This window comes from Cottoperca gobio, chromosome 8 (assembly GCF_900634415.1).
Source record: "Cottoperca gobio chromosome 8, fCotGob3.1, whole genome shotgun sequence".
NCBI classification, from domain to species: Eukaryota; Metazoa; Chordata; class Actinopteri; order Perciformes; family Bovichtidae; genus Cottoperca; species Cottoperca gobio.
The window spans coordinates 2,081,117-2,195,559 of NC_041362.1; the positions used below are offsets into that span (position 1 = coordinate 2,081,117).

Consider the following 114,443-nt stretch of genomic DNA (forward strand, 5'->3'; position numbering starts at 1 on the left):
TTTTGTGTCCGATTTGTTTTTTCCACTAAAAAGTTTGATTAACAATCTTTTATTTTTATTTTATTAAATATATTCAGTTTTCACTTAAAAAATCCAGAATTTATGAATATGCAAATAGTTAAAGTCCATTGATTAATGGAATGCCATTTAAGTCAATATTCTGTAGGTAAATAATTACATAAATAAATAAATGTTAATATAAATGTATACATTAGTCAATATAGTTTAATAAATAATAGGCTAAATATGGCTATAAAAATGAATAAATCAGGCAATAAATATATTAATAAATATATGTATATATATATATATATATATATATATATATATATATATATATATATATATATATATATATAAGTTAATATAGTTAAATGATTAATAAATAAGTAGAAAAGGCTTTTATTTTTTACGTTTTTCACAGGACTACTTCTATTTCATAATGCCACATTTATTTTTCATTTCAATCTGTTATATTCAAATGAATCAATCTTATCTAGGCTAACTCTTGGCAAGAAAGTAAATACCCCCCCCCCCATTTAATTTTATTTTTTGGAAACTTGTCCGCCTAGCAGAGTTTTATTTTGAAAATAGGGGCGGAAGTGACATTTAACGCACTCCGTGGCTGGTACTTGTATCAGAGGCATCAGAGCGCACAGAGCAGCAGAGGCACACAGAGCTCATAAATCATCCGTGTTCACTCGACTTCATCCAGCCAACAGAGCAAGAACAACATCCCTCTCACACAAACCAGGACTTTTATTTGTTTATGCAAATTAATGTTAAAATCTTTAAATATGCTGCTGTGTTCACACTTCGGACGGAGAAGAGGACAGCCTTAGAATAAAACACCGCGCACGTTGAACTCCACTCCGGAGAGGAGGAAAGGTAAGCTAAACAATGTTGATTAAATATCAGAAAAACTTTATTGACACCAAACATCCTTGTAAAAAAAAATGAATTTGAGTTAGTTCTCTTCCTCTTCCTCTTTATCTCTCACTTCTCTATCACGTTCAATGTAACAATATATATGAAACATATAATAACAGTATAATAACAGCATTTTTTACATTATACTGTTGTTTTTTAAAACTGGATGAAGCCCTCTGCTGCATCTATAACACCCAACATTACATTAAACATAATAATCTGGCTTTTCAAACTCATTATAATGTTTTATATGGATCTGTTTGATTTGGCTTGTTTGTTCCTCAGCCGCATGTCTTTACTCCCTTCAGTTTGGGGAAGTGGTTTTGAAAGCTATTGTTGATTAAAGGAGGTCATATTATTTAATACAAATCTTTCATAATCTCATTAGTTCAAAGAAATATGTTTATGTTCTGTGTAAATCAGTGGAGATCCAAGCATGTCTGTCACCAGAGAGGTCAAAGGTCAATGTTTGGTCTGAGTGACCTCATGTCAAGCTGTCCTTCTCTGCAAACACATCCACCTCTCTGCACCCTGTGGTTACTGCTGCAACTAACTCTTATAATATTTAACTTTTCCACATTAAAATGTCTAAAAACGCCACATTTTTACAATATACTTTCGTTTTTAACTATTTATTTTAACCCGGATGGCGGATTATTGTCATTGGACGTCTGGATCTTAATTAGAGAAACAAGCTGAGCAAACGTTAGCTGCAGCCGAACAGCGTTTAGAAACTCGGATTTGAAAAGTTTTATTCAGAGTTTTAACCAAATGAAATCAGAGGGTCTGTTTGTTTTGGAGAAGAGGAGACCTCTGTGGTAACAATGAAGGAATCCCAACCAGGAGAAGATCCCATGCTACTTCACCAAGACACACAGAATTAAGAGCCCCCTAGTGGCAGAAAAATACATATTGTGAGTTTAATCCGCCAATTATATTTTCTCCGTTTGGTCGCGGATTACTGTTGCGGTTAAACACATGGTTAACGTTGTGAATTGAAACAAAACTTGGTTAGGTTTAGTAAAATCCATTGTCTGGGATAAAATAAGTGTTGTTACATAACTTAAGTTATGTATGTTATGTGCGTTACATAACTAACGTATTTATTATACGTCGAAAAACAAACGTATTCCGTGACAAAATTAAGTTTCCCTCAAAAAAGAATTGCCTATGCAGATGTGTTGTGTTGTTGTGTGATAGATTCTGATTTTACATTAGATTAATAATGATGCACTAACTGTATATACATTAGTTAAAACTAGCTCCACCATGACCAGCTACTACTGTAAAATACTGCTTACACATTAGTCAACACAATATAAATCACAAAATATAATATGTAACAGTAAATTGTAATTTTTAAGTAATAAGGCCAAAGCAAGACAATTCAGAGATTTTAAAAGAAAAAATGAATATTACAAATATAACTGAAGCACAATAAGTCTTTTAAGTAGTCTACAGACACCACTCGTCATGCGCTTTTGTGGTTGTATCCTAGTGTCACAGTCACAGTATTAAACACATGTTAATATTGTGAATACAAACAAAATACTAGGTTTGGAAGAAGGCAGTGGTTTGGGTTAAAAAAAAAGTACATTTGTTACGTAAAATTATAATTTTTTGATAATTTATTATCAATTAGTTGTCATCAATTAAATGAAACACCCACTATCCTGATAATCCATTAATCTGTTTGAGACTAAATTCTCTGATTCTACCTTCTTAAATGTGAATATGTTCTGGTTTCTTTACTCATCTATGACAATTAACTGAATATGTATAAGGAGAAAAGACATTTGAGCTTTAGGAAACAAAGGTCAACATTCTTCATAATTTTATAGACCAAACAACTAATTGATTAATCGAGAAATAATAAAATTTCAAACTTGCCGTGTTGGTTATTCTAGGCTGGCCAAAACAAACCACCCAGGACTTCAAATACTTGGACCAGAATAGTTTCATTGATGTATTCCCACTTCTAATTTGTATTTCCAACACATAACACAGCCAAATGCAAAGTTTTGAAAAAGCAATAATGTGTTGGACTCATGTTTGAACAATTACTGTCAGTGAGTCATCAATGGCATCCGGTCCAGCTTTCCCAACTTCTGAAAGAGTGCTCTTGTTGCTGTTATCATGGGGAAGTTGATTGTAATCTAAATCATTCAATGTTGACTAAAGCAGAGGAGGCGTGAGCTAGATATTAAAGATAAGAATACAAAAAAGTCCCTGAAGTCATGCAGGAACAGCTCGGTACTAAAATTATACTTGATTTCCCCTTTTATTTATTTATGCATTTAAACACATAGTCAGCAGTTGACACTATACTGAGAACGAAGCTGTTTCATGTAAAAGTGTGCAGGGATCAAAGTACATTCATTTATACACCTTAAAACCAGCTTACATTATGTATATATATATTATTATTATTAATTTACAGTGATAAAAGCTTTTTATCCTTCAGTAAACTTGATGTTTAAGAGGTCTGTCTTCTACCCTCGAAAAGATAAAAGTGCATTCAGTTTATCTTAAAGGTTCGAAAAGTGACATTACATTACAATCATATATCATATTTAGAATAATGCTAGTCTACTATCTGTAATGTTCTTATATTTTATTTGGACCATTGCCTCTATGATACAAACTATTTTGCCGCAATTTACTTTATCAGCTAACGTAACGATCAAATGTCGCGTATTCAAGCTAGCTGGCTAACCTTAGCTTAGCTTACGGTCAGACAGTTGGTCGTCTCTACCTTGCATCGCTCTCGGCTGATAAAAATAAATGGTTAATTATACACCTTTCCTTTGTACCATTACAACATTTATAGTTGGTTAAAATCAACATCTTTAGTATCATGGATAATTTGTAATTTGGCAAGCTAGCATTCACTCAGATAGACTAGCATTACTAGCGTTAGCTACCAAGCAAGATAAGACTAGCTAGCTGTAACTTTAGCTACGATGCATGGATCTGCCGCTGGTTGCTACTTATGGTTAGCTGATAAATTAATTTGCAAACGGCAAGCTAATTTATCAGACGTGAACATTATCCACTAAAGAAAGTAGGCCTATTTTGCTACGTTAGCCACAAACTGTTAGCGCTTTAGTGGAGCGTGCATTATATAACATCCTTTGGATTTTCCCGGCAAAACCGTCCCGAGTCCTTCACACAGAAGTCAGTCCACAGACTGTTATAGGCAGTTACGTTAAAATCCGTTAACAAATTGCAATACAAATCAATTAATACATGTTAATTGTTACATAAAGTAGCCTATCTTTAGGATCAGTGTGCGTAGATTAAAAGATGATGAATGTTGTTATTAAGGGACGTTTGTTTGCCCCCTGGGTAAAGGGAATACAGCGGGTATTTTACAGCAGTAATTCTTCTCCTACGGTACTTAAGTTCAAAGAAGTTGTAAGCTTGCAAAGCGCTCTACAGCTGCACATAGAGTCAGTTTACTTCACCACATCCTTCACTGCGTAACCCCAAACAGAGTGAAAACTTTATTCATATCTGTGGGAAAATAACCAAAAGTAGCACCGATACAGTTGCTGCTGTCATGGGATTCAAATCCTAAATTAATTCAACTCTTCCAGAAGTTTAACTCTTTAATTTGGATAATTACGAATGTTGTTCTCTTCATTCCTGTCCTGTTTGTTTATCTGTAAACAGTTAATAAGGCTGTTGTGACTCTTCCGAATTTAAAATTAGATTACAAGTGAATTTCCAGTTCTTTTACTCTTCACATGTCATTTCCAATCATTCATGTCAACAGCTGCGTCACAAATGACCACACACATTACTGTGTAATAATCACCAGGAACTGAATTATTTAATAGTTAACTGGAATAACGTTTGTGTTTGTGTTTAATATTTGTATTTATTCAACATCCTGTTCCCTAACATACATATCTCCTAAAATGTGCTTTATCTACAAAGTATTTTCCGACCCCCCTGCAGTACCTGTGACATATGCATTAGGGATGTAAATAACATCTGTTTCTTGTGGTGTACACCAAGGCTCCATCTTGGTGATGATCGCTATGGGTGAATTTTCAAAAAATGAATGAAATCCAGAGATATAGGCCAACAGATAAAAATATAATTAAAAGTTGTGGAACCACTGCTATAAAGCGTCTGTGTATTCTTGTTTTGTGGCACAGAGAATAAGATAAGATACTTTATAGAGTGCTGCAGGGATGAAGCATATATATATATATATATATATATATATATATATACATTATAGGCCGACACCCGGAAGTTAGCGCCACACTGGTTCACTCAACAAAAAGGGAATTTTCTGTTGGATTTTTGATTATTACAGAAAAAAAACTCTGTGGCAAACAAACGTTTATGATACCTGCGCATTTTGTTCAACAGGATAATCACCACATATTAACGACACTTTTATGATTTTTGAAGCGTAAATTCAATTGCTAAAAGTAAAAAAGAAAGAAGCTAAAGTACACCACAGTCGCATGACTTCAACCATGTCTATATATACCTGTCTGTCCCATTGTTCCTTGTCTGTTCGTCGATGTTACCTGATGTGCTTTGTTCTACGGCCTCCCCGTGCTTCCTCACTTTTTGTTAAAACCCTCGTCTGCCGCTCTGCGTTTGGGTCCTCACACCTTTTCCCCACCATAACAAAATAAGCTTCAGAAATTCACAAGTGGCGTATTTGCTGACTGATTTTATGTCGATGAACAAATGGTTAAAATCTATTAAGTTTGTGTTAACCACAGACCTTATTTCAGGCTTCGAACCACAAACGTACCTTCCCAGGATTTAGGACTCATTCTTGCAGCTCTCTATTTTCCCACTGGGAAATTTGTCTTGGGCTCAAAGCCGCTTAAGCACACAACTCACTTGCTAACGTCACAATGCACATACACACATAGTTCATACCAAACATTCACGCATAAACCTGTTTAAGTTCGCATGTTGAGTGTGAGAGTAGTTCCTTGAAAATAATACAAGGAAATAAAAGACAGCGAATAATAACCAAGACCCTTATTAATTAATATTATTATTGATGAATTATTTTGTTAAGAAATGTTGATCAAAGCTTTGTTTTGTTCAACATTTAGAAGCTGGACTAATGAGCTGAACAATAAAATGATCATCAAAAGATCTACCAGAACAAGACAGCTGTTAAAGACAGCGGTAGATACTGTAACGTTAGAGTAGTGAACAACCGTCATTTATGCAAACATTGCAATCAATAAATATAAAAATGGAAACTCATAAGGTACATTTACATTGGACACTTACAACGTTTGTTGATTAACTTTTTATTACTCAATAATTAAGAATGTTTTCTTTGGTCTTTGTGAAGAGTGTCATTCTGCTGTTTCAGGGCGGTTTTCTCCACTTTTAGGGAATCGTGGATGTCGGCCAAAATGCTTTCTCCCTGGAGTTTGTTGTTGAACTCCTGAGTCTTGAGTCGAAGATCGCCGTTTGCTCGGATCAGGGCCTTTTCACGGCTCGTGTCTTCATTCAATGCTTTAGTTGCGGCGTGCATTTCACACAAAGCTTTTTCATTCTGGAGCCATTCGTGCAACTGCTGAATCTCATGTCGCAAAGCGATATTCTGCTGGCTGAACGCCTCTTTCTCAGCTTTTGCAACATTGTAAGAGTTGTCCAAATCTTTAAAAATGTTGATGTCTTTCCTTGAACTCCAGGAATTCTTTCTGCAGGACGCTGTTTCAAACTGTTTTTGTTTTCAAACTTCCCTTCTCCGGGCCACATCCGCCAGCTCCAACTGGGGGATCCCGAGGCGTTCCCAGAACAGTGAGGAGATATAGTCCCTCCACCGAGTCCTGGGTCTTCCCCGGGGTCTCTTCCCAGCTAGACGTGCCTGGAACACCTCCGTAGGGAGGCGGCCAGGTGGCATCCTTGCTAGATGCCCGAACCGCCTCAACTGGCTCCTTTCAACGCAAAGGAGCAGCGGCTCTACTCCGAGTCTCTCACGGATCTCTAAGGGAGACGCCAGCCACCCGTCTGAGAAAACCCATTTCGGCCGCTTGTACCCGTGATCTCGTTCTTTCGGTCATGACCCAGCCTTCATGACCATAGGTGAGGGTAGGAACGAAGATCGCCTGGAAGATCCAGAGCTTTGCCTTCTGGCTCAGCTCTCTTTTCGTCACAACAGTGTGGTAAAGAGAATGTAATACAGCCCCCGCTGCTCCGATTCTCCGGCCAATCTCTCGCTCATCTCAATCTCATTATCATCTGCAAAGAGCAGTGATGAGATCATCAGGCCACCGAACTGCAACCCCTCTCCTCCACGACTACGCCTCGATATCCTGTCCATGAAAATCACGAACAGGATTGGTGATAAAGCGCAGCCCTGGCGGAGGCCAACATTCACTGGGAACAAGTCCGACTTACTGCCGAGTATCTGGACACAACTCTCGCTTTGGGCGTACAGGGATTGGATGGCCCTCAGAAGTGACCCCCTCACCCCATACACCCGCAGCACCTCCCACAGTATCACCCGGGGGACCCGGTCATACACCTTCTCCAGATCCACAAAACACAGGTAGACCGGTTGGGCGTACTCCCAGGCCCCCTCCAGGATCCTTGCGAGAGTGAAGAGTTGGTCCGTTGTTCCACGTCCAGGACGGAATCCGCATTGTTCCTCTTCAATCAGAGGTTCGACTACCGGCCGAACCCTCCTTTCCAGCACCTTGGAGTAGACTTTACCGGGGAGGCTGAGAAGTGTGATACCCCTGTAGTTGGCACACACTCTCTGGTCCCCCTTTTTAAATAGGGGAACCACCACCCGGTCTGCCAACACCTAGGCACTGTCCCAGACTTCCACGCAATGTTGACGAGGCGTGTCAACCAAGACAGCCCCTCAACACCCAAAGCCTTCAGCATTTCTGGACGGATCTCATCAACCCCTGCGGCTTTGCCACTGTGGAGTTGTTTGACTACCTTAGTGACTTCCAACAGGGAAATTGACGATGGTCCCCCATCAGCTTCCAGCTCTGCCTCTACCATAGAGGGCGTGTTAGTCGGATTCAGGAGTTCCTCAAAGTGCTCCTTCCACCGCCCGATAACCTTCTCAGTCGAAGTCAGCAGGGTCCCACCCTTGCTGTACACAGCTTGGATGGTTCCCCGCTTCCCCCTCCTGAGGTTCCGGACGGTTTTCCAGAAGCACCTTGGTGCCGACCGAAAATCCTTCTCCATAGCTTCTCCGAACTTCTCCACCCTTCGAGTCCGTCGGCAACCTGGAACTGTTTCCAGAGTCCTCCCGGATAACATAACCCGGAAGGACTCCTTCTTCAGTTGAACAGCTTCCCTGACCACCGGGGTCCACCACGGTGTTCGAGGGTTACCACCTCTTGAGGTACCTAAGACCTTGAGACCACAGCTCCTCACCGCAGCTTCAGCAATAGAGGTTTTGAACATCGCCCACTCATGTTCAATGCCCCCAACCTCCACAGGGATGTCTAAAAAGCTCCGCCGGAGGTGTGAGTTGAAGATCTCCCGGACAGGGTCTTCCTCCAGACGTTCCCAGTTCACCCGCACTACCCGTTTGGGCTTACCAGGTCTATCCAGAGTCTTCCCCCACCCCTTGATCCAACTCACCACCAGATGCTGATCAGTTGACAGCTCCGCCCCTCTCTTCACCTGAGTGTCCAAAACATGCGGCCTCAGATCAAATGATACGATCACAAAATCGATCATTGACCTTTGGCCTAGGGTGCTCTGGTACCACGTGCACTTATGAGCATCCTTATGTTCGAACATGGTGTTTGTTATGGCCATTCCATGACTAGCACAGAAGTCCAACAACAAACGACCGTTCGGGTTTAGATCAGGGAGGCCGTTCCTCCCAATCACGCCTCTCCAGGTGTCCCATCGAATCGATTAATCGAGAAATAATAAAACTTCAAACCTGTCCTGTTGGTTATGCTAGGCTGGCCAAAACAAACCACCCACGACTTCAAATACTTGGACCAGAATAGTTTCATTGATGTATTCCATGATGTAAGACTTTAGTGGAGCGTGCATTATATAACATCCTTTGGATTTTCCCAGCAAAACCGTCCCGAGTCCTTCACACAGAAGTCAGTCCACAGACTGTTATAGGCAGTTACGTTAAAATCCGTTAACAAATTGCAATACAAATCAATTAATACATGTTAATTGTTACATAAAGTAGCCTATCTTTAGGATCAGTGTGCGTAGATTAAAAGATGATGAATGTTTTTATTAAGGGACGTTTGTTTGCCCCCTGGGTAAAGGGAATACAGCGGGTATTTTACAGCAGTAATTCTTCTCCTACGGTACTTAAGTTCAAAGAAGTTGTAAGCTTGCAAAGCGCTCTACAGCTGCACATAGAGTTAGTTTACTTCACCACATCCTTCACTGCGTAACCCCAAACAGAGTGAAAACTTTATTCATATCTGTGGGAAAATAACCAAAAGTAGCACCGATACAGTTGCTGCTGTCATGGGATTCAAATCCTGAATTAATTCAACTCTTCCAGAAGTTTAACTCTTTAATTTGGATAATTACGAATGTTGTTCTCTTCATTCCTGTCCTGTTTGTTTATCTGTAAACAGTTAATAAGGCTGTTGTGACTCTTCCGAATTTAAAATTAGATTACAAGTGAATTTCCAGTTCTTTTACTCTTCACATGTCATTTCCAATCATTCATGTCAACAGCTGCGTCACAAATGACCGCACACATTACTGTGTAATAATCACCAGGAACTGAATTATTTAATAGTTAACTGGAATAACGTTTGTGTTTGTGTTTAATATTTGTGTTTAGTCAACATCCTGTTCCCTAACATACATATCTAAAAAATCAGAAGTCTTATATATTTAGACTTTTGTGTAAGAAATGTTGCGTCCTGTGCACGTGTACTTAGATTTAAATGTCTAAAATCCTTGTATGTCTATTTTATGATTTAAATGCATTTTATTTAACTTTTATTAACCCTAATGTTGTTTTTTGGATTATTTTATTCTAGGGCTGAACAATTAATCTAAATTCTATAGAAGTCGCGATATATGGATTAGTGCAATATCCAAATCTCAGGAGGAGCAATATTAATATATTTATTTATAAATCTTAGTTTGCCACAATCCTCAAAACCATCCCACCATCATCATTTTAATTTGGTTTTCAATAAAAAACAAGAATAATGATGCAAAACTTATCATTCCCTCCAATATCGTGAATCATATCACAAATGCAATATCAGTCAAATTACATGAGACATGAGAGTGAAATGTATTATTTTATTTTTCTCTCATTAAGAAAGCAAATGTCACTAGTCTTTTAATATTCTGTCAGTGGCATGTAAAACAAAATATGCTACATAAATTAAAGTTTTGATTTGACAAGAGTAAGAACTTAGAACATTTTGTTAAGACATGACTTTGAAGGCAAACTTATAATTTTAATGTTTTAATGTTGTCAGTTTTATAATCATCTTGTGACTTCCTGAAAATAATCTTGTGACTCTCTTCAAACCACAGCTGTGAAGTATCACAAATCAGCAAGATTTCTGTCTAACATGCACTCGTGTGTGTATATATATATATATATATTCCGTGTTTCCCCTACCATTGTCTTGGAGGGGCGCGGCCTGTCTGAAATTCAAGATGGGTTTTTTTTCTCGAATTAAAACAATTATATATTTTTTATTCACAACTCACTTTTCACATTGGCAGGTCTCTTTTATTAAATAAACTAAACGCTTAAGCTATTGATCTAATTTATGTGCACGTTTCAGTTTGTACTGTCTCTCCTTCGCTCCGTTTTGCGAAGGGCGGGGCTTCGCAGCTGACACACCTACACGTGCGCACACACCTACACGTGCGCACACACCTACAGAGCTGAAAAAAGGAGAGGGGAGAACATTAAAATTAAGAAAACAAGAAAATTAAAGCAAGGCAAGTTTATTTACATAGCACATTTCATACGTTCAGTGCTTTATAACAAATAAACATTAAAAGCATCAAGACAAAGTGCAAAAGAAACACATTATAAAATAACATTTCAATATAAAAGTATGAAAAGAGTAAGAACAGGAACAACACAGGTATAAAATACTGAAAGAGTAAAAAGGTTATAAGCTGTGCAGGATATAAATAATTATTTTATTTGAGAAAAGGCAAGCAGCCATGATTTATTAATTTAAATAAATAGTTTACCACCATATCACCATATTTAAGATTTAAGATCCAGACTTCAAAAGCTGTGTGTTTATACTTGAACAATATTGTCTTGTATTACATTGCCGGTCTAGAAATGTGAAGCTTTGATGCTTTGCGATAACTTACACTGTATTGTGATATTCTCCCCATTTTATACTTCATTCAAGATTATTTATTGGGCAAATGTCTCCACACAACATCCAACAGATAAAATACACCATTAAAAAGAAGTCACTAACATAAAACGAGACAGATATCGGTCATCAGGTGTTAGCAATCACATAAAATAAATAAATAAATTCAAGAAATAGATAAATGTATTAAAACTTTCCACCCAATTAATAATAATAATAATGAGTAACTCCCCAATCCTGTTGATTAATATTCTTCCATAGTAAGTCAATGAGACCTTTTGCTTTTAGAAAACACATAATCTATACGTTTGTCTTCCTCTTGTTGCTATACAAATAAAGCTTATATTATTATTGTTTCAGACGCATATTGTACGGATTTAACTGCAATATGAAATCATAACTTTTGAATGTCCTTGAGAAACTGCAGATTTAATATTGACATTTTAAAATTTCCTCTCCCTGCATAGAAACGCGTGTCTTGGACTCGCTGATCGTCTCTTTGCTCCTTTTCTTCGTTACTTTTCGGATACTTCAGCCGGTCCACGATGGAGGCCAGAGGGAAATATGATTTTGCTGCAACAGCAGACGACGAGCTCAGCTTCAGAAAGAGCGACGTACTGAAGGTCAGTGGATGATTTATGTTTATGTTATGTTGTCTTCAAAATGTTTTATTACCTTCGTGGGATATCTTTACTATTTTTTTGTATTTATTTAATGTTACTTCTAAAACTGCACTTTTAATCATATTCCTTTATGTATTTTCTTTTTTGTAGATACATTTTTCTTGTACACATTTTTCCATATTTTATTATATATATTTTTATAGTTTCTATAATATTTTTTTATATTTACTCTTATTTTAACATTTTACTTTCTCTGGCAATATGGCAATAAACCACATTTTGTTTCTCCTCAGATTTTGAGCCCACAAGACGAGTGGTATAAAGCAGAGATGAACGGGCAGGAAGGATATATCCCGCAAAACTACATTGAGATGCAGACTCCAAGGTGAGAGACATGAGGCCTTATCTGTCTTATATCATATTAAACTGAATATCTTGGACAAAACAGGGCATTTTATATTTATATTTATAGATTTTATAGACCGAATGATTAATTGATTAGTCCAGAAAATAACCGGCACATTAAGCGTTAATGAAAATAACCGTTAGTTGCAGCCCTGATCGTTTGAAAGGACAAATCTACTTGTGCAAACCTTTTTAATATCCAAATATCATAGCAACACCAGTTGCTAATTTTGCAACAGGATTGCAGATAAAACTAAACTACAACTAAAATGTTTTTGCCTCTTTAAATTTGACTCGATTCATTCTAAACTTAAATGTTCCCTTTCATAAGAGACCAGGAACCGTGTGTGGTATGTGGCACTGGGTGTGTGTGGTTTACTAGATAAGCGGCACCATTATATCCTGTGTGTGTGTGTGTGTGTGTTCAGGTGGTTTAAGGAGAACGCCAGTCGCAGCACTGCAGAGGAAGTCCTCCGGCACAAAGACGTGGGAGACTTTGTGATCCGAGGGTGTCAGAGTTCCCCGGGAGACTTCTCCATCTCTGTCAAGTGAGTAAAAAAACTCTGTAGCATTTGTGTTTTTACTGTAAATGAATTGCACCGAAACTCATCAATATATCTTGATGCTCTCTGGTCTTTGAACTCATCAATATATCTTGATGCTCCCTGGTCTTTGAACTCATCAATATATCTTGATGCTCTCTGGTCTTTGAACTCATCAATATATCTTGATGCTCCCTGGTCTTTGAACTCATCAATATATCTTGATGCTCCCTGGTCTTTGAACTCATCAATATATCTTGATGCTCCCTGGTCTTTGAACTCATCAATATATCTTGATGCTCCCTGGTCTTTGAACTCATCAATATATCTTGATGCTCTCTGGTCTTTGAACTCATCAATATATCTTGATGCTCCCTGGTCTTTGAACTCATCAATATATCTTGATGCTCCCTGGTCTTTGAACTCATCAATATATCTTGATGCTCCCTGGTCTTTGAACTCATCAATATATCTTGATGCTCCCTGGTCTTTGAACTCATCAATATATCTTGATGCTCCCTGGTCTTTGAACTCATCAATATATCTTGATGCTCCCTGGTCTTTGAACTCATCAATATATCTTGATGCTCCCTGGTCTTTGAACTCATCAATATATCTTGATGCTCTCTGGTCTTTGAACTCATCAATATATCTTGATTCTCCCTGGTCTTTGAACTCATCAATATATCTTGATTCTCCCTGGTCTTTGAACTCATCAATATATCTTGATGCTCTCTGGTCTTTGAACTCATCAATATATCTTGATTCTCCCTGGTCTTTGAACTCATCAATATATCTTGATGCTCTCTGGTCTTTGAACTCATCAATATATCTTGATTCTCCCTGGTCTTTGAACTCATCAATATATCTTGATGCTCTCTGGTCTTTGAACTCATCAATATATCTTGATGCTCCCTGGTCTTTGAACTCATCAATATATCTTGATGCTCCCTGGTCTTTGAACTCATCAATATATCTTGATGCTCCCTGGTCTTTGAACTCATCAATATATCTTGATGCTCCCTGGTCTTTGAACTCATCAATATATCTTGATGCTCCCTGGTCTTTGAACTCATCAATATATCTTGATGCTCCCTGGTCTTTGAACTCATCAATATATCTTGATGCTCCCTGGTCTTTGAACTCATCAATATATCTTGATGCTCTCTGGTCTTTGAACTCATCAATATATCTTGATGCTCCCTGGTCTTTGAACTCATCAATATATCTTGATGCTCCCTGGTCTTTGAACTCATCAATATATCTTGATGCTCCCTGGTCTTTGAACTCATCAATATATCTTGATGCTCCCTGGTCTTTGAACTCATCAATATATCTTGATGCTCCCTGGTCTTTGAACTCATCAATATATCTTGATGCTCCCTGGTCTTTGAACTCATCAATATATCTTGATGCTCTCTGGTCTTTGAACTCATCAATATATCTTGATGCTCCCTGGTCTTTGAACTCATCAATATATCTTGATGCTCCCTGGTCTTTGAACTCATCAATATATCTTGATGCTCCCTGGTCTTTGAACTCATCAATATATCTTGATGCTCCCTGGTCTTTGAACTCATCAATATATCTTGATGCTCCCTGGTCTTTGAACTCATCAATATATCTTGATGCTCCCTGGTCTTTGAACTCATCAATATATCTTGATGCTCCCTGGTCTTTGAACTCATCAATATATCTTGATGCTCCCTGGTCTTTGAACTCATCAATATATCTTGATGCTCTCTGGTCTTTGAACTCATCAATATATCTTGATTCTCCCTGGTCTTTGAACTCATCAATATATCTTGATTCTCCCTGGTCTTTGAACTCATCAATATATCTTGATGCTCTCTGGTCTTTGAACTCATCAATATATCTTGATTCTCCCTGGTCTTTGAACTCATCAATATATCTTGATGCTCTCTGGTCTTTGAACTCATCAATATATCTTGATGCTCCCTGGTCTTTGAACTCATCAATATATCTTGATGCTCCCTGGTCTTTGAACTCATCAATATATCTTGATGCTCCCTGGTCTTTGAACTCATCAATATATCTTGATGCTCTCTGGTCTTTGAACTCATCAATATATCTTGATGCTCCCTGGTCTTTGAACTCATCAATATATCTTGATGCTCCCTGGTCTTTGAACTCATCAATATATCTTGATGCTCCCTGGTCTTTGAACTCATCAATATATCTTGATGCTCCCTGGTCTTTGAACTCATCAATATATCTTGATGCTCTCTGGTCTTTGAACTCATCAATATATCTTGATGCTCCCTGGTCTTTGAACTCATCAATATATCTTGATGCTCCCTGGTCTTTGAACAAGTGTTACTGTTACTACAGAAGTACGTCCAATCAGAACAAATGTTGTGGCCTTTTTCCATTTTATATCACATTATATTCAAATTATATAGAATATTATTACTAGACCAGTTGTGGATTTGGTGGTTTTAACACATAAAAATGTGATTTAAATCAGTTACATGTAATTTAACCGTCTCAAACAGTAAACCGAAGTTTCCCCTCGACGCCCGTCATTATATATAAAAGAGGTAAACTCTGACTCATCCTCTCGCCCTCTTCGCTTCTCTAACGTGCTGCAAGACTTTTACATATTTACAACCAGGAGACAGCTGCAGGAGCAGCGAAGAGTAAACAAGTGGAGTTAGTTTACCTCCGAGTGTCTGCAGATATTCAGACCACCAGAGAAAAAGTTCTGCACACTGGACGGCTTTCTTTAACTCCACTCTCGACTATTCGTTGTTGCTTTTGTGCTGAAGACCAACGATGTCGAACATACAATTAAAACAGATAAATACACACAAAGAATTACACTTCAATTCACTCATAGGTACAATTGTGTTAAGTGTGTGCAGCACAAAAACTATGCAGGCTTTTCGGCGCCATTATGCTACCTTTCTGTGAGTTTGCATATTTTGCATACTTTCTTGTCACCCCCCCCCCCCCCACAAAATATACACAAACCAAGCATGGAGGGCGTAGGGACATTAATATTGAACCTTGTATAATGAGTCGAAATAAATAAAGACATGAGGTCATATGCTGCTGGAGGGCACACTTATTATATGTATGTATATTATTTATTCATAAAATAGAAAATACATTTCTCTTCTGCATATTTTTGGTATATACGACCGTTAGGCCAAATAGACTTTTGTTTATAGTTTGTAAATTAATTATGTTGTCAAAAATAGGAAGTTTTATCCTGGATGATGTGAAGATCTGGGATCCACCTTGACTTTACGAGATGCAAAATAAAAAAGTCCTACAGCGGCCATTTTTAAATACATACTGGAGATGTGGCTTTTAACTTCTTTTATCTATGATGTCGAGAGTACATACACATAAAACATAATTAATGAGATCTGGGAATATTCTAACCTCCTGATGTAGTTTTGTCCTTTGACCAGCAGAGGACAATCCAGCCGAGGAAACAGCCGAACCTCTGGAATAATGAATCCTTCCTTTATATATTCAGATGTTCAGATAATATTTATACAGCACATTTCAGCCACACGGCAATTCAAAGTGCTTTACATAAAACATCAAATGCATCGACAGAAAGTGCAAAAGAAAACCAATTTAAAGAACATTTACATACAATTAAAAAGACGTTAAGGAGCCAAGAGAATAGAAAATTAAAACTAGATAAAAGTAGAATAAGACATGTTTAAAAAACAAAAATAAAAGTTGAAAAAACATGGTGATTAATTGATATATGGTCATTTTGAATAAAAACTAAAAATCAGAATTTGGTTTATTGGCAAGAAGTCTTTCACATAATGATTGAATAATTGTTTTGCTATATTGGTACATAGATAAACATAATAACAGAAATTAAAATAGAAAAATAAGAGCTAAATACAACATAAATATACCCAAAAACAATACTATAAATATAGGATAAATTACTGTAAGAAGAATATGTACAGTATATAAAAGAGTTTTAGAAGAATGCCGACCTTGTAATGTGGCTTTGAACTTCACGCCGTGTTTCTGTGCGCACGCTTTGTCTTCCCTCAGGCATGAGAGCGACGTTCAGCACTTTAGAGTGATGAAAGACAACAAAGGACATTACTTCCTGTGGTCTGAGAAGTTCACCTCATTAAACCAGCTGGTGGAGTTTTACAAGTCCACCTCCATCTCTAAAACCAGGGAGATCTACCTCAACGACGGCAGCTCGGACAGGAGCCCCCCCATCGCACAGGCGGTAAGAGACTCGCTTTCATTTGTATTTGCTTTACATATTTCAGTCAACAAGACTTGTGAATGTTGCAGAAGGCCACGCCACGGTGACCTACTTGGGTGGGTTGCTTTTTTTAGATTTCTACTACTACAGTTTTTTGTCTGCTAGTGTTACAATATAATATTATAACCACATATATATATATATAATATTATATGTTTGTTTCAAATGTTTTTATCGTGAAGAATGATTCAAAGATGACAAACATGATAATGTCTTTGCTTCTTTTCCATTTAAACAAAAATAATGTCAAACATAGAAAAGCACTTTTAAAAAAAGAAACAAATTGAATAAATAAACAAATAATTAAAATTAATAAAAGAAATAGATAGATTGGATTCTATGCAAATTGATTTATTCATTCATTTTTATTTAATAATAGAAAATGTCTTTCTTAATTCTTCTGTTTTTTATTACTATTAATACTGTAATGACCCAAAGTTATTTACTTCCCGCATGTAAAAGAAGAAGTTTTTCGGAAGTTAAAGACAAACTTAAATAAGTTGTGCTTGTTTACTGTAATATGTGAAGTTAGATAAGTAATTATAACTTGTCTTTACTTCCCTTTACTCCACAAGGCGTACACATCAGATTTTAGTTTTATGAACATATAAATAGAAATGACTGTAGTTCCTGATGTCACGATGTGTTTCCTTTCCTTTTTAGGTGAAGAGGGGAAGTTTGCCTGAACAACGTAACATGGCTGCAGCCGTCGTTGCTTCACCGCGCAGAGCTTCAGACCAGCCTCACAGCCAGCTGGTGAACACTTAACCTCTGTTTCTCTGTATTAGTCTGATGTTTCCTTCTCATCAGCCGCACGCAAACGCGTCCCTAATGTGTTCATGTGTACGTTTTATGTTATTACTCTGGTGTTTTAAAGATGTTTTCGAGTCGCGAGCCCGCAGAGTAAACAGGTTGTTGTTTGCGACAGTTATGTTTGGTTTTGTTTACTTTGAACAGCTTTCAGTTAGACGTTGTACAATCGAGATGTTATCCGGTCACTGTGGATTCTTCTTGATGCGTTCCTGGACTTTTTCTCTCCCCATGTCACGCTTTGAATCTCACAAATAAACTTAATAAAATCTATTCTAAGGAAAAATGATGTCACTGGCGCAGGAGATGTAATGTAAAAGCCGTTCCCCAGTCTAAAATGTGTTTTTTGTTTTTTTCTCCACAACCATCTGGGTACCCCCAGAAATGATCTTGCGACCCTCTTTTGGGTCCTGACCCCCAGGTTGAGAACCACTATTTTAAAGGGTTAGTTCTGATTCACTAAAGTCACACAATAAAACTAACTAACTAACTGATCGAGGCAGCGTACACCAGCGTCGTCCATGTTCTGCAAAGTAAAATTACTGTTTTTTTCAATGGAGTCTGGTGTCTTTGAAAACGAGCCGAGTCAACGTCTTCAGCTTCCCGTCACAAATTTAAGTTGCGTACGTGACGTGAGTTAATATGTTATATAAGTCCACGTTGACTTTTTGCTTCACATAAATACTAGCAGCGGTCTCGATTCCATTAGAAACGTATTTGTGATCCGTCAAAAAACAAACATAATCCGGGAGAAAATCTGTTTCCCTCGAAGCGTACTCAACAATCCAGTTTCGTTGAATGGAAACCTCATTTTTAGGAGAGCAGGCTGTGCAAAGACAAGCAGGTTAGGTTAATTGTTGACTCTGAATTGCCCGTAGGTGTGAATGGTTTGTGTTTATGTGTCAGCCCAAGTGGGGAATCACAGCTCTCCTCCATATTATGTCTCATATAATATTGTTTATTTTCCAGGCTAAGAGAGCAGGACTGGAGGATCGAGCTCACACCATCGGTCACACAGGAAGAAGCAGCCCCATCAGCCCTGCTTTTCCTCCCCATCGCACTTCTGAAACCTTGCCTCCGCCTCAGGTCAGCTTCTCTGCTTCATCCCGAAAAATATAACAATTTCCCAGAATCCAATCTTGAAATTACTTTCTGACTAAAAGTCCCTAACACGAATATATTCAAAGTATAATAATCATTTTAGATCCTTGAGTTAAAAAGTAGTTCATGTGCTCGAATTCCCATTTATTACCTCAAATTAGGAGTTTATGTGCCTATTTTGTTCCCTAATTTCTGTAATTATTTGTATTTACATGACTTAATTTATTACTAGCATTGTCACTGTATTTTCCACTTTTGTTACTGTCATTCACTCCATATTCAAAACTCTACGGAAGCCCTGAGGAGCAAGTGAGAAAAGAATATTCTGGTGATCCAGTGTTTACGACTTAAGAACAGGATAATGTTTCTAAGTTCCTTCATTTGTTTTTCGGCCGTGAAACAGGTGAAAAAAAAGTTGTTGTTGTAATACTCATGTTGGCCACAAGGGGCTTAAGTACACCACTAGCCACTAAGACTAAAAGTATTCATGTTTTCCCCAATGAAAGATTAAAATACACTTGTAGTTGTTACATAACTTGCTAACACACAAAACATGTGCGTTGTGTTTAGAGTGCACGGTTAAATTAAAACATGGCTGCTTGTTGTCGTAGTAAGAACACGGGGGAAAAATGAATATTACAACAACAAACACAAAAATAAAAATACAACAATTTAGAAAATGGATCAACGTTAGTTATTTGCCTCTCGGGCTTCTGTAGCTAATAATTAGAGGAAAACATTTTGACACTTCAACAAGGCTGTTTAAAAAAACACTCTTTAATGCAGAAGATTTAGTATTTTTTCTTCTTCTGTCCCCCAGAGGGCGTCCACGCTGCAGGTGAAGGCACTGTACGACTTCAAAGCAGAAGAAGAAGACGAACTCGGTTTCGGCGCCGGCGACATCATCGAGGTCCTGGATCGCTCTGACGCGTCGTGGTGGAAAGGGAGGCTGCGGGGGAAAAACGGGCTGTTTCCTGCCAACTACACATTGCAGCTTTGAGAAAACACCACAGGCGATGCACTTATACTGAGCCTGCACACGTCCACAGACTCGCTCTGCAGGTGCTGACTCACTGACTCATCTAATCTCTGCACCGTATGTTCATCAACGACTGTGAGTCAGTTAGTGTTTTCAGATAATATTCAAATATAAAGGAGCAGAGACACACCCACAGGAACTTCCTAAAACCTGCTGCAGGTGGGATACAAAACATTTGTATTTGTATAATCTGACAGCAGGTATTTATTTGCAAAATGCTCGTTGGCCGCTCTGCTGATGAACTGTTTCTGCTCGTGTTTTAAGTGTAGTCATATTTTATACCACAACAAGTTTTGTGTGAAAAGAAATTGCAGATTTTTTAAGAAGTCTGATTGCTTAATATAAACGTGTAACTTTTTTGCAATAAACTCTTTTTTTTAATCACTGATTTCATGCTTAAATTTACTGAACGATGAAAGAAAAGTCATTTTAAGGACTTCCTATGAAAGGGTTTATTTTTTTGTTTCCTAAAAATCTACAGTAGATTATTTTATTGTTTTTATTATTTCTATGGAAGCCAGAAATGTACTTATTAAAGAAATTCTGTTTTTTTAATTTATATTTTAATTTGTCCAGAGGTGGAAGGGCAGCCAGAGCCAACCAAAATAAAGCCTGAAGAGAGTGAAGTTAGCCTTCAAAATAAAAGCTGCACTATGGTATTTCCATGTTAATTATATGGCAAAACAATGTTTCTTTCTATGGTCAAAACTTGTATTTATATGGTAAAATATGGAATCAAACTCCAACCGTTCTAATGTCTGTTTACTGTAATAGTAGAAAAGGTTCTACCATATTTATGGTGAAATTCTGGCAACAACAGTTGCTAGTTTTATACCGTAAAAACATCCGTTATTTACATTCCTGCGTCTTAATTACCAAAAAAATGAACATTCCTCATTAACTCATGTTGCCTTACCCTTTTAATACATTATTGTCTTTACAAGTAACTAAATCAACAAGTGAACACATGCATCAGTAGCGAAGCATTATCATTCTTTATATTGAATCATTTAGTGCCATGCAATGACAACATTTTCACAACTTTGACATTTTTAGATTACATGAAAAATCTAAATTTAGTCTTTAAGTCAGCATTTTTGCAAAATGATGAGAAAAGCTAACAAATATTTTGTTACACTTAGTTCTGCACAATCTGAAATGCTCCATATTTCAGCCTCTTTTCTCAACATACTGTAATTATTGTGTCAAGCTCTGTGCTATGTGCTGTGAGGTTTCAGAGCATTATAGGATTATATTTCTGTCAAGGTTTTTTGAAACTAAGACGAAGGTGACATCGATCGTTTATAGCACGATAAATGCCTCCATATAACTTCAATTTATCTGTCATTAACGACATATCCAGGCTGACATATTGACAAGTGTTTGATGGTAAATGGGCTGCAATTATATATAGTGCTTTTATAGCAAAGTGGCTTTCATTACACATGCACACATTAATGGCGTTGCTCAAGGACACTTCAACATGTAGACAGAGGGAGATCCAACCATCATCATTGAGGAGAACAACTTCAACACACCACCAAACTGACCCAACAAATGTTCCCCTAAAATTGCCATTATCCATCCATCCATCCATCGTCTACTGCTTATCCGGGATCGGCTCGCGGGGGCAGCAGCTCCAGTAAGGAACCCCAATCTTCCCTTCTCCGGGCCACATCCTCCAGCTCCGACTGGGGGATCCTGAGGCGTTCCCAGTGAGGAGATATAATCTCTCCACAGAGTCCTGGGTCTTCCCCGGGGTCTCCTCCCAGCTGGACGTGCCTGGAACACCTCCCTAGGGAGGCGCCCAGGTGGCTCCTTACTAGATGAACCACCTCAACTGGCTCCTTTCAACGTAAAGGATTGCCATTAGGTCATCAAAATAATAATATATTTAAGGGAGTAGATGTTGACACACAAACAATCAAAATCAACACATCTGGAGATTTTTATTGTGTGTTTAAAAAAAAAGTTAATTCTATTTCCCAAGGATTTTAATTTAACAAAATTGTACAAATAAAGTTAAGCATTTATTTATTCTGATGAAAATAATAATAATAATAATAATAATAATAATAATAATAATAATAATAATAATAATAATAATTTAATTTAGATAGCCCCTTTCAAAATAAAGTTACAAAGTGCTTTACTTTAAAAAAAAAAAAGAAAAGTGTTAGACTGCACACTGCAAAAACAAATAAACAAAACAAAAACTATATTCAAGTAATTTTTCAGTCCAAAAAGTTTTTATTTCTGATATCGAATGAAAGAAATACTATTTTAAGCTGTTTCCGATTTAAAATGACGTATAGTTTTATAAATTAAACAACACTATTAAATGTCAGACAAATATTTAGTAATAAGAGAATGTAAATACTCAAAGTGGTACTTAAGTACAGAACTTGAGTAAATTACACAAAGCATTTCTGCACAACAACTTTGACTTTTATTCTGAAAGTTTGACAACAGGAAGTTCTCTACTAACCTGGGGGGCATTAAACCGCCGCTTTGACTTCCACACAGTAGTCTGTCCCGCCTCCTGCAGGTCCTCACCTGGGAGCACCTGTCTTACCTGTGCGCACACAGGTATCCGTGTTTGGGGGGAGTGTGACCTGCTATGGCGGAGTCCCAGCTGCTGTGCATGGACGATGAGCACGTCAACGAGAAGATCCCGGAGACCAAGCCGGAGTTTTACTACAGCGAGGAGCAGCGCGCCGCCCTGGAGCAGCTCCTGAGGAGCGGGGACGGAGCCTTCAAGATGCGGCTCAAGGAGGACAACATCAAGGACTTCCTCTCGGCCAGGGAGATCAGATTCCTCCGGAAAATGTTCCACGAGTACGACACGGACAGTGACTCCGAGTCCGGAGAGCAGGAGAAGTCCAAGAAGTCCTCCTGCGCGGACTCCGGGGTGCACTCCACCTACTGGCCCGAGATGTCCGACACCGAGGTGCCGTCTCTGGACATCGGCTGGCCGGGCAGCAGCGGCGTGTACAAGGGGGTGACCCGGGTGAGCGTGTACTCCCACCCGCCCAAAGAGCCCGGGCCGCACATCAAGGAGGTGGTGAGGAGGCTCATACAGGTGGCACACAAGGTAATCTTATTCTTTATAACCTTTATTCTAATGTGCATACTCTAACACACTAATGTGTCTGGATACTAAACCCAACTGTAGAACAAAAGGTAAGCATTTATTTATAACCTTTATTCTAATGTGCATTTATTTATTCTTTAACAATAACTTTATTTCTATAGCACCTTTCAAAATAAAGTTACAAAAAGCTTTACAATAAATGAAAAACAAAAACAAATTGATAGACTGCATACTGCAGAAACAAACAAACAAAATAAAATAAAATAAAAACTATATTCAAGTAATTTTTCAGTCCAAAACGTTTTAATTTCTAAAATTAAATTAAAGTAATCTACATTTACCAACCTGTTTCTAATCTAAATTAATGTGTGTTAATAATAGTGTAATTTTATAAATTAAACAACACTATAAGCCTACTTTTAATATTATTATTATTATTATTATTATTATTATTATTATTATTATTATTATTATTATTATTATTGAACATCAGTTTGCCTGATTTTATCCAACGTGTTAAGATTTAGTTAAATTATTATGTTTTTGTAAGAACTTTATTTTTGTGAGCATCACGAGGCAAACATGAGGCGATAGCAACAAAACTCATAACTTCATTAAAACAAATGCCACTAACAGTTATTGTTATGAATCAATTAATCTAAGTTTTCCAAAGTCAAAGGGGACATCTTCAAACTAGTCTTCAAATATCTAGTTTTGTCTAAATAAAAGTCCCAAACCCAAAGATATTCGATTAATGCAGTAAATATTCACATTTGCGAAGCTATAACTCAGGATTTCTTTGCTCTACACAATGAATTAAAGTCTAAAAACAATAATGCACGCACTGAAATTCATATGTCAAGTATGCATATGCAAATAACAAGAGACTAAATACATTTACAGATAAAGAACAGTTTGTTGTTTGCAATAAAGTAAAAGTAAAACACATTTATGACCACATGTAAATAACTTAATGTAAAACTTCTCGTCCTGTACTTCATGTCCCAGACCTACTGAGCCCACAGGCAGCCGAACAATACACGTGAAATATTCAAAATGATTGGCTACAGGTGATCATGTGACCGCTTCCTACAGGTGAAACAGACAAAGCCCCCCGGGCTGAGATTAGTTACCGTCACTCCACATGTCTTCATGAATACATGGCACAGCCCATAATGGATGATGGCGTGAGGTTTATTTTAATCCAAACAAGACATACTTTGATTTCATCTTAGCCAAAACATAAACAAAGGCTTTAAGTTGTTGAAAGTTCAAATAGAGCATTTAAAGGACAATTTAGTAGTGTAGTTACTTTTCACAACAAGTCAGTATCCGTTTTATAAAAGCAATAGCTCACGACAGGCCGTGGTATATGCTCATTACATCACAGTTAAGGGGGTTGTACCACGCCCCTTAACTGTGATATAATGAGCATATATCACGGCCTGTCGTGAGCTATTGCTTAAATATATATACATACATACATACATACATGCATACATGCACACATGCATACACACATACACACATACATACATACACACACACACATACTTACATACATACATACATCCATACATACACACACACATACTTACATGCATACATACATACATACATACATACATACATACATACATACATACATACATCCATACACACACACACACATACTTACATGCATACATACATACATACATACATACACACATACATACATACATCCATACACACACACACACATACTTACATACACACATACACACATACATACATACATACATACATACATACATACATACATACATACATACATACATACATACATCCATACACACACACACACATACATCCATACATACATACATACATACATACATACATACATACATACATACATACATCCATACACACACACACACATACATACATACATACATACACACATACACACATACATACATACTCGTGTGCATTTTCATACATCTTTGCATGAATAATTACTTTTAATCGTTCAACTAATTGATTAGTTGCAGCTGTAATATAATGTCAACATGTTTTTAAATGTATAGTTCTATCTTTTAAAAGGAAGAAAAAAAGATGGCTGTCTTAATGCTAAGCTAACGGCTACTAGCTGTAGTCTTTCATTCAACGGACAGATATGAGATCTACTCTGTATTTCCCAAAATCTCCAACTATTCTTTTAACTTAAGTTTTAATTGCTGTAATTCACATACATTTTCCAGATTCTGACAAGACTAAACATGTTTAGTTAACCCACGAATGTTTTACGAGGAACTGAAAAGTATAAATGTCAGTTAAGAGTTATTAACCAATATTTAAATTGTTATGGTCCTCTGCAGTGCACACACAGCTACTCTGTGTTTCATCTTGTAGGTTTATTCATGTGCTCATGCAGTAAATGTGCGAGGCTTAACGTGAGGCCTACCTGCATTCAGCTCTGTGTTGCATGAATAACTGTGATACGTCTTCATCACCTTGGTTTATAATCTTTACATCCTTTACATTTAATGGAAAAGAGGTTCCTGTTGAGCTGCACGAGTGACAACATTTTCTGTTTTCACACGACGAAATACAGTTTACGAATAGAACTGGCAGATTTACCTGTTCTATTTTACATAAAGTGCTTTGTTTTCCGATCAATGCGCTTTGATTACATCTTGAAAAGATACTAATCTATAACTCAAAATGTGTCTTTGCTCACATGAAGTCAGAGTATCTTCTGGAGGGTTAGACAAAAGGTACCTGACAGCTGACCTTTTGAATTGCTGCTGAAGTACTGTATGTTCAGTAAAATGCAGCACAATCAGATGCAGATAAAGAAAGACAGTCGGTACAGAAATATCCCCAGGCAGTCTTTTACTTCTTTTACATACCTGTAATACAAAACCCCTTATAAAACCGATGCAATGTGTCCAGAATCATATCTTGCACATGCAGTTTTCCAGTACGGCATAACAAGCGAAGGCATCAATTAAAAGCGTACATCAATGGGAGAGTCATATTCAAGTTTAAACAAGCTGACTAATACAAGGTGCAGACGAAGACGGTCTAAATGCCAGCTTCGCATCAGGACTTGCAGCAGAATGATAAAGATTTGCTCAGCCTCCCCCGCCATGTTCGGGTTTATAACTTCTTTATTTTCCCGTCACCCTCTGATTGATTGACCTCTGAGGTATGCAAGCTTCAGCTAAAGAGGCGAGCGTTCACGTGTGACGTGTAGCACCAGAGGCAACAGTTGCAGGATAAAGGTGACAGGGTTCGTTCTGACTGAATGGTTTCTCTTTCTCGAGGTGCAGAGTTGCAGTTATCCGTAAAAAGACTGTTCGACTGGTTAAGGGATCGGTTAGTCGGAGCTCTTTGAAAGCGACCAGGCTGCAGAGCTGTTATTGGTCAATAATTAGTCATACTTTAACACAATTAAAGGTATAAAATGTAACATTTCCGCATTATAGACTAGACCTATTTTATATATTTAGTTGAGTTGTTTACTTATATTATCCCAAATGTTTCCAACAATCTTCAAACCCATCGTTGTAGCCCCTTTGAGCATGTGTCAGTGTTGTGGTTGTCTTTTATAAATATAACTGACTAAGAACTCTGGCGGTCATCCAGGATTCATAGAACCGTAGTTACATACGTAACTTTTGTTTTTACTGGTTTAAATCACCTTGTCAGTTTGTTTTGGAGACGAGGCGATAAAAACCTCCTGAAATATGAACACTAAAATAATCCTAATCTGGGGAAACTGGCGGCAATGACAAACATTAATCCTCCGTTATTATCTGTTTACAGTAGCTTACTCCGGGCCATGACAACATAATTAACTGGCAGCCTGCTGAGATTCTTCCCCTTAAGGTGAAGTAAATTATCTACTTCTGAAAGCCTGCCAAATACTTCGGAGAGTGGCCTACTTATGAATTTCAATATGCTAAATTAAAATTGTCTTCTTACTAGAGCTATAGAAGATCCCAAATCAAGAGATAAAGCAAAGCGGTGTTTGGTTTGCAAGAAGGAAATAATTTTCAGGCCAGGTGTCAGGTGGATAATTATCTTTCTGGTTGAACTTCATTCAAGAGTAACTGCAGCGTTACAAGAAATCCCCCTGCAGTCTTCAAGTATAGATGGTTTAGTTTTGCACTCTTTATCCCTCTTAAACTATTTTTAATAAGGCACTCAGTGGTGGAATGTAACTAAGTACTTTACTTGAGCATTTCCATTTTGTACAACTTTATACTTCTACTCTACTACATCTCAGAGGTAAATATTGTCATTTTTACTCCACTGATAAAATCCTCCTCCTTAAGTTAAGTAAAGTGTTTAAAAAGCCTCTTGGATCAGCTGGAAAATGCATCGTCACAAAGCTGAAAACAGGCTGTTCTTCTGAGAAACTCTCACAAGACAAAGATACAAACATGATGATGTTATAGAATATGATGCATTGGGTTGATTGAACTACCAACAATATATATTAAGTTAAATTAAGTCATGTATAATAGTGAAACACTGGCTTCTTAACTCCTAGCAAGGAAGCAAATGCATGTTTCCTATCTCTCGCCGACTTGTTTCGAGTTCGCAACCTTTACGTTTTCTACTCTGATTACTGGCGGATTACAGCCATGCGTAAAGTGTAGCATATAGCTTTAACTTGTAACTACTCATGTAATCATCAAAACGTTGTTGGATTTCCACTGAAAGACGTGAAACTGTCTCCTTCCCTGGAAAAAATGTTTTTCTCCATACACAATCTAATAACCAGCGAGTATGTAAGATGAGTATTTGTTGACATATACCTAATTTAGTTTTATGCAAGGTTTACTTCAAATTCAACCAAGCTGTAGTCACACGTGAATCTGTCTGCCAGGAAAACTTGTTTGGAGGCTTTTGGATCAGGCCCAAACATGTAGACGAGTGCAGCAATAAGGAAATAAGCGTCACATCTAAATTGCACTCTAGGATATACAAACCTAGAATGGCTGTAAAATGCTTCACTGCAAATGCTCAATATGTTTGTTTAATGGAATATACAGCTTTAAACATACACTGAAAATAAGAGAACTAACACACTCTCCATTTTGATACTGTTTTCTGTATTGTAGTACAGTATGTAGACTACTAAATCATGCATCTTGTAATGGGGTGTTCTTCCTCAGCTCAGATCCTGTACTGGTAATGGGTTTTGAGCACAGACACTACTGTTAAAGATAATTAGGAGTGTTAATCCTAGCTGTTGTTGGACGCTGACAAACTCTTGAGTAACCTTTTCTTCGCCTGGAAAAACAAGTTCCACTGCCGCATCAACTGTTACTTCCTTGGTAAATAACCTTTCCGCTAAGTATCATAACACACTTATAATTAGTTGGTGCCTCAATGCCATTATGTTAACCAACAGTGGGAGTGGTGAAACATTTTCATGAGGCTTAATAGGCTGGTTATTTTTGCTGTTATAAAAGGCAGCAAGACGTAAGTCATCAAACACAGAGAAATCATCAGTAACGTGCACGCACACATTTTAACCAACCCGTCTGTGAATGTTTTACAGGTAATAGGTAAGAGGAAAAAGAATCCCGAAATACCAGAATAATATGGGCTAACAAGACAAATGTCTGTAGTGTCAGTGAAGGTGATTGTGACAAACCTACAAAAGGTTTGTCCTGCTGTCCAGTGGTGGAGGAAGTATCTCCTTTACTTTCCTTTAATTAAGTAGTAATCTTTAATTTAAAAGTAACTTCATTACAAAAGCAATACCTGCAATACCTGCAATGAAAATGTCACGTAAGTTTAAAATGTCCTTAAAATAAAAGTTATTATGAACACATTCCCCATGTGAGTGTAGTTTATGTAGATTAGAGTAGATTATGTGTGAGCAGTAGATGGCTAACTAAATAAACAGTTTAAATAATTAGCTAAAAGTAATGTATAAACTTTTGAAAAGGTTAGCTAAAAGATAAATTGTTGAAACGGTTAGCTAAAAATAACGGATCTTGGTCTTTGTGTATCTATAAAAGCTCTATATAAATTAAATGTATTATTATTATTAAAAGTCATAGATAAACAGTTAGCTTAAAGTATATTGTTGAAATCGTTTGCTAAAAGTAATGGATAAACAGTTGTAGTTAGCTTAAAGTAAAGGATAAACAGTTGTAGTTAGCTTAAAGTAATGGATAAACAGTTGTAGTTAGCTTAAAGTAATGGATAAACAGTTGTAGTTAGCTTAAAGTAATGGATAAACAGTTGTAGTTAGCTTAAAGTAATGGATAAACAGTTGTAGTTAGCTTAAAGTAATGGATAAACAGTTGTAGTTAGCTTAAAGTAATGGATAAACAGTTGTAGTTAGCTTAAAGTAATGGATAAACAGTTGTAGTTAGCTTAAAGTAATGGATAAACGGTTGTAGTTAGCTCAAAGTAATGGATAAAGTTAGCTAAAAGTAATGGATAAATGGTGAAATAGTTAGCTATCTTAAACTAATGGATAAATGGTGGAAATAGTGGATATTTGCTAAATTTTGCAAAAGAGTAAACAGATTAAATAGTTAGCTGAATGCTGGTAAATAGTTGATATTGATAACTGAATGTAAGGGATAAATGGTTGACATAATGGCAGTGCAATGTGGCTGTATGTCTGACAATCAGGGTTGGGAACCACTGGTTTAATAACGATGCATAATATTTTATAAATGTATCATATGAATTGGATGCACAATCTTAATCTGCAAAACCGCTGTCCAATAAGATGTCCAATATTTCCCTCTGAATTGTACTACATCGTGTCAAGACGCATAAAGTTACATTCCACCACTGCGGCTGTCCCTCTGCTTATCTGCATTTAAAGCTTCTCTGTTTGTGTTCCCCAGGTGGTGGCCATAGTCATGGACCTGCTGACAGACCTGCAGATCCTCCAGGACCTGCTGGATGCCTCGTCGCGGCGAGGGGTGGCTGTGTATGCGTTACTGGAAGCCACTGGAGTGCCCCACTTCCTGGATATGTGCACTAGGCTGCAGATTAATGCAGTGCATCTGAGGGTGAGCTCAGCAAACACTGGAGAGCATGACGGAGCGAGGAGGCTCCCTAATACAATTCACAAAGGGCGAACATGGAAAGTTTGACCGAAACCTCCTTGGTTCACTCCATTACGTCCTTTAGTTGACAATGGCAGCGGCTGCCATTATTATCATGGATTAAAAAGTACTATGTGTCTAAGACTCCATATTAGGGCCATTGTAGGTAAAAAAACAAAAACATTTGAATGCCGCACAGCTTATTGTATTTATGCGCAGTTGCAGATAAATATTAGGCTACACTCGCATTATTAATGAATTAGAGTAGGATGGTTTCTCAGTCGTGTAATCTAAACATTACCAATAACTCCAGAGAGTTGTAAAGTCCAAAAGTCAACGTTTATTGAAAAAAGTTCAGTTTTTATATTTTGCTTTAATCCATATTTGTTGGCATTTAGCCTTTAAAAAAACAACATCTTCCCAGCGGTCATAAGACTGTTTACTCTCCTGCCTGTGTCACACAAAGAGGCAGGAACCTGTATTAACATGGCAGCACCTTAAATTATAACCACAATAAGACTTTTTCTTTTCTTTTTAATGGATGATGCGTCATGAAATATGCCAACAGACATTCAAAGCTTCAAATGAGAAAAAACATTCGGTACAGCCCTATGAATTTTCTTAAAATGTTTAAATGGCTGGTATCCAACATCTTTTAGAGTAATGCTGAAATATTGATGCCTTTTGCCCCACCTATGTGTTTAAGGGTTAAATATAATCATGAATTAACATTTCATACATGTCTAACCTGAGAAATGTGGTTCAGAGCGAACAGCAGTTCACTGAGTCAGACTGTCATCCTATCTCCACAGGGACACAATACCCGGCCTTATCTGCTGTACGCTGCGTTTTGTAGCTCCAGCCTAGTTTAACTGGAGCACTGGCATACCTTGTTATAGTGGTGTCAGTTGATACGGCAGTGAAAGGCCTTTTCAGAACACTGGGCTCTGCTACTCTTACTTCTCACAAATGAACATTCATAGATCCTGAGAACAGATCCAAAGACTGTAACTCGATGCTTCAGCCGAGGAAAGCCTCCTCCCAGTGTGTCCGCTCAGTATTTACGTCTCCTTTTATTCCTGTTTCCTTTCTCTTCCCTCTAAGTAAACATATGTGGCTGAGTTTATTTTTTGAGAAAGTTGACTTTACGTTGCAAGGTACGACAGCGCAGTTTGACTTGGCACGTCTTTAGATCAGTCATGCATGATATGCTGTAGCTGGGGATGTTGGATAGCGGAGTGAGTTTACTCAGGCTCACCTTTGCTAAGCCGCTTGAAATGTGTAATCAAGTGGGTGTTTCTTTACAGAATCTCCGTGTGCGCATGGTGGGAGGTTCAGGGCTGGCCCTGTCGTTTGGAAAGCTGCCCGGGTCCTTGTGCTCCAAATACATGCTGGTGGATGGAGAGAAAGTCATGTTTGGGTCTTACAGGTGAGCATGAATATCCACATAATAACATTTCTATGACTATTCACAACCTGTAAGTACACAAACAGAACAGTAAAGTCTGTGTGCAACCTTTTCCAATCTCTAACAGTTTATGTTCATATTGACTTTTCTTTTACGTTTAGCTTCACAAGCTCTTATATCAGTGTGGCACTGGCCTTTAAGCATGAGTGAAGCCTACATACAGTACAACATAATATTTCCTCTCTAATCACTGCACATAGTATCAGTCATTAGAGAGACGTGTAATAAAAAATGACTAACTCGGCATTATTCAAACATATCAGATTAAAATCTATTCAAACTAAATTTCAGCTACCTGGCATACATAGAGGAAGAGACGCAGCGCAGGGAGAAAATGAAGGAACGCACGTGATAGTAAAGAGCATATTAGAGCTACGTTACGTCACCACTTACACCTTGCTTATAAAGTTCTGGTTATACTGTTGTATCCTCTGTGGAATAAAAGAGTTGGTTTAACTGCCAAAATCAACAGTGCTGCCAACTCTTTTCCAATCCGTGTAGCTCGCACTAGCTCCAAAAGTCATGCGCTCATTTGCATATTCAATGACACCCTCGCAAAAAGCTTAGTGGTTGCGTCGGCTCTCCTGGATGACTGCATCGTATGAATAAGTCACTCAGTTTGTCAAGTTGACAACACTAGTCCATCCCTGTAGGCCTCTCTCCAAAATATTAATTATGAACGTAAACATACCATTAGTTGGGATGCATTACCCTCACTAGCTTTTACTTGATATTCAGTTATTTAAAGCAGCTATCATTTATATTCTTTCACTGACGCTGCTGATTCTTCACTGCAGGACTGATTCCTTTTTCCATTCTCAGTTCCAAACATCTAAAGGCTTTAAATATGAAAACAAGTTTCTCTATCAGCTGCAGGCGATAACAACACAACAGAAAACCACTCAAACCAGCACACCAATGCCTCCTCAGAGACTTTCTGAAGCATGTTATACTTGTGGAATAACTGGAATGTTTTTTGCAGAACTCCTTTATCTATAGTTGGCGCTGCACATAAATATTTTGTTGTAGACAATCTTGCTGTCTATTGTGTTTATGGCACAGGCTGTGATACTAAGGTGTAATACTTTATCTCAGTACAGACATTTCCACGGAGCCAGGGAGTGGCAGAATAAAACATTAAGACAAAAAATATCTATATACAGTATATCGAGGCCAAGATTTACTCATTTCTGCGCACAAGATATAATTCGTCCCCTCAATTTAATCAGTTAGTTATTTGTGCACGCAAGATACTAATTTGTTGCCATGAGTTATAAATTGTGACCTCAATTTAATTAAATTGTTCCCACGCTTTGATTCATTTGTGGGTAGAAATGAAATAATTGAATCATTTTGGCAGTGCACAAGGACACGTCGTGCATTCTGCCACCTCCTGATTGTTTGTAGATAACTATAGATGGAGACTCTTTATTTGCCAGAGGACAGTGTAGGAAGAGGAGTGTTTTGCAAGGGATTAGTGCAAGTAAAAGACGAGGACATTGAGAGTTTGTGGATTATATAAGATTGGATGAGCAACACCTTTCCCAAAATGTCGAACATTTTCTTTACTGTTTCTAATTTTTTAACACTTTTACTTTTGAGTAAAATTCAAGCACTTTCAAGGTACCTCTACCAATAATTTCCAGACTGTCGTTTATTTGACCAGCTGTTCATATTAACTTTAATTGTATTTTTTGATCATGATTTAATGCTTAGAAACAACAAGCCGTGTAATCACCTTGAAACAGGGTTCCCGCGGATCCTTTAGAAATCTTAAAACGTTGTATTTTGTGCAGGAAGTGAGCGCAAAAGTCTTAATCCTTATTTACCTTAAACTGTTGGAACCCTGTGAACGGTTAACATTAAGCATTTTCAAACCCTGCATTGATTTAAATCCCTTTTTTCTCCTCCAGCTTCACCTGGAGTTCCTCTCGGATGGACAGGAACACGATCACCGTGATGTCAGGACAGATCGTGGACTCCTTCGATAATGACTTCCGGGAGCTGTACGCCGTGTCCGAGCAGGTGGACCTCTACAGGGAGTTCAACATCACCAAGCCGCCTATTTCTACGCCCATCAAGAAGCCAAATGTGGAGAAAATCCAGCCTCTGTCCGTCTCTATGTCTCGTTTTCAAATATCTGTCGGGGACTCCAGACAGGCCGACTTAAAGGTACCTGCACATAAATACCACAACCCTAAGTACTCTTTAGTTTTTGGGAACAGTACGGGCCTCACAGGTTCCCTACAAGACCTGTCGAAAGTGAGCGACTCGCTGATTCAGAGGAACGGCCTGCAGAACGGCGTCCTTCATACCAGTAGGAGGGACAAGGTGGACCAAGTCCCCCCTCAGAATCCTGGTTCCCCTGCAGAGGAGGATAACGAGGACGGAAAGGGAGGTTTGAAAAAGAACCAGGTTTTCGGCGCGAAGAAACAGCGCAGCTCCTTCAAGAACTTCCTGAAAGGCAGAGGAGCCAATAGCACAGAGACTATAGAGGAAGACGTGGTCACTCCTCAGACCCAGTCCCCCGTCCGTAAGGTGCCAGAGATGAATGGTATCGCAGGGGACGAGGTGGAGGACTCGTTTGAGGTCATTGAGAAACCGGGTCTACTGAAATCCATAATCAAGAAGCCCTCAAAGATCCTTCAGAGAAGCATGTCCCTGCAGACCATCAACACCGGAGACGAAGACGGTACGTCCTCGCGTAGTCTTTTATTGTTTTTGTTTCATTATGAGCCAAATCAGGGCTAATGGTTACTTTTATTAGCTATTCATGTGCAGATTATTTCTCTAAAATGTCAGAAAACGGAGAAAGATGCATATTAATATGCCACTGTTATTTCAAACATGACGATATTACGTAAACATCATATTCCTTTCGGATACTCTGATTTTGACCTTATTCCGAATGTAGCATTTTCCAATTCAGACATGTGGGATATGCCGGTATTATTCTGGGTTATCGGAGAATTCTTTGGTCATGTATACAGAGCATTAGGAATTTAATGAACTTGTTTTTACCGCAGCCTCTCACCTGTTTATGGCCAGCTCTGTGCATTGTACACAAACCAACTATAGACGCATGACTAAGACACAAATATCTCACAAATATCGCAACGCCCACCTTTCAAGAAGGGGCTTGAAGGAATGACAGAAGGAAGCTTGGTTTGCACGGTCGAACAAGTCCGCCCCTGGTGAACGAGGTGGAAAGAAATGCTAATATTAATTAATAAATGATATTATAATCCTATATATCTGGTCTTAGTTTCGTAATTAATCCGTCCTTTTTCCTCTTTTCTCAACAGGATCTAAAAGCAAGCAGCGTAATCAAAAGAGGAACTGCATCCAGTCTTGAGATCAAAGACAAGATGCCGGTCTTGAGTTGTAAAGAGCATCAGAGGATCTCTTGGTTAAACTCGCTGAGTCACTTACTGTAACCAGGTGACACTACTCTCGCTGGCCTGTTACACTTCAGGTGAAAGACGTTGTAGTTTAACTCGTCATGTGAGAAATAAACTGCTCCAGAGAATCTCAACATTGACGCCAAAGTGCTGATGGAGGGAGATTTCATCGCTATTGTTTTAGTTTTTTGTATTAAATTATTCTACAGTTAAAGGTATAGTTTGGATATTTCGGAGTGGGGTTGTATGAATCCATATTTATCTGTAGTCCGTGTATTTCCTGCAGTTTGCACGCCCTCAGTTTGGAGAAGCTGACAGTAGTACCAGCAGGAAGACAAACGATGTAGCCTACTGCTGTGGACGGGCGCAACACTTAAATGTATTTTATCCACCTAAAACAAGTGTAACTGTACGCTTTATTTAAAGTATTTTCACTGCTTTATCTCGCCGTCAGACAGCCTTTCTGATGGCGAACTGAAGCCGTTATTTATGCTCTCTTCAAAGCCTCCTTTGACAAAGGTCATTTTACCTCGCAGAACACGGGAGTTGCAACAGCTGCCTCGATCAGTTAGTCGGTTATTGAGTGACTTGAGGCCTTTACACTCCAGGTGTGTGGCAAATAAACAACAACAAAATGCAAAATACTCGCCCGCAAATCTTTCGCATCAAAACTATTCACATCGGCAGGGATACGAATTTGCGGCAGGATAGATTCGGGCGAGCTCATTCTTCAGAAAACAAATGATGGATTTAACGTCATTCTCTATGAAACGGGGCACGTCTAGGGCTTTTATTGTGAAAGTTAAGAATGGAAGTGGTGGATCTGGTATGCCCTGTTGAGAAGAGTAATAAAGTTCGGAACAAGTAGCCTCCATGTTGTTTTATAACCCTCAACAGTACAACTACACTGCTATAGTGTACATTTCGATGTGACGTCCGTTCCGCCCAACATGATTGGTTGACGGTCGCCTTTTCGCTGCGTGATTACGTTATTCAGGACAAAAACAGTTTGATAAAAAAATATATCGTCGTACAAATTAACCGCATGAAAAAAACACCCCAGGTGTGTAAAGACCTTCAGAATAATACCGCTTTATTTCAGGTGTTTAAAATGTGTTCTACTATAACTAACACCCTGACTATTACCATGTACTTCATACCACCCCACTTCAAAACATCCGAACTATCCCTTTAAGTGTTTGTTTTTATATGTAAGGCTTGAACCTGATCTCCACAGAGCGGCCGAGGCACCGCTGATTATGACATCACACCTGGTTGCTGTGGAGACGGGAGAAGTGTGCTGTTTGTCCCCGAGTGTCGCTTTACAGACTGAGGACCCTTAGTAACAGAATAAGTGTTCGTCAGTGCGTCGTGCAGGCTGTGAATAATGAACGCCGTGCTGAGTGTGTTGACACAGCGCTGCTTTGTTTCTTCAGCGCACTGTGACGACTTTGTATGTTTACACTTTGGGTTTATTCACTGGCAGAGATTAAAAATGTGAATCCTTGAGAACCACTTGACATGCAAATAATCCTAATTTTGTAACAGAAAATTAATTAAAGAAATTTGAAAGAACTGGTTTGTGTGATTTTAAAATGTCAAGTAAAGTTAAAATATGTGGAATTCTGCACAAAGTTAGATTCAGGTACGTTACTATCGGTCTACCTGAAGAGAACATGTTCTGTTGTGTGACTTCATCTGCACAAACACACAAAGTGTTTCACTCAGTGCACACTAATTAAAATAGGCATGTTATTTGTTAACGAGCCTTTTATAAAATGTAAATACATTTAAATTAATTAATCTAAAATAAATTCAAGGACCCCACTTTGAGAGTTTATGCAACACACAATATTTCCCTCTTTTGGTGCAATAATAATTGTAATTTCTGTATTTATTATATTCTACGTATTGGATTTTAATAAGGAAGGTCTTTGAGAAGCTGAAGAGGCCTTTAAGCTTTTAAAAATAAGTTTATATTTCACATTAAATCAATTGGAGGAAATGTATTTCTCACATCAGCAAAAAGAGGTTGTTCTTTGGGTGTGTACCTTCTCTCAGGAAACCACGCTGTGTTATCACAGCATCACACACTCACGACAAGAAAAGCCTTTTTCACATCCGATACTCGGACTTCTCAGTATTTTAACTTCTCACATTAATACAAAGATGAAGAGAGTCAGTGCGTCACAGGGAAAATTCATATTTGAACATGAAAGAAGAAATGATGATGGAGCTCCATCTGCTGGAGAAACAGATTTACAATAAAACTTTATTTTACAAGTATTTAGATTCTTCCATCAACATAAAGTGATTAAATTATACTCCGTCATGATAAAATACAAGTTCAAGCTAAATAAAATATTATGTACAATTACAATTACACAAACAGTGTTCATAAGTTAATTTTAAAACGTGACAGGATCTGATTAGTTTCTGCTTTTTCACTTTATATTTTGAATGTACATGATTCGATGAGTAAAAATGTGTTAAACTCATTTAAAGCTTAAAAACGACATTATTAACAGAAACATTGTTTATACAGGTGTACAAATGCCAAATACACATTTAAATATTCTAATATGAAGTAATTTCTCAAAATTGCATACAGACGTGTCTTTGTGTTTGTTTTTAGTCTATTTGTCATTTTCAGTCTTGTTTTAGCCATTTTGCATTTCCTTTTAGTCTATTACATCTCTTTGAGGTCATTTTGAGTCTTGTTTTAGTCATTTTGCATCTCTTTGAGGCACTTTTATGTCTTGTTTTAGTCATTTTGCATCTCTTTTCAGTCTTTTTGCATCTCTGGGGTTATTTAGAGTCTTGTTTAATCATCTTGAGTCTCTTTATAGAAGCTTTGAGTCTCTTTTCAGCCTTTTTACATCTCTTTGTGGACAGTTTGAGTCTTGTTTTAGTCATTTTGCATCTCTGTGGTGTAATTTTGAATCTTGTTTAGTCATAATGCATCTCTTTTTAGTCATCTCTTCATGGATGTTTTTGTAGTTGTTTTTCTTTTTTGGGGTCATTTTGAATTTCTTTCACACAATAAATGTTACTTGATGCAGAGTTTTGGTCGAAGGGGCCTGGACCTGAAGGCCTGTTCAGTAATCCATCTATAACACTAACAAACCAACTTCCTTTCACCTTCGGACTCTGGTGGCAGATGTTTGTCAGCAGGATTGTCAGTTCCTGAAGTCGGTGCAGTAGTGCGTGCAAGTAATGTGAAGACTTTACATCGCAAGCCACAAATAGTTCAATTTTCACTTTTTACACTTGTTACTTCCCAAGTTGTACCTTTCTTTGAAATGCTCTGAGATTCATGAGTTTTATTTTTCTGAAGAGTCTCCGTCATAAAGTGACAGGATGATTCGTCCAGGATCCAAATGTTGTTTCTTCTGATGTCTTGTGTTTCAGTCTATGAGGAAGTGTTGCCGATGACCTTCCTCTTTCGTAGAGACACCAGGTCATAAAACGGGTCTTTGGTGATGCTCGCCCTGAAAGAGAAGATTGAGATTCAGTGTGGAACCCAGTACAGCTCCTCTGGGCTGCAACTAATGATTGTTTTCACCATGTCTTCATCTGTTGAGTCTATAAAATGTCAGAGAATAGTGAAAATGTCACAATTTCCCAGAACCCAAGTTTATATCTTCAAATGATTTGATTTCAACTGGAACAAGACTTCTTTCCAGTTTACCAACACAGCTAAATTAAATTGTGTGTTTATGGTGGAGAATTAGATGTGATGATTGATACCACTGGTTGGTAAATATAAAGCTACAGCCAGCGAGCGGTTAGCTTAGCTTAGCTGTCCAAACGTAATCAAATCAGCTTACTAACACCTTTAAGAGTCACCAACTAACATGTTATATCTTATTTGTTTGATAGTGTAAAAATTATTGAACTATTTCTTGGACCTGAGATATTTTTCAGACATTTAAAAGAAATATATCGGACACTTATTGTTTTCTATATATTTTACCTTATAATTTTCGGATATTTTCCTGACATTTCTCACAGATTTGACGAAGTTATTAAATCATTTTTGGTTAACTTTTCATATATTTTTCACATATTCTTCATTTTTCTAATAATTTTCAAAATTTCTCAAATATGTTTCACATATTTTTCAAAACATTTTCATATATTTGGGCATTTTCCACTTTTTTTGAATATTTTAACACATATCTCATCCAAGCCAAGAAATAGTTAACATACGTACATAACCCACCCGTAAATCTAAACTGCCCTTTTAGATTTAGGATGACAAATGTGAAGGTTTGGAGGTGAGATGATCGTCTTTGTAGCTTGCTTTAAGTCTCTGTGACCATGTGTTTTATCTTCAACCTTGACAAACTGGAGTCACATGTCCTCCCGTGTGACCTCCGCAGCATCTACGTCTCTCACCTGATCGCATCTATCCAGGCGTCCCGTTCTTCTGCGCCGGCTGCACTGAGCTTATAGGACTGATGTTTACCCTGCACCACTCTGCCTTTGTTCTCCGTCTTGCAGGCCTTGATCTTTTGTCCTTTAGGGTTATATAACTCCAGACAATACTGTTCAAACACACAGAAAGACACACATGTGGCACTGTTACTTTGTGCATATGCTTTCTGTTTATTTTATTAGTCTTCTGATTGCCTCGTGACTCACTGTTTGAGCCTTTGTGTTAGAAATTAATTTAGCAGCTGCTGTATGATTCATCACGTTGTGTGGCAACTGATTATGTTTTATTAATTTATTTTATTTATTTCATTAGGGACAGAGCACGTTAATGAACATGAGTATAAAAAATACAAGATGTAAACATGTCACAGTTGGCAAGAACGCTAATGTACATCAACAAGTAGAAAAGACTAAATACATTGTGCAACATGTCAAAACCCTTTACATATACTTAATATTATGCATGAAATCCTTATATTGCTTATAAAAATCTTAAAAATTCCCAAAATATTTTCTTTTAAGCTGCTCTGGAGACATTATTTTAAGAGATTTTATCATTAGCTCTAATCTGGATTATTATTTGTTTCGTCACAATGTCTTATTTTATTTTTGTACTTACTGTCTGGTGACCTTTAAGTAAAAAGTTTAATGCAAATGTTTTTTATTCCAAGCAAAATTACTTGAATCCTTCATCCACTACAGTTTAAATCTATTTTTAAGCAAAATCAGACTTTTAAAAACTAAAATATGTGTGAGGAAATTTAACAATCCTTCATAAACTGTAAAAATAAAATATACTTTACCTGTTTGCTTGTGTCTTGTAGCCTCCTGACACACAGGTTCTCCAGAGGAATAATCCCGATCGGGTCTTTATCCTGCAGAAAGAGGCGGATATACAACACCGATTTAACATTTCAACCACCTGTAGGATGTTTTTCATTTACATATTCTATTTGTTACCCGCAGAAAGACACTTACTGTGGTGTATTCAAAGTAGTACAAGCAGCTGTCTGTCAAGATGAACCACCTCCTCTTCCAGGTTTTAACTCGGCCACCTTCAACAAAGACAACAAAGATTTAGGGAGTTGTAATATCCTCTCAATACGACGGCATATTACGGCCATTGTAGTGAGAAATAAAACAATTACGGACCCGGGGGTGGGGGTAATATTCAGAGAAAAAACTCAGAATTTATGAGATTAATGTCTTAAATTTACACAAAAGAAACGTATAACTTTATGAGAACAAAACTTAAATATTCTTGAGATTATAGTAAATGTATGACTTTATAATCTCAGAGAATATAAAAAAAAAAAGATTCTCGTAAATGTACCCCCCTCCCCCTGGCTCCGTTATTTATTCAGATTATTTTATGATACAAAAATCATCCTCATCTCACCCATTTTGAGGAGCCAGCCTTCTCTGTCTGGATTAAAAAATGTCAGCGTGAGGTCGTTCCCATCATCCTCCGGGATTTTGAACGGCTCGCTGCGGATGCTTGCGTACAGTTTCTGAGAAGAGATATCAGTTCAACATCAAATGTCATTAAGTCTGATTTTCCTTAAAATTGATTGAGTGGTCCAGATTGATAAATAGCACTACAGGTAAGAGGGTGAACTGTCCCTTTAAGACACAGGTATTGGTATAAGCATCAGACCGTGAGCAGCTCGATGGGCAGGTCCGCCCCGTTGTTGATTCCTCTGTTCATGGAAACAAATCGCTGCAGGCTGGGTTTGTCTTTCACGTTGGGGTTGTGGAGACTCGTGTTGAGCATGATGATGGCAAACGACAGGATGTAGCAAGTGTCTGTTACACACACAATGCAGAAAACCACAGTTATTTTCCTCAGCTGTGCATCGTCAAATAAAAATCCATTTGTTGTTCTTACCTGTGGATTGGAAGACCCCTGGGTTACAGTCGCAGTAGCGAGTTGCAAACGCCTCCATCATCCTGTCAATCTTCTGAGCTTCTCCCGGGAGACGAAAGCTCCATAGAAACTGCCTGCAAGACAGCGGAAGAGTAAAAAAAAACACACTCAAAATGTCAAACACATGCTGGGAAGAAGGAGGAGGAGGATTTCTACATCTTCAGAAAAAAACAAGACTAAAGGTAAAAACTGCTGCAACATTTCATGCTGACTTTCAAAGTTATTCTGTGAGACAAACCTCAGCGCCTGCACCAGATTCAGGTCTGAGAATTCATGCAGGCCCACAAACGCTTTCAGTGTCTGCAGATGCATTTCCTCCCTGTGTGAACGTCAAGAAATAAAAATAGCAATATAAAACTAAAGGTCTACATACAGTACAACATATAAGCAGACAGCTAGTGGCTAATGACTTGTGACGGCACATCATTCAAAGTGACCATTCCTCTTATGATGCATGACTTTAAGCCTTAATATAAATTAAACAGGTGAGGTATATAAAAGTTCGCCTCCAGTACACTTGTCATAAATAGCTATATATGAGCTATATGGATTTTGTTCCAGGTTGTAAACATGTTTATTTCTGCTGTAAGGTCTATGGGGATTGACTCCAGCCTCAAAAAGCCTGTAGTAAATATGACGGGAGCAAAAGGAGGGAGTCAGGTGACGTAGTAAGGGTGACAAACCCCATATAGGGAAGAGGTCGGGGTAGATGGACGGGTCAAACAAGAGAAAACCAAAACTCAACGTGTAACAAATGTACTTATTTTAACCCAAACTATGATCTTTTTCTAAACTTAACCACGTAGTTTTGTTCAACGTACAGTACCTATCTCCCAAGAAGTTTCCGATGGCGGTCTTGTTCAGTCCCTCCTCTTTGTAAAGAAACTCGGCCACGGACTCAGCTCGCCATTCCAGCAGATCATTTTCAACCAAGTACTGGACGCCCTGAAGGAAAACCAGGAGCATGCAAATCAGTAATGTCCATGTTTACACAGACGCAATTGTTTTTATATAGTATAGATTAGTTGTTCAGGTTTAGGGTTATGCAACCACAACAGCAACCAGAGGGGCAGCTCAGCCAAAGACTGCAAATGGCCCTGACATGCAAGCTTTCATTATAACACTGGCCAAAGCTCGTTTCAATTCTAATCAGCGCTGCTACAGAGAAATATTTCTTCTTCTCCTTTTGAGTCACTGTCGTCATTAATCACCAGAAAAGGAAGATGACAAAGGTTAAATGAATATTGCACGTTGCATTTATCATTAAATCTCAAAGGATGTTCAGAGCCAAATATGACCTTTTCTTTGAGTGTGCACTCCTGCTAAGTAGTTATTCAAATCAATTACACTACAGACCCCTTTCACCCCAACAAGTCTTAAAACTTCTCATCCTCCCACTCGTACGTATCCTCAGGCCTGAGACGCAGGCCGAGGGACTCAGTTTTTAACTGAGGACGTATAGAGGAAGCAACGAATAAGACGGAGGTCGCTGTGGTGAAGTGGCGCTTCTGCATCTCTTCCGGGAACAGGATGTGGTTCTTCTCGCTTATTCAGTCATCCTCTGCGTCTGTGCAGAGTTTGCATTTCTGCACATCACCGCACACACACACACACACACACGCACACACACACACAATCCACATCCGCTCAGTGTGGAGTTATAGTCACTGTCATCTGGCTGTTGACCTTCAGTTCCAGAGGAGCCGAAGTGAGGGAAAGTTTGTTTTCACCTTTACTGCTACTTTTCCTTTTCCACTTAAAGTGTTGAATAAAATGGCATGAAGCATGTCAGGACCAAAGATGACGTTACACCATGAAAGTGTTGTGTATGCTGTTGTGTGTTGGTCACGTGTACTTGAGTATTTTCATTTTCTTCTACTTCATTAAATGTATTTGATAACTTTTATTTAGGCTACACTTTGCAGATTTATTAATAGGCCTTCATAATACAAATTAACTAATAAATAATTACATATTATTTATAGAATAAGCTACCGAGCAGTATATAAAGGAATACTTTAGTATTTTTACACTGTAGTATTGCCAGTAAAAGATCTGAGTAATACATATAAACTCACCTTTTTGTGGTTCATGTTGAATTTCTTTTTCCCACGTAAGAATCTCCTGTTCCTTGCATAATTTTTACTGCAACAGAAGACAACAATTTTCGTTATAAATGTACATATACACTTTTACACGACAAAAAAACTGTTTTATCTTTTTGTATTATATTTGTAAATGTGTGATTTCTGGATCTGGGTACAGCATTACGTTATTGCAGTTTGGGTATATTTATATGACATGAAATAATAGAGAAATGTCAAACTCAAAGGCATTTTCTGAATGTTTCGTGACAGTGTATTTTGTTCGGTGTTGAGGGTGTGTGGGGTTGGGGCAGCAGTAGCCAAGTGAGAAAATGTGGTTACCATGCCAGTAACACAGTTATAGGGAAATGCAACATCACACCAATGATACAGTATATTATCATCCCCCTCTGAAAGCTTCGACAAAAGTAACAGTCCCAATAGGGCCTATGTAGTTAGGCAGCCACATGCACATATTCTCAAAATGACTACATATACCCCTGGATGACCACCCAGGGGTATATGTAGGCTACATAAACAGTGTTTATCCATTATTTTAAGCTAACTATTTGAACTGTTTAATCATTACTTTAAGCTAACTATTTCAACTGTTTAATCATTACTTTAAGCTAACTATTTCAACTGTTTAATCATTACTTTAAGCTAACTATTTCAACTGTTTATCCATTACTTTAAGCTAACTATTTCAACTGTTTAATCATTACTTTAAGCTAACTATTTCAACTGTTTATTCATTACTTTAAGCTAACTATTTCAACTGTTTATCCATTATTTTAAGCTAACTATTTCAACTGTTTAATCATTACTTTAAGCTAACTATTTCAACTGTTTATTCATTACTTTAAGCTAACTATTTCAACTGTTTATCCATTACTTTAAGCTAACTATTTGAACTGTTTAATCATTACTTTAAGCTAACTATTTCAACTGTTTAATCATTACTTTAAGCTTAGTATTTCAACTGTTTATCCATTACTTTAAGCTAACTATTTCAACTGTTTAATCATTACTTTAAGCTAACTATTTCAACTGTTTATCCATTACTTTAAGCTAACTATTTCAACTGTTTAATCATTACTTTAAGCTAACTATTTCAACTGTTTAATCATTACTTTAAGCTTAGTATTTCAACTGTTTATCCATTACTTTAAGCTAACTATTTCAACTGTTTAATCATTACTTTAAGCTTAGTATTTCAACTGTTTATCCATTACTTTAAGCTAACTATTTCAACTGTTTAATCATTACTTTAAGCTAACTATTTCAACTGTTTAATCATTACTTTAAGCTAACTATTTCAACTGTTTAATCATTACTTTAAGCTAACTATTTCAACTGTTTATCCATTAGGCTACTTTAAGCCTTAAATTAATGGATAAACAGTTGAAATACTTAGCTTAAAGTAGCCTAATGGATAAACACTTGACAAAAAAGGCTGGTAACTACTGCTGTAGGCTATGTGAAGCATTTTCATGAAAGTATTAAAAGCATCAGGGTGAAAGGTTTAAGTGGCAGGTTTAAAGATTGAACTGCAGAGCCAGCATCTGATGGAAAATATTTTGGACTTCTGAAAAATAAAAATCCCTTCACTTTTCTTATATGACTTTGTCAAACTTTGGCATTAGCTACATGTTGAGTGGGAGTCTGCCAGTGTCACCTAAATAAGAAAAGGCCATGCTGACTCATAGAGAAGCTGATGTAAACACTTTGCAAAGAAGACTCACTTCTGCTCCTTCAGTACAGTATTGTGGATATCTGGCATGACGTGATTGATCTCCAGCCTCAGCTTCTGAGAGAGGGAGTTGAGAAAGAGAGCGTTAGCTTGGCAACACGTTTTGTCATTATTACAGACACCTGTGGACTCAATGGTACATGATTCAGGGCCAGTTGGTCCCCCACAGTTTAAAATTTCAATTAAAACTTGGTGAATGAAACGCCTTTGTGCTGCGAAAACCTCTGTTGAGGCGAAAAGCTCTGTTGAGGCTGCCAGGAGTGGGTGCAGAATAATGAGGAAGACCTTGGAGGGACATATGCACCACAGTACCTGAATGTCATCCAGCAGATCAAACTTGTGAATCTTGATGCTGTCATCCTGCCTCCTCTCTTCTCGGGGAAGGTTTAGTGGATCTATGGGACAAGTGGATTTCAGGATGGTGGCATATATATTTGCTGCAGTCAGAAGACATGCAGCAGCACTGTGGAGTTTCTTGACAACCTCGCTCACGCCTACGCTCGTTCTCTCATCGACCAGCATGCATCACAACTTCATCCTGCACTAATTAGAGAAGTGGTCAATGAATGACAGAAGGAAAATGGCTAAAAATATTTGTTTCCCTTCCTCTTTCTAAGAAATCAGGTTGAGTTTGACTGCATTGTGGTCATTAAAGTACAATTCATCCTAATCTGTGGGTGATTTTGAACAGGAAGAGGATTTGGTGCATAATAATAGCAAGTTAGACGCACAATATGTAATTTTACTAGGGGTCAAAACAATAACAAAAGAGTTTGGTGATGTCATGAAGCAGCGTGGGATCATTGGATTTGTTGTCTTCACCACCACTGACGTCATTGCTGTCAGCTTCAGGGCCAGTTGATTAAAACCGGTAAAAACACTGAATAAAGCAGTTTCATGTTAAAAAGCATTGCTTCTCGGTTCGTGTGACGTTTTCTCAGCTTGTTTCTCTGATAACTTAAAATCCAGACATCCGATGACTAAAATCCATCATCCAGTTAAAATATAGAGTTAAAAACAATTAAAATCTAAAGAGTTTAAAGTAAAAATGTGGCTTGAAACTGGATAAAAGGTAAATTTATGACAGTTCTGGCAGACAAACACTCTGCATGCGCAGAGGGGATACGACGTCTTTACAGACTGGATGGATTTCTCTATGAAAATTGTTGGAAACATTTGGGATAGTACACAACTGTAGACATTTTAATTTTGAAGTTACATATCATACCTTTAATGAATCAGGTTCATTCTGAGTGCATTGTGGCCATTAAAGTACAATTAATCTGAATTTTTGGAATAATTATAGGAAGGTTTGTGACCTAAAACATGTAAATTAACAGCATTTTAAGTGACTTGTATAGATTAATACTTTAAATCATCTCAGAACTGCCTTGATATTAGTTTTTGCGCAGCAGCTTTCTATAATAATATTGATTAAAAAGAATAATAATAATAATAGCGTACCTTTCCCCCAGAGGAAGCTGTCTTTTCTACGTATAGCCATGCTGTTGATGGTGCAGAGCGACTGACGGCTGCACAGGAAACAAAACTGAGACTGAGACTGAGAAAAGGGCCAGCACTGGCTTTCCATGACACTGAGGAGACTCAACAGCCTCTTACTACATTTCTGGTGACGTGCACGACAAAATGTTGACATGCACTCTGTTTGTGTGTGTGTGTGTGTGTGTGTGTGGAGATTTCTTTAAGAAACAGAGACATCATTCATACCCTTCAACTTTACAACATCACTATTACACATGTATTATTACAAATACTACAGCTCTACAAAAAGAGCTACTATTACTACAAACATCATTGAGTGCCTTACAAAATAACAGGATAAAATATAACAAATACGCACAAAGATGCTACGTTAGGAGCCAAATTATATATGTTTTGATGTACTTTGTACTGTATAGTAGGGAGCAAGTAACCGTGTCATTTGTTTCTAAGACGTGGTGTTAAACATATCGTCTTCAGCAGGAAGGAAACAACTTCAACACAGCGCGGCTTCTTTCATTTCTAAATATGGCGCCCCATCTAGTGGAGCTTCACACCTCAGAGAATATAAAATACAAAGATGGATGGATTACTGAACGCTGAGCACAGACACAGGGGCTCTAAGTGTCAGGGGCCCTCCTGGCCTTTATGGCACAAAGAAACAGAAAACGACTACAAAGAGACCAAAACAACAACGAAGTGATAGAAAACTGCTGCAAAGAAAACAAAATGTGCAAAAAGAGACACAAAATGACTGCAAAGAGACACAAAATGACTGCAAAGACACACAAAATGACTGCAAAGACACACAAAATGACTGCAAAGACACACAAAATGACTACAAAGAGACACAAAATGACTACAAAGAGACACAAAATGTGCAAAAAGAGACACAAAATGACTGCAAAGAGACACAAAATGACTGCAAAGACACACAAAATGACTACAAAGAGACATAGAATTTTACTTTATAGCTTTAGTAACTTTGCAAATGTAAATGATTAATACAAAATATAAATCAACTAGTAAATTATGATATAATTTTATAAATTAATTCACCTGGCAGCATATAAAGTGATTAAAATTTAGCTTTTTACCACACAACCAATTTTACCAGCTGCAATATTAGTGAAGTTAAAACATAAATCCATCAATAACTATAATCCAGTAATATAATTATTATGCAGAATGAATAGTTTTACTTTTGACACTTAAAATGTTAAAACTAATACTTTTAAGTAAGATTTTGAATGCAGGACTTGTAACAGAGTATTTCTACACTGTAGTATTACTTTTACTCAAGTAGAAGATCTGAGTACTTCTTCCACTGCTGCATATATTTAACTATTTTTACTCATAGCCTTGTGGATTATGTGAATGTTCTGATGGACAATTGTATTCTTATTTTGTTGCCAACATTGCCTCACTTCATTTTAATTTTTTCATCAACTTTAAGGTAAATGGTTGTGGAAGAAATAGATAACAACTTAAAATTGATTTTAGACAATGCAAGTCATCAAACTGTGCGTGGGTGCTTAGTTCTGTGCGATAAATCAGATATTATTTCTTCATGAGATCGGTTAAGCAGGATGTGAGTATGTTGTGTGACAGATCATCAAATGTATCATGCAGACAAAGGTCACTTTCTGTAAGTATGAATACATGCATCACACCCTACAATTCATAATTAACACATAATATTATCTTGTTCACAAAGAAGACACAGCACACAGTAAATCTCAAAACACGACAGCATAGGTTGTTTGCCAGTGACTCCCAAAAAGACATTCTTTCATTCTACTTCAGCAGCTGTTGTGTTGACAGTCACACACATCAGCAGCAGGTCACAAGGAATAAGCAATAACTGTGCACGATGCATAAATCGCAGGTGCGCAAAGTGAGACGGAGGAGAGGGAAAATTGTCCTTCATATTGGTGATTATTGAAGTGCCATTCATCCCAATTTGTGGCATTTAGGATCTCTCCGCTTGCACAAACAGTACTAAGTGTTTTTATTTGTCATCTGGCTCCAATCTGGCTTAAAGCTTTTCTCTGCTCCTCATGCTAACACCTGACACATTTGTGAAACTTTGGTTTATAACTCTCCTGTTTAGCCTCTGACTCAATGTTTGATTCAATTTATCCAATCCTGATATTTCAGTCTCGGCCAAAGTGGTCAAATCTTTCTTTCTTCACACTTCACTAAAATAGCAGCTTCTGCGGTCCTGCCTGCTGATATATCTGATGTCCGTATCTAAAGAACAGTTTCTACTCTACTCTAAATGTTTTCAGTGACGTAAAAGCCAGCACTCAGCGCTCAAGGTTGTGTCAAACAGAACAATCAATGTACCTCTGTGACAAACACATCCATCTCTAAAAGCAACGTGATGACCGCCTGCCTTTTTATCCGTTAGCCCTCAACCTTGAAAGTGAATTCAATATTCAGCACACAGAGAGATTCATTCACTAAAGGTTTCATGCATTTAGGACAGAAATAAACTCCATGTTTGTGCTCTCTGGCTCTCGTGGTCTCTTCACAATCTCTACTTCTGCTCTGTTCAAGTCATTTACAGAGAGGACTGTTGAATTCCCCCAAACCGCTCCTCGATTGTGAATCGCTGAGTTTTATTCGTGCAGCGTTTCAATGTCAGAATCATTTCAAAACCAAATAATGAATCTTTTTAGGTTTGTAGAAAGCTTCTGGAAAAGTCATGGTCAGGGTCTAAGATTTGAATCACCCCTCAGTTAAACCATAATACATTTTCTATCTGCTTTTTAAATGTATTCATAAAAGTTAAATCTTTTCACTCCCAATGGAGGTTGCAATCCTTTCATTTGCGTTAAATGCAAATAAAGCAGTTTCACTTTAAAAATCAGTGTTTCTCCGTGTTCGGCTGCCGCTAACGTTCACTCAGCTTGTTTCTCTGATAACTTCAGATCCAAAAATGACCAAGATTTTAAAAGTTTTAAATATGTGGCTTAAAACTGGATAAAAAGTTAATTTAAAGATACATCCACTTTTGATAAAACTTCAAATGTGAGCTTGGATGACATTTTGTCATTTTGGGGCACTCTTACAATATGTAAATGTTTATTAAATATAATAATTGCAATTAGGCTACAGATCCCTACAGATGCAGGACTACAGTAAAACACTATAGTGTCACAGGATGTCAAGATGTTTAAAATATATATTAAATATAACCAAGAGTATTTTCAGGGGTGACTTCCCGGCACAATAAGCTGTGGATGTTCATTTTATGTTTGAGTGTAGATGTGACTGAGTTCAAATTCATCTGGTGAGAACATCTGTCGCTGAATGAAAGATTGTAGGACAGCCATCAACGTTCAGCAAGTTCATGCACTTATACACACACTCACACACACTCACACACACTCATCCGATTCATTCAAAGATCAAAGACCACAACACTCTTAGACGCCATTGTATTCATGTATTCATTTTCTGTTTGTGACTGAAATATCATCGTCCTTCTGCTCCGAAGATAATCACAAAAATTAGAGAGCTTGAGAGCGTTGATCCAAAGTGCTGTAGCTCAGTCTGAAAGGCAGGACTCTGAATTAAATTATAAAATGTTTTAAAGAGTACCTGGTCTAAAGCTGAAATGTCAAATTGACATAAGCATTAAGTATCATTAAGTAAGTCTACAATTAATTTTAGTCTGAAAACAGATACCGTGCTATACTGCTATACTGCAAGGAATCTGGATGTGACACTGGACGACCAGCATCCCTGCAACAACTCGCTGCTGCAGACACACTCTGTACAACATCAGGAGGACACGTCCCAGATCCCCTCAAACAAAACCCGCCTGTTTGCTATCACGGCTCCGAAAAGGTGGAACGACCTCCCCATTGATGTCGGGTCAGCAGACAGTCTGCACACCTTCCGTCGCAGACTGAAAACTCACCTGTTTCGACTGCAGCTCGGCCAATAAAGGGAACAAATTATAAGTCAGTTCTTTGTATGTTGCACTTACATTTGTTTGGTTTATTCAAAGCTATTGTTCTGCACTTAAAAGATTTCATCTATTTGAAGCTGATGTACTTGCATGATTCTTGCTGTTCGGAGTCGTATCCTCGTGATTGTTTGTACTTATTGTTGCTTTGGACAAAAGCGTCAGCTAAATGAACTGTAATGTAATGTAATGTGATATATATGAAAGGAGAGCGCTGGCGTTTGAAGAAACATGATGTTCTGTTTCTATATGAGTAAATGAACGGGCGAATACAAAATGTATGCCATAAAAACGTTCCAATTAATAGGCCCACACTAAAATACTTGGTCCTTTTGGCTATTCATTAATAAAATAATTGTCAGTTGTCACAGATTATACAACGTTAGCATTAATGACATTTTTTATTTTCTACTCTAACTTTACTGTATTGCACAACAATTTCCGTTTATGCATGAGTGTCTGCATGCGTGATCTATTTTCTATGCGTGTTTGTGACGTTGTTGGCAAGTGTGTTGTATGATGCAGCTGCTAGGAGCCCAAGACAAATGTCCCTGTTGGACAATAAAGTAAATCTTATCTTAACCTCTGTGTGGAGTCAGATTGTTCTTACTGGGATTGCATGGGTTTCACTCAGGGTCCTTGCAATTCATTAATAAAAAGTTGTAAGTTTCAAATGCAAATGTATCTTTTGAATTTCTACTTTTACGTCTAGTTACCTAGTGGCCATCAGGAGAACTTCAGCTTAACATTTTTTTCAGACGGAGAGCAACACTTCGTCTGCATACCGCTTGGATCCACACAGGGTATCACTGCGCTTCTCGATTCCCTGCTGGTACAACAATCCCGGGTCAATATTTTTTAAATGTAGTGACAATCCTAGTCTTTACTGCCAATAACAGACTACTAGTGTTGTTAGGTAAAGTTTTATTATCATAGTCGTAACTTTGTAGCCTAGCTTAAGTTCAAACTATATGTAAGGTTACCTGATACATCCAGTTTTGCGGTGAAAGCCCAACTGTTTATATCACGATTACTATTCAGAACAGTTAACAGTTATATATATATATACATACGGTCTCTCGTCCATTGATTTACACAGCATTGCGCCCACTTGTCGCTCCGCCTGTGAAAATGGATTACTCGGCGCGTCAATTGCTCCCCTTCGGCTTGTATGTGACTGTGTTATTGCCCCCTCTACTTTGGAGTAATGGATGTGATGACAGTATAACAGTTTTATTGCTCATGACTGTTAAGTTGCACCAGAGACTTTACGAGCATTTCACTTCATGTCACTTTTAATGATGTAAAAAGTATAAAGCAAAGTGGACGTGCTTTTGTCTGCTTAGGCCTATTTGTAGATCAGAGAAGGCAAGTTATTCCACCTTTGCATTGCTAATTGAGTATAAAGCAGGAGCATAAAAGGAAGAATGTGTCTCTTGACTCTTCTCAATGAGACTGACTGTTTAGGTCGAGGAACAGATGAGGCAATCCCCTCATGGTGCTTTATGAATGAGAGACACACATAATCATCTCTGCATCAAAGGAAGAGGTTATCTTGGCACAACTTGACATAACTAATGCAGCTGAAAACATATTCTAAATTTAAACAGGGTCAGGGGTCCGCTGAGAGTTTCTCGCTGCCATATCTCAGCAAAACATGCATTGAAATGCTGAGTTCCTCATGTAAGCAGCAAATTTACAAAGAAACAGTTTTTACTGTGCAAAGAGAAGCACTGCTGATGCAAAACATGTTGCGAGACGGATTCAATTATTTAAGTCCAACAGTGATCATCTTGTCTTTACATGGAAATATTGATTAATGGGAGTCTATGAAGATATGATCACAAGGGACTGTAAACATATTTAAAAAATGCATTGGAGCATGCATATCTGCTTTCATGATCTAAATCAACAGATAAGAGCAGTTGTGGTACATTTGCTCAAGAACTGTACGGTGCTTTCCTTGAGCATGATCATTTTGGACAGGACAGTGACGCTACAAACATATGATGATCGTAAAGATTATGATGCATTGCTATAGTTTGAACTACCAAACAGTAAATGAAGATCTCATCCCTACATGTCATATTTTGCGGTGATGGCAGGGACAGCCTTTTGCGTAGTATCTTGCGTAGTTTTGCACGTAGTTAAAGTTGCGAAAGAGACCTAACGTCACGTGTAAATGACGTCATCAGTAAAAAAAAACAACGGTTAGGTTAAGGCAACAGAACTAGTTGGTTAAGGTTAAAAAACGATAATTTTTCAGTTATATAAATAGCTTAATTTAAGCTACTGGGCATAATGCATGTGACTCAGTGACGTAGCATCAGTAAAAATAACTAAACTTTTGGTTTCACGCACTACACGTGTGCCCTGGATGAAAGACATGCGTTTGTTAAACCCATGCGCTACAACCCCCTCCCACCCTTAGCGGACTTTCTCGCTATTAATTGTACATATGTTGCTCGGAGCACAACCTTAAACATCTACAGCAGTAACAGGGAACATTTTCATATTGGTAATATTACTTTTACTTAAAAGAAGGATTCAAATCTTCGACCTCTGCAAAAGACAGATACGGAGATACATGCCAAGATTTAATTAGCTGATACTGAATTCCTGCCATCTACTTGATCGTGCTTTTCTCTGTTGATCTCCATTTGTGTTTTTGACATTTTAAAACGGTGTGATCTGCCATAAAAACAAAAAGGGCTTGTCTGGAATTAGATGAAACTAAGAAGTGGCACTGTGAAGGTGACGGCCTGAAAAAGAGCACTTATCTAATCTGAGTAGCAGCTGGTTCCTGTCAAAGCGGATAAAAGGAGTAGGTATGGGAAAACAGCTTTAATTTTTTATTTAGAGGAGCGAGTGATAAGCACTCAACCTGAGCCGCCGCCGCCACACCTGAATACACAAACACACAAGCTTTGATTTATTTTTCCCACTCGTGAGCGTACAGGAGCTGTGGTTTGTAATGTGACAGACAGAAAGACAGACACATTATGTAACCAAAAATGATTTTGAGGTATTTTATAACTGCAGACTGTAGGAGTGGCTTGTATTGGACTAACTCAATTCAAACTCTGGCTCCTTTTCTCACTGAAAGTTATATAGTCGGGGTTTTCCAAAGCTATTCGGTCATCCGAGAAGCCAATCTGATGACGCACCGTGACATCCATGGCAGTCCTTTGAGGCTAAATGCTAGCATGCTCACAATGACAATGCTAACATGCTGATGTTTAGGTAGGAGGACATTTTGGAACAACTGGGCTCGTTAATAAGAATAGAGATGTTTAAAATACCAACACACTGTTAAACAGAATAGATGAGTTCACAATAAAACAAGATTAACAGTCTAAAGTGTGCTAGCGTGCTCTATGAGGCTGTAGTCTACATTGCTTTGAGCTAAATGCTAACCTCAGCATGCTAATATGCTCATAATGACAATGCTTTTTCCCAAATTCAAACAATAACAAGGAAACAAAAAGAGGAAACAAAGTGACAGGGTATTAAGTTCTGACATGTTGATCAAATATTGTTTTTACGTTACGGCGGACATCACATTTCTTTTTAATCATGGAGGCATTGTTTGGCTGATTGTTTCCTCCTGAGGGTTTTGTAGTTACAGCTTGACAGTGGCACCATCTGTTTTTATAATAATGTTTTTGTCTTTTCAAACCTTCACTAAGCAACTAAGATTGTTATAATCAATCTAATTAAAGTCTGTCTGGAATTAAATTACGAGTTTCTAAATCCTTTAATCTGAAACGTCGGTGTGTGAGGTGACGCCTGGTCGATTTCTGAACAGACAGAGATTCATTGAAATTTAAACAAACTGCCTTCCTGATCTGCAGTGAGCAATCTGTGGAAGATGGACTCGGAGTTAAACCTTTTGGGAAAGTTTGTAAAATGTTATGAATTGTGTGTTTGTTTGCCTAACTGCACATCCCCAGTGCTGTCTTTGCTAGCATAGCTCAGGAAGGAGTAAGACGTGGAAAGTATCCCGTAATAAAAATAGCAAAACGTTTCTTTATTGTAGTTCTGTCATTTCATACACGCAGAAAAACACGGTATTATTTATAATTAATCTGACTATGAAGAGAGACAGCTAACGGTAGTTTATCCTCCCGCCTTCCTGTCCGACAGTCAATTTTATTAATTCAAGACTGTAAACACGTACAAATTTGAGGTACTTTTACTTTACTTGAGTATTTCCATTATATGCAACCTTATACTTTTACTTCACTAAAGGGAAATATTGTATTGCTGTAGATTGAGGAGTTAAAATGAGCTCATCTACAGCAGCAACATGCAACATGCACATTAATGCAGCAGTAATATTAATCCAGAAACATCATATATGATCGTAAAACACTGACGGATCATTTACTGCACGATCAATACTTTTACTTTTGATACTTTTTGTACATTTTGACGATAATACTGAAGTACTTTTATTTAAATAAGGTTTTGAATGCAGGTATTTTACTTGTAGTGGAGTATTTTCACAGTGTGGTATTAGTACTTTTACTTAAATAAAGAATTTGAATACATCCAACTCTAAAAACACATGCGTACAACATATTTAGCTGATAATATTTACACATTTCAAGAAAGGTTTGAATGCGGGACTGTTACTTGTAATGGAGTATTTTCACAGTGTGATATTACTTCTTAAAGTAAAGGAACACTGGTTTAATCTTCAAAATGCATTGTATTTATAAACATATAGTCGATATCTTCTAATGTAAATTAATTGGATGAAATATAGTATTTCCTTCTGAAAAGTACTGGAGTAAAAGTATAAAGCTGCAAAAACTAAGAAGCCCTGAAGCCCATTAGAGAACTAAAAGGGAGCGAGCAGAGCTCTCATTAAGAAGATTCTCTTAGTTTTGTCTCGGCGCTCTCCTACACCTCATCCTTCACGCCTGACTCATCAAAGTTTGTGCAGAATTATAACAAATGGCTAAATAAATATCTAAAAGTCAGAGAGCCTCTCCCACTGAGACATGTTTTATATGTCGTGAGGATGAGTCCTCAACCCACTGGCATTGAATTAAAAAATCTCTCACATACAGCATCATGTGAGGATGAACACAAGGTGGAAACAAAGACACATTCCCCTTCAGCAGGTTGATTCAGAGGATTTTTTTAATTGTCTGTCCTTTCCTACAGGGAACCGGTTTGCCATTTGCAGCCATGTTATTTCTAACGATGGCGTCAGGCAGAAAAGCATGTGGGCTTTGTTCGTGACCTTTCCGGCGCTGTAGGAGTCTGTTCCCTGAGGCGCTGTACGGCTCCCACTCCACACATGGGTTGTACATTACATGATAAAGAGTAATACAAACGCTATAGTCATGTGAGATTGTATAATAGGAAGGATAACCTTCATTTTACCATCTCTGAGCTCTTTCCCTGCGAGTTCTTTGAATATGTAATTGTTGCACATTAAAAGGTATGAACAGAAAAAAGCTCTGTAACTAGATGTGTGGTTAAACAGCCGTACCAGTAAACAAGTCAAGACGTTTTATTAACCATCATTTTCTTTGCATTTCTAAAATACATTTCTTTAACCTTTTTTTTATTTTTTATACTGCAGTTATATTTATAGATTTATTCTTGCAAACTGCAATTAAATGAAAAATAAAAGCGTTTTTACCAGAAAAATAAATGAATAGTTCAAATTTGCAACAAATTACAAGATTAATGCTTTATTGCCTAAAATGTAGTTCCTTTTTTTCTCTTGCATAATCTCAGATTAGATTCCCCCCCCTCGCAAATTACATTTTTTAAATGGTTTAAAGTTTGGAAATCAGAGGTTTCTCTCTCATGAGTTACCATTTTTAAATTGGCACAAATAGACTAATAGTTAGATTTATTTGCCGTTCAAGGTTTTTGGAAGCTTTTTTATTGCGATTAAATTAAATACACAAAAGGCAGTTTGTTGAGATTTGAAAATTACAACAAAGAAGTTGAGTTTAAAGACGTCCACCCACCTTCTCATGCAGGACACACTTTCTATAACTCCCTGTGCTGAGGACACTCGTATGTAATCTAAGTTTTATGACATGTGGAATAAATATGGCTGATCACACACACATCATCCCTGTTGTCATGGTGTTGACAGCCTCCTTTGTAGCCTTGAAGTGAGAGAAATCCTTCATAGCGGTTTGTGAAAGAATGGGAGATGTAATAATAGTGCGTCAGAGCGAGTGCTACTTCAACGCATAACGATCTATTGATCTGTTGCAGCGGCGTTGCTTTATCCATACATCTAAAAAGGCAGCCGTTCATCTGCTTTACGAGACCCGTGGCACCAATCAGCCGATCTGGAGCAACACAGCTGTGAGATACTCATACACAGAGGCGTAACGAAATCTATAATAAAAGATATGCCTGCACTGGCCCTAAAATCAATTTATAACCAGATTGTTGACATTCCCATAAACATTTTTATTGCTTTTTCAAAAATCAAACCAAATATAACGTCAGCTGCAACCGAAGAAACAGACAGGACATATCGGCACATCAAATAATTCTGTCTGATTAACAAAAAGAGGGCTTTATTCAAAAAGCTTACAAAATAACAAAAATACAAAAGGTAAAAAGTAAACTGAAAAGACAGGATGACACGGGGAGCACGCGGCGGCACCAACAAACAAGGGTGACACATGGATGACGATCTCACCAGGAACACTGGGAAAGACAGGGATATATACCCACAGACACTAAACGAGGGGAACGAGACACAGCTGGGGAGAGAAGCTAAAACACAAGGACACGGTGAACGGACACAGAAGGAACAAATCAACAATCACAGGAGGAAAACACACAGACAGGAAGTACAACACTTTTGAACACTTCAAAATAAAACAGCATATACAAAAATCACGATCATGACAGTATATTTCTTAAAAAATATATTAAACAGACTCAAAGTTTGAGTCCTTTGTGGAAGCCATCTTGTGAGGAAGCACCAGCTGGAGGTGGGTTCTCAGATGTGATTGGTTAAATGATGTGTGATGTAATGGCAGCTACCGAATGATGTACTAAGAATTTGTTTATTTTGAAGGTACAGTATTTATGTTAACATGTCGAAGAATGAATTGAGAAATTAAGAAAAACAATGTATATTTGTTAAACTTGTCAACTCTATTCTGGAGTCCTGATTGGTCAGTTTGAACGGGGAAGGCGGGCTCTGTTGCTAAATATGTGACTGGAATGAGAGATTTGTTGAAAGATGTTTATTCATGTTATTTATTAATTTTTTTGAAGGTTAATATTGTTTTAGGGTTTTGTCACATGTTTAAAAAAAACCTCTAATAAATATTTTTACTTCACTGTATTTATCTGACAGCTTTACTTTTCAGTTAAAACAATTTATAAAACATAATAAGTGTATAAAATACAACATATTGCTTCACAAATGTGTAATTTCGCTGCTTTTCTTAAAAAAACAAACGTTTTCACTTCCTATACATGATAAGCATATAGACTTTTCTTTTTTTATGTCAATATTTGCTCTTATTTTTCCATTTCAATTCCCCTTACAGTGTTTATATATGCACCATTATACACCAAAGCAAATTCCTCGTATGTAAAAACCTACTTTGCTGCTCTTCCTCAAAAACTAAACAACAAGAAAACACATTTATCACTTCCTTCTAAGTAAATTAAATCTTCCAAGTGGACCCCCTCGAGCCTATAATGGTTCTTCAGGCTTGTTGCAGGAGAACACACACACACACACACACACACACACACACACACATGCACACACACACACGCGCGCGCACACAGGATTTCAACACCTCCTCCTTCACCCCCGTGCAGCAGCAGAGCTGTTACCTAGTTACAGGAAAGAGGCTGTCTGTTATAATGTTGCTGCGGTGCCTTCAGTGCATCAGTCGGGCAGAGTGGAAGAAAACTGACCGACAGACGCACCGGAGGACCGGACAGTTTCACGGCTGAGGATGAAGATAAAACACGTCCTGAGAGGGAATTAACCAACTGCAGCTCGTCTCGCGTTGTTTCATAAAACAAAATCCTTAAAATCATAGGACGAGACCGGGTTCATAAGAGAATCGCGATTTGAAAAGTGTCCTTGTTAAAGGTAAGTTCAGATATTCAGTGATTATTGTGGATGTTTTCAGCGTGCAGCAGTGAGACAGCAGCTGTCTGTGCAGCTCCGTGTCTCACTTCTGCATTCAGAGCTGAACATCGTTTACATTGAAGCCATGCAAACACACACATCTCTTAAATGTTCTTAATTAATCCAACTTTTTAATTTATAACTAAATAAAGGAGGACACATTTGTAAAAAAAAAACGTTTTAAATGTGTGTTTCTTTGCATAATGAACTGCAGCTTCACGTGACAGTATTAATAGTGCCATAATTCATTCAGTGTAATAGCCTAAATTATTATTATTGGCAAACTAACTATTTTAATATGAAATTATATGAATTAAATGCAGTTATTTCTATCTCCAAACAGCCCACAGTCATGGACAGATTATGAGACCATGTGCTCACATGCATGTAAAAGACAGACTGAAAGATACACACAATTATTACAATAACACAATTTATCTTTTGTGTTTCTTAGTGGTCAATGTGTGTGGCTGCTTGGCGTGTGTCTTTGGGGTGGATTTGATCTCTTTGAAGTTGTATTTCATCTCTTTGGTCAGTTTGTCTCTTGGTGGTTGTTTTTGCGTCCCTTTGTGGTGATTCTGCGTATCTTTGTGGTCGTTTTGTGTCTCTTTGTGGTCATTGTGCGTCCCTTTGTGGTCGTTTTGTGTTAGTTTGTAGTTGATTCTTGTCTCTTAGTAGCTGTTTTCAGTCTCTTTGTGGTCGTTTAGTGTCTCTTAGTAGCTGTTTTGAGTCTCTTTGTGGTCGTTTTGTATCTCTTTGTCGCTGTTTTGTGTCTCTATGTGGTGATTTTGTGTCCCTTTGTGGTCATTCGTTTAGTGTCTCTTTGTAGCTGTTTTAAGTCTCTTTGTGGTTGTTTCGAGTCTTTCTAGTCGTTTTGTGTCTCTTTTTAATCATAGTATCTCTTTGTCGTTGATATGCGTCTCTTAACGGTCGTATCGTGTTTCTTTGCAGTCGTGTTGCGGCAATTATGCGCCATTTAAACTCATTTTGCATCTTTTTGTGTGTTTTTTGCATCTACCCCAAAGAGATTTAGCCTCACGTTTTGAAAAAAGGTGGTTTTAATTGAAAGTCTCTGTTCTTCTGATCTTTTTCATAATGTAAGCAGATTAAAGTGGTCTCAAGAGGAAATGCAAACTTTAATTTCCCTTAATAAGAACCTTCATGTATTTTAAAGGGGCTTTGGCATCATAAAGTCAGAAGCCTGTCGCTCTCAATAAGACATACACCTCACTGTCAAACATAATTAAGAAATTGGCACAGTAACCTAATCTGTGTGTGCGTGTGTGTGCGTGTGTGTGTGTGTGTGTGTGTGTGTGTGCATTAATAAGTAGCATATAAACATTTAAAACTGTATTATAGTATTATACTGTACTACACAGCTTTATCGCAACAAGTTGCAAGGTTTTTATTTTGCCTTTCTGAAATTAATTAGTCATCCTTCACACACACACACACACACACACACACACACACACACACACACACACACACACACACACACACACACACACACACACACACACTGTATATTGTTCTGAGAATTGCATCAGGGTTTTATTTATAGTTAGTTCAGTTTGTGGAAATAAAAAACAGTTTTTTTCCGGGAAATAAACTTCTCAGCTGTGTTTATGAGTGTGATTACCATCCAACATGATTATTTCTGTTCAGTTCTGAGGAGCAAAACAACATCACGCTCCTCCATGAAACCACTTAGGATGCAAAATGCTGCATGTTTTGTAAAAATAAATAAATTATAATATGCTCGCAAAAGATTCAGATATGTGTGATCCTAGAAATTGAAATTCTAATTCATAAACACACACTAATAACAAAAATTATGCCATCATCTACTCATACACACACACTCACAGACACCACAGGTGTGAAGTTAATCAGCACGAACCTGCAGCATAATTTTAGACGAAATTGCCTTTTAGGAGGTCAAAAAGGCTGAAAGCAGGAACATTCTGCCGCCTCGTCAAAGACAAAAGCAGAAAAAACATAACTATGATGACTACACTTGCACAGGTGGAGGTGTTATTTCTTCTAGCCCTCTTCAGACACAAAATACATAACATTACTGGCTTCATCGAGCTGTTAAAGTGGTGTCTTTATGTAAATGTTCCTTATTCATGTCATGACAGGACGTTTATGGTAAGAAGTGTCTCTGCTGAAAAAGGGATCATTTTGCTGTTGAAGCTTTCATTAATCGTGAGCGCGAGGGAAACGAGTAAACTTCTCTTCCTTCTCGTCAGAATAGTTTGATGGTGATTTGCTTTCTTGCAGCGTTAGAGGACAAGATGGACACTTCTCTCATGTCTTTACTGTAAATATACATTATATAAATATAATATATACTGGTACAGCCAGCAGCTGGTTAGCTTAGCTTAGCATAATGAATCAAAACAAAGGGAAACTGGGGCTAGTACCGTTACAACCCCACCCGACCCGAATCTGACCCACAAACTTCCAACTTTATGCATTATAGTAGCACAGTTGTCAGAACTGAGGGCCGCAGAACTTGTTGGTTATTAATAACTTACAGAAACCACGTGAGACCAGTGTCTCACGTGGTTTCTGTAAGTTATTAATAACTGTATAATTTCTGTATAGTTACATATTCTGATTTAAGCATGCTGGATGTTGCATATATATAAGATTTTCTGGGATATTTTGCGTTTCCTCTCAGGTTTTTTATGGGCAAATTGAAAATGTGCATGTGCAGGTTGATTGAAATGCACCTAGTAACTCCGGCACTTCTTCAGGCAGGAGATTGACTTAAATTGCCTTCAAATTTATGTAAAGAGGTGCATGTCCCTCTCCTCTTGAAAATGAGGCTGAACAAGGTGCACAGGGTATTTCAATATAGCTCTGATTGCTTTTCTTCCTTCCTTGAGATTGGCATCTACCGCACCAGAGCGACGAAGCTTAAAGCTAAAGTCAGGACTTTAAGTGTGTTTGACTCCCCGAGCCCAGAGGAGAAGCCTTGTTCCTCAATGTTTGACACTTTAATTATTGTGTCACACATATGTGCAATTACAAAACAGGCCGCGTATACAGAGAACAGAGAAAGTCCAAAACTAGAGAAGCTTCTGCATGAGTCTAAAGTTCTGCAGAAGTCAGGATGAAAACTGACTAAATCAAAGTGAGCAAACTGTAAGAATATCTGAGGGTTTTAAGGGTTTGAACACTTGTAATATAAAGTTGTGTTGATGTGAGTCATGAAGTGGGGAAGCTTCATGCTGATATCTGTTAGTTTGACCCTGTTCACCTGTAGTGTGTACAACATGTATGACCCTGTTCACCTGTAGTGTGTACAACATGTATGACTCTGTTCACCTGTAGTGTGTACAACATGTATGACTCTGTTCACCTGTAGTGTGTACAACATGTATGACTCTGTTCACCTGTAGTGTGTACAACATGTTTGAATGTTACAATACATATCTTTAAAGGAGCTTTTCTCTAAAGGAGCTTTTTCTCACACTCTTCAGCAGAAGTCTCCACTTCAGTAGCACTTACATACACCAAACTTTCCACTTTCATTCCTCTCTATATTCTGAAGCTTTGTGCAGAGGGCTTTGTTCACATGTCACTCACAGCTCATGTTATACACGCTACACTAACGTGCAGGAAATGCAGTATTTTCTGATTCATGGAGTGATACAAAGAGAGATCCAACATCCCCTCTGTCCAAACAACAATATGCACTAACCTTTGAGTGATTGAGTAAAACTTTATTTCACTAATGCATAGGAGGAGGTTATGCACGTGTGAAAGAATAAAAGAAACACTGAAAAACATTGCATTAAACGTGACCCTTTAACTTGTGTAATGAAATGAGATGGATATTTTACATGTAAATTAAATACTAAACCTTTTAAGCAAATTTGTTTTGCAACGGAATAGTTCAATATCTTTGGAAATCTTCTTTCATTTCTCACGATGCTTCTATGAGATTGAATATGAAGCAGAGCAGCTGTGGAGTTAATGAAGAGTGAAATGAAATTGTGTTCTTTAATATGCCTTAATGTTTGTGCCTCACACTTTATGGATATTTCTCTACATTTGTTTTAATGTTCAACCAGAGACGAGCGGCAGGTCTGAGTCTATAAACTCCGACGGGAGACGTGAACGTGAACACAGATTATGAACGATTCTTTCGGCGCATCGACACAAAAGTAAATATCGAACAAGCCGCGTATCTTCCAAACATTCTGACACTAAAACGCCATTTTTCAGACGGACAAATCAGAAGAAGATTAACTTTGTTTGAGACCAATTTGTCTTTCTCAGCAACGAAGTCTCGCGAGATCTGCTGTCAAACTGTTTCAACATTTTAAACTAAAGCTCACGAACGCCCTTTCTAATGTATATATATGTTGTTTTAGCTGTGTAAAGATCTAATGTTAGCAGAATAAGGTAGAAACACATTAAGAGACAGGAAGTGTGAACCATTTCATACCAATGGCGCCGCTTGAAATGCATAATCTTTGGTTCAAACCTGGAAATGCTGCATGAATCATTGAAAAAGACTATTATTGACTATATCAGGATATTAGTGCATGTTTGCATGACCACAAAGCAAAAGACTTAAATTATACATTTTAAAGTGATTGTGTGAACGTGACTGTATTGTTGCTAAGCATCTTATACACTTAACTTAAAGCTCATATCTTATACAACATGTAGTATAACCTTCATTCTATGTAAACAATATTTCTTCTGTGTCCTTCGCTCGCTCAGTTAACCGCTCGGCAAAAATGTTGAATGTTCTCTCTCGGCTTCTTTGAGAGGAGAAAATATAAAAGAACAAATACGCTATTCAAACAGCTCGAGTCCTTCGCCACGACCCTGAGCTCCTGCTGACAACAGTCCAGTGTGAAGCAGAGAGGACTTTCTGAACAATGGATTAAATATAAAATCTGTACAGACACCATAAATCAGATGAGAGAATAAAATGTTGTTATGCTCGAGAGCTGCAAAGTTAATCAACAAGTTGTGAACTATTAAATTAATATATATATTATAATCGTTTAAGAAAGAAAAGTCAAACATCTCTGATTGCAGCTTCTTAAATGTGAATATTTTCTGGTTTCTTTCCTCCGTTATTACAGAAAACTGAATATTTTTGAGGTGTTGACAAACCAACACATTTGAAGACGTCATCTTCGGCTTTGAGAAACATATTTTCTGACATTTTTTAACAACTAATGCAGCGGTTATCAACGTTTATCAGGACCCCTGAGCTTACAGAGATACAGGGACCTGATACATATGTATGAAATGAAGTTGCATATTAAACTGACTTTGTTAAAACTCTGAGGACCCACTCGGGTCCATTGTGGCGTTTTATTTTTTCCCGTCGTACCAACTCTGGCAATTCCAGTCTGTTTTTTTCATGTGCAAATTGAACTCACTATAAATCTCCATAAAGCCAAGAGGAGCTGCAGATCCAGTTGATAACAGAGTATAAAGTGACATGCAAAGATAATACGGAAGTCCAAGTCCTTCAAACGTGTACTAAAGCACAGCACCGATGCCTCGTGTTGTGCACCTGAATGCATCTGTTGATGCGTGTCAGGATGATGAAACTCCGGCTGTCGGAGACTCTGACCTTTGTGATGGATGCTCGGCTCGGCGCTGCAGCCACAGCGATGGTAAATGATCCCTTTATCTGCCGCTTGTCATCATCGTCTTCATGATGGATGTCATGTGAATATATTTAATCCCTTGTCACCTCAATTATGTGCTGACAGAGGCACTGGCAGTAATCTCAAACCTAAACGTTAACCTTATTTAGCATTTACATGCACTGAATTAACATTTAAGAAATAGTTTATAACTGGGTTTGAGGAGGAGTAGATCTAATGTTCCTTTCTTTATTATTTTCTTGTTTTAAAACACTTCTGAAAGGGATTTTTAAACTTAGCCAGATCTGATTATATTATAGAGTCAACATTTTGGTTTCCACATATGTGATTTAAAATAGTAATATAATGTTAAAGGAGTAAGTATGTTTTACTGTAAGACTTTAAAGTGCATGGGAGCTTATTGCTGTATTTTTTCAGAAAACAAATGTGGAGATTTTTAGGGGAATTTAAAATTGTGTTAATATGTAGAAACACTATATTGAGATAAATGACTTTCACAGAAACTCCTCGTTCAAACAATCCTGACTGTAAACCAGAAATCCATCCATCCATCGTGTACCACTTATTCGGGGTCGGGTCGAGATATAATCTCTCCACCGAGTCCTGGGTCTTCCCCGGGGTCTCCCCCCAGCTGTGCCTGGAACACCTCCCTAGGGAGGCGCCCAGGTGGCTCCTTACTAGATGAACCACCTCAACTGGCTCCTTTCAACGTAAAGGAGCAGCGGCTCTACTCCGAGTCTCTCCTGATGGCTGAGCTTCTCACACTCTCTCTAAGGGAGACGCCACCCGTCTGAGGAAACACATGTTGGCCGCTTGTAGACGCGATCTCGTTCTTTCGGTCATGACCCTTCATGACTACAGGTGAACCGGAAATGGTTTTGTTCAAACAGTAAAACATTGTTCCACTCAGATTAAAACTCAGTGTGAAGAAATGTACTTCCCGTTCGTAGTACTTATAATTCGGTCACTTCGGGGAGACGTGAGATAAGCGTTCACCTTCAGCAGCTCTGATATCTGCAGGTTTGTTCTGCCAGGTGGCGGTTCCGTACCACTTCAGGTAAAAATATAGTTTGTTTGATTAATCGAGATTGTTTGAATGAACGATGAAACCCACCGACAAAGTGATGCCTTCATGTATGATTTAAAGTTTCAATACTTAGACTTTAGTTTAATTGTACGATTACAATCATTGCAAACCTGGACGACAGACTTTGTGTTTTGCTAGTTGAAGACTTTGAAGTCTGTGAAGAAGAGTAAACAGAGAGGCTGTTATCAATCTCTCCTGTGTGTGTGTGTGTGTGTGTGTGTGTGTGTGTGTGTGTGTGTGCTCCCGGTAGCGTCCTGTTGTTCTCTGCGACAGATAAAAAAACTTTAAATGCTAAAAATTGTTTGCCAACTATACTTTGGGGGTCCTAAATAGAGGTCCCGCCAAAATAAAGTATTTTTGTGGGTTTTGTGAGAAGCAGGATTTCACTTGTGTGTTTATTACGATAGTGACGGTATTGCAACATGACACAGGCTGATTCACGTTAGCTTTTAGCTGCTAGCAGCCGCTACGCAGCACAACGGAATAAAAACAACCTCCATTCGATCAATACGTTCCTGAACTGTTGCTGTTCTTTCCCTGCTGCCTCACACTCACCCCTCTTACAGCCAGAGTCGAAACATAACCATGAACGAGCTTAATAACGCCGGCGTCACTACAAGTGGATATCCCTCAGCCTTTGGACTTGCTCCTTAGCCTTTCTGCAAATACACCAAGAGATAAAAGAGCTGCAGCAGATCCAGCAGAGCAGCTTCAAGTGGCAAATATAATGGATCATTCTGCAAAGCATCTTTTGCACAGACAGGTTTTACTGTGAAAGGACGAAACGTTCTGGAACTCGCGACCTGATCACTTGAAATGTGCTGAAAGGCGAGTTTATTTATATAACACATTTCAACAACAAGGCAATTCAAGGTGCTTTACAAAACACATTTAGAAAAGCATTAAGACAAAGGAATAGTGCAAAAGAAACACTTTATAAAATGACATTTAAATACAATTAAAAACATTGAAAAGCCAAATGAGTATAAATAAAAACAAGATCAAATGGAATAACAAGAATAAAAGTTACAGTGCTGATACCAAATCATGGTTAATTCGGCAACAAACCTGGACTCATGTCTAGCCTTGTTTTTAATATGAGCTTTATTGTGTCTCACTGTATTTAATTTACCTCGCTGTTTTAATCTTTACTTTCATCAAAGCCCTTCAGGGACGGGTGTCGCTCGCATTCGCTATGAACACTTTAATACTTGTAAATAGTGAAAAATGTCCTTTACAGTCTCTCAGACGTCTAACCCTAACCCTAAAGATATTCACTTTAATATGATATAAAACAGATTAAAGCAGCAAATCTCCATATTTGAGACATTTATGCATAATAAATCGATTATCGACTGATCGCTGCAGCTCTGAACATTTTATTTCTAGGGCACAGGGTTTAAAGATATTGCAGATGTGTGTAAATCCAAAACTTCAAGCTGTCTTAGATACAAATTATTTAGTGGATAAACAAAGTGGGACAGAAATGTGTCACCAGTAACAGCATGACCACGAGAGATGAGTCCTCGATACGACCAGCGGACATCAGACGATTCAAATATAGATCACGCGTCATTTTATCCCGGCTGTTATCAGATGTTTTCAGCCGCAGACGGACGCAGCTTCTTGCAGTCAAAGAGAAAGATATTGATCTGATTGTTAGCGTTCAGATTTTATAGCTTTGTTGATCACATGACCTCGAGTTCAGACCCTGAATCTGAATGGATTTCCTCTCTCAGGTTTGACAGGAATGAAATATGACGAATACAAAGCAAATGTCCGACTTCAGGGTGTTTGAGAGGATTGATTTCTCAGAGGCATCGCAGTCGATGTTGCAGCTGCAGAAGAGATTTATTATCTACGTCACGTTAAGCTGCAGAATGAAAGTGTCCAGCTGTGATTTAATGCACTTTTATTTGCTTTTAAGCATCACAACTCTGTAATCTGTCTCCGTTTTCAAGACTTCGTGCTAATCAGAGTCGACCATTCTCCACTTTAGCCGTTAAGTTATAACAGTATCACATAATAACAATAACACTAAACTTTAGTTATATAAACCCTTCAGTGCTTTCCAATAAAACAACACATTTAAAACACAGAGAATGCAAGAAACTAAACATAATAAAGTAGGTTTTCACATACAAGGAATTTGTTTTGGTGTTTTGGCAAAGAAACATAAAATAGTAAGAGAAAGTTAAATAACAAATAAAAGCAAGTAGCCTATTGCAAAAATCAAGAAATATTAATATAGAATTAAAGAAGATATACAATATATCTTAATTCAAATGAAAGAACTTTGTAGTGTTTTTTTGCAGAGGTTGTCCAGTGAATGTGAAAAGTTCACAGTATGAAGTGCACAAATAATATGTAATATCGAGAGATATATTCCCAAACATGTCCGTTAATGCAGCGCAAACTGACGGACGTGAACGCTTCTTGGATGCATTTACACTTTCATATTGCTTTCCCATCTGCCCAACAAGCACGAAGTGTAAAGGGAGTTTCTCACTCATCGCTTGACGACATAATTGGCACAAAAGTTCAATATTTCTGGCTTTTAAATAGAACTAAAGTTCTAAATTGGACCGATTCTGTCATTTTTCTTTTCCGTTGAACTGCTTTCTTCAGTTGTGAGTCTGCGTGGACTTCACTAACGCTGCACATTTTCAATGTTATGAAGAAAACAAAAAACAAAAACACGTTTAGCGATATTAAAAACGTTTATCTTCATACATGAATGATGATAACTGGCTATAATATAATCAAATATAATATCTGCCAGAGCTGCTGCTGCACGACGAGACAAGAGGGACGGATTTTGGAAAATCTGCGCAGGCTGATGCACAATTAAGTAGAACAACTTGTATTTTAACCATTATAGCGACAACGCAGCGCCATAAATAACATCTCATTGTGGTTTTACAGATTGTAGCTGAAATAAAACAGAAGGTTCTGGTGTTTTTAGTTGCCATATCTGGTTGATAATTCATATTTAATGAAACAATATCAGCTCAGTTTACAAGGAAGCCGCTATATATAGTTTAATCCTGGTTATAATGAAATAATCCTTCAATGGCTGCATTATATGGAGTTATAGGAGAGGCTTAAAAGAAATAAGGAAATATATGAAAGAATATTTAGATTTCAATATTTATTTATTTATTCATACATTTCTCTTTATATATTTTTTCTTATTTATTCTTCTTTATATTCACACATTTATTTGCTTTTTTTATTTTACAGATTTATTCTTTCATTTATTTCTCTTTATATTTCCATATTTTTATTTTAGTTTTTATAGCTCTTTATATTCACACATTTATTTGCTTTTTTGTTTTTGGCCCTCCTCTGACTCCGTAGCCGAAGACTCGAGCTGAGCTGTTGTTATTTTATTGTCTCATTAATCACGTGTGTATTTATTCTTTCTCTCTTTCAAACATTTTCACACGAGAAGAGAAAGATCTTTCCTTGTTGCCGTTTTTCAATTTGTTTTTGATTTGATTTACGACAACGATCTCTGGGTTTTCTCTCCCGCTGGTTTCCATGGTGATCCAGAATGTAATGTGAAATGTCAACAACAGGAATCAGAAACAATATCAATAATGTGACAGTGGAGTGAAAACAAAGAAAATACTCTCATAAAGAGACACATTTGTCTTGTTCTGTTGATTGTTTGTTATAACTTGATATAATATTATATAAAATATGATTATAGAGCAGCTGTAACCTTTCCGTCGGTTTGTTTGATGAGTTTTTTTCTCACATAAAACATTTTTTGGGGAAAAAAAAAGAGAATATGTGCTCATGATGCTTTTATTGTGAAGTTATATTGACTTCTCTGTGGCTGTAGTTAATGAAGTGTGAAATCAAACGGCCTCTAAATGCCTTAATGTTGTGTCTTTTGCACACTTATAGAATACAGTAATAGTATTTGTTCTCTGCATCAGTTTTAAAGGGATAGTCTGGAGTATTTATGTATAGTCAGTGTGTTTCCTACAGTAGCACGCCCCTGGTTTGAAGCTACAGACAGGAGCACCAGCGGGAAGCTCAGTAATGCACTGCTGTGGACTGCAATGTATTTTAGTCACCTAAAAGAAATCAATATCGGTTCATGTGTACGCTATATTTAGACTATTTTCACCGCTTTATCTTTTTTGTCAGACAGCGCTTTCAGAAGAGGAACTGAAGCTGTTATCCATTCTGTCCTCAAAGCCACCAGACTCCCTTGACAAAAACAGTAATTTAACCTGGCAGGATTATAAAAACAACATAATCCTGTTTCATTATAGATTAAAATTATAGCAAATTTAAAACTGGACCCAGGCAAGACATCTGCCATATGGTTTCATCCATGCGACATCTATTCTTTCATATCCCATGCTCTGTAAAACTATTGTTTTTGTCAAAGGAGTCTTGAAATTAGAGAGAATTAGCGGATTTACTTAATCCCCGGACGAGGTGGTTAGGGTTAGGGTTACAGAAAAGGTGAATTGAAGCCAGATCGTCGAAATCAAATGTGAGAGGCGTCATTATAATATTCATATCATATCACACGTTCCTTATAGATCCACACAGGGGGGTTTATCTTTCCATTAGCAAGTAATTAAATCTGTTTGGCAGTTTCATAATAACGTCACGCGAGTTCATTTCCCCCGCTGCACCAGGAAGTGAGACGTGTCACTCGATCCACACTGACTTCTGTAAACAAAGAAATCAAGAAATCACCAGTAAAATGTAAAGTATTGATTCATTGATTTCATTATTGATTTATTATTAAGTGCCCCCATATGATTAATGCCCCCCCTCCCTTACTGTGGCTGATAATTGTGTACATTTTCCCCACTTTTATCCCCAACGAGGGGAAATTGTAATTATTCATGCAGTAATAAATTAAATGAATTGTTAATTGTCTCTTAATTGAACCAAACCTATGGGTTGATGGTATTTGGCTCCCCTAAAATCGCATGTGGCCATTTTTAAAGGTCTAGATTTAATAGAAAATGTGCATCAACCACCACAACTATTCCAGAAGCACCTTTCAATTGTAAAAGAAACGAGCCAACTCAAATCTAATTCCACTCAATAATTCATCTGCGCTGTCTGCCCCCCCGGAGCGCAGAAGAGCGGGCTGGACTGTCTGCTGCTGACACTCATGTCAGTGTTCACAGAAGGCATTCTGGGTAGACATGCCTGACAAGTACATTCAGTCTCTCCCGCACAGATAGCTGTCAATATCAAGCAGTTTCACATCAATCAGATGCAGAGACAGTGGGGTTTTTTGTTTTAGGAAATAATTATGTTCATAGCTGGCCATGCCCACCCTGCTAGCTTGGCCAATATCATCCTGAATTTATTTAATTGTTCTTTATTAAACGAGTGAATGTGTGGGCGAGTACACCAGCTGTGAACAGGCTGTCGACAGCCAGCTCTCCCCGTGCGTTCCCAGTTCATGTTACCACAGCGCTGCAGGGTTGCTCATGAAATGTCAATTATCAGCCTCGTGTGGGAACACACTCTGTTTAATTTACCTGCTGTGTCAATAGGAACAAATATAGCTGCTGTCGTCAAATCAATCTATCTGCAAACATCCATCTTCACCCGGTTTTAATTGTTTCCTGCCATCATTTTATATTCGCCTCTTTCCAATCTGTGCTTTTTCTTTTTGTCTGACTGTTATCTTCGTCCCGTGTTATTGTAAACACAATGTTTTCATAATTGTCTTTTTGCTCATTTCTCACAGCAGAGCTCCTTAATTGCTCATTACTTCCTCACCTCCTCCAAACATCTGACATTTATGGGGAAAGTGAAATTTTAGATTTTTGGCCTTTTGATCGTGTTCAGTAACATTTCATCATTTTGCCTGAATAGTAAAGTCAGACTATATATCGTGTATATTTACACTGAAACAACACAATCAATGAGTAACGTTAACATTTCAAGAGTAATTCTTGCAAAATACATTTTAAATATTGACTTCTTTATAAAATACGTGTTTTTTTCCTATTTTCTAGTATCTAGTAGTTTCTATTATCTTGAGGAAATTATCTCTGCAGTTTCTGTTGATGTGAATTAAACACATGTAGACCGGATGGGCGTACTCCCAGGCCCCCTCCAGGATCCTTGCAAGAGTAAAGAGTTGGTCTGTTGTTCCACGACCAGGACGGAATCCGCATTGTTCCTCTTCAATCAGAGGTTCGACTACCGGCCGAACCCTCCTTTCCAGCACCTTGGAGTAGACTTTACCAGGGAGGCTGAGAAGTGTGATACCCCTGTAGTTGGCACACACTCTCTGGTCCCCCTTTTTAAATAGGGGAACCACCACCCCGGTCTGCCAACCCCTAGGTACTATCCCAGACTTCCACGCAATGTTGACGAGGCGTGTCAACCAAGACAGCCCCTCAACACCCAAAGCCTTCAGCATTTCTGGACGGATCTCATCAACCCCTGTGACTTTGCCACTGTGGAGTTGTTTGACTACCTCAGTGACTTCCATCAGGGAAATTGACGATGGTCCCCCATCAGCTTCCAGCTCTGCCTCTACCATAGAGGGCTTGTTAGTCAGATTCAGGAGTTCCTCAAAGTGCTCCTTCCACCGGCCGATAACCTTCTCAGTCGAAGTCATCAGGGTCCCACCCTTGCTGTACACAGCTTGGATGGTTCCTCGCTTCCCCCTCCTGAGGTGCCGGATGGTTTTCCAGAAGCACCTTGGTGCCGACCGAAAGTCCTTCTCCATAGCTTCTCCGAACTTCTCCCCCACCCGCTGCTTTGCCTCTGACACGGCAGAAGCTGCCGCCCTTCTGGTCCTTCGATACCCTGCAACTGTTTCCGGAGTCCTCCCGGATAACATAACCCGGAAGGACTCCTTCTTCAGTCGGACGGCTTCCCTGACTACCGGGGTCCAGCAATAGAGGTTTTGAACATCGCCCACTCAGGTTCAATGGCCCCAAACTCCACAGGGATGGCTGAAAAGCTCCGCCGGAGGTGTGAGTTGAAGATCCCCAGGACAGGGGCTTCCTCCAGACGTTCCCAGTTCACCCGCACTACCCGTTTGGGTTTACCAGGTCTGTCCAGAGTCTTCCCCCACCCTTGATCCAACTCACCACCAGATGGTGATCAGTCGACAGCTCCGCCCCTCTCTTCACCTGAGTGTCCAAAACATGCGGCCTCAGATCAGATGATACGATTACGAAATCGATCATTGACCTTTGATCTAGGGTGCTCTTGTACCACGTGCACTTATGAGCATCCTTATGTTCGAACATGGTGTTTGTTATGGCCATTCCATGACTAGCACAGAAGTCCAACAACAAACGACCATTCGGGTTTAGATCAGGGAGGCTCTTCCTCCCAATCACGCCTCTCCAGGTGTCTCCATCGTTTCCCACGTGTGCGTTGAAGTCTCCCAGCAAGACTACGGAGTCCCCTACTGGAGCTCCCTGCAGGGCTCCATTCAGGGTCTCCAAGAAGGCTGAATACTCAGAACTGCGGTTTGGGGCATAGGCACAAACAACAGTCAGAGTTTCCCCCCCCATAACCCGAAGGCGTAGGGAGGCAACCCTCTCGTCCACCGGGATAAACTCCAACGTAGCGGCGCTCAGCCGGGGGCTAGTGAGTATCCCCACCCCTGCCCGACGCCTCACACCTTGGGCAACTCCGGAGAAGAATAGAGTCCAACCCCTATCCAGGAGAACGGTTTCAGAGCCAAGACTGTGCGTGGAGGTAAGCCCCACCAGATCCAATTGGTAGCGCTCCACCTCCCGCACTAGTTCCGGCTCCTTCCTCCACAGAGAGGTGACGTTCCACGTCCCCAGAGCCAGCCTCTGCTGCCCGGGTCTGGTCCGTCGAGGTCCCTGACCATCACTGCCACCCGTGTGACAGCGCACCCGACCCCAGCGGTTTTTCCCATGAGTGGTGGGCCCACAGGATGGATGGATGGGAGGCACCACGTAGCTTCTTCGGGCTGTGCCCGACCAGGCTCCGTGGCAAACCCAGCCACCAGGCGCTCGCTGTCGGACCCTCCCTCTGGGCCTGGCTCCAGACGGGGGCCCCGGGCTTCCTCCGGGCAGGGTCTCTCCTTTCCTTTCCCTTTCTTTCATGAAGTCGTTTTTGAACCATTCTTAGTCTGGCCCTCGCCTGAGACAATTGGGAGACCCTACCAGGAGCACTAGGCTCCAGACAACACAGCTCTCAGGTTCATAGGGACACACAAACCTCTCCACCACGATAAGGTGATGGTTCCCAGAGAGGTTTAATAAATATTACATTTAAATCTAAATATTAAATCTAAATATTAAATCTAAATATTACATTCAAATCTAAATATTAAATTTAAATATTACATTTAAATCTAAATATTAAATCTAAATATTACATTTAAATCTCAATATTAAATCTAATTTAATTTATTTTACATGAATTTGTGTCGAATGTAAGCATTTTTACAGTGGGCACATCATATAAACATAGACAATATTGTGATATTAAACGTACTGCATGACGTATTAGATACAAATGTTTATCTAAAATAATTGTGTGACAGAAAACAAGTTGAAATGTGTAAAGTTAAAGATTTTCAAATAAAGGAAGAAGTATATATAAGAATTGTAAAAACACAGACAAAAACGTTTTTTAATTTCTCTTCGGAGATGAAACAAAAGTAGAAAACTGTTCAGCTGCTAATTGGTTTTCTCCGTCCAACAGAGCAGATGGGCGTGAGCTGAGACGACAGAAGGTTTAGAAGCGACAGAGAGATCGGCGGGTGTCGCCTCGCTTCCCGGGGTGGAGATGACGGATGAGACGTGGGAGAGCGGCAGCTTCACCAGCCCCTCGCCGGGTCTCCCTCTGTTCCTGCTCATGTTGAACGGCAGCGATCTGAACGAGACGCTGTTCAACCTCACCAACTCCACCGGCCCCGACGTCTCCTCGGGCACCAGCGTGGCCGGCGTCCTCATACCGCTCATATACATAATCGTGTGCATCATCGGCCTGGGCGGGAACACGCTGGTGATTCACATCGTGCTGCACTACTCCAAGATAGAGTCAGTCACCAACATCTACATCCTCAACTTAGCCATCGCCGACGAGCTCTTCATGCTCGGTTTGCCTTTCCTCGCGGTGCAGAACACGCTGCAGATGTGGCCGTTCGGCTCGTTCATGTGCCGCCTGGTGATGACCGTCGACTCCTATCAACCAGTTCACGAGCATCTTCTGCCTCACCGTGATGAGCATCGACCGCTACCTCGCCGTCGTGCACCCCATCCGCTCTTCAAAGTGGCGTCGCCCTCAGGTGGCCAAATTAGTGAACGGCACCGTATGGGCATTGTCGTTCCTCGTCGTGCTGCCTGTGGTGATCTTCGCCAACATCCAGCGGACGGGCGGTAGGCCTACGTGTAACATCGCCTGGCCGCAGCCGGCGAACATCTGGCGCGCGGCTTTCATCATTTACACCTCCACGGTCGGATTCTTCTGCCCTCTCCTCATCATCTGCCTCTGCTACCTGATCATCGTCTTCAAGGTCCGCAGCTCGGGGAAAAAGGTCCACGCCACCTCCACCAAGCGCAGAAAGTCGGAGCGAAAAGTGACGCGCATGGTCGTGATTGTCGTCGCCGTGTTTGTGTTCTGCTGGCTGCCCTTCTACGCCCTCAACATCATCAACCTGCTGGTGGCGCTGCCCGAAGAGTACCAGGGGCTTTACTATTTCGTCGTCGTGCTCGGCTACGCTAACAGCTGCGCCAACCCCATCGTCTACGGCTTCCTGTCGGACAACTTCAAGAGGGGTTTCCGGAAAGCCCTCTGCCGCTCCACGAGAAAAGTGGAGAACCACGAGCCCATGGCGCGCCAGCAGGAGCAGAAAGAAGGCCGGATGGCGCTCATGCCCAGGGAGAGCCTGAGACGGGTGGTCAGACGCGAAGAAGACGAAGATGAGGAAGACGTCTCGGAAATGACCGAGATCTACAGAATCGCCGAAAGTAGCCACAGCAGCTTCCAGCCGCAGAGCTCGCAGCCGCTGTTGTCCGAGAAAGCGACGACTCCTGGAGCGACGGAGCTGTCGTCCCCGGACAGGAAGGACAAGTCTGGGGACGTGAAGGGGAAAGATCTCGCCAACGGCTCCACGCTGACCGTACCGTTGCTCCTCAATGGAAACAAAAACGGGAGCATTAAAACTCTGCCAGAGGAACACTTGGAACAGAGCGCCTCGCTGGAGATCAGTTACTTATAGTGTTCATAAGGATGGAGATTACAGTATTACAACGCAGCGTGGAAATAAAACTAAATAATAACGAAAACTTTAGAAAAACTCAAATGGACTCGAAGCTCCTTTGACATTTGAAGAAGTTTTCCCAACATACAGAATGTATCTCTGTTTATATCGTGTACATATGCATGAATATAAATGTACAAGTTGTGCCTTTATCTACTTTTGTCACACGTATCTTGTTGACTTGTAGCCTTTTAGTCCATAACGTGCGTAGATTTGAATGTATTTAGGCTAAAATCAAATTAACTGCAACCATCAATGTATTTAAGTTAATAATCACATGCCTGCAAACACATCTGTTAATTATGTTTATATTTGAAATGTAATTGCTAAGTTGTTTGTAAGTTGGATGGGTGTGTAAAGTGCAGGAGGAGGTTAGGTTGTAAGTTTATTTAAACCTTATCTTAAACAAAGTGCTGCCAGTACCTGAACGTGAACGTAACACAGTTTAATCTTTTTCCAACAGGATGTTGTAGGAAAACTAATGTCAGGACGTAAGCGGCCTCATGCAGGAACAGTTTTCTTTAACACGATCAACGGCCATAAAACTGCCACACAAGCTGCTCTGCTAAAGTTTCATTCATAAAAGAAGTTACCAAAGAGTAGTCGCTTTCAGGACTAATGTAGGACTCAAGTTTAAGATTTAATATATATTATATCCTTTCCATCTGCACACAGTAACAACCGACAGACGAGCTGCGGGATAAAATCAGTTAATTAACAAACCACGAAGATGATGATCGTTATGTATTTTTATTTTACTCTACGCGAGACACTGCAGGCAAACGCATGTGTTTTCATGCACGAGTCCATTTAAGGGTTTGTCTCTTCTAGCTTTTTATTTTACTAACTTTGTGTATTCGTGTGTGCAGATTTCTCCTAAATTCACCAGAAATTAGCGTTACATAATCCCAAATTTGCATATTTAAGGGTTAAGTATCTACAGGGGAAGTTTCATGTTGATATTAATTTATCTTTTTACCCTTTTCAGCTGCAGCGTCTTTCAAACTGTAAGACAAATCTTTAAATTACATTTTCTTAGACTCATTTTACAGTTTACATGCACCAAACTTTCATTCCTCTCTATAATCTGAAGCTTTTTACAGAGATTTATTCCTAAAAACATGACAAAATGTTCGATTCTAAAACTCTTGACTCGTAATTAACGAGTTGTTCTTGCAGGAGAACAAATGTTTCCTCGTTATGTTGCTAAAAAATGTAATTCAGGCGTTAAATTAGCAGCATAAAGACGTAATGTGAGAGAAGGGGAAGGTGCACGCATTCACTTGACAAAGAGTTCACATTGAACATTTAAAAAACATTGTTTATGAATATTAGCGTGTGTGTATTAGCTGTTAGCTGACGTGTCTGTGGTGATTGTTGTGCGTTTGCTGATCTCGTTGCACATTTATCAAACGACATCGCTTTAAATATTATATCTGTTAATTATAAACTAATAAACACATTTAAATAGATTAAAACAGGTTGTTCTGGAAGGTCTTGTGAAGATAAATTATTTGCTACAGCTTGTACGACCCTGTCAAAAATGTAAAGTTAATAATTTACCATTGTGTTATCAGTTTAAGTTGTATCCCTAATGTGGCTCAGAAACATTTTTAGGAATGTCAGTTATCATGTTAAACAAACAAATGTCGTGCTTTGTGTAAACCTGCACGTTACTGATACGGTGCTTTTACAGAGCATTAATATTCTTTATCAGACGGATTCAAGGACTCCACAGAAGCTCCGGGCGACATTAGCCGCTGCATACGAATCATTTGCATTGTGGGTAATGTAGGCGGCAGGTTTGTTTGACAAGGAAGAACAACGTGTGGAATAAAAAAGAGGAACTCTGGTTCTGCTGCATCCATTTTGATGATCATAATATTACATTGTAACGCCGTGTTATGGCTATTATTGTAGGAACTTTTTTTAAAATAATGGAGCCAGGAGTAAAAAACTTTGCACGCACAAAATGTGTGAATGTTTTCTCATAATTTAACGACTTTAGATTTTTGTCATAAATATACGACTTTAATCTTGAAAATTCTGAGTTTTCGTCTGAATATTGTTAGATTGATGCATTAGTGCGTCAATAATGACACATTTAATGATATAATACATTTATTTCTACTGTTATTGCTAAAGATCCTCTTCCATCTCACATGTTACTGTGTATTGAGTATTTACTGTCCACCACTATGCAGGTAAATAAAAGTCATTCATCAGAAATGTCACTCGTTCATTCATGAGTGTAAACCAAGCTGACAGTGAGCTGATTGTAAATACAGAGAAACTGGGTGTTACTGTGTCGCTGCTGTCAGCTGCACGCCCACGCTGCTGCACCGCTGAGGAGGAGCTTCAAATCTTCATTAAAGGCACATTAAAAAAAGATTTGCTTGGCTGTACTTTATTTGCTAAGCCCTCAGGGGGGGGGGGGGGGGGAAGCTTCTCTCTGCAAGTAAGATGTTTACGTGTGTTGTTATAAAATAGTGTACACACACACAGAGGTGATAGTCAGCTGGTGACTCAGCGTGCTGCTCTGCCCACAGACTCTCACCCACCAACAATATGGACAAGTTAACTCTAATAGCTTATTATTCACTTTGTTTGGCAGGAGGAACTATGGAGACCGTGTGAAAACAACACATAATAAACATTAATGCCTCCCTTTGTTTGATTACATATCTCGTCTTAGTCTGGTGCACATTTATGATGAAGAGTATTAAGGCCGAGGGTCAGGGAAACAATGGGGGGGGGATTTTTATTATATGTCGAAATGTCCGGAATATATCTGTGTTTTTTAAGTCGAAATGTCGGGAATAAATTACAATTTTGAGAATAAATTTAAAATTTCAGGAATAAATTCGAAATTTTGAGAATACATTTGAAATTTCGGGAATAAAGTTGAATTTGATGCAACTTTCAACTTTATTCTCGAAAGACAAAATACCTGTTTAAATTCTTCCTCTCTATCGTTATGCCTCGCTCTTATACTCTTTGGTACATTCAACACATTCAAACACAGAATAAAGTTTATTTCCACAGTGTGATCAGGATGCATGAGGAGTTTTATTCCACTCGTCTTTATTTCTTTATTTCTTAAATTGAAGTGTTGATTAAACTGCAGCTCGAGTTTCCCGACGGGACACAAACCTCTTCAGATTAAAACTCAATTAAATCTCTTCAAATCATCAGGACAGCATTGTATTTATACATCACGTACACTGGATTGTCTTTATTTCTTTGTGTTTTCCTGATTCTGCTGCTGCAGTTTCAATAGTTCAATAGTAAGAAGAAATAAAAATAAGTCTTTTAGTGAAACTGTTGACTTTTGTGTTAATTATGTGAATTAAACACATTAAAATTCAGAATATGCAGAGGCTGTTTTTCTTGCCACACATATAACTTGCAGTATTTATTATTATGCGCGCCTGATTTACAGAAGCGCAGGAGGGAGATCTGGAGAAGAAGAACTCCTGCACACTGTCAGCACGAACAAGTGGGTCTGTAGACGCATCAGAAATACAAATTAACACGTTGATCAGTTAATTAAGACGTTTCTCCTGCAGCTTTTTCCATCCATAAATAAAGTACATAAATAGAGCACAGTTAAAAGGATCCATCCTCTGGGGAACATGAACATCTGTAGAAGGTTTCATGGGAATTCATTGAACAGTTGTTGAGATATTTCAGTCTGGACCAAAAGATGTGGCTAAAAATATGAAAAAGTTAAGATACTGTAATCGTATTAAGCACATCTCAGAATATTGTTTCTGTCCACCTGTAACCACTTAACTCAATGTGACGATGTATAAATACAGAATTGAGTCATCAAGATGCATAATGAAGCTTCTGCACACGCTGCGTTCACCATCTGCCGTCCGCTCCATAGATCCCTGAAGGACGACATGTGGGTGTGTTTGATATGAGTCACGGCGCGGCTGCCAGGTGATGATGCAACGTAGGAAATGTTTAAAATAGCAGATATCACACAGAGATTATTATAGGCGTTAATATGCAGGTGAGTTACAATCTGTGGTTTGTTAGGGTTTAAGTGATGAATGCAGATGTTGAAAAGACCAGATGTGCAGAGATAGCAGCATCCTTCATCCCCTGACAATCTGCAGGATATCTGCGTAACCATCCATCAACACACACAGACGACTTTATGTATATTAATTAGATTCCCTGACCTTTGCAGTGTCTAAATTAAATCTTGGACAAAGTGTATTTCTAATTGATTATTAGATAAACATAACTATATGGATAATATAAAAATGTATGTTACAGAAGGAAATAAAGAAAACAAGTTCATAAATAAATTAATAATATAAAATAATCCTAGTTAAAGAAAGAAAGAAAAGAGAGTGAGAAAATGAATACACATAAATATAAAAATAATTAAAGAAAATCCTAGTTAAAGAAAGACAAAAGAAATTAACTAAAATATAATAAATAATATAAAATAAACATAGTTAAAGAAAGGAAGAAAGAAAAAAGTAAATTAATGAATTAAACTTAAATATAAAAATAATATAAAATAATCATAGTTAAAGAAAGACGATAAGAAAGAAAATAGATAAACATAAATATATAAATAATATTACAATAATGATAATTACAGAAGGTAAGAAAGAAAACAAGTTAATAGGTAAATACACATAAATATAAAAATAATATAAAATAATCAGTTAAAGAAAGAAAGAAAAGAAAGTGAGTAAGAAAATGAATAAACATAAATATAAAAATAAAATAAAGAAATCATAATTAAAGAAAGAATTAAAGAAAGAAAGAAAATAAATAAACATGAATATACAATAATATATATAGTTTCACTTTTATACTTATTCTTGTTCTGATACTTATTATTTGGTTGTTTTATTTTGAAAGGATTCACTGGAAGTAATACTATTGTATTGAGTGTTCATCGCCCTCTGGTGGTCACAGTGAGAAACTGCAACACTACGTTTAAATTAGTGGCTAACGGTGTTAATATCTTTATAACTGTTGTTAATTGTTGTTAATTATCAGTATGATATTATTATTAGTATTACTATTATTATTTAAATGCTAACAACAACATCAGTTTTGGTAAAACTGCGTAACTGAGTTGTTTTAATAACAGTTGTCTGACTGCAAGTCGCGAGTGTTTGCTGCCATCCAGCGGTCACACTGAGGAACTACATCAAGACACAACGTCACACGTGACATTATGAGACTGTAGCACTTCCGTTTAATTCTTTCAAAATAAAACAATGAAACAATATCTAAAATTTGTAGCATGAAATTATAATTTTCATAGTTTTACTTTTATTTTTTATTTATGACAAGTTTCAAGTTCAATTTTCAAGTTCTTTATTATAATATGAACAATTACAGAGTAAAACCTTATTGGAGGGGGCCAGAGAGCCAAGATTTGATATATATATATATATATATATATATATATATATATATATATATATATATATATATATATATATATATATATATATAACGTTTGAATGTATAGAGACAGAGGTATATAAGTGTTGTCATGTAAGTATTATATATATATTATATATAGTCAATATTAATAATATCAATTGTTGACTTTTATTTACACTGATGTGACTCAGTGCATGTTTAGACCTTAACATGTTGTACAGCTGTTGGTCACTGTGAAGTGAAGTTCAACGCCCCTGTGATCCAGGACAATCCGTCCGGTTAGGGTCCCTGTGCTGTGCCAGATACATTTAAAGACGTGCCTTTCGAAAGTGATGTATTTTTCTTTTTCTTTGGTTATAATTTGGTATAATTTGGTTCTGAGGGATTAACTGAATCCTTTCAAAATAAAACGTTCAAACTAATTGTGTTGTGAGATTATCCACGAATATCCATAATATATATTCATATATATTTACAGTATATAATCATATATTTATAACTAACACGTTTTTTTTCTAAATCCTGATCGACATTCAGCATTATGAAAACTGTCCTCGTTTTACGGCAGGAAGTAGGAGCCAGTTTCCGCTTTACGGCAGTTTGCCACTTCCTTTCACACCGGCGCTTCGTCGGGGATTTGCACCGTTTAAGAACCGGCTGGATTAAAAGTCCCGATTGGTTGTCAGATCATTAACGGTATGGTTACAGTAAAACATGTACAGACGTATGAGAAGCCAACGTTTTCAGTCGTGTTTGAAGATAAACTGTAGCTGGTTCTGTCTACGTGTTTGTGGCCCAATAACCCAGTTAGCATAGCATAGCTAGCTCGGCCACCTGGCAAGATGACTAGCTAGCGTTAGCTAACCGAGTCAAAGCGGAGAAAAGCTCAGGTCTTCTTTAATATTTAAGGTAGTTGGTTCCGTTAAATCACGTTTGTTCCCCAGTCGCTATTCTCCAGATATTATCTTATTCTGTTAGCATGTGACAAGTTAATGTAACGCGAAGATAATGTTAGCTAATGCTTCCAGATGTCAGCTGATCGGTTAAAGATGCTGTTTAAAATGTACAACTATAACATTGGTGAAAGTAACTAAGTTCATTTACTCAAGTACTGTACTTAAGTACACATTCAAGTTACCTGTACTTCACTTAAATATTCCCATATTGTGTAATTTAAAGCTTCTTAAGCTAAATAACTGGTAAAATCCGGTCTGTGTGTCTGAGAAACCCATGAAAAGTTGACTTTTTAGGGAATCGTGGTTTTCACAGGACAACGACAAAGATACAAACGTATGATGATCTTAAAGGAGATGATGCATTGCTGTAGATTAAACTACCCAACAGGATGTAAAGGAGTTACAATGAGCACATCAACAGTAAAATACAACATACACTTTGATATTAATCCAAAAACATCACATATAATAGTTAAACACTGCATAATGAACACTAATCCTTTCCCAAATACGTTTTGCTTTTAATTTAAGTTTTTTAATAACAGGACTTTTACTTGTAGTGAAGTTTAATCCGTATAATTGAGTTATTTATCAATAAAATATCTCAAGCTTCTGTGAAGCTTTTCTGCTTTTCTCTTGCTTTATATAAATGTAAAATGTATTTCTGCAGGTTTTAGTCTTAGTGTCACTTTAGGAAAATGTGATGAACATTTACCACATTACTAAATATTCAGTAAAAAGCAATCGGCAGCTTCATCTATGATTTAAGAAAGTATTGTTTTCTGCAGCTTCAGGTTTGATTCGTTGAAGATTTCTGTTTAGTTGTTCCAGCTGTTGTCAGGTGTTCAGGGGTCAATGATGACTAGCCCACTGCGCAAACTGATCAATGCCTATTATTTTAGTGCATTGCTGGAGAAATCTGTGCTGTTCATTTGCCTGAGACCCTGTGCATGTTTAGACCTTAACACACTGTTTTTCCCTCAAGTCTGGACATAATTTCAGACGTTTTATGCAGCTGTTGGTCACTGAAGTGTCTTTTTCACTCTGACTTCAGGTAATGGCGAAGTTCAACGCCCCTGTGATCCAGGACAATCCGTCCGGATGGGGTCCCTGTGCGGTGCCAGAGAAGTTTAAAGACATGCCCTACCAGCCGTTCAGCAAAGGAGATCGTCTGGGAAAGGTTTGTTTTCTCACATCAAATAAAGCTTTCAACTGAAAGAACCACATTGTGTTGGGTTTTCTTTACAGTGTTTGTTCTCTGTGTCAGGTTGCTGACTGGACTGGAGCGACTTATCAAGACAAGAGATACACAAGTGAGTAAAACGGCTGAATACACAGATTTACCTCCGCCTAAAAGTATTATTTAGAACCTTTAACTTCAAATGTGTGTTTGGGAATACAGTTGAAAACACTGATTGAGAGGACACATTGACTTTTAAGAGTGGAAACACTGGCATCTGTGTTCGGACTGAGCGTTACATGACGGTGATGATATGAAAGTGTCTCATTTAGATATTTTTCGACTATAGTAAAGTAAAAAAAACACGTTACGGCAATATTTACGTCATTTATGTTCTTTCTATCATTCCAGTTGAAACTTATTAGTAAAAATTAGAATGTACACAAACTACTTTTCATTTGTCACATATTTATTTCACACAGCAGTAAATGAAAATAGGCCGAAAGACTGATTTTAAGTTGATTTCTCGTGTGTTTATTTCGTCTTCAGATAAGTATTCCTCTCAGTTCGGAGGCGGTAGTCAGTACGCCTACTTCCACGAGGAGGATGAGACGAGCTTCCAGCTGGTGGACACGGCCAAGACGCAGAAGACGGCCTACCAGAGGAACCGCATGAGGTTTGCTCAGGTACAGCAGGCCACAGAAACACTCAGTGTCACACTCTTTAAGTGTCGTGTGTTATATTTGAACCTGCTCATAACATAATGTCTGTTTGTGTCAACAGAGGAATCTGCGCAGGGACAAAGATCGCAGGAACATGACTCAGTTCAACATGCAGACGCTCCCGAAGAGTGCCAAGCAAAAGGAGAGGTGAGAAGTGTCTGTCAGCTGATTTCTTTTTACTTTGTGGAATGCTTTTTCCTTTTGGGCTTCACACGAGGAGAAGAAAGTTTAACCTGAAGTTTTTATCTGTTCAGGGATCGTATGCGTCTGCAGAAGAAGTTCCAGAAGCAGTTTGGAGTCCGTCAGAAGTGGGACCAGAAATCTCAGGTATTCCACTTTTTTACTGCTTAAGAGCGACAAGCCGCCATTAATAGATGAGTCGCTAGACAGAACATTAATCAGCATATACATCCTTCTCTCTCTCATTACATCCTTCTCTCTCTCCTTACATCCTTCTCTCTCTCCTTACAACCTTCTCTCTCCTTACATCCTTCTCTCTCTCCTTACATCCTTCTCTCTCTCCTTACATCCTTCTCTCCCTCTCTCCCTCCTTACAACCTTCTCTCTCTCCTTACATCCTTCTCTCTCTCCTTACATCCTTCTCTCTCTCCTTACAACCTTCTCTCTCCTTACATCCTTCTCTCTCTCCTTACATCCTTCTCTCCCTCCTTACAACCTTCTCTCTCCTTACATCCTTCTCTCCCTCCTTACAACCTTCTCTCTCCTTACATCCTTCTCTCCCTCCTTACATCCTTCTCTCCCTCCTTACAACATTCTCTCTCTCCTTACATCCTTCTCTCTCTCCTTACATCCTTCTCTCTCTCCTTACATCCTTCTCTCCCTCCTTACATCCTTCTCTCTCTCCTTACATCCTTCTCTCCCTCTCTCCCTCCTTACAACCTTCTCTCTCCTTACATCCTTCTCTCCCTCCTTACATCCTTCTCTCCCTCCTTACAACATTCTCTCCCTCCTTACTATCCTTCTCTTCCCTCCTTACAACCTTCTCTCCCTCCTTACAACCTTCTCTCCTCCTTACATCCTTCTCTCCCTCCTTCCAACCTTCTCTCCCTCCTTACAACCTTCTCTCTCTCCTTACAACCTTCTCTCTCTCCTTACAACCTTCTCTCCCTCCTTACATCCTTCTCTCTCTCCTTACATCCTTCTCTCTCTCCTTACAACCTTCTCTCTCTCCTTACAACCTTCTCTCCCTCCTTACATCCTTCTCTCTCTCCTTACAACCTTCTCTCCCTCCTTACAACCTTCTCTCTCTCCTTACAACCTTCTCTCCCTCCTTACATCCTTCTCTCCCTCCTTACAACCTTCTCTCCCTCCTTACAACCTTCTCTCTCTCCTTACAACCTTCTCTCTCTCCTTACAACCTTCTCTCCCTCCTTACAACCGTCTCTCCCTCCTTACAACCTTCTCTCTCTCTCTCTCTCTCTCTCTCCTTACAACCTTCTCTCCTCCTTACATCCTTCTCTCCCTCCATACAACCGTCTCTCCCTCCTTACATCCTTCTCTCTCTCCTTACATCCTTCTCTCTCTCCTTACATCCTTCTCTCTCTCTCTCTCCTTACAACCTTCTCTCTCTCCTTACTATCCTTCTCTCCCTCCTTACATCCTTCTCTCCCTCCTTACATCCTTCTCTCCCTCCTTACAACCTTCTCTCCCTCCTTACTATCCTTCTCTCCCTCCTTACAACCTTCTCTCCCTCCTTACAACCTTCTCTCCCTCCTTACATCCTTCTCTCCCTCCTTCCAACCTTCTCTCCCTCCTTACAACCTTCTCTCTCTCCTTACAACCTTCTCTCCCTCCTTACATCCTTCTCTCTCTCCTTACATCCTTCTCTCTCTCCTTACAACCTTCTCTCTCTCCTTACAACCTTCTCTCCCTCCTTACATCCTTCTCTCTCTCCTTACAACCTTACAACCCTTACAATCCTTCTCTCTCTCCTTACATCCTCTCTCTCTCCTTACATCCTTCTCTCTCTCCTTCCTTACAACCTTCTCTCTCTCCTTACATCCTTCTCTCTCTCCTTACATCCTTCTCTCCCTCCTTACATCCTTCTCTCCCTCCGTGTACTTATACTTTACTGCCCAGCTGAAACCCAGAGACTCCTCTGTGGAGGTGAGAAGCGACTGGGAGGTGAAGGAGGAGATGGACTTCCCCCGCCTGATGAAGATGAGATACATGGAGGTGGCTGACCCTCTTGACATGTAAGTGAAACTCATCCGTCATTAAACTCATTCATAGATTAATTTTCTTTATCATTCTGTTTAAACTCTGTATTTCTGCACAGTTGCAGATAAATATTAGGCCACACTAATATTATTAGTGTTATACTTTTCATTGAGTTACATTCCGGTGGTCGCTGCGCAGGATTTAAGAAAAGATCGATTTGAACATTTCCAACATGTTTTTATCAAACGAAATATTGAGCTTCAATCAACGTTGGCATTAAAAACACAGGAGATAATTCCCTCTTGTTTCCTGCAGTGAGTGCTGCGGTGCTTTGGAGCACTACGATAAGGCTTTTGACCGGATCACCACCCGCAATGAGAAGCAGCTGAAAAGCATCAAGAGGATCTTCCACACCGTCACGACCACTGATGACCCCGTCATCCGCAAGGTAGACGCGCTGAAACACAATGAGCTGCTCCATCAACACGTGATGCTTTCTTTTTACAACAACGTGTATTTTGTTTTTGTTCTGTTTCCAGCTGGCTAAGACTCAGGGTAACGTGTTTGCCACAGACGCCATCTTGGCCACCTTGATGTGCTGCACCCGCTCCGTCAACTCCTGGGACATCATCGTGCAGAGAGTGGGCAACAAGCTGTTCTTTGACAAGAGAGACAACTCTGACTTTGGTGAGACCTTTAAAGATCGACTAACACCAGCGGTTTCACAAAGATACTTTAGACGGATGCAACCATGTTTGTGATTTATGAGAAGATCCTCCTTCAGATAAATAAAGTCTTTAAAAAGCTTCTTGATCAGCTGGAAGATGATGTCACAAAGCTGAAAACTGTTTTTCTGAGGAACTCATGAAAGGTTGACTTTTTAGAGAAGTACATTTAGCTGATGAGACTTAAATACTTTTACTTCAGGAAGGTTATAAAAGTTGCTGTGGAGTATTTTCACAGTGGTTTAAGTACTTTTACTAAAGTTAAGGGTCTGAATACTTCTTCCACCGCTGCCTTTGAACCTGCCTGTAACTGCTCCTCTCAGATTTGCTCACCGTGAGTGAGACCGCCAACGAGCCGCCGCAGGATGAGGGCAACTCCTTCAACTCGCCTCGTAACCTGGCCATGGAGGCAACATACATCAACCACAACTTCAGCCAGCAGTGTTTACGCATGGTGAGAACAGTTTAAACCCTCTTACCTGCTACCCATGCTAGCTGTTTCCCTCTGTTTTCAGTCATTGTGCTAAGCTAAGCTAACACAATCCTGGTGTGTAAAGACAAAATGAATCCCGAAGGTGTTCCAGTTTAAACTAATTGTGACAGTCAAAATACTTGTGTGTGTGTGTATTATATTCATATATTTTATTTAGTTCATTTCTTTAATTTTTAGGGTTTCAATTTAATGAGAATTGTACAAAATGACATCTTAATAAGCTAGGTGTAATAAAGCTTCAGTCTACGTCTTTTCTGTCGGCAGAAACTTGTTTTTGTTTGTTTAACTTCAAAAGTAATGACTTATTGTTTTCTATTTTATTTAGTATTTGTGTACTTGAGTTACATGTTCTTCTCTTTTCTTCAGGGTGGAGAGCGTCACAAGTTTCCTACCGCCAACCCCTTTGTGGAGGAGGACACGGAGAAGAGTGAGGTGGCCTCTGTAGCCTACAGGTATGCACTAAACAAAACTCTTGTCAGCACACACTGATGTAATAACGGCTTCCTCTCAGGCTGACGGCTTGTTCTTGTTGTTTAGGTACCGTCACTGGAAGCTCGGGGAAGACATCGACCTGATTGTCCGCTGTGAGCACGATGGAGTGATGATCGGTGCCAACGGAGAAGTGTCCTTCATTAATGTCAAGACCCTCAACGAGTGGGACTCCAGGGTGAGAGGCGGCACAACGTGACAGACTAGTTTAAATACGAGCGTGTGTGAGATTGTTGAGAAGCTCAGGACTCAGGATTCCTCAGGTTCCATCAATCATGACATCCGCAAAATACACTCAAAACCACGCTTCTGTTCTTGTGTTTTCACAAGAGGAAGACTGAAGCTGACTTCTTATTAGACTCAGTCCCTAAAGTACATATGAAATAAGCATCACTCAGCCAGATGCTCTGTAGTGAAATGTCTGTTTTTATTTTAAAAAAGCAACTTGTGTTGAGAAATGCTTTGTTCAGCCTTTCTGACAAGTAAACTAATCATACACTGAGTCTTTACTGTTGAGTTGTTACCGTTCTGTTACAAAGCTTTTGTTGATCTGTTGCATCATCAGCATTGTAACGGGGTGGACTGGCGTCAGAAGCTGGACTCTCAGAGAGGAGCCGTCCTGGCCACCGAGCTGAAGAACAACAGCTACAAACTGGCCCGCTGGACCTGCTGCGCCATGCTGGCTGGATCAGAGTACCTCAAACTGGGGTGAGACACACACATACACACACACATGCATAAAATTAGAAAGAATCTTGCTTGGCTGAGGAGGAAAAGTTGGTGTATATCAATAAAAGCAACAAAGTGCAATAGAAACAACAAATAAATGAGGATTTACATGAATCCTGTGACTTCAACGTCCACTAAAGCTGATGACGTATTCTCATCGCTCCACACAGATCTGATGTAACTCTTGTAATTACGTCACTTAACGCTTACCTCGGAAAACTGATCAAAATGTGGTTAAACTCTGCGATGCGCCTGGATGGAAACCTGGCGAAAGATATAATCTGTTGATGTTTCAGCATTCACAGATTGATTGGAGATATACTTTCAGCTGACAGTTTATTAGGGAACACCTGGATAAAGAGAATGTAGTCTGATACAATAGTCCTGTAATGAATCGTAGCTTACGTGTATAGAGACAATAAGCGAACACTCTAACAGCCGTAGTTTGTTAAAGCGGGGACTGACTGCGTCACTGTGTGTTTCTTCAGGTACGTGTCTCGGTACCACGCAAAGGACTCCGCTCGTCACGTCGTCCTGGGAACCCAGCAGTTCAAACCCAACGAGTTCGCCAGCCAGATCAACCTGAGCATGGAGAACGCCTGGGGCATCCTCCGCTGCGTCATCGATATCTGCCGCAAGCTGGACGAGGGCAAGTACCTCATCCTCAAGGACCCCAACAAGGTGAGCCGCCACGTGATACTCCTGCTTTGTGCCGCAAGGATTCCTAAAAACGTTTTACAGGAAGTCGTGAAGTGTTGAGCTAATGGGTCGATGTTCTGTGTTGTGAGCAGCAAGTGATTCGGGTGTACAGCCTGCCCGATGGGACCTTCAGCTCTGATGAAGAGGAGGACGAAGAGGAAGATGAAGAGGATGAGGAGGAAGAGGGTGAGATTCAGTTTGCTAATGTTACTTTTAATTAGACAGGTTTTGTCATTCTGTAGAGAGGAGTGCAAAAGGTTTTGGAAACATTGAACACCAGATTATCCATCGATTCACTTTAGGGCCGATTTATATGTTCTTTTATTATTAATGCTCAACAATGTTGCCCCTGAAGTCCTAAAGACAAACATTTCAATCTTGTTATAGTCTTCAAATCAAAGTTTATGAAGTAAAGATGAAAACAATCTGAAGCAGCTGTTATCTGATAGTTTCCATATTAATCTGCGTTGTTTACTGATATAAAACCGTTTTCTTTTCTCTCCTTCTAGATGAAGAGAACTGAAGTGTGGAGTCGGCTACAGTGACCCAAAGCAACACAAAGAAACACAATTGAACTCCTTTTGACATTCAATAAAGACAACAGATTGGCCAACTGTTATTGATGTTTTATTCCTGGTACAGAAGTCCAAACATAGAAACCTCTGCTGCTCTGCTCACTCCCAGATGAACTCCAGAGACAAATCACAGAGTCTCTCCTGAAGGAGTTGATCAACTCTTTGACTCTGAGCCGCACTAAAGGTGTTCTTCCAGTCACCGATCTTACCTGTAATGAAAAAAGACAAACTTTAACTGATATCTTTACATGTTTCTGCACACAAGCTGCAGTTCTGTTGCGTTACCTTTGCGCATGAAGTCTCTCGTCACCTTCTCTGGTGGCAGAAACTCGTAGTTAGCTTTTGAGTCTTTCTTCATGTTATTGAAAGTAGCTTTTTCCACAACTTGCTCAATGGCTGCGTCACTCAAGTTTTTCCCTAAGAAAGTGCAGATCTTAGTTACCGCCGCCTTCAGGTCCTAAAAGAGACAAGGAAGCATACAAGTTTAAACGCTGACTAATCATTTATTTCTATATTTTCAAAAGAACGTGGCCATTTTTATTTCATGGTATAAAAGGACGTGAAGTGCACCCCCTCACTAATATGTTGAATAATTACAGGGAAGACCACATCTTACCAAAATCATGTCCTCATAGTTCAGGAAGAGGATGTTGTACTGGTCTCTCTTTGAGTGCCACTCCCTGATGTGGTCAAACCAGGATGATGCTCCAACTGTATCATAGATATACATTATTTTATAATGTGTATTTCACAGCAGCAGTACACTGACGAGAAAAAGAAGTCATACAAAAAACATCAGTCGTATAGTATGCCATAAAATATCATAAAAAAGGTAGTATAGTAATTCATAAAAATATAAGCGGTTATGATGTATTATGTCTTAAATTTGTTTTAAAAAGTCACAGTATAGTCTGTCAGTGCTCTGTGTATTATGCAAGCATTGTCAACCGAATAACACAAAACCTTTTTTTAACATAAGATTATAATTAGTTTTAAATCTCTCTGGACTCTGGACATCATCTGGAGGTATTTTACCGTTGCCCTTCAGATACTGCTCAAAGAAGTCCTCAAAACCTTTGGGAGTCTCCAGGTCGCCACAGTTATTACAGAAGTGGTAATAAGAGACAATATTGTCCTTCGGATTCCGCATCACGTAGATAATCTGACATCAAAACAAACAACAATCAGTTCAGAGCAATACATACCATTCTCTGTGCCAAACTCCACTCAGATTATTCACGATTTAATGATATCTTGGATTTTTAGCTTAGTCATGTGTCATAAAGTGTTATAAAGGCATAGTATAGTTAGTATGCCACACTTTAAAAAAAAACAAAATATACTATAGTATAGTTAGCCATAGAAATGTTGAAAAAAGTTGAATTATTGGCTATATTGATGAGGTCTCTACCTCAATGTATTAACAGATTTAAATAAAGTTTTGATTGAATTAATGAATGACTGGTTGGCATCCATAAAATACGGACCTTTGCCTTCTTGTCCTTCAGTCCTGGAGGCAAGAGAACCGGGGTGAGGTGAGAGGCGAAGAGTCGTGGAGAGGGCCGGAGAGAGTAATCTTCTCGAGCCTCCCTGTACTCCAGCCACGGCATCTGCTCCAAGTTGTTTTGATATTCATTCAGACCGCCGGCTAACTCACAGATGGAGACTGATGATCTGTTGAGTCCATATAGTACCTGTAGAGGGGGGCATCCTACCTGATCACTAAATCTGTTCCCAGCAATGCACACAACTGTAAATACGATTAATGTGATGCATGAAGAGTTTTATCTCACTTACCTGACTTTGGATAAGTGACGAGGAACACGTCACTATCTCTAATTTCAAAGCTCTGGAGTGAATCAATGTGCTCTGCAGTCGTGAGATCGATGGCAAAGTTGTAGTTTTTGTACCTGCAGAGATAGTCGGTGATCTGCTCCATGTTACTTCTGAGAGAAATGAGCAGAAAAACCTCTCAGCTCGCAGGTACGGGACAAAGGGGCAGTCGCTGGACTTTGGACTTTGATTTGTGCTTGTAATTGGCTGTTGACTTCTTCATGTACAGTTCCTGAAACACTGACAGCTGGCTTTACACTGCCACCAACAGTAAGCTGGAAATATAACACAGTGTTCATGTCAAGACAAACTTTAACTGATATGTTTACATGTTTCTGCACACAAGCTGCAGTTCTGTTGCGTTACCTTTGCGCATGAAGTCTCTCGTCACCTTCTCTGGTGGCAGATCTTAGTTACCGCCGCCTTCAAGTCCTAAAAGAGACACGGAAGTGTTGGGTTTTGAAGCCCAAAGGGCGCTGTGATTGTCTTTCAATTGAATCCAGTAAACTTCTAGTTGATCAAGATACTTATTTATTTAAAGTGATGATGACAGCATTTCAAAAATACCCTCAGCCGAGAACACTTTCACACACCAAGTCCACAGTCCGAATCAATAAAGAGCCAGTTAGCTGTCTGTTGGTACAAGTGAAAGTGATACAAAAACATCATAAACATTTTGCTATATTCTCTACAGAAGGGTGTCGTCGTCCCTCATTGATCCATGTTGGCGCGGTTATGCCCCTTGGTGGGCCGTCTTGTTGTGGTGAGATGGAGGTAGACCTGAAACTCTTTGAAGAGAACCTACAGTGCTTCATTCATAACTAATATAGTGCTCATTATACATTTGTGCAGAAATACATGTTGTGCAATAATACATTTTGATTGAGGTGGACGAGTACATGTGATAATCATTAAATGTGACACAATACAATCAGGAGTTTATTTACTTCACAGAAGCCTACAAGTTTAAACACTGGCTAATAATTTATTTCTATATATTCTAAAGAACGTGGCCATTTTTATTTCATGGTATAAAAGGACGTGAAGTGCACCCCCTCACTAATATGTTGAATAATTGCAGGGAAGACCACATCTTACCAAAATCATGTCCTCAAAGTTCAGGAAGAGGATGTTTTTACTGGCCTCTCTTTGAGTGCCACTCCCTGATGTGGTCAAACCAGGATGAGGAGAATGTATTGCATTCGCTTTACCGCACCGTTGTGACAAAAAGAGAACTGAGCCAGAAGGCAAAGCTCTTGATCTACCGGTCGATCTTTGCTCCCACCGTCACCTATGGTCATGACGGTTTGGTCATGACCGAAAGAACAAGATCGCAGGTACAAGTGGTCCAAATGGGTTTTCTCAGACGGGTGGCGTCTCCCTTGGAGATAGGGTGAGAAGCTCAGCCATCCGTAAGAGACTCGGAGTAGAGCCGCTGCTCCTTTGCGTTGACAGGAGCCAGTTGAGGTGGTTCGGCATCTAGTAAGGAGCCACCTGGGCGCCTCCCTAGGGAGGTGTTCCAGGCACGTCCAGCTGGGAGGAGACCCCGGGGAAGACCCAGGACTCGGTGGAGAGATTATATCTCCACACTGGCCTGGAACGCCTCGGGATCCCCCAGTCGGAGCTGGAGGATGTGGCCCGGAAAAGGGAAGTTTGGAGTTCCCTACTGAAGCTGCTGCCCCTGCGACCTGACCCCGGATAAGTGGTAGACGATGGATGGAGTATAGTTAGCTATACAAATGTCATAAAAATTCATAGTATAGTATGTCAGTGCTCTGTATATGCAAGTATTGTCAACAGAATAAAGAAATCAAGACTTATTTGAGACATTAGATTATAATTTGTTTTAAATCTCTCTGGACTCTGGTCCACACACAAATATTCCTATTGAAGGACGGTAAAAATGAAAGGTATTAGTCCCAATATAGACGAACACAGATAACTCTTCTCATGTTCACGGGGATGTTGTGAGACAATGAGACAAACAACAAAAGCATCCTATAATCACTGTCTGAAGGTGGACTGGTGATATTGCAAACATGTGAGTGAGGGTGTGGAGATGCCAGAAACAAAACAAACACATGTCATGTCATTTGTTTGAAAGGAAATATTCCAGCTGTCAAACTTAAACATACAAATGTAAATATAGCAGGTGCACACACATGGCCACAGTTCCTTATTCTACTTGTTTATGCATATTTCTTTTTAATGATTTTTCATTAAAGTACCTCAAACTGCATTTATTGATAATTACAGCATGCAGTTAAAGTCAATCAAAGCCTTGTTAGCCAAGTTCACAGAAGAATGGCTCTGACACTTGAACAGATTTTAAGGGAATTAAATCAGTTGTGGTGTGTGTGAACATGACTGGAGCACACAGACATTAATAAATCAAAGTAATATCTACATTTATAAAAGATATCTTCATGATGTTTTACGCCTCTAAATATGTAATGTCATGCTAGCTTGTGATGCTACATTGACTGTTCACAGAGCCATGTGTTCTTCACTGGACAACGTTACAGATGTAGTAACTGATTTACACATTACTAAAGTCTTTACTATCAGACATTTCTTAAGTTTAAGTGATGCAACCTGATTTAGATAATCACTAGTTTCAAACTGTAGAAGAACTTACAAAGAACTATGTTGCATCATGTGTTGATGTGTGGACTTTACATCATATGTTGACTTTGGATAATGGAGGCTTCTCTTTACACCTCTGATTGGAATTATCCCTCTGAGATTAGAGTTTGCAAAGAATACAAGAAGGTGTGAATCCTTAACGAGAGAAATTCACAAGAGAGCAATAACTATATGTGGATGTTTGTTGTGTGTGACACGAATCCTGTCTAATGGGCATCATTGTGTGTGTGTGTGTGTGTGTGTGTGTGTGTGTGTGTGTGTGTGTGTGTGTGTGTGTGTGTGTGTGTGTGTGTGTTTGTGTGAGAAGGACAGAGAGATAGAAAAGTATATTGTAGGATACAGATTATTATTATGTGTGAGATTCTTGAAAAAAGTTAGGAATTATTTCTCCTGTCCACCTAAACTGGACCAAGTTCACCGCGGCGTGTGCCCCAGACTGTGCCATAGCCTCCGACCACCTCCTATACTGGTGCGCTTTCATTGATATATTGAGAAGGAGCTGGTTGTACTGTGTGCAGGATGCTTCACACAAAGGGCACATTAGAATATCAATGTAGGAAATTGAATGCTTGAATTTTAATATATGACGTTGACCCATACACATTAGCAGACACCAGGTGAAGTTGTGCCAGGCACATAATCCAGCCTTTTTGTATGTGAACACTTCTTAAACTAACAGTCAGCCATTAACAGTAACAAAAGAAATGAAGTTACTTAGTTAACTTAGGTCCGGGAACGGTAAACCAGGGAGCTAGAACTTGACTGACTGTGGACACAGAGTCTACTATCTGGATGTGGAGGAGTCAGGACCGGAGCATCATAGCAGAGTAGATTGGATTGTTGGCAGCTGGTAGAATGTCCAAGTCAGCCACTTGAATCTTTACATTGTTCCAAGTTTGGCTAACCTAATAAATCTTTAGTGCATTATTTTTAGAGTCAAGGTACACTGAAGGGATTTTGTTGGATATGGTCTGATTAGCGAGAGATTGTGTGATATTCTCCTGTTAAGGCTCACCTAACTGTGGAGTTTCAGAACTACCTGATTGAGATATTCAATAACAAAGTCAACCAATCAAAACAGGTCATTATTAGAGTTGATTTAATGTTCATTGTGTGTCTTTTGGGCTAACATTAACTTAACTTTAAATTAGTGAAATGTAAATGTCCATCATCTAGTTGTGTTAAGTTGGAATACCTTACCAGTACTCAGATTTCTGTCTGTTACGACCTGTTATTATGATTTACTATTATCTACATTTAAAAGTCAATGTAATCTTAATAGTGTCAAATTGCATGTAGCAGATGTAATAATTAATGCCAAAATATATATTGATAAGTAATGACTCAAAAGGATATATTATAAACACATGAATTGGTACAAAGGGTGAAGAAGAGTGATGGGACTCAACTTCGACTATTAGAAACACTTGGATGCTTGGAGCACCACCCATCTAAAGGAAAAATTGATAGCCATAATTAATGTAGACGTATAATTTGAAGGCTTCTATGGAGTTCTGGCCTGGTGTACATTGACGTGATATTTCATATGCACACCAATCATGGGATCACATTTTCTATAAATTAAATGTTTATTGAACTAATAACTACAAAACTAGACAATTAAAAAGTAAGATAAATGGCAAATTAATGAAGAAGGTCATGAAAATGTGTTATTTCACCTGCCGGTTCTGATCAACAGAAGTGAAGTGGTAGCAGGTTGGGTTTGGACCTTGGCATTTTGGACGTTGTCAGCATTTTGGACCTTGTTCCCACGTCGATTAGAGCGATCTTCTCCACCTCTCTCTATCTCTCTCAGTCTGTTGTTGGGACTTGTCACCCCCTCTTTGGCTGGGGTTTCGGTCGTTGTGGCAGGTTCCGAAGAAGCAAAAGTAGACGAGGAGAAGCGGTAAGAAGAAGCACGAGAAGAGGCAGCAAAAGAAAAGAATTCAACATGCAATCTGTGGCCTGCTTGTAGTTTCATAGACTTCTGTCGAGGGGTTCAGTGTCACTGGTGTGAAGAGCTATATAAGGGCCATCTGGGGGTCCTAAAAATTGGGGATTGGGGCCTACGTCGACTACGTTTCGTGTCCTATGCCCTGGATGAAGGGATGTCCGGGCATGGTTTTACACTCTCAAAGGAAATTCGATGGACGCTTGATGGGGCATGATTGAGTGACACTTTGTCCACTTCAGACACCTTAGTACAGGGGCCCAGGGTGTTGGAAGTGGACAGGGGCCATAACAGCTCACCCTGGGATATAGGTAAGGTATGGCAATCCAACAAGTCTGTGCACTGGCAAATACCTTACCATACATTTCAGGGTATAGGAATGGGACAGGGTCAGGTCTCCACAATCCCTTGGGCTAAGAGGCTGATATTTGGGCTGTACTATCCCCCTATGTACTATCCCCCATTCAGTGGTGTGAAAAGAAAAACGATCAGACAATATTTGGCTTGACTCGGGATTTGACTTTTCAGCTCAAAAGCGCAAAAATGTCACTCACTCTGATTTGCTTCAACCAAAGGCACATGTGGAGGACTGTGCACAAGGATGATGATTCCAAAGTTTCAGGGTTATAGGTCTTAGCATTGTGGAGATATGGCCTTGTCATATCCTTGATCCTCATCCCAACCACTTCACACTCAGCTGCGAACCGATCCAGTGACTGTTGAAGGTCACAGACCCATGATGCCAGGACCACATCATCTGCAAAGAGCAGCGATGAGATCCTCAAGTCACCGAACTGCAACCCCTCTCCTCCACGACTATGCCTCGATATCCTATCCATGAAAATCACGAACAGGATTGGTGATAAAGCGCAGCCCTGGCGGAGGCCAACATTCACTGGAAACGAGTCCGACTTACTGCCGAGTATCCGGACACAACTCTCGCTTTGGGTGTACAGGGATTGGATGGCCCTCAAAAGTGACCCCCTCACCCCATACTCCCGCAGCACCTCCCACAGTATCACCCGGGGGACCCGATCATACGCCTTCTACAGATCCACAAAACACATGTAGACCGGAGGTGTGAGTTGAAGATCCCCAGGACAGGGGCTTCCTCCAGACGTTCCCAGTTCACCCGCACTACCCGTTTGGGTCTACCAGGTCTGTCCAGAGTCTTCCCCCACCCCTTGATCCAACTCACCACCAGATGGTGATCAGTTGACAGCTCCGGCCCTCTCTTCACCCGAGTGTCCAAAACATGCGGCCTCAGATCAGATGATACGATTACAAAATCGATCATTGACCTTTGGCCTAGGGTGCTCTGGTACCACTGTACACTTATGAGCATCCTTATGTTCGAACATGGTGTTTGTTATGGCCATTCCATGACTAGCACAGAAGTCCAACAACAAACGACCGTTCGGGTTTAGATCAGGGAGGCCAATCACACCTCTCCAGGTGTCTCCATCGTTTCCCACGTGTGCGTTGAAGTCTCCCAGAAAGACTACGGAGTCCCCTACTGGAGCCCCCTGCAGGGCTCCATTCAGGGTCTCCACAAGGCCGAATACTCCGAACTGCGGTTTGGGGCATAGGCACAAACAACAGTCAGAGTTTTCCCCCCCATAACCCAAAGGCCTCTCGTTCACCGGGGTAAACTCCAACGTAGTGGCGCTCAGCCGGGGGCTAGTGAGTATCCCCACCCCGGCCCGACGCCTCACACCATGGGCAACTCTGGATAAGAATAGAGTCCAACCCCTATCCAGGAGTACGGTTCCAGAGCCAAGACTGTGCGTAAAGGTAAGCCCTACCAGATCCAATTGGTAGCGCTCCACCTCCCGCACTAGTTCTGACTCCTTCCCCCACAGAGAGGTGACGTTCCACGTTATGTTGGCTCAGCGTGAAAGGTCAAATAAAATTCAATGTATTTTGCATTCAAATATTTCTTTGTTTTAATTTGTTTATGTCTTTGTGTGTGTTTTCCTTATCTGTGATTACATTACAGGTCATGATCAGGAATGTGTAATGCTCGTAAAACACGAAGGATGGGGTTGTAAACGTTTTGTAGCTTAACATTCTTCATTCAGTTCCTGTTGGTTTATCATTTTAAAGATATCATAATATTCTGTAATAATGTAGGGTTGGAGTCACCAATCTTCACCACACTCCTTCATGAATCACGTTCACTATCAGAATCATGATGCTGTGGGGTCAATACCTCGAGGGTCACACTGTTTTCAGACACGGCCGACACACGGCTCGCATTGTCTTAGTAACTACAGAAAACAAAGTACAGAGGAGGGATTTCAGTCTTTGCTGGAGAAGAAAATAGCAGCAGTCTGGAAAGAGAGATGAGAAGAGATAAATCAGCTGAATAACAGAGAGCTTTGCCAGAACTCAGCAGCTTCTCACCACCTCCCTCTGCAGATGGAGACTTCAGAAGGAGCTGAACTCTGCTTTCCACAACTCAACAATTCCTGCAGGAAACCCATGCCAGCTCAGTCAGAGGCCATGCTCACTTACACCTTTGTGTTTTTCATCTCTCTGCTCACTGTAGCTCTCAACCTGCTGGTCATCATCTCTATCTCCCACTTCAGGCAGGGACACACTTTCAGCCTGAGTTTATATATTTTCATGATGGATATTTAAAAGAATTAGGCCTACATGTCTTCCTTTAATATGAATGTTTCAGTTAATAGTAATTGTTTTTGAAATATTAAGTATTCAAACATGATGTTGTGTGACATAATATTTTGAATAATTTCATGTCAATAAGAATGTCCTTTGTTCTACTGCTGTTACTAACAAGCTACGATTGATAATAATCTCATACGTGATGATATTTTTCCTCTCCAGGCAGCTCCACACCCCCACCAACCTCCTCATCCTCTCCATGGCTGTCTCAGACTTCTTCGTGGGCCTCCTGCTGATGCCTGTTGGAACCCTTTTAACAACGGCTTGCTGGTTCCTGGGTGACATAATGTGTACTCTGTATCATGTTGTATGTTTTTTCATTACATCTTCTTCAGTTGGAAACATGGTGCTCATATCACTTGATCGTTATTTGGCTATTTGTGACCCTCTACGTTACACCACCAGAGTTACTCTGGACAGAACAAAAGTCTGTGTTTGTCTGTGTTGGATTTGCTCTTTTCTCTATAATTGTCTCATTTTAAAGGACTTTCTGAGACAACCGGATTCATATAATTCCTGCTATGGAGAGTGTATAATTGTCATTAACTTTATCACAGGAACTGTTGACTTTGTCTTTAACTTTATTGGCCCCGTTACTGTCATCATAGTTCTGTATATGAGAGTGTTTGTGGTGGCTGTGTCTCAGGCTCGAGCCATGCGCTCTCATATTGCAGCTGTTACACTCCAGAGTTCAGTTCGTATAACTGTTAAGAAATCTGAGATGAAAGCAGCCAGGACTCTAGGTATTGTTGTAGTTGTGTTTCTAATGTGTTTCTTTCCATATTACTCTCCATCACTGAAAGGTGAAGATATGGAAGTCAGTAGTTCATATTCACTTTTTATTGTATTGCTGCTGTATTTGAACTCTTGTCTAAACCCAGTGATCTATGCCTTCTTTTACCCCTGGTTTAGAAAATCTATGAAACTCATTGTTACCTTTAAGATACTTCGGCCTGACTCTTGTGATGCTAACATACTGTAGAGACAGACTGAAGAAACAACATTGTTCGTATATGTTTATATTTTCAAACCTTCATGAATCATGTTCACTATCAGACAATCATTGTGTTCATTGTCATGACTTCATCTGAAAGTATAATCCAACATGCTTCTGTAATTACCTCTGCCAAAGAAGTTATGTTTTCAGCTCAGTTTGTCTGTTTGTTTGTCACAGGGCTGATACACAAATCATTGTTCACTTTTGTTGACTTTGTGTCAGGGCTTTTGTGCTGCATTCATGTAGTGTCTGTATAATCTGAAACATTAGTTCCCAGTGTGGCAGTGTTATTCATGTCAATAGTTGAATGTTTTAGCTCAGTAACAGTGAATGCTTTTGCAATGGGAGCTTAGTGTAAGATTAGTAATAGGGTACAGTACATTAATTGTTTTCATTAGCAACATAAAAGATATTTAATAGGTATTTAACAGCAGGCAGGTAACAGCATTGAAACTATGATGATCTGACAACTGAACAAAGGAAGTGGACCGGTATACAGTATGGGGAGAGTGGCTTACAAGTGAATAATATGCAGGGAGGAGGCGGACGGGGAAGGCCTGGCAGAGCTTTTCTTAACCACTTTTCTTTTACGGAAAACATGACGAGTTCAAGGAAAGATGTGAAGAACAAAAGTGCATCGTGATGAATCCCAATTAGTGTGATTGTATGAAAATAATTAAATAATACTTTATGCAATATGTGCATAACTTGTTAGGACTACACATTTACAATACTTCTGTACATTTCATCACTAATATGTTTCAACATATTGAAAAAAAAACTTATAATATATATAAAAATATATATACAGCTATACAAACACCATGTAATTCATTTAACACCTTGAAATGTTGATTGTGTTCTCTAGTTGTTGAAGTGCCCTCCTTCTTCTTAACAAAGTTTTCCAGGTTTTTCACAACTCCAAATGCTAAAAGAAAGAACCACAGCGAGCCAAACAAGTGGACCAGAGAGCGAGTGCCACTAATGTGGACCAACACACAGCAGGACACTGAGGACACTGAGGACACTGAGGATGAGGGAGCTGCACAAAGTCCTGTCCTTGTACTATCCCCCTATGCCCGGCATTCAGTAGTGTGAAAAGAAAGACGATCAGACAACCTTTAATATTTGGCCTTTTCGGGCTGACTCGAGATTTGACTTTTCAGCTCAAAAGCGCAAAAATGTCACTCACTCTGATTTGCTTCAACAAAAGGCACACGTGGAGGACTGTCCATTTCCTATACCCTGGGCTCTATGTTAAGGTATTGCCAGTGGACAATACCTTACCATTGATCCATATATCATATTACCATATATATTATATTTGAAAGTTGGGCTGTTTTAGCATCGTCCCCGCACTCGCGAACAAGACTCTGAGGTACTTGAACTCCTTCACTTGGGGTAATGGCTCATTCCCTACCCAGAGTAGGCAATCCACTGGTTTCCTGCTGAGAGCCATGGCCTCAGATTTTGAGGTGCTGATCCTCATCCCAACCTACTTCACACTCGGCTGCGAACCGATCCAGTGACTGTTGAAGGTCACAGACCGATGATGCCATAAGGACCACATCATCTGCAAAGAGCAGCGGTGAGATCCTCAGGTCACCGAACTGCAACCCCTCTCCTCCACGACTACGCCTCGATATCCTATCCATGAAAATCACGAACAGGATTGGTGATAAAGCGCAGCCCTGGCGGAGGCCAACATTCACTGGAAACGAGTCCGACTTACTGCCGAGTATCCGGACACAACTCTCGCTTTGGACGTACAGGGATTGGATGGCCCTCAAAAGTGACCCCCTCACCCCATACTCCCGCAGCACCTCCCACAGTATCACCCGGGGGACCCGGTCATACGCTTTCTACAGATCCACAAAACACATGTATACCGGATGGGCGTACTCCCAGGCCCCCTCCAGGATCCTTGCGAGAGTGAAGAGTTGATCCGTTGTTCCACGACCAGGACGGAATCCGCATTGTTCCTCTTCAATCAGAGGTTCGACTACCGGCCGAACCCTCCTTTCCAGTACCTTGGAGTAGACCAGGGAGGCTGAGAAGTGTGATACCCCTGTAGTTGGCACACACTCTCTGGTCCCCCTTTTTAAATAGGGGAACCACCACCCCGGTCTGCCAACCCCTAGGTACTGTCCCAGACTTCCACGCAATGTTGACGAGGCGTGCCAACCAAGACAGCCCCTCAACACCCAAAGCCTTCAGCATTTCTGGACGGATCTCATCAACCCCTGTGACTTTGCCACTGTGGAGTTGTTTGACTACCTCAGTGACTTCCATCAGGGAAATTGATGATGATCCCCCATCAGCTTCCAACTCTGCCTCTACCATAGAGGGCGTGTTAGTCGGATTCAGGAGTTCCTCAAAGTGCTCCTTCCACCGCCCGATAACCTTCTCAGTCGAAGTCATCAGGGTCTCACCCTTGCTGTACACAGTTTGGATGGTTCCTCGCTTCCCCCTTCTGAGGTGCCGGATGGTTTTCCAGAAGCACCTTGGTGCCGACCGAAAGTCCTTCTCCATAGCTTCTCCGAACTTCTCCCACACCCGCTGCTCTGCCTCTGACACGGCAGAGGCTGCCGTCCTTCTTCCTGCAACTGTTTCCGGAGTCCTCCCGGATAACATAACCGGGAAGGACTCCTTCTTCAGGTCGGACGGCTTCCCTGACCACCGGGGTCCACCACCGTGTTCGAGGGTTACCGCCCCTTGAGGCACCTAAGACCTTGAGACCACAGCTCATCACCAGCATCTTCAGCAATAGAGGTTTTGAACATCGCCCACTCAGGTTCAATGCCCCCAACCTCCACAGGGATGTCTGAAAAGCTCCGCCAGAGGTGTGAGATGAAGATCCCCAGGACAGGGGCTTCCTCCAGACGTTCCCAGTTCACCCGCACTACGCGTTTGGGTCTACCAGGTCTGTCCAGAGTCTTCCCCCACCCGTTGATCCAACTCACCACCAGATGGTGATCAGTTGACAGCTCCGGCCCTCTCTTCACCCGAGTGTCCAAAACATGCGGCCTCAGATCAGATGATACGATTACAAAATCGATCATTGACTTTGGCCTAGGGTGCTCTGGTACCACGTACACTTATGAGCATCCTTATGTTCGAACATGGTGTTTGTTATGGCCATTCCATGACTAGCACAGAAGTCCAACAACAAACGACCGTTCGGGTTTAGATCAGGGAGGCCAATCACACCTCTCCAGATGTCTCTATCGTTTCCCACGTGTGCGTTGAAGTCTCCCAGCAAGACTACGGAGTCCCCTACTGGAGCTCCCTGCAGGGCTCCATTCAGGGTCTCCAAGAAGGCCGAATACTCCGAACTGCGGTTTGGGGCATAGGCACAAACAACAGTCAGAGTTTTCCCCCCCATAACCCGAAGGCGTAGAGAGGCGACCCTCTCGTTCACCGGGGTAAACTCCAACGTAGTGGCACTCAGCCGGGGGCTAGTGAGTATCCCCACCCCGGCCCGACGCCTCACACCTTGGGCAACTCTGGATAAGAATAGAGTCCAACTCCTATCCAGGAGTACGGTTCCAGAGCCAAGACTGTGCGTAGAGGTAAGCCCCACCAGATTCAACTGGTAGCGCTCCACCTCCCGCACTAGTTGTGACTCCTTCCCCCACAGAGAGGTGACGTTCCACGTCCCCAGAGCCAGCCTCTGCCTCCCGGGTCTGGTCCGTCGAGGTCCCTGACCATCACTGCCACCCGTGTGACAGCGCACCCGACCCCAGCGGTTTTTCCCATGAGTGGTGGGCCCACAGGATGGATGGATGGGAGGCACCACGTAGCTTCTTCGGGCTGTGCCCGACTGGGCTCCGTGGCAAACCCGGCCACCAGGCGCTCGCTGTCGGGCCCTCCCTCTGGTCCTGGTTCCAGACGGGGGCCCGGGATTCCTCCGGGCAGGGTCTCTCCTTTCATTTCCCTTTTTTTCATGAAGTCGTTTTGAACCATTCTTAGTCTGGCCCCTCGCCTGAGACCAATTTGCCTTGGGAGACCCTACCAGGAGCACTAGGCTCCAGACAACACAGCTCTCAGGTTCATAGGGACACACAAAGAGCAGAATGGCACCGAACTCTTGATATCACCACTGAATATAACCTGATCAATTGAATTCAAAATGTATTAAACAATTGCACCAAATAATTGATGCCAACCTGTGTTCCTATGACAAACACATATACCTATATGCATACACATGTCTATATATGCATATGTATACCTTTATGCACAAAAAATTAGTGAAATAGCAAACAATTATTTCAGTGGTCGTCACGGAGTGAGCAACAGGAGAAAGGAGCGGGAGAGGTGACACCTCCACAAACTTTCATTTCCGGTATCAAACTCAACATGTAAAAGCAAAACTTCCTATTATTAAAACATGTTAGCTCAGCGTGAAAGGTCAAATAAAATTCAATGTATTTTGCATTCAAATATTTCTTTGTTTTAATTTGTTTATGTCTTTGTGTGTGTTTTCCTTATCTGTGATTACATTACAGGTCATGATCAGGAATGTGTGATGCTCGTAAAACACGGAGGATGGAGTTGTAAACTTTTTGTAGCTTAACATTCTTCATTCAGTTCCTGTTGGTTTGTCATTTTAAAGATATCATAATATTCTGTAATAATGTAGGGTTGGAGTCACCAATCTTCACCACACTCCTTAATGAATCACGTTCACTGTCAGAATCATGATGCCGTGGGGTCAACACCTCGAGGGTCACACTGTTTTCAGACACGGCCGACACACGGCTCGCATTGCCTTAGTAACTACAGAAAACAAAGTACAGAGGAGGGACTTTAGTCTTTGCTGGAGAAGAAAATAGCAGCAGTCTGGAAAGAGAGATGAGAAGAGATACATCAGCTGAATAACTGAGAGCTTTGCCAGAACTCAGCAGCTTCTCACCACCTCCCTCTGCAGATGGAGACTTCAGAAGGAGCTGAACTCTGCTTTCCACAACTCAACAATTCCTGCAGGAAACCCATGCCAGCTCAGTCAGAGGCCATGCTCACTTACACCCTGTTGTCCTTCATCTCTCTGCTCACTGTAGCTCTCAACCTGCTGGTCATCATCTCTATCTCCCACTTCAGGCAGGGACACACTTTCAGCCTAACTTTATATATTTTCATGATGGATATTTAAAAGAATTAGGCCTACATGTCTTCCTTTAATATGAATGTTTCAGTTAATAGTAATTGTTTTTGAAATATTAAGTATTCAAACATGATGTTGTGTGACATAATATTTTGAATAATTTCATGTCAATAAGAATGTCCTTTGTACTACTGCTGTTACTAACAAGCTAGCTATTGATGATAATCTCATACGTGATGATATTTTTCCTCTCCAGGCAGCTCCACACCCCCACCAACCTCCTCATCCTCTCCCTGGCTGTCTCAGACTTCTTCGTGGGCCTCCTGCTGATGCCTGCTGGAATCTTTTAACAGCGGCTTGCTGGTTCCTGGGTGACTTAATGTGTGCTCTGTATTATGTTGCAGAAGCTATCATTATCTCTTCTTCTGTTGGAAACATGGTGCTCATATCACTTGATCGTTATTTGGCTATTTGTGACCCTCTACGTTACACCACCAGAGTTACTCTGAACAGAACAAAAGACTGTGTTTGTATGTGTTGGATTTGCTCTTTTCTCTATAATTGTCTCATTTTAAAGGACTTTCTGAGACAACCGGATTCATATAATTCCTGCTATGGAGAGTGTGTAATTGTCATTAACTATATCACAGGAGCTGTTGACTTTGTCTTTACCTTTATTGTCCCCGTTACTGTCATCATAGTTCTGTATATGAGAGTGTTTGTGGTGGCTGTGTCTCAGGCTCGAGCCATGCGCTCTCATATTGCAGCTGTTACACTCCAGCGTTCAGTTCGTATAACTGTTAAGAAATCTGAGATGAAAGCAGCCAGGACTCTAGGTATTGTTGTAGTTGTGTTTCTAATGTGTTTCTTTCCATATTACTCTCCATCCCTGAAAGGTGAGGATATTGAATCAGTAGGTTCATCCTCACTTTTATAGCATGGCTGCTGTATTTGAACTCTTGTCTAAACCCAGTGATCTATGCCTTCTTTTACCCCTGGTTTAGAAAATCTATGAAACTCATTGTTACCTTTAAGATACTTCGGCCTGACTCTTGTGATGTTAACATACTGTAGAGACAGACTGGAGAAACAACATTGTTCGTATATGTTTATATTTTCAAACCTTCATGAATCATGTTCACTATCAGACAATCATTGTGTTCATTGTACATGACTTCATTTGAAAGTATAATCCAACATGCTTCTGTAATTACCTCTGCCAAAGAAGTTATGTTTTCAGCTCAGTTTGTCTGTTTGTTTGTCACAGGGCTGATACACAAATCATTGTTCACTTTTGTTGACTTTGTGTCAGGGCTTTTGTGCTGCATTCATGTAGTGTCTGTATAATCTGAAACATTAGTTCCCAGTGTGGCAGTGTTATTCATGTCAATAGTTGAATGTTTTAGCTCAGTAACAGTGAATACTTTTTCAATGGGAGCTTAGTGTAAGATTAGTAATAGGGTACAGTACATTAATTGTTTTCATTAGCAACATAAAAGGTATTTAACAGGTATTTAACAGCAGGCAGGTAACAGCATTGAAACTATGATGATCTGACAACTGAACAAAGGAAGTGGACCGGTATACAGTATGGGGAGAGTGGCTTACAAGTGAATAATATGCAGGGAGGAGGCGGACGGGGAAGGCCTGGCAGAGCTTTTCTTAACCACTTTTCTTTTACGGAAAACATGACGAGTTCAAGGAAAGATGTGAAGAACAAAAGTGCATCGTGATGAATCCCAATTAGTGTGATTGTATGAAAATAATTAAATAATACTTTATGCAATATGTGCATAACTTGTTAGGACTACAAATTTACAATACTTCTGTACATTTCATCACTAATAAGTTTCAACATATTGAAAAAAAAACTTAGAATATATATAAAAATATATATACAGCTATACAAACACCATGTAATTCATTTAACACCTTGAAATGTTGATTGTGTTCTCTAGTTGTTGAAGTGCCCTCCTTCTTCTTAACAAAGTTTTCCAGGTTTTTCACAACACCAAATGCTAAAAGAAAGAACCACAGCGAGCCAAACAAGTGGACCAGAGAGCGAGTGCCACTAATGTGGACCAACACACAGCAGGACACTGAGGACACTGAGGACACTGAGGACACTGAGGTTGAGGAAGCTGCACAAAGTCCTGAGCAAAGATACAAACTACAAACATGTGGCCAGCAAGAACCAAGAGTGAAATACAGTCACAGTTTGTTTCTGTGATGCTAATGAACAGAAACCGTACTGCAGCCGTGTCCGGGCCACTGAGGAGATACTGCAAATAAGAGATGGAACTGATAAATAAAATCAATGAAAAGTTGATTGATAATAATTTGTCATTTATGCATTTGCTGCTTTTAGTGAAATATGTCTTCAAATAGATTGTTTTGTTCGACCAACAGATCAAAAAACCCATAAACTTTAATGTAGAGGACAAAAGGAACAAGATGGAGAAAGAAAAAGCATTTTTGCTATTTTTGGTTTTTAACATGCTATTTGCAAGCTGATAAAGCAAACTGTTACTGTTCATCCTGTGAGGAACATGTCTGTCAAATGTTACAGCGATCAACAGCTATAATTAAAATGACAATATTATAAGGCCTCCAGTATACGTTTTGTATATTGCTACTTTAAAAGTAACTACAACACTTAAGTTAATGTAGTGGAGTAAAAACTATAAAATAGCATAAATTAGAAATACTTAGGTGAAGTAAAAGTTCATCATAATTAAGGTGCACATCACAAAAGCAGGTTTACCTGCTAAATATAGACTCGCATTAAAACCTGATATAGTTCTTTACATTGTTCCAAGTTTGGCTGTAGTTTCTTGTTAACTTTCTTGTTGAACTGATTTGTTCCAAAAACACTCCAGAGTGGTTCTCAATGTTTCACTTTTTGGTTGTCCTCCAACATTTACAGATCAAATAGAATAAATCTTTAGTGCATTATTTTCAGAGTCAAGGTACACTGGAGGGATTTTGTTAGCTATGGTCTGATTAGTGAGAGATTGTGTGATATTGCCCTGTGTTAGGGCTCACCTGTGGAGAAGTCAGTACAGGTGCTGTACACAGTTTCAGAACTACCTGATTGAGATAATCAATTCAAAACTAAACCAATCAAAACAGGTCATTATTAGAGTTGATTTAATGTTCATTGTGTGTCTTTTGGGCTAACATTACATTAGTGAAATGTAAATGTCCATCATCTAGTTGTGTTAAGTTGGAATACCTTACCAGTACTCAGTTTTCTGTCTGTTACGACCTGTTATTATGACTACTATTATCTACATTTAAAAGTCAATGTAATCTTAATAGTGCATTTTTCTTTTATACAAAGTCAAATTGCATGTAGCAGATGTAATAATTAATGCCAAAATATATATTGATAAGTAATGACTCAAAAGGATATATTATAAACACATGAATTGGTACAAAGGGTGGAGAAGAGTGATGGGACTCAACTTCGACTATCAGAAACATTTGGATGCTTGGAGCACCACCCATCTAAAGGAAAAATTGATAGCCATAATTAATGTAGACGTATAATTTGAAGGCTTCTATGGAGTTCTGGCCTGGTGTACATTGACGTGATATTTCATATGCACACTAATCATGGGATCACATTTTCTATAAATTAAATGTTTATTGAACTAATAACTACAAAACTAGACAATTAAAAAGTAAGATAAATGGCAAATTAATGAAGAAGGTCATGAAAATGTGTTATTTCACCTGCCGGTTCTGATCAACAGAAGTGAAGTGGTAGCAGGTTGGGTTTGGATCTCGGCATTTTGGACGTTGTCAGCATTTTGGACCTTGTTCCCACGTCGATTAGAGCGATCTTCTCCACCTCTCTCTATCTCTCTCAGTCTGTTGTTGGGACTTGTCACCCCCTCTTTGGCTGGGGTTTCGGTTGTTGTGGCAGGTTCCGAAGAAGCAAAAGCAGACGAGGAGAAGCGGTAAGAAGAAGCACGAGAAGAGGCAGCAAAAGAAAAGAATTAAACATGCAATCTGTGGCCTGCTTGTAGTTTCATAGACTTCTGTCGAGGGGTTCAGTGTCACTGGTGTGAAGAGCTATATAAGGGCCATCTGGGGCTCCTAAAAATTGGGGATTGGGGCCTATGTCGACTACGTTTCGTGCCCTATGCCCTGGATGAAGGGATGTACGGGCGTGGTTTTATACTCTCAAAGGAAATTGGATGGGGGCTTGATGGGGCATGATTGAGTGACACTTTGTCAACTTCAGACACCTTAGTACAGGGGCCCAGGGTGTTGGAAGTGGACAGGGGCCATAACAGCTCACCCTGGGATATAGGTAAGGTATGGCAATCCAACAAGTCTGTGCACTGGCAAATACCTTACCATACATTTCAGGGTATAGGAATGGGACAGGGTCATGTCTCCACAATCCCTTGGACTAAGAGGCTGATATTTGGGTTGTACTATCTCCCTATGCCCGGCATTCAGTGGTGTGAAAAGAAAGACAATCAGACAACCTTTAATATTTGGCCTTTTCGGGCTGACTCGAGATTTGACTTTTCAGCTCAAAAGCGCAAAAATGTCACTCACTCTGATTTGCTTCAACAAAAGGCACACGTGGAGGACTGTGCCCAAGGATGATGATTCCAATGTTTCAGGGTTATAGGTCTTAGCATTGTGGAGATATGGCCTTGTCCATTTCCTATACCCTGGGCTCTATGTTAAGGTATTGCCAGTGGACAACACCTTACCATTGATCCATATATCATATTACCATATATATTATATTTGAAAGTTTGGCTGTTTTAGCTCCATCGTCCCCTCACTCGCGAACAAGACCCCGAGGTACTTGAACTCCTTCACTTGGGGTAATGGCTCATTCCCTACCCAGAGTAGGCAATCCACCGGTTTCCTGCTGAGAGCCATGGCCTCAGATTTCGAGGTGCTGATCCTCATCCCAACCACTTCACACTCGGCTGCGAACCGATCCAGTGACTGTTGAAGGTCACAGACCCATGATGCCATAAGGACCACATCATCTGCAAAGAGCAGCGATGAGATCCTCAGGTCACCGAACTGCAACCCCTCTCCTCCACGACTACGCCTCGATATCCTATCCATGAAAATCACGAACAGGATTGGTGATAAAGCGCAGCCCTGGCGGAGGCCAACATTCACTGGAAACGAGTCCGACTTACTGCCGAGTATCCGGACACAACTCTCGCTTTGGGCGTACAGGGATTGGATGGCCCTCAAAAGTGACCCCCTCACCCCATACTCCCGCAGCACCTCCCACAGTATCACCCGGTCATACGCTTTCTACAGATCCACAAAACACATGTAGACCGGATGGGCGTACTCCCAGGCCCCCTCCAGGATCCTTGCGAGAGTGAAGAGTTGGTCCGTTGTTCCACGACCAGGACGGAATCCGCATTGTTCCTCTTCAATGAGAGGTTCGACTACCGGCCGAACCCTCCTTTCCACCACCCCGGTCTGCCAACCCCTAGGCACTGTCCCAGACTTCCACACAATGTTGACGAGGCGTGTCAACCAAGACAGCCCCTCAACACCCAAAGCCTTCAGCATTTCTGGACGGATCTCATCAACCCCTGTGACTTTGCCACTGTGGAGTTGTTTGACTACCTCAGTGACTTCCATCAGGGAAATTGATGATGATCCCCCATCAGCTTCCAACTCTCCCTCTACCAGAGGGCGCCCTAGAGGGCGTGTTAGTCGGATTCAGGAGTTCCTCAAAGTGCTCCTTCCACCGCCCGATAACCTTCTCAGTCGAAGTCATCAGGGTCCCACCCTTACTGTAAACAGCTTGGATGGTTCCTCGCTTCCCCCTCCTGAGGTGCCGGATGGTTTTCCAGAAGCACCTTGGTGCCGACCGAAAGTCCTTCTCCATAGCTTCTCCGAACTTCTCCCACACCCGCTGCTTTGCCTCTGACACGGCAGAGGCTGCCGTCCTTCTAGTCCTTCGCTACCCTGCAACTGTTTCCGGAGTCCTCCCGGATAACATAACCGGGAAGGACTCCTTCTTCAGTCGGACGGCTTCCCTGACCACCGGGGTCCACCACGGTGTTCGAGGGTTACCGCCCCTTGAGGCACCTAAGACCTTGAGACCACAGCTCATCACTGCATCTTCATCAATAGAGGTTTTGAACATCGCCCACTCAGGTTCAATGACCCCAACCTCCACAGGGATGTCTGAAAAGCTCCGCCGGAGGTGTGAGTTGAAGATCCCCAGGACAGGGGCTTCCTCCAGACGTTCCCAGTTCACCCGCACTACCCGTTTGGGTCTACCAGGTCTGTCCAGAGTCTTCCCCCACCCCTTGATCCAACTCACCACCAGATGGTGATCAGTTGACAGCTCCGGCCATCTCTTCACCCGAGTGTCCAAAACATGCGGCCTCAGATCAGATGATACGATTACAAAATTGATCATTGACCTTTGGCCTAGGGTGCTCTGGTACCATGTACACTTATGAGCATCCTTATGTTCGAACATGGTGTTTGTTATGGCCATTCCATGACTAGCACAGAAGTCCAACAACAAACGACCGTTCGGGTTTAGATCAGGGATGCCAATCACACCTCTCCAGGTGTCTCCATCGTTTCCCACGTGTGCGTTGAAGTCTCCCAGCAAGACTACGGAGTCCCCTACTAGAGCTCCCTGCAGGGCTCCATTCAGGGTCTCCAAGAAGGCCGAATACTCCGAACTGCGGTTTGGGGCATAGGCACAAACAACAGTCAGACACCTCCACAAACCTTCATTTCCTGTATCAAAATCAACATGTAAAAGCAAAACTTCCTATTATTAAAACATGTTAGCTCAGCGTGAAAGGTCAAATAAAATTCAATGTATTTTGCATTCAAATATTTCTTTGTTTTAATTTGTTTATGTCTTTGTGTGTGTTTTCCTTATCTATGATTACATTACAGGTCATGATCAGGAATGTGTAATGCTCGTAAAACACGGAGGATGGGGTTGTAAACTTTTTGTAGCTTAACATTCTTCATTCAGTTCCTGTTGGTTTGTCATTTTAAAGATATCATAATATTCTGTAATAATGTAGGGTTGGAGTCACCAATCTTCACCACACTCCTTAATGAATCACGTTCACTGTCAGAATCATGATGCCGTAGGGTCAACACCTCGAGGGTTACACTGTTTTCAGACACGGACGACACACGGCTCGCATTGCCTTAGCAACTACAGAAAATAAAGTACAGAGGAGGGACTTCAGTCTTTGCTGGAGAAGAAAATAGCAGCAGTCTAGAAAGAGAGATGAGAAGAGATAAATCAGCTGAATAACAGAGAGATTTGCCAGAACTCAGCAGCTTCTCACCACCTCCCTCTGCAGATGGAGACTTCAGAAGGAGCTGAACTCTGCTTTCCACAACTCAACAATTCCTGCAGGAAACCCATGCCAGCTCAGTCAGAGGTCATGCTCACTTACACCGTGGTGCCCTTCATCTCTCTGCTCACTGTAGCTCTCAACCTGCTGGTCATCATCTCTATCTCCCACTTCAGGCAGGGACACACTTTCAGCCTGAGTTTATATATTTTCATGATGGATATTTAAAAGAATTAGGCCTACATGTCTTCCTTTAATATGAATGTTTCAGTTAATAGTAATTGTTTTTGAAATATTAAGTATTCAAACATGATGTTGTATGACATAATATTTTGAATTATTTCATGTCAATAAGAATGTCCTTTGTACTACTGCTGTTACTAACAAGCTACTATTGATGATAATCTCATACGTGATGATATTTTTCCTCTCCAGGCAGCTCCACACCCCCACCAACCTCCTCATCCTCTCCCTGGCTGTCTCAGACTTCTTCGTGGGCCTCCTGCTGATGCCGGCTGGAATCTTTATAACAGCGGCTTGCTGGTTCCTGGGTGACTTAATGTGTACTCTGTATTATGTTGCAGATTTTATCATTATCTCTTCTTCAGTTGGAAACATGGTGCTCATATCACTTGATCGTTATTTGGCTATTTGTGACCCTCTACGTTACACCACCAGAGTTACTCTGGACAGAACAAAAGTCTGTGTTTGTCTGTGTTGGATTTGCTCTTTTCTCTATAATTGTCTCATTTTCAAGGACTTTCTGAGACAACCGGATTCATATAATTCCTGCTATGGAGAGTGTGTAATTGTCATTAACTTTATCACAGGAGCTGTTGACTTTGTCTTTAACTTTATTGTCCCCGTTACTGTCATCATAGTTCTGTATATGAGAGTGTTTGTGGTGGCTGTGTCTCAGGCTCGAGCCATGCGCTCTCATATTGCAGCTGTTACACTCCAGCGTTCAGTTGGTGGAACTGTTAAGAAATCTGAGATGAAAGCAGCCAGGACTCTAGGTATTGTTGTAGTTGTGTTTCTAATGTGTTTCTTTCCATCTTACTCTCCATCCCTAAAAGGTGAGGATATTGTCAGTGGTATATCCTCACGTTTTATAGCATGGCTGCTGTATTTGAACTCTTGTCTAAACCCAGTGATCTATGCCTTCTTTTACCCCTGGTTTAGAAAATCTATGAATCTCATTGTTACCTTTAAGATACTTCGGCCTGACTCTTGTGATGCTAACATACTGTAGAGACAGACTGGAGAAACAACATTGTTCGTATATGTTTATATTTTCAAACCTTCATGAATCATGTTCACTATCAGACAATCATTGTGTTCATTGTCATGACTTCATCTGAAAGTATAATCCCAATTGCTTCTGTAATTACCTCTGCCAAAGAAGTTATGTTTTCAGCTCAGTTTGTCTGTTTGTTTGTCACAGGGCTGATACACAAATCATTGTTCACTTTTGTTGACTTTGTGTCAGGGCTTTTGTGCTGCATTCATGTAGTGTCTGTATAATCTGAAACATTAGTTCCCAGTGTGGCAGTGTTATTCATGTCAATAGTTGAATGTTTTAGCTCAGTAACAGTGAATACTTTTGCAATGGGAGCTTAGTGTAAGATTAGTAATAGGGTACAGTACATTAATTGTTTTCATTAGCAACATAAAAGGTATTTAACAGGTATTTAACAGCAGACAGGTAACAGCATTGAAACTATGATGATCTGACAACTGAACAAAGGAAGTGGACCGGTATACAG

General features: G+C 39.6%; 9 protein-coding genes across 10 annotated transcripts; 7 read left to right on the forward strand and 2 right to left on the reverse strand.

Moving 5' to 3' along the window:
- The first annotated feature begins 630 nt into the window (after nucleotides 1-630).
- grap2a (GRB2 related adaptor protein 2a) lies at nucleotides 631-20,442 on the forward strand. The gene is made up of 8 exons (XM_029438631.1): nucleotides 631-888; nucleotides 11,723-11,878; nucleotides 12,172-12,263; nucleotides 12,712-12,831; nucleotides 16,879-17,065; nucleotides 17,768-17,860; nucleotides 18,884-19,000; nucleotides 19,836-20,442. Exons 2-8 carry the CDS (start codon nucleotides 11,801-11,803, stop codon nucleotides 20,013-20,015), a joined length of 867 nt encoding a protein of 288 aa, XP_029294491.1. The 5' UTR covers nucleotides 631-888; nucleotides 11,723-11,800; the 3' UTR covers nucleotides 20,016-20,442.
- A 2,141-nt stretch (nucleotides 20,443-22,583) lies between these two features.
- fam83fa (family with sequence similarity 83 member Fa) lies at nucleotides 22,584-35,779 on the forward strand. Its single transcript, XM_029437675.1, has 5 exons — nucleotides 22,584-23,148; nucleotides 30,024-30,191; nucleotides 31,535-31,656; nucleotides 33,609-34,387; nucleotides 35,001-35,779. Exons 1-5 carry the CDS (start codon nucleotides 22,675-22,677, stop codon nucleotides 35,048-35,050), a joined length of 1,593 nt encoding a protein of 530 aa, XP_029293535.1. The 5' UTR covers nucleotides 22,584-22,674; the 3' UTR covers nucleotides 35,051-35,779.
- A 2,197-nt stretch (nucleotides 35,780-37,976) lies between these two features.
- On the reverse strand, nucleotides 37,977-46,902 carry LOC115012201 (cytohesin-4-like). Of its 2 annotated transcripts, XM_029437676.1 has the most exons (13): nucleotides 46,765-46,902; nucleotides 45,613-45,695; nucleotides 45,293-45,357; nucleotides 43,542-43,608; nucleotides 42,290-42,408; nucleotides 41,702-41,782; nucleotides 41,425-41,537; nucleotides 41,194-41,342; nucleotides 40,936-41,047; nucleotides 40,515-40,591; nucleotides 40,340-40,411; nucleotides 39,498-39,646; nucleotides 37,977-38,587 (listed from the first exon to the last, which is right to left on the reverse strand). In XM_029437676.1, exons 1-13 carry the CDS (start codon nucleotides 46,889-46,891, stop codon nucleotides 38,509-38,511), a joined length of 1,293 nt encoding a protein of 430 aa, XP_029293536.1. In that variant the 5' UTR covers nucleotides 46,892-46,902; the 3' UTR covers nucleotides 37,977-38,508. The 2 variants fall into 2 exon arrangements, with proteins under 2 accessions (XP_029293536.1, XP_029293537.1); XM_029437677.1 differs by lacking the exons at nucleotides 45,613-45,695; nucleotides 46,765-46,902 and having other exon boundaries at nucleotides 42,290-43,049; nucleotides 45,293-45,342.
- An 11,803-nt stretch (nucleotides 46,903-58,705) lies between these two features.
- On the forward strand, nucleotides 58,706-78,307 carry LOC115012687 (somatostatin receptor type 5-like). Its single transcript, XM_029438419.1, is given in 3 exon segments — nucleotides 58,706-58,892; nucleotides 74,373-74,855; nucleotides 74,857-78,307. Coding segments are annotated over 2 exon segments (1,434 nt in total). The 5' UTR covers nucleotides 58,706-58,892; nucleotides 74,373-74,456; the 3' UTR covers nucleotides 75,892-78,307.
- Nucleotides 78,308-81,928: 3,621 nt separating this feature from the next.
- Nucleotides 81,929-90,153, forward strand: eif3d (eukaryotic translation initiation factor 3, subunit D). Its single transcript, XM_029438605.1, has 16 exons — nucleotides 81,929-82,056; nucleotides 83,371-83,496; nucleotides 83,584-83,629; nucleotides 84,046-84,182; nucleotides 84,280-84,365; nucleotides 84,473-84,545; nucleotides 86,319-86,434; nucleotides 86,715-86,847; nucleotides 86,939-87,086; nucleotides 87,448-87,578; nucleotides 87,984-88,069; nucleotides 88,155-88,284; nucleotides 88,672-88,814; nucleotides 89,324-89,516; nucleotides 89,627-89,720; nucleotides 90,044-90,153. The coding sequence occupies exons 2-16, from the start codon at nucleotides 83,374-83,376 to the stop codon at nucleotides 90,055-90,057; spliced, it is 1,653 nt and encodes a 550-aa protein (XP_029294465.1). The 5' UTR covers nucleotides 81,929-82,056; nucleotides 83,371-83,373; the 3' UTR covers nucleotides 90,058-90,153.
- Nucleotides 90,154-90,194: 41 nt separating this feature from the next.
- sult3st1 (sulfotransferase family 3, cytosolic sulfotransferase 1) lies at nucleotides 90,195-92,048 on the reverse strand. The gene is given in 7 exon segments (XM_029438606.1): nucleotides 90,195-90,318; nucleotides 90,395-90,566; nucleotides 90,726-90,820; nucleotides 91,145-91,271; nucleotides 91,597-91,776; nucleotides 91,778-91,803; nucleotides 91,907-92,048. Coding segments are annotated over 7 exon segments (852 nt in total). The 3' UTR covers nucleotides 90,195-90,208.
- A 6,912-nt stretch (nucleotides 92,049-98,960) lies between these two features.
- On the forward strand, nucleotides 98,961-100,209 carry LOC115012281 (trace amine-associated receptor 13c-like). Its single transcript, XM_029437829.1, has 2 exons — nucleotides 98,961-99,130; nucleotides 99,390-100,209. Exons 1-2 carry the CDS (start codon nucleotides 98,961-98,963, stop codon nucleotides 100,207-100,209), a joined length of 990 nt encoding a protein of 329 aa, XP_029293689.1.
- A 4,948-nt stretch (nucleotides 100,210-105,157) lies between these two features.
- LOC115012282 (trace amine-associated receptor 7a-like) lies at nucleotides 105,158-106,405 on the forward strand. Its single transcript, XM_029437830.1, is given in 4 exon segments — nucleotides 105,158-105,327; nucleotides 105,588-105,673; nucleotides 105,676-106,251; nucleotides 106,254-106,405. Coding segments are annotated over 4 exon segments (984 nt in total).
- A 6,278-nt stretch (nucleotides 106,406-112,683) lies between these two features.
- Nucleotides 112,684-113,929, forward strand: LOC115012567 (trace amine-associated receptor 13c-like). Its single transcript, XM_029438245.1, has 2 exons — nucleotides 112,684-112,853; nucleotides 113,113-113,929. Exons 1-2 carry the CDS (start codon nucleotides 112,684-112,686, stop codon nucleotides 113,927-113,929), a joined length of 987 nt encoding a protein of 328 aa, XP_029294105.1.
- The last annotated feature ends 514 nt before the right edge of the window (nucleotides 113,930-114,443 follow it).

Coding starts and splice junctions, on each gene's coding strand:
- LOC115012567 (XM_029438245.1), top strand. CDS start 112,684: ATGGAGACTTCAGAAGGAGCTGAACTCTGCTTTCCACAACTCAACAAT. Junction 112,854..113,112: donor ATCTCTATCTCCCACTTCAG/GCAGGGACACAC, acceptor TTTCCTCTCCAG/GCAGCTCCACACCCCCACCA.
- fam83fa (XM_029437675.1), top strand. CDS start 22,675: ATGGCGGAGTCCCAGCTGCTGTGCATGGACGATGAGCACGTCAACGAG. Junction 30,192..31,534: donor TTAATGCAGTGCATCTGAGG/GTGAGCTCAGCA, acceptor GTTTCTTTACAG/AATCTCCGTGTGCGCATGGT. Junction 34,388..35,000: donor CAACACCGGAGACGAAGACG/GTACGTCCTCGC, acceptor TTTTCTCAACAG/GATCTAAAAGCAAGCAGCGT.
- grap2a (XM_029438631.1), top strand. CDS start 11,801: ATGGAGGCCAGAGGGAAATATGATTTTGCTGCAACAGCAGACGACGAG. Junction 12,832..16,878: donor GACTTCTCCATCTCTGTCAA/GTGAGTAAAAAA, acceptor GTCTTCCCTCAG/GCATGAGAGCGACGTTCAGC. Junction 17,861..18,883: donor ACCAGCCTCACAGCCAGCTG/GTGAACACTTAA, acceptor TTTATTTTCCAG/GCTAAGAGAGCAGGACTGGA.
- eif3d (XM_029438605.1), top strand. CDS start 83,374: ATGGCGAAGTTCAACGCCCCTGTGATCCAGGACAATCCGTCCGGATGG. Junction 86,435..86,714: donor GTGGCTGACCCTCTTGACAT/GTAAGTGAAACT, acceptor TGTTTCCTGCAG/TGAGTGCTGCGGTGCTTTGG. Junction 87,087..87,447: donor GAGAGACAACTCTGACTTTG/GTGAGACCTTTA, acceptor TGCTCCTCTCAG/ATTTGCTCACCGTGAGTGAG.
- LOC115012201 (XM_029437676.1), bottom strand. CDS start 46,891: ATGGAAAGCCAGTGCTGGCCCTTTTCTCAGTCTCAGTCTCAGTTTTGT. Junction 43,609..45,292: donor ACTGTACTGAAGGAGCAGAA/GTGAGTCTTCTT, acceptor CTTCTGTTGCAG/TAAAAATTATGCAAGGAACA. Junction 40,592..40,935: donor AGGCTGGCTCCTCAAAATGG/GTGAGATGAGGA, acceptor TCTTTGTTGAAG/GTGGCCGAGTTAAAACCTGG.
- LOC115012281 (XM_029437829.1), top strand. CDS start 98,961: ATGGAGACTTCAGAAGGAGCTGAACTCTGCTTTCCACAACTCAACAAT. Junction 99,131..99,389: donor ATCTCTATCTCCCACTTCAG/GCAGGGACACAC, acceptor TTTCCTCTCCAG/GCAGCTCCACACCCCCACCA.